The sequence below is a fragment of the Ranitomeya imitator genome, chromosome 2, assembly GCF_032444005.1.
Source record: "Ranitomeya imitator isolate aRanImi1 chromosome 2, aRanImi1.pri, whole genome shotgun sequence".
Lineage (NCBI taxonomy): Eukaryota > Metazoa > Chordata > Amphibia > Anura > Dendrobatidae > Ranitomeya > Ranitomeya imitator.
The window spans coordinates 274,059,848-274,204,026 of NC_091283.1; the positions used below are offsets into that span (position 1 = coordinate 274,059,848).

Genomic DNA, 144,179 nt, shown 5'->3' on the forward strand with positions numbered 1-144,179 from the left:
GTTATTCCACTTTTTGTTCAGCGGTATGATAATAAAGCGTTGTTTTTTGCCTCGTTTTTTTTTTTTTTTCTTACGGTGTTTACTGAAGGGGTTAACTAGTGGGCCAGTTTTATAGGTCGGGCCGTTACGGACGCGGCAATACTAAATATGTGTACTTTTATTGTTTTTTTTTTTATTTAGATAAAGAAATGTATTTATGGGAATAATATTTTTATTTTTTTTTCATTATTTTGGAATATTTTTTTTAATTTTTTTTTACACATTTGAAATTTTTTTTTTTTACTTTTTTACTTTGTCCCAGGGGGGGGACATCACAGATCAGTGATCTGACAGTTTGCACAGCACTCTGTCAGATCACTGATCTGACATGCAGCGCTGCAGCCTTCACAGTGCCTGCTCTAAGCAGGCTCTGTGAAGCCACCTTCACATCGCGTTGCTGCGGGGGGCTCAGGGAAGCCCGCAGGGAGCCCCCTCCCTGCGGGAAGCTTCCCTGTACCGCCGGCACATCGCGATCATCTTTGATCGCGGTGTGCCGGGGGTTAATGTGCCGGGGGCGGTCCGTGACCGCTCCTGGCACATAGTGCCGGATGTCAGCTGCGATAGGCAGCTGACACCCGGCCGCGATCGGCGGCGCTCCCCCTGTGAGCGCCGCCGATCGCGCTGGACGTACTATCCCGTCAATGGTCATAGGGGCGCACCCCACATGGACGGGATAGTACGTCCGATGTCAGAAAGGGGTTAACATAGCTCCGCATGGCGGCATGCTCTGGCACAGACAGATTGAAAAGTCGGCCCTTAGGGAACTTACAACCAGGAATCAAGTTAATAGCACAATCACAGTCCCTATGTGGAGGAAGGGAACTGGACTTGGGCTCATCAAATACATCCTGGAAATCCGACAAAAACTCAGGGACCTCAGAAGAGGGGGAAGAGGAAATTGACATCAAAGGAACGTCACTATGTACTCCTCGACAACCCCAACTAGTCACCGACATAGTTTTCCAATCCAGCACCAGATTATGTTCCTGTAACCATGGAAATCCCAGTACAACAACATCATGCAGGTTATGCAACACCAGAAAACGGCAATCTTCCTGATGTGCAGGAGCCATGTACATAGTCATCTGTGTCCAGTACTGAGGTTTATCCTTGGCCAAGGGTGTAGCATCAATGCCCCTCAAAGGAATAGGGCTCTGCAAAGGCTGCAAGGAAAAACCACAGCGCCTGGCGAATTCTAAGTCCATTAAGTTCAGGGCAGCGCCTGAATCCACAAATGCCATGACAGAAAAGGACGACAATGAGCAAATCAGGGTCACAGATAAGAGAAATTTAGGCTGTATAGTACTAATGGTAACAGACCTAGCGACTCTCTTAGTACGCTTAGGGCAATCAGAGATAACATGAGCCGAATCACCACAGTAAAAACACAGCCTATTCTGACGTCTGAATTCCTGCCGTTCTATTCTAGTCAAAATCCTATCACATTGCATAGGTTCAGGACTTTGCTCAGAGGATACTGCCATATGTTGCACAGCTTTGCGCTCGCGCAGACGCCGATCAATCTGAATGGCTAGAGACATAGATTCGCTCAAACCGGCAGGCGTGGGAAAGCCCACCATAACATCTTTAAGGGTTTCAGAAAGACCTTTTCTGAAAATAGCAGCCAGAGCCTCTTCATTCCATTTAGTGAGCACAGACCATTTTCTAAATTTCTGGCAGTATAACTCTGCCGCTTCCTGACCTTGACACAAGGCCAACAGGGTTTTTTCTGCATGATCCACAGAATTAGGTTCGTCATACAATAATCCGAGCGCTTGAAAAAATGCATCTACATTCAATAATGCCGGATCCCCTGTTTCAAGAGAAAAAGCCCAGTCTTGAGGGTCACCACGGAGCAAGGATATGATGATTTTTACTTGCTGAATGGGATCACCAGAAGAACGGGGTTTCAAAGCAAAAAACAATTTGCAGTTATTTTTAAAGTTCAAAAACTTGGATCTGTCCCCAAAAAAACAAATCAGGAGTAGGAATTCTGGGCTCTAAAGCCGGAGTCTGGACAACATAGTCATGGATACTTTGTACTCTTGCAGCAAGTTGATCCACACAAGAAAACAAACCCTGAACATCCATGCCAAAGCATATATCCTGAACCACCCAGATATCAAGAGGAAAAGAAAAAAAAAAAAGACAAACCAAAGCACAGAAAAAAAAATGGTTCAGAACTTTCTTTTCCTTCTTTTGAGATGCATTTAATTCATTTTTGGCCACTTGTACTGTTATGATACGGTGGTCTAGGAGCAACACGGAACGAGCTCTGAAGGAAGTGGTAACTGTACTGACTGCAGTCCCTAAGCTCAACACAACACTAGAAGTACAGTAGCCGTGGAATGCTCCTAACTCTCCCTAGGCATCTTGTCACAGCCTAAGCGCTAACTACCCCTAAAGAAAGAAGCAGGAAAACTATCTTGCCTCAGAGAAAATCCCCAAAGGATAGATTAGCCCCCCACAAATAATGACTGTGAGTGGAGAGGGAAAAGACATACACAGAATGAAACCAGGATGAGCACAGGAGGCCAGTCTAGCTAAATAGATAAGACAGGATGGAATACTGTGCGGTCAGTATAAAACACTACAAAAATCCACGCAGAGTTTACAAAAAAAACTCCACACCTGACTAAAGGTGTGGAGGGCAAATCTGCCTCCCAGAGCTTCCAGCAAGACAGAATTAATTCACACTGATAAGCTGGACAAACATAGAAAGCACAGAATGGATAAGTCCACAATCTATGGACAGAAAAGAGCAAGCAAAAACTTAGCTTAGCTGAACTGGTCAGGATAACAGGGAACTCCAAAGAGATGTGAATCCAACCAGGAACCATTTACAAGTGGCACTGGCTGAAGACAGAGCCAAACCTAAATAGCCGAGCAGAAGAGAAGTGGAGACAGCTGATGACAGCTAACTCCAAGGAGCAGCCATACCACTAGAAACCACAAGAGGGAGCCCAAGAGCAGAACTCACAAAAGTGCCACTTACAACCACCGGAGGGAGCCCAAGAGCGGAATTCACAACATGCTCCAAGGCCACCAGATCATAACAATAATTACTACTATTGAACCTGCCGCTGTGGCCAATGCTAAAGCTGACATCCATTCTCAGGCAGCTAATGACTTGACCACACCTGAGAGACAAACCACTGACGTTGATACAGAATCAGATGAGAACTCGGATACAAACCTTCCCAGGCCACGAAGTGTTCGTTACGGACTGATGCCTTGCCAACTGCTGTAAGAAAACCATACAAATCTGAAAGTGACAGTAAATAGTTGCCAAACTTTCCTTTTTCTACTTTAAACCCGTCCAGGGTTATTCCTTAAAGGGGTCCTCAGTTAAAAGAGGATTCCAAGTTCTGCACCCATCCAGGGTTATTTCTACAAGGGGTCCCCTGTTAAATGGATTCTATGTTTTGTTTTGCACAAGTTCATCGTTGCCTTAAAGACTGTAGGATCATTGACGGTGAATGATTCCTGAACTGCTTGTAAATAGTTTGCATCTTCTTAAGGGTGCTCCCTACTAGTTTTACAAGAAGAGCTTTTTGAAGAGACTGTTCCTGATAACCTCGTGAAAGTTTTTGCTATTTTAGAGTTGATAATTGACTTGCATATTAGTACTTTGCACTACCTCACAGAGTTAATTAAATCCTTAACAGGAATGTGAATTGCTGTACTTTGCCAGAATTAGTTTGAGTATAATGATGTTTACATAGCCGATAGTATGTAGTTGAGAGTATAGAGAATAATAATAGAAATGAGATTAATTCAGATAATGGGAAATGTTTAATGATGTACTTTGAATAAACTGAAGGAAAATGCAGTGAGCCTGTGGGGGTTGATGGATAGTCCTGTATGTGAAGAAGAGTAAGAATAAAGAAAATGTTGATTTGCACTTGATAGTATACCTGTATGGGTAATGGTATCTCGTAGTTAGTTAGAACATTGTTTTGCTAAATTGTTCCATTCCACAATGTAAATATGTTATTTATGCAAGGTTCAAGTGTTCTCACCTCCCATAAAGGGAAGCACAAGTTACATTAACTTGTTTTCATTGCATTTCAAAAATTTGTTGTTTTTTTTCATAATGTATTCTTGTTTTCTTTTCCCAATCCCAGAGTACTGGATTTAAGGGGGGGTGGGGAGAGTGCAGCGCCCCAGGGTCCTGGTCGTTGCAGTAATGCATCTCCCAGGGGGAGTGATGTTACATTTGAAGGCAATAAAGGAGATCTCTTTACCAGGTATCACAAACATGCAACACACTTCACACTCCAGCCCACCAGGGGGAGCCATGCTCCTATTTATTAGGGCACTCTTCACAATTAGGTAAGACTGGTGGTCTGGATAGGAAGTTAGTCAGTTCCTGTCAGGCAGACAGAGAGGAAGGAGGAACATCGAGTAGTTGCTGACAGAGTTGGTCCCTGACATGGGTGGGATCCTGTCAAGAGGCCTAGACAGAAGGTCACGGAGCTGCGCCTGCCCCACGTTTGGCAGCATCCTAAGAAAGAGAAACGAACAGCGAATTGTATTGTAGAGGGTGAGAAACGAAGTCATAGCAAAAGGAGAGGAAACCAGAAGGAGTTCTGCCCTACAAAGGCTGCCTCCTTCTGAGGCGCAGGATCCGGTAGCTGGAACACCGAGGGAGCAACCGTCTCTATGCCTTGCTCCAGAGACCGGCAGGACAGTAAATTCCAAGTAACTGATCTGTCCTATACCCAGGAGGCACGGTGGCAACTTGTGGGGGCCGGGGTGTGCTAGAGTCCTTGTAAAAAGCCTCAGGCCACCAGTCATACGGGTTTGTTCCTATCCATCTGGGGGACAGAGAGAGACATAACATCTAGAACATCTACAACAGTTGTGAGGACCTTACCGAGAAGCTCAGCAGGAAGGTACTACAACACCCAGGCACTAGAGGAAGGCTACTGATTTCCACCTAGAAAAAAGGGGACTCTGGACTTGCCTTCAATCCGGCCGGACTCTGCCTGCCCTATGATCTGGTGCTCTGGATTGCGGATGCTGAAGCCTTCAGTAAAGGTAAAAAGACTGCAACCTTGTGTCCTCGTTATTCCCTGCGCCTCACACCATCCACCATCTACACACCGGGAAGCCCTGGGGACACACTTCACCTGTGGGAAGGTATCCAATCTAGCTGCCATAACATCACCCCAGTGGACCCCTAAGCAACGTCGGTCACCCTGACAGAATACCACAGGTGGAATCACGAACATTACATTATCCCTTTAAAGACCTTTCCCCCTTTTAAAACGGACCTCCCGAGGGCCACGGACTGGGTCAGCCACCGTAACATCCCCCTTGATAACCGAAGGACCCGGTACCGAGTACCCTCAGCCCTTGGGGGCGATCCATATTCCTGGAGCCCCTAGAGAGTGGTCGCATCAGCTGATGCTGCTGTTCTCCATGGTAGATCATCGTGGGACACTCGTGGATTTCTGTGGATCAGGGAGTATTGTTTGTTTGTTATTTTAATATTTTTTACAGGTGTCACTGGCTTCAGGGATCAAAGTGACAAGTGAAGGTGAGTATGTACTCTATGATATATGTACTGTATGTCTGTATTGCATGTAATGTATGAATGTACTGTATGTATGTATGAAAGTAGTATGTATGTAGTATGTATGTAGTATGAATGTAGCATGTATGTAGTATGTTGCATGTATGTAGTATGTTGCATGTAGTATGTTGTGTGTAGTATGTTGTATGTGTGTTGTATGTGTGTTGTATGTAGTATGTATGTATGTTGTATGTAGTATATATGTAGTATGTTGTATGTAGTATGTATGTTGTATGTATGGTGTATTTAGTATGTTGTATGTGTTTGTAGTATGTATGTAGTATATATGTACGTATGTACAGTACAGACCAAAAGTTTGGACACACCTTCTCATTTACAGATTTTTCTGTATTTTCATGACTATGAAAATTGTACATTCACACTGAAGGCATCAAAACTATGAATTAACACATGTGGAATTATATACTTAACAAAAAAGTGTGAAACAACTGAAATTATGTCTTATATTCTAGGTTCTTCAAAGTAGCCACCTTTTGCTTTGATGACTGCTTTGCACACTCTTGGCATTCTCTTGATGACCTTCAAGAGGTAGTCACCGGGAATGGTTTTCACTTCACAGGTGTGCCCTGTCAGGTTTAATAAGTGGGATTTCTTGCCTTATAAATGGGGTTGGGACCATCAGTTGTGTTGTGCAGAAGTCTGGTGGATACACAGCTGATAGAATAGACTGTTAGCTGCTTTTTTCTTGCCATAATACAAATTCTAAGTAAAGAAAAACGAGTGGCCATCATTTTTTTAAGAAATGAAGGTCAGTCAGTCCGAAAAATTGGGAAAACTTTGAAAGTGTCCCCAACTGCAGTGGCAGAAACCATCAAGCGCTACAAAGAAACTGGCTCACATGAGGACCGCCCCAGGAAAGGAAGACCAAGAGTCACCTCTGCTTCTGAGGATAAGTTTATCCGAGTCACCAGCCTCAGAAATCGCAGGTTAACAGCAGCTCAGATTAGAGACCAGGTCAATGCCACACAGAGTTCTAGCAACAGACACATCTCTACAACAACTGTTAAGAGGAGACTTTGTGCAGCAGGCCTTCATGGTAAAATAGCTGCTAGGAAACCACTGCTAAGGACAGGCAACAAGCAGAAGAGACTTGCTTGGGCTAAAGAACACAAGGAATGGACATTAGACCAGTGGAAATCTGTGCTTTGGTCTGATGAGTCCAAATTTGAGATTTTTGGTTCCAACCACAGTGTCTTTGTGCGACGCAGAGGTGAATGGATGAACGCTACATGCCTTGTTCCCACCGTGAGGCATGGAGGAGGAGGTGTGATGGTGTGGGGGTGCTTTGCTGGTGACACTGTTTGGGATTTATTCAAAACTAGATGGTGGCCCGATTCTAACGCATTGGTATTCTAGAATATGTATGTATGTATATAGCAGCCACATAGTATATCGCACAGGCCACGTAGTATATAGGAGTACTACGTGGCCTGTGCTATAAACTATGTGGCTGCTATATACATACATATTGTAGAATACCCGATGCGTTAAAACAGGCCACGCAGTAAATTACACAGCCCACGTAGTATATAACACAGCCCACGCAGTATATAGCAGCCACGTAGTATGTAACACAGGCCACGTAGTATATAACAATGGCCACGTAATATATAACACAGCCCACGTAATATATAGCACAGCCCACATAGTATCTAACACTGGCCATAGAAGTAAATAGTCCCATACAGCTTCATATGATACACGACTACTCCGCACAGCTGGGGCCACCGTACACATAGATCACTACGCCCGGGCCCAGCCACTCACCGTGTAATTAAAATAAAAAATAGTTATATACTCACCCGTCGGGGTGCAGCGAAGCTGTGCTGATGTGCGTGCGGCTGTCGCCATCTCATCTCGCGAGACTGCTAAGTCATCTGGGTAATTTCGCAATGCATCTCTGGGAACAGAAGCTGGCAGCAGGCGCGAGCGCATCGTCAGACGACGGAAGGTGAGAATAACAGGTTTTTTTTATTATTATTTTTAAAATTCGATCTTTTTACTATTGATGTTGCATAGGCAGCATCAATAGTAAAACGTTGGGGATACACAGGGTTAATAGCAGCGTTAACGGAGTGTGTTACCCGCGGTATAACGCGGACCGTTAACGCTGGCATTAACCCTGTGTGAGCAGTGACTGACGGGAGTATGGAGCGGGCGCCAGGCACTGACTGGACGGAAGTAGGGAGGGACTAATTCTCGGCCTGTGTCCGTCGTTAATTGGTCGCGGCAGCCAGGACAGGCAGCTGGCGAGACCAATCAGCAACGCGGGATTTTCGTTACAGACAGACGGAAGTACTCCTTAGACAATTATATATATAGATTGAAGCCATACTGAACCAGCATGGCTACCATAGCATCTTGCAGCACCATGCTATTCCATCCAGTTTGTGTTTAGTTGGACCATCATTTATTTTTCAACAGGACAATGACCCCAAACACACCTCCAGGCTGTGTAAGGGCTATTTAACCAAGAAGGAGAGTGATGGGGTGCTACGCCAGATGACCTGGCCTCCACAGTCACCAGACCTGAACCCAATCGAGATGGTTTGGGGTGAGCTGGACCGCAGAGTGAAGGCAAAAGGGCCAACAAGTGCTAAGCATCTCTGGGAACTCCTTCAAGATTGTTGGAAGATCATTCCCGGTGACTACTTCTTGAAGGTCATCAAGAGAATGCCAAGAGTGTGCAAAGCAGTCATCAAAGCAAAAGGTGGCTACTTTGAAGAATATAGTAACATAGTTAGTAAGGCCGAAAAAAGACATTTGTCCATCCAATTCAGCCTATATTCCATCATAATAAATCCCCAGATCTACGTCCTTCTACAGAACCTAATAATTGTATGATACAATATTGTTCTGCTCCAGGAAGACATCCAGGCCTCTCTTGAACCCCTCGACTGAGTTCGCCATCACCACCTCCTCAGGCAAGCAACTCCAGATTCTCACCTCCCTAACGGTAAAGAATCCTCTTCTATGTTGGTGGAAAAACCTTCTCTCCTCCAGACGCAAAGAATGCCCCCTTGTGCCCGTCACCTTCCTTGGTATAAACAGATCCTCAGCGAGATATTTGTATTGTCCCCTTATATACTTATACATGGTTATTAGATCGCCCCTCAGTCGTCTTTTTTCTAGACTAAATAATCCTAATTTCGCTAATCTATCTGGGTATTGTAGTTCCTAGAACCTACAATATAAGACATAATTTCAGCTGTTTCACACTTTTTTGTTAAGTATATAATTCCACATGTGTTAATTCATAGTTTTGATGCCTTCAGTGTGAATGTACAATTTTCATAGTCATGAAAATACAGAAAAATCTCTAAATGAGAAGGTGTGTCCAAACTTTTGGTCTGTACTGTATGTATGTAGTATGTATGTTGTATGTATGTAGTATGTATGTTGTATGTACAGGTCCTTCTCAAAAAATTAGCATATAGTGTTAAATTTCATTATTTACCATAATGTAATGATTACAATTAAACTTTCATATATTATAGATTCATTATCCACCAACTGAAATTTGTCAGGTCTTTTATTGTTTTAATACTGATGATTTTGGCATACAACTCCTGATAACCCAAAAAACCTGTCTCAATAAATTAGCATATTTCACCCATCCAATCAAATAAAAGTGTTTTTTAATAACAAAAAAACCAACAAATAATAATGTTCAGTTATGCACTCAATACTTGGTCGGGAATCCTTTGGCAGAAATGACTGCTTCAATGCGGCGTGGCATGGAGGCAATCAGCCTGTGACACTGCTGAGATGTTATGGAAGCCCAGGATGCTTCAATAGCGGCCTTAAGCTCATCCAGAGTGTTGGGTCTTGCGTCTCTCAACTTTCTCTTCACAATATCCCACAGATTCTCTATGGGGTTCAGGTCAGGAGAGTTGGCAGGCCAATTGAGCACAGTAATACCATGGTCAGTAAACCATTTACCAGTGGTTTTGGCACTGTGAGCAGGTGCCAGGTCGTGCTGAAAAATGAAATCTTCATCTCCATAAAGCATTTCAGCCGATGGAAGCATGAAGTGCTCCAAAATCTCCTGATAGCTAGCTGCATTGACCCTGCCCTTGATGAAACACAGTGGACCAACACCAGCAGCTGACATGGCACCCCACACCATCACAGACTGTGGGTACTTGACACTGGACTTCAGGCATTTTGGCATTTCCTTCTCCCCAGTCTTCCTCCAGACTCTGGCACCTTGATTTCCGAATGACATGCAAAATTTGCTTTCATCAGAAAAAAGTACTTGGGACCACTTAGCAACAGTCCAGTGCTGCTTCTCTGTAGCCCAGGTCAGGCGCCTCTGCCGCTGTTTATGGTTCAAAAGTGGCTTTACCTGGGGAATGCGGCACCTGTAGCCCATTTCCTGCACACGCCTGTGCACGGTGGCTCTGGATGTTTCCACACCAGACTCAGTCCACTGCTTCCTCAGGTTCCCCAAGGTCTGGAATCGGTCCTTCTCCACAATCTTCCTCAGGGTCCGGTCTCCTCTTCTCGTTGTACAGCGTTTTCTGCCACATTGTTTCCTTCCAACAGACTTACCATTGAGGTGCCTTGATACAGCACTCTGGGAACAGCCTATTTGTTGAGAAATTTCTTTCTGGGTCTTACCTTCTTGCTTGAGGGTGTCAATGATGGCCTTCTTGACATCTGTCAGGTCGCTAGTCTTACCCATGATGGGGGTTTTGAGTAATGAACCAGGCAGGGAGTTTATAAAAGCCTCAGGTATCTTTTGCATGTGTTTAGAGTTAATTAGTTGATTCAGAAGATTAGGGTAATAGGTCGTTTAGAGAACCTTTTCTTGATATGCTAATTTATTGAGACAGGTTTTTTGGGTTACCAGGAGTTGTATGCCAAAATCATCAGTATTAAAACAATAAAAGACCTGACAAATTTCAGTTGGTGGATAATGAATCTATAATATATGAAAGTTTAATTGTAATCATTACATTATGGTAAATAATGAAATTTAACACTATATGCTAATTTTTTGAGAAGGACCTGTATGTTTGTGTTTTTTTTTTTACATTCAACACATTAGCCGGATGATGGGAGTACTACTGTTCCATCATTGGCTAACGTGTCAATCACTGTCATTGTAGCAGGCATAGCCCGATGGGACTTGTTGTCCCATCGGACGATGCCAGCACTGAGACACAAAGACCCCCGAGAGGCCCGCACAGACCCCCCGGCAGCCCGCACAGACCCCCGAGAGGCCCGCACAGACCCCTCGGCAGCCCGCACAGACCCCCGACAGGCCCGCACAGACCCCCGGCAGCCCGCACAGACCCCCGAGAGGCCCGCACAGACCCCCGGCAGCCCGCACAGACCCCCGGCAGGCCCGCACAGACCCCCGGCAGGCCCGCACAGACCCCCAACGGTCCCGCACAGACCCCGCCCGCACACACTCACGAACACAGTCTCTGCCCACGCACTGCCCACACTCTTCCCCCCTCCTGATCTGCAGCGTTTCACCCACAGCTAAACCGCAGATCTTTTTTATATCTGCGGTTTTGCTGCGGAATTGCCCGACTCAATATAAGTCAATGGGTGCAGAAACGCTGCAGATCTGCACAAAGAATTGACATGCTGCGGAAAAAACAACGTTGCGTTTCTGCATGTTTTTTTCCGCAGCATGTGCACTGCGGATTGGGTTTTCCATAGGTTTACATGGTACTGTAGACCGCATGGAAAACTGCTGCAGATCCGTAGCGTCCAAAAACGCAGCAGATCTGCGGTAAAAACCGCAACGTGTGCACATGGCCTAAAAGAACACAGGGTTTATTGCTTCACAAACGCACAAAACAAAATAGAAAAACAAATCGCCTTTAGCTCAGGCAAAAGAAGGTATGTAACCAGTACTTCAAGCTCACTCCTGGAGCCTCAATACACACTGGAGGCTTCCACCTCCCCCACATACAGGTCCTGTGTTAAGCAGTAGCCTACATTACATAGCTATAAGCACACCCAGGAACCCATAACATGATTAGTCACATGGACGTGACATCACCGCATGTCCTCAAACACATATAGAGGTATGGTATATATATATATATACAGTACAGACCAAAAGTTTGGACACACCTCATTTAAAGATTTTTCTGTATTCTCATGACTATGAAAATTGTACATTCACACTGAAGGCATCAAAACTATGAATTAACACATGTGGAATTATATACTTAACAAAAAAGTGTAAAACAACTGAAATGGTGTCTTATATTCTAGGTTCTGCAAAGTAGCCACCTTTTGCTTTGATGACTGCTTTGCACACTTTTGGCATTCTCTTGATGAGCTTCAAGAGGTAGTCACCGGGAATGGTCTTCCAACAATCTTGAAGGAGTTCCCAGAGATGCTTAGCACTTGTTGGCCCTTTTGCCTTCACTCTGCGGTCCAGCTCACCCCACACCATCTCGATTGGGTTCAGGTCTGGTGACTGTGGAGGCCAGGTCATCTGGCGTAGCACCCCATCACTCTCCTTCTTGGTCAAATAGCCCTTACACAGCCTGGAGGTGTGTTTGTGGTCATTGTCCTGTTGAAAAATAAATGATGGTCCAACTAAACGCAAACCGGGTGGAATAGCATGCCGCTGCAAGATGCTGTGGTAGCCATGCTGGTTCAGTATGCCTTCAATTTTGAATAAATCCCCAACAGTATCACCAGCAAAGCACCCCCACACCATCACACCTCCTCCTCCATGCCTCACGGTGGGAACAAGGCATGTAGAGTCCATCCGTTCACCTTTTCTGCGTTGCACAAAGACACGGTGGTTGAAAACAAAGATCTCAAATTTGGACTCATCAGACCAAAGCACAGATTTCCACTGGTCTAATGTCCATACCTTGTGTTCTTTAGCCCAAACATGTCTCTTCTGCTTGTTGCCTGTCCTTAGCAGTGGTTTCCTAGCAGCTATTTTACCATGAAGGCCTGCTGCACAAAGTCTCTTCTTAACAGTTGTTGTAGAGATGTGTCTGCTGCTAGAACTCTGTGTGGCATTGACCTGGTCTCTAATCTGAGCTGCTATTAACCTGCGATTTCTGAGGCTGGTGACTTGGATAAACTTATCCTCAGAAGCAGAGGTGACTCTTGATCTTCCTTTCCTGGGGCGGTCCTCATGTGAGCCAGTTTCTTTGTAGCGCTTGATGGTTTTTGCCACTGCACTTGGGGACACTTTTAAAGTTTTCCCAATTTTTGGGACTGACTGACCTTCATTTCTTAAAGTAATGATGGCCACTCATTTTTCTTTACTTAGCTGCTTTTTTCTTGCCATAATACAAATTCTAACAGTCTACTCAGTAGGACTATCAGCTGGGTATCCACCAGACTTCTGCACAACACAACTGATGGTCCCAACCCCATTTATAAGGCAAGAAATCCCACTTATTAAACCTGACAGGGCACACCTGTGAAGTGAAAACCATTCGCGGTGACTACATCTTGAAGCTCATCAAGAGAATGCCAAGGGTGTGCAAAGCAGTCATCAAAGAAAAAGGTGACTACTTTGAAGAACCTAGAATATAACACATAATTTCAGCTGTTTCACACTTTTTTGTTAAGTATATAATTCCACATGTGTTAATTCATAGTTTTGATGCCTTCAGTGTGAATGTACAATTTTCATAGTCATGAAAATATAGAAAAATCTTTAAATGAGGTGTGTCCAAACTTTTGGTCTGTACTGTATATATATATATTGTAGCGCAGCGGTACCACACTTATGCAGTGATGAGGCAGTGACAGAGCAAAGTTGCAAACAAAAGTCTCTTTAATGTTCAACTCAAAACACACAGCACATGATATCCTTCGGATTGCGGCCGGGCAAATGTCCTCTGGATTACAGTCACTAAACATGCCAGTCCACTCTGACCGGTTGCCGTGGACAACTGCAAGGCTGTCTTAAGGTTCAACTCCTCTAGATTACTCAGTACACAATATCTTTCAGTTTACAGTCACTAAACACACCAGCCCACCTTTCACCTGTTGCCATGGGCGACTGCAATGCTGTGTATACTGTGGGTGCCAGGCGTCTCAGCTCCCCTGGCTGTTCGGCTCTGCTGGCCTGTATTGCCTCATACAGGTGGAGCACTGCAGAACCGACTGCTCTGTACTCCTCCAAACACCAGACTGACACTGGACCTGACTCACCCAAACCCTTTACTGCAGGGATTTTAACTGGGATCTGTGGCCTTCAGCCACATGGAAAACCCGGCCTGGAATGAAACAGACTGCATCACTACCATCCTGCAGTCTGTATCAAAACACAACAGCCCAGAGCAGGTTTTCCCAATTATTATTATTATTATTTATTTATATAGCACCATTGATTCCATGGTGCTGTACATGAGAAGGGGTTACATACAAGTTACAGATATCACTTACAGTAAACAAACTAACAATGACGGACTGATACAGAGGGGCGAGTACCCTGGCCTTGCGGGCTTACATTCTACAGGATTATGGGGAAGGAGACAGTAGGTTGAGGTTGCAGGAGCTTCGGTGTTGGTGAGACGGTAGCTTCGGTAGTGATGAGGAGGCAGCGGGGTCAGTGCAGGCTGTACGCTTTCCTGAAGAGATGGGTTTTCAGGTTCCGTCTGAAGGATCCGAATGTGGTTGATAGTCGGACGTGTTGGGGCAAAGAATTTCAGCGGATGGGGGATATTCAGGAGAAGTCTTGGAGGCGGTTGGATCAGGAGCGAATAAGTGTGGAGGAGAGAAGGAGGTGTTGGGAGGACCGAAGATTACGTGAGGGAAGATATCGGGTGATTAGTTCAGAGATATATGGAGAAGACAGGTTGTGGATGGCTTTTTAGGTCACTATTATGCAAATTGTCTCTTCAGAGAGGAAGAGGACTAGAACTCTAGTGCCACCTATTGGAAGTAGCAATCCTAACAGTCAATGTCAACCCTTTAACGAGCCTTGTCACATGACTTAGAATAATAGCCAAACCAGAATCTCAATTTGCAGACACTGTGTTTCGGGGTACTGCCCCTCGTCAGTGCAAAGCGGAGATCTGGTTTGGCTGATTGAGAGGCGTCTGACCGGGATCCAAGAAGTATCGTTTCTCCTCGCGGAGAGTGACATGATAAGCATGTCGAGGTGAGGAGACTTAAAGCCGCAATGCTCCTCTGGGAAATATGCAAATTGTCTCTTCAGAGAGGAAGAGGACTAGAACTCTAGTGCCACCTATTGGAAGTAAAGGGTCTACATTAACTGTTAGGATTGCTACTTCCAATAGGTGGCACTAGAGTTCTAGTCCTCTTCCTCTCTGAAGAGACAATTTGCATATTTCCCAGAGGAGCAGTGCAGCTTTAAGTTTAAAAACATCCCACAATGGACAAAAATACCCTTTATCTCTCACACATACTCGTAGTCATGTGTTGAAAAATTACAATTCAAAGAGATCACATCTCACTATCAAGGACACTCCACCAAAGCATTAAATAAACCAGAAAAAAAAATCACACGGAGTATGAGTCCAATTTGAAAAAGTATTAATACACATTTTTATTCATAGAAGAGTCAAATACATCACTTAGAAATACAGTTAGGTCCATATATATTTGGACAGAGACAACATTTTTCTAATTTTGGTTATAGACATTACCACAATGAATTTTAAACAAAACAATTCAGATGCAGTTGAAGTTCAGATTTTCAGATTTCATTTGACGGTATCCACATTAAAATTGAATGAAGGGTTTAGGAGTTTCAGCTCCTTAACATGTGCCACCCTGGGACGGATTATATAGGGAGAGTGCAGGGCATGTTTGTACAGGGGTAGCTGTGGACTGCCCTTGTAAGGGCAGGAGCTTTGGGGATAGTCTATCGATAGCCCCATAGGGACTGACATAGGGATTGTCGTCTCCGCCATTTTTTCCGGATCATCTTCTGACCAGAAACTATCCGGCGCTCCTGGGCCCTCATCTTGGAACTGGTGAGATTGTTCCTTTTTGCATTATTTATATAGCCAGCAGTGGCACTGCTTACCTGCAACTATTGATGGTTTTTTAATTGTTTGTTCGTGTATCTAGTTTGACGCTGAGTGCTGTGGAGGTCATTCTACTCCAGCTTCATATGTCAGAATCTAGTTTACTATGATGTCTCCAATTTGTTGCGGAGGATATCATTTTGTCCTATCTGGGGATAACTAGTCTCCATGGTCACCATACCATTTGTTGGGGACTACACCCCAGTTTTTTTATCCACTTGGGTGTTTGGTTTTGTTTTTTTGTGCGGCTTTAGTTCTAATAAAAGTTACGTTTTAATTTTTTCCACTTATGCTTTGTTATATAGAATTAGAAAGGAAGAAGTCATGGATGAAGGGGAGTTTAATAAACACTGAGCAAGAATTTCAAAGGGCACAATTGAAAGAGACAGAAGGCATGCAGGGAATATTAATAAGGTTAGAGGGGTTTCTGAATGTAGCAGTTGGGAGGTTTGCTACATCATGGGGGGCCGGGGTTGGGAGAGATGTCTCCTGCGACTAGGAGAGGGAGGACAGAAAGAGTGAGCAGATTGTTAAGTGATTTGCGAAAGCGTCTCGTGTGTTGGATGGTGGGACTGAGTGGATCTGCACTGTTTAGCAATGTGAACAGAGCGTGAGTGCTATACATACGAGAGGAAAAGACAGAGGGGCCGATATGGATGGAGTGTAAAGAATTAATGCAAGGGCGATGAATATGAGTGAGTGCAGCAGCCAGGATATAATTATACAAATGCACATGGTGAATATTTGTTGTGTTCTAAATGTATAGGGAATAGATTTATTTAATAGTCTTACCTGTCTCCTGCTATATCTAACTGCCAAGTTATAACTGCCAGTACTTTGAAAAATGTACTTCGATAAAATGTGCACAAATGCCCCCCTGCACAAATGCCTCCCCAGGCTACGTCTCAATATATAGGAGACTAGCTCTTACATCTTACTTTTTTTTTTCGTTAGCAATAAATCAGACTAAGTTGAGAAAGCAGGACACAATAAATGTTGTGAACAGCGTTTCCTCACGTACCGGAGACACTGACTCACGTAGACACATTAAAATCAATGTATCTCTGCACATGTCAGCGTGTTTTCACGGACCGTGTATCCGTGTGCAAAACACAGAGACATGTCAGTTTTCGTGGGAGCGCACGGATTACACGGACCCATTAAAGTCAATGGGTCCGTGTAAAACACGTACCGCACATGGACGATGTCTGTGTGCAGTCCATGTGCTGTGCAGGAGACAGCGCTACAGTAAGCGCTGTCCCCCCACGTGGTGCTGAAGCCGCCATTCATATCTTCTCTCCAGCAGCGTTCGCTGGAAAGAAGATATGAAAAATCCTTTTTTTTGTTGTTTTTTTTCGTGTTTTAAATAAAGGTCCCTGTCCCCAACCCCCTCCCACCCCCTGCGCGCCCGCCCGCTGTTACTAAAATACTCACCCGGCTTCCTCGCAGCGTCCTGTCCTCGCCGCACCTTCTCCTGTATCAGCAGTCACGTGGTGCCGCCGATTACAGTCATGAATATGCGGCTCCACCTCCCATAGGGGTGGAGCCGCATATTCATCACTGTAATGATCCCGGTCCCGTGTCCCGGTCCTCTGCCTGTGATGTTCACAGTTCAGAAGGCGCGATGACACGCTTAATGCGCGCCGCCCTCTGACTGAACAGTCACAGCCAGAGGAGCCGGAAGAAGCGGTGGGCAGCGCTGGAACGGGACAAACAGGTGAGTATAGCAAGTGCTGGGGGGCCTGAGCTGGCGGTGATACCGGCACCTGACCCCCCACAGCGCGCCGGCGTCCCCGCCTGCTCAGGCCCCCCAGCACTCGGCGCCCAGCGACGATAGGTGAGTATGGTATTTTTTTTTTTATACGTCGCAGCAGCATACGGGGCATATACTATGGAGCATCTTATGGGGCCATCAACCATGATGGAGCAGTGTACGGGGGCATATACAATGGAGCATCTTATGGGGGCCATAAACCATAATGGAGCAGTGTACGGGGGCATATATTATGGAGCATCTTATGGGGGCCATAAACCATAATGGAGCAGTGTACGGGGCATATACCATGGAGCATCTTATGGGGGCCATAAACCTTTATGGAGCAGTGTACGGGGGCATATAATATGGAGAATCTTATGGGGGCCATCAACCATAATGGAGCAGTGTACGGGGGCATATACTATGGAGCATCTTATGGGGGCCATCAACCATAATGGAGCAGTGTACAGGGGCATATACTATGGAGCATCTTATGGGGGCCATCAACCATAATGGAGCAGTGTACAGGGGCATATACTATGGAGCATCTTATGGGGGCCATAAACCTTTATGGAGCAGTGTATGGGGCATATGGATGGGAGCAGCAAATTACAGAACGGGGGCGCAGGATGGGAGCAGCACATGACAGAATAGGGCAGCACATGACAGAACGGGGGCGCAGGATGGGAGCAGCACATGACAGAACGGGGGTGCAGGATGGGAGCAGCACATGACAGAACGGGGGTGCAGGATGGGAGCAGCACATGACAGAACGGGGGTGCAGGATGGCAGCAGCACATGTCAGAATGGGGGCGCAGGATGGGAGCAGCACATGTCAGAATGGGGGCGCAGGATGGGAGCAGCACATGACAGAATGGGGGCGCAGGATGGGTGCAGCACATGACAGGATGGGGGTGCAGGATGGAAGCAGCACATGACAGGATGGGGACGCAGGATGGAGCAGCACATGACATGATGGAGACCATATACCAATATAAATGCTCGCCACCCGGGCGTAAAACGGGTTCAATAGCTAGTAAAGTATAATGTGTCACAAAAAAACAATCTCAAAATCACTGGGATTTGTTGATGCATTGCAGAGTTATTGCCACATAAAGTGACACTGGTCAGATTTCAAAAATTTGGCTACGTCACTAAGGGGTTAATTAAAAGTGAATTACTGTAATTACTGTATAGGCAGACCTAGTCATTTGTGGCAAAAGGTGATGACCGGTGAGATCCTTAGGGTCTTTTAGAGGAAATTACTTGGGAAGGAAGAGTGGTCCGCTGTTACAAGGCAGAGCTCATCTGTAAAGACATCACGGCTGTGATGACTGCAAATGTCCTCCCATTAAATGTAACAAACAGTACTGTATACATAGGGCCTACACGGCTCACATAACATTAGCTGGAAACATCGAAATGTAAAGAACGCTACACCATGAGTTCCAGAGTGACAGCTTTTCAATCTCTGCCCACCCATCCTGACAGCTATTCAATCTCCACTCACCCACCCTGACAGCAACTCAATCTCCGCTCACTAAACCTGACAGCTATTCAATCTCCGCCCTCCCACTCTGACAGCTAATTCAGTCTCCTCCCACGCAAACTGACAGCTATTCAGTCTCCTCCCACGCAAACTGACAGCTATTCAGTCTCCTCCCACGCAAACTGACAGCTATTCGATCTTCACCAACCCACCCTGACAGCTATTCATTCTCTGCCCATCCATTCTGACAAATATTTAATCTCTACCTACCCAGCCTGACAGCTATTCAATCTCTGCTCTCCAAGCCTGACAGCTACTCAATCTCCAGCCACCCAGCCTGACAGCTATTCAATCTCCAGCCATCCAGCCTGACAGTAACTCAATCTCCAGTCACCCAGCCTGATAGCTACTCAATCTCTGCCCACCCAGCCTGATAGCTACTCAATCTCTGCCCACCCAGCCTTACAGCTACTCAATCTCCAGCAACCCAGCCTGACAGCCATTCAATCTCTGCCCACCCAGCCTGACAGCTACTCAATCTCCAGCAACCCAGCCTGACAGCTATTCAATCTCCAGCAACCCAGCCTGACAGCTATTCAATCTCTGCCCACCCAGCCTGACAGCTATCAATCTCCAGCCACCCAGCCTGATAGCTATTGATTCTCCACCCACCCTGCCTGACAGCTACTTATTCTCCGCCCACCCAATCTGACAGCTATTCAATCTCTGCCCACGCAGCCTGACAGTTATTGAATCAAAGCCCATCCACCCTGACAGCTATTCAATCTCTCCCACCCAGACTGACAGCTATTCAAATTCTGCTCACCCAGCCTGACTATTCAATTTCCATCCTGCCACCCTGAAAGTTATTGAATCTCTGCCCTCCCACCCTGCCAGCTATTCAATCTAGACCCACCCACCCTGCCAGCTATTCAATGTCCGACCTCCCACGGTGACAGCTATTCAATCTCAGACCACCCAGGCTGTCAGCTATTCAATCTCTGCTCACCAAACCTTACAGCTATTCAATCTCCAACTATCCACCCTGATAGCTATTTATTATCCGCCATCTCAACTACTATACTAATATTCAATCTCCACCCATCCAAATTGACAGCTATTCAATTTCTGCCTTCCCAACATGACTGACAGCTATTTAATCTCCAACTACTTAGCCAAACAGCTGTTCAATCTCTGCCCACCCAACTTGACAGCTATTCATTGTCTGCCCACCCATTATGCTTGACAGCTATTCAGTCTCTGCCCACCCACCCAGCCGGACAGTTATTCAATCTCCACCCACCTACCCAGACAGCTATTCAATCCACGCCCACCCACCCTGACAGCTATTCAATCTACGCCCAAACAACCTGACAAGTATTCAATCTATGCCCACCCAACCTGACAGCTATTCAATCTACACCCACCCAACCTGACAGCTATTCAATCTACGCCCACCCACCCTGACAGCTATTCAATCTACGCCCACCCAACCTGACAGCTATTCAATCTACGCCCACCCAACCTGACAGCTATTCAATTTACGCCCACCCACCCTGACAGCTATTCAATCTACGCCCACCCACCCTGACAGCTATTCAATCTACGCCCACCCAACCTGACAGCTATTCAATCTACGCCCACCCAACCTGACAGCTATTCAATCTACGCCCCCACCCAACCTGACAGCTATTCAATCTCTGCTCACCAACCCTGACAGCTATTCAATTTCTGCCTGCCCAACATGACTGACAGCTATTTGATCTCCAACTACTTAGCCAAACAGCTGTTTAATCTCTGCCCACCCAATTTGACAGCTATTCATTGTCTGCCCACCCATTATGCTTGACAGCTATTTAGTCTCTGCCCACCCACCTAGCCGGACAGTTATTCAGTCTCCACCCAGCTACCCTGACAGCTATTCAATCTACGCCCACCCAACCTGACAGCTATTCAATCCACGCCCACCCACCCTGACAGCTATTCAATCTACGCCCAAACAACCTGACAAGTATTCAATCTATGCCCACCCAACCTGACAGCTATTCAATCTACACCCACCCAACCTGACAGCTATTCAATCTACGCCCACCCACCCTGACAGCTATTCAATCTACGCCCACCCACCCTGACAGCTATTCAATCTACGCCCACCCAACCTGACAGCTATTCAATCTACGCCCACCCAACCTGACAGCTATTCAATCTACGCCCACTCACCCTGACAGCTATTCAATCTACGACCACCCAACCTGACAGCTATTCAATCTACGCCCACCCAACCTGACAGCTATTCAATCTATGCTCACCAACCCTGACAACTATTCAATTTCTGCCTGCCCAACATGACTGACAGCTATTTGATCTCCAACTACTTAGCCAAACAGCTGTTTAATCTCTGCCTACCCAACTTGACAGCTATTCATTGTCTGCCCACCCATTATGCTTGACAGCTATTCAGTCTCTGCCCACCCACTCAGCCGGACAGTTATTCAGTCTCCACCCACCTACCCTGACAGCTATTCAATCTACGCCCACCCAACCTGACAGCTATTCAATCCACGCCCACCCACCCTGACAGCTATTCAATCTACGCCCACCCAACCTGACAGCTATTCAATCTCTGCTCACCAACCCTGACAGCTATTCAATTTCTGCCTGCCCAACATGACTGACAGCTATTTGATCTCCAACTACTTAGCGAAACAGCTGTTTAATCTACGCCCACCCACCCTGACAGCTATTCAATCTACGCCCAACCACCCTGACAGCTATTTAATCTACGCCCACCCACCCTGACAGCTATTCAATCTACGCCCACCCACCCTGACAGCTATTCAATCTACGCCCACCCAACCTGACAGCTATTCAATCTCTGCTCACCAACCCTGACAGCTATTCAATTTCTGCCTGCCCAACATGACTGACAGCTATTTGATCTGCAACTACTTAGCCAAACAGCTGTTTAATCTCTGCCCACCCAATTTGACAGCTATTCATTGTCTGACCACCCATTATGCTTGACAGCTATTCAGTCTCTGCCCACCCACTCAGCCGGACAGTTATTCAGTCTCCACCCACATACCCTGACAGCTATTCAATCTACGCCCACCCAACCTGACAGCTATTCAATCCACGCCCACCCACCCTGACAGCTATTCAATCTACGCCCAAACAACCTGACAAGTATTCAATCTATGCCCTCCCAACCTGACAGCTATTCAATCTACACCCACCCAACCTGACAGCTATTCAATCTACGCCCAAACAACCTGACAGCTATTCAATCTATGCCCACCCACCCTGACAGCTATTCAATCTACGCCCACCCACCCTGACAGCTATTCAATCTACGCTGTTATGACCTGGTGGTCAGGACAATAATGGACCTGGTGGTTAAGAGCACACGGAATGACCTGATAGTTACTGATAAATAAGGACGAGCTCTGGGACGTGGGAACTCTGCTGACCGCAATCCCTAATCCTATCACGCACACTAGAAATAGCCGTGGATTGCTCCTAACGCTCCCTATGCAACTCGGCACAGCCTAAGGAACTAGCTAGCCCTGAAGATAGAAAAATAAAGCCTACCTTGCCTCAGAGAAATTCCCCAAAGGAAAAGGCAGCCCCCCACATATAATGACTGTGAGTAAAGATGAAAATACAAACACAGAGATGAAATAGATTTAGCAAAGTGAGGCCCGACTTACTGAACAGACTGAGGATAGGAAAGGTTGCTTTGCGGTCAGCACAATACCCTACTAAAAGACCACGCAGAGGGCGCAAAAAGACCCTCCGCACCGACTCACGGTGCGGAGGCGCTCCCTCTGCGTCCCAGAGCTTCCAGCAAGCAAGACAACAATAAAAATAGCAACCTGGACAGAAAAATAGCAAACCAAAGAAAATACAAGCAGGAACTTAGCTTCTGCTGGGAAGACAGGTCACAAGAACGATCCAGGAGAAAACTAGACCAATACTGGAACATTGACAGGTGGCATGGAGTAAAGATCTAAGTGGAGTTAAATAGAGCAGCCAGCTAACGAATTAACCTCGTCACCTGTGGAAGGAAACTCAGAAACACCCACCAGAGGAAGTCCATAGACAGAACCAGCCGAAGTACCATTCATGACCACAGGAGGGAGCCCGACAACAGAATTCACAACAGTACCCCTCCCTTGAGGAGGGGTCACCGAACCCTCACCAGAGCCCCCAGGCCGACCAGGATGAGCCAAATGAAAGGCACGAACCAGATCGGCCGCATGAACATCAGAGGCAAAAACCCAGGAATTATCTTCCTGACCATAACCCTTCCACTTAACCAGGTACTGGAGTTTCCGTCTCGAAATACGAGAATCCAAAATCTTCTCCACCACATACTCCAACTCCCCCTCAACCAACACCGGGGCAGGAGGATCAACGGAAGGAACCACAGGCGCCATGTATCTCCGCAATAACGACCTATGGAACACATTATGGATGGCAAAAGAAGCAGGAAGGGCCAAACGAAATGACACAGGATTGATAACCTCAGAAATCTTATACGGACCAATGAAACGAGGCTTAAACTTAGGAGAGGAAACCTTCATAGGAACATAATGAGACGACAACCAAACCAAATCCCCAACACGAAGTCGGGGACCCACACAGCGCCGGCGGTTAGCGAAACGTTGAGCCTTCTCCTGGGACAATGTCAAATTGTCCACTACATGAGTCCAAATCTGCTGCAACCTATCCCCCACAGTATCTACACCAGGACAGTCCGAAGACTCAACCTGCCCTGAAGAGAAACGAGGATGGAAACCAGAATTGCAGAAAAACGGCGAAACCAAAGTAGCCGAGCTGGCCCGATTATTAAGGGCGAACTCAGCCAACGGCAAAAAGGACACCCAATCATCCTGATCAGCAGAAACAAAGCATCTCAGATATGTTTCCAAAGTTTGATTAGTTCGTTCGGTTTAGCCATTTGTCTGAGGATGGAAAGCCGAGGAAAAAGACAAATCAATGCCCATCCTAGCACAAAAGGATCGCCAAAACCTCGAAACAAACTGGGAACCTCTGTCAGAAATGATGTTCTCCGGGATACCATGTAAACGAACCACATGCTGGAAAAATAATGGCACCAAATCAGAGGAGGAAGGCAATTTAGACAAAGGTACCAAATGGACCATCTTAGAAAAGCGATCACAAACCACCCAAATGACCGACATCTTTTGAGAGACGGGGAGATCCGAAATAAAATCCATAGAAATATGCGTCCAGGGCCTCTTCGGGACCGGCAAGGGCAAAAGCAACCCACTGGCACGAGAACAGCAGGGCTTAGCCCGAGCACAAGTCCCACAGGACTGCACAAAAGAACGCACATCCCGTGACAAAGACGGCCACCAAAAGGATCTAGCCACCAAATTTCTGGTACCAAAGATTCCAGGATGCCCAGCCAACACTGAACAATGAATCTCAGAGATAACTCTACTAGTCCATCTATCAGGGACAAACAGTTTCTCCGCTGGGCAACGGTCAGGTCTATCAGCCTGAAATTTTTGCAGCACCCGCCGCAAATCAGGGGAGATGGCAGACAAAATTACCCCCTCTTTGAGAATACCCGCCGGCTCAGGAACACCCAGAGAGTCAGGCACAAAACTCCTTGACAGGGCATCAGCCTTCACATTCTTAGAGCCCGGAAGGTACGAAACCACAAAATCAAAACGGGAGAAAAATAACGACCATCAAGCCTGTCTCGGATTCAACCGTTTGGCAGACTCAAGATAAGTCAAATTCTTGTGATCTGTCAAGACCACCACGCGATGCTTGGCTCCTTCAAGCCAATGACGCCACTCCTCGAATGCCCACTTCATGGCCAACAACTCTCGATTACCAACATCATAATTACGCTCAGCAGGCGAAAACTTTCTAGAAAAGAAAGCACATGGCTTCATCACCGAGCCATCAGAACTTCTTTGCGGCAAAACAGCCCCTACTCCAATCTCAGAAGCATCAACCTCAACCTGAAACGGGAGCAAAACATCTGGCTGGCACAACACAGGGGCAGAAGAAAAACGACGCTTCAACTCCTGAAAAGCCTCTACAGCTGCAGAAGACCAATTGACCACATCAGCACCCTTCTTGGTCAAATCAGTCAACGGTTTAGCAACACTAGAAAAATTAGCGATGAAGCGTCGATAAAAATTAGCAAAGCCCAGGAACTTTTGCAGGCTCTTCACAGATGTCGGCTGAGTCCAATCGTAAATGGCCTGGACTTTAACAGGGTCCATCTCGATAGTAGAAGGGGAAAAAATGAACCCCAAAAATGAAACCTTCTGAACTCCAAAGAGACACTTTGACCCCTTCACAAACAAGGAATTCGCACGAAGGACCTGGAACACCATTCTGACCTGCTTCACATGAGACTCCCAATCATCCGAAAAGACCAAAATATCATCCAAATACACAATCAGGAATTTATCCAGGTACTCTCGGAAGATGTCATGCATAAAGGACTGAAATACTGATGGAGCATTGGAAAGCCTGAATGGCATAACCAGGTACTCAAAATGGCCCTCGGGCGTATTAAATGCTGTTTTGAATTCATCGCCTTGTTTAATACGCACAAGATTAAACGCCCCTCGAAGATCTATCTTGGTGAACCAACTAGCACCTTTAATACGAGCAAACAAATCAGACAGCAACGGCAAAGGATACTGAAATTTTACTGTAATTTTATTAAGAAGGCGGTAATCAATACAAGGTCTCAAAGAACCATCCTTCTTGGCCACAAAAAAGAACCCTGCTCCCAACGGCGATGACGACGGGCGAATATGGCCTTTCTCCAAGGATTCCTTTACATAACTCCGCATAGCGGCATGTTCTCGCACAGATAAATTGAGCAATCGACCCTTAGGAAACTTACTACCAGGAATCAAATTAATTGCACAATCGCAATCCCTATGAGGAGGTAGGGCACTGGCTTTGGGATCATCAAATACATCCCGATAATCCGACAAAAACTCTGGAACTTCAGAAGGAGTGGAAGACGAAATAGACAAAAATGGAACATCACCATGTACCCCCTGGCAACCCCAGCTGGACACAGACATAGATTTCCAGTCCAATACTGGATTATGAACCTGTAGCCATGGCAACCCCAAAACGACCACATCATGCAGATTATGCAACACCAGAAAGCGGATATCCTCCTGATGTGCAGGAGCCATGCACATGGTCAATTGGGTCCAGTACTGAGGCTTATTCTTGGCCAAAGGCGTAGCATCAATTCCTCTCAATGGAATAGGATACTGCAAGGGCTCCAAGAAAAAACCACAGCGCCTAGCATACTCCAAGTCCATCAAATTCAGGGCAGCGCCTGAATCCACAAATGCCATAAGAGAATAGGATGACAAAGAGCAAATCAGAGTAACGGACAATAGAAATTTAGACTGTACCGTACCAATGGTGGCAGACCTAGCGAACCGCTTAGTGCGCTTAGGACAATCGGAGATAACATGAGTGGAATCACCACAGTAAAAACATAGCCCATTCCGACGTCTGTGTTCTTGCCGCTCAGCTCTGGTCAAAGTCCTATCACATTGCATAGGCTCAGGCCCATGCTCAGATAGTACCGCCAAATCGTGCACAGCTTTACGCTCACGCAAGCGTCGATCGATATGAATGGCCAAAGACATAGACTCATTCAGACCAGCAGGCATGGGAAATCCCACCATGACATCCTTAAGGGCTTCAGAGAGACCCTTTCTGAAGATTGCTGCCAGGGCACATTCATTCCACTGAGTGAGCACAGACCACTTTCTAAACTTCTGACAATATATCTCTGTTTCATCCTGACCCTGACACAGAGCCAGCAAGATTTTCTCTGCCTGATCCACTGAATTAGGTTCGTCATAAAGCAATCCAAGCGCCAGGAAAAACGCATCAACATCACGCAATGCCGGATCTCCTGGCGCAAGGGAAAATGCCCAGTCTTGAGGGTCACCACGTAACAAAGAAATAATGATCTTTACTTGTTGAACAGGGTCACCTGAGGAGCGAGGTTTCAAGGCAAGAAACAATTTACAATTATTTTTGAAATTCAAGAACTTAGATCTATCACCAAAAAACAAATCAGGAATTGGAATCCTAGGCTCTGACATCGCATTCTGAACCACAAAATCTTGAATGTTTTGTACACTTATAGTGAGATTATCCATCAAAGAGGACAGACCTTGAATGTCCATGTTTACACCTGTGTCCTGAACCACCCAGAGGTAAAGGGGAAAAGAGAGACAAAACACACTGCAAAGAAAAAAATGGTCTCAGAACTTCTTATCCCTCTATTGAGATGCATTAGTACTTTGGGCCACCTGTACTGTTATGACCTGGTGGTCAGGACAATAATGGACCTGGTGGTTAAGAGCACACGGAATGACCTGATAGTTACTGATAAATAAGGACGAGCTCTGGGACGTGGGAACTCTGCTGACCGCAATCCCTAATCCTATCATGCACACTAGAAATAGCCGTGGATTGCTCCTAACGCTCCCTATGCAACTCGGCACAGCCTAAGGAACTAGCTAGCCCTGAAGATAGAAAAATAAAGCCTACCTTGCCTCAGAGAAATTCCCCAAAGGAAAAGGCAGCCCCCCACATATAATGACTGTGAGTAAAGATGAAAATACAAACACAGAGAAGAAATAGATTTAGCAAAGTGAGGCCCGACTTACTGAACAGACTGAGGATAGGAAAGGTTGCTTTGCGGTCAGCACAATACCCTACCAAAAGACCACGCAGAGGGCGCAAAAAGACCCTCCGCACCGACTCACGGTGAGGAGGCGCTCCCTCTGCGTCCCAGAGCTTCCAGCAAGCAAGACAACAATAAAAATAGCAAGCTGGACAGAAAAATAGCAAACCAAAGAAAATACAAGCAGGAACTTAGCTTCTGCTGGGAAGACAGGTCACAAGAACGATCCAGGAGAGAACTAGACCAATACTGGAACATTGACAGGTGGCATGGAGCAAAGATCTAAGTGGAGTTAAATAGAGCAGCCAGCTAACGAATTAACCTCGTCATCTGTGGAAGGAAACTCAGAAACACCCACCAGAGGAAGTCCATGGACAGAACCAGCCGAAGTACCATTCATGACCACAGGAGGGAGCCCGACAACAGAATTCACAACACTACGCCCACCCAACCTGACAGCTATTCAATCTACGCCCAAACAACCTGACAAGTATTCAATCTACGCCCTCCCAACCTGACAGCTATTCAATCTACGCCCTCCCAACCTGAAAGCTATTCAATCTACGCCCTCCCAACCTGACAGCTATTTAATCTACGCCCACCCACCCTGACAGGTATTCAATCTACGCCCACCCACCCTGACAGCTATTCAATCTACGCCCACCCAACCTGACAGCTATTCAATCTCTGTTCACCAACCCTGACAGCTATTCAAATTCTGCTCACCCAGCCTGACAACTATTCAATTTCCATCCTGCCACCCTGAAAGTTATTGATTCTACGCCCTCCTACCATGACAGCTATTCAATCTCCTCCCACGCAACCTGGCAGCTAATCAATCTGCGCCCGCTCAGCCTATCAGTTATTCAATCTCCGAACACCCAGCTTGACCGCTATTCAATCTCCATCCTGCCACCCTGCCAGTTATTGAATCGCTACCCACCCATAGATATTCAATCTCCACTCACCCACCCTGACAGCTATTCAATCTCCACTCAGCCACCCTGACAGCTATTCAATCTCTGACCACCCAGGCTGTCAGCTATTCAATATAAACCCACCCACCCAACATCTATTCAATCTCCAACTATACCCTGCTAGCTATTTATTATCTGCCATCTCAGGCTAATATATTCAATCTCCACCCATCCAAATTGATAGCTATTCAATGTCTGACTGCCCATCATGACTGACAGCCACTCAATATAAACGCACCCACCCTGACAGCTACTCAAACTCCGACAACACAGCCTGACAGCTATTCAATCTCTGCTCACCCAGCCTGACAGCTATTCAATCAAGGACCACCCAGCATGACAGTTGTCGATTCTCCGCCCATGCAGCCTGACAGCTATTCAATCTCCATCCAGCCACACTGACAGCTATTACATCTCCACCCACCCATCGTGACAGCTCTTCGAACTCTGCCAAGCAGTATGACTGACAGTTAATTAATCTCTGTCCATCCAGTCTGACAGTTATTCAATACCAGCACACTCAGCCTGACAGCTGCAGCTTGTAGTGAGCAGTGAGATACAAGAGCAGCAGGGAGGAGGAACACTGAGAAGCATCAATCAGGCTAGGTGGGCAGACACTCAGAGGGCAGACAATGAAGAGTTATCAGGATTGTTGGGAGGACATCCAGCAAGGGAGGAGGAACAGATATGGTGTCAATCAGACTAGGTGGGCGGATGTTCAGCGGAAAGGAGGGAGAAACATTGAAGAACTATGAATCAGGCTAGGAGATTTACAGATATTTTTTGAACTCTCACTCACTTTGCTACTATAGTAATATGCTCCGGATTTTTTACTACAAAATCTGGTGTGAATGCACCTTTTAGTGTATCAGTTCCTCACCATATTACTAAATTAAAACAGTCTTGATACCTCCACCATTTGGAAAATATGCTAAACGTATTCCTAGTGCATCGCTTACCTGAGGTATGACAAATGCCTTTTGGGCCTATGCCAAGCCAAAATACATGTGCTTACCTTTTGTTTCGCTACCTTACGATGTTGTTAGATCCTATAAGCGACACACATCACTTTATCCTCTACATATTAACACGCATGAACCGCTTCGGTGGGACATATACTCAATTGCAATGTGAGAAAAAATTCTAACCTACACGGATACATTACAACTTTCCTGTAATGACAGAAGGTAGATTTGTGTTAGTGCTGTTTTTCCGCTCACGGATGATTGTTTTTGCTGGACTCTTACGTTTACGTTAGCTGTGAGAAGTTATAGGATAGGTCTCCATTTTCTCCACCTGTCTTTGACTCTTATGTTCATATACCTTGACAAAAATTCAGCTGTGAGAAGAAATATCACAAAACACAAGCAATCAGCTTCCTTAAACTCTTATGTTCATACATTGTAACAACCCTCGGAAGTGAGAAGTATTGTCAGGACAAGTCTCCATCTTCTACTTTGGACTCTTATGTTCATGCACTGGAACAAACTCTTAGCTGAGAATGATTTACATCAGAACAGGTCTCCATTTAACGCTTACACAAGTGAATATGAGAAGTGCGAAGTTTTATGTTTGGACAGTTGTCAAAACTTCCACCGGTATTGGACTCATCCACACATTATAGCAAAGCTTCCTCTGTGAGAAGATTTACATCAGGACTGGTCGCCATCTCCATCTGTAACAAAACACCAGCTGTGAGTAGTGTGCCATCAAGACAGGTCTCCATCTCATATCTGCTTGGGACGCTTATACTGGTACACTGTAGCAAACACTTAGCTGTGAAAAGTGACTGACAACAGATCTCCAGCTCCTCCTGTCTTGGACTCTTTAGGCTATGTGCACACGTTCAGGATTTCTTGCAGAAATTTCCTGAGCAAAACCGGACATTTTCTGCAAGAAATCCGCATGCGTTTTTCTCCCGGAGCTTCCCAATGCATTAAATAGTGGGAAAAACACGAAAAATCCGCAAAATTAATGAACATGCTGCGTTTTTTACCGTGATGCAGGATGCGTTTTTTCCCCTAAACGACGCATTGCGACGTATTAAAAAAAACGCCAGTGTGAAAGTACCCTTAGACTATTATGTTCAAACACTGTAACAAATCCTTGGCTAGGTAAAATATGTAAGAACAAGCCTCTATCTTCCTCTGTCATGTACTTGTACAATCATACACTCAAACCCCCCAACCAGGGCCAGACTGAGCATCTAGCAAATGCCAGAAGGGCCTGTCTGGTCATGGGCTGCCTTGTCTGCTACGCTGTTAACAGGATTGGTGTTCTCAAGATACCCATACTGTTAAGAGTTGTGATGTAGCACAAAGTCGCTGACTCCGTCACTTACCCCAGCAGGCCACGGGCGTCATTAGAAATATTGGTCTTGTAGAAAGTCTTCCTTTCCTCCATCCAGCGTAATATTAGTAATATATTCCATCTGGTTCATGAGGAAGGGGACAACATGGGCCTGTGTGATTTCAAATGACAGGACTGAATTTCAGCCCCAGTCCGTACCTGCCCCCAACTATGAGAAGTATGACGTCGGGTCTCCACATTCTTCCAGCCTTGGTCTTTATCTTCTACCTGCCTTCTTATTCATACGTTGTAACAAACCCTCGGCTGGGTGAAGTATTATATTAGAACAAGCCTCTATCTTCCTCCTGTCATGTACTTGTACAATCATACACTGTAACAAACCTCCCAACTATGAGAAGTATGACGTTGGGTCTCCATCTTCTTCCAGCCTTGGTCTCCATCTTCTTTTTGCCTTCTCTTTATTCACTTGAACAATCCCTCAGCTGGATGACATATGATGTCAGAACAAGCCTTTATCTTCCTCCTGCCTTGAACTCGAACTATTGTACACTGTATTACACCCCCCAGGTATGAAAAGTATAACGTCGGGTCTTCATCTTCTTTCAGCCTTGGTCTCCATCTTCTTCTTTCCTCCTCGTTCGCACACAGTAACCAACCCCCAGCCATGAGAAGTGATGTTGGATCTTCCTCTTCTTCCTGACTTGTCAATCGTACATTACAACAAACCCTCATCTGTGAGAAGTATGACTTCAGATCACCACCTTCATCCTGCCTTGTCGTTCATAGCTCTTGAGAGTTGCCATCTTAGTTTATCCAATAGGCCCTGCAGCATTACCCATAATGGAGAGAACATGACAGAAGACTTTTGCATAGTCTCGAACAGAAATGCTACGGCAGTAGTGTTCACGTGTCACACTGCCGCTCTGAGGTAAAAGCACGGTCATACTGAATTCATCTGCATGGAAGCACACACCAAGAAGAAATCTGACAGAAACTGGAGGCATAGGAGAGACTTCAGGCCGGATTCATCAAAGCTTTAAAGGGAACCTGTAACCCCCAAAATCGACCATGAGCTAAGCCCACTAGCATCAGGGGCTTATCTACAGCATTCTGGAATGCTGTAGATAAGCCCCCCCCATGTATCCTGAAAGATAAGAAAAAGAGGTTAGATTATACTCACCCAGGGGCGGTCCCGCTGAGGTGGACGTCGCGTTCCGGGGCCTCCCATCTTCTTACGATGACGTCCTCTTCTTGTCTTCATGCTGTGGCTCTGGCGCAGGCGTACTTTGTCTGCTCTGTTGAGGGCAGAGCAAAGTACTGCAGTGAGCAGGCGCTAAGCCTCTCTGACCTTTCCCGGCGCCTGTGCACTGCAGTACTTTGCTCTGCCCTCAACAGGGCAGACAAAGTACGTCTGCGCCGGAGCCACAGCGTGAAGACAAGAAGAGGACGTCATCGAAAGAGGCTGGGAGGCCCCACACCGGACCGGGACGCCCATCGGACCAGACAGCAGCGGGAACGCCCCTGGGTGTGTATAATCTAACCTCTTTTTCTCATCTTTCAGGATACATCAGGGACTTATCTACAGCAGTCCAGAATGCTGTGGATAAGCCCCTGATGCTGGTGGGCTTAGCTCAGCGTCGATTTTGGGGGTGACAGGTTCCCTTTAATGGTTGGAGTAAGAAGCTTTGAAAAGTCGCATAATTTTGGCACAACTCCAGCCTGTGCTAAATTTTTTTGTGTTTTTAGGTCATGCTCCAGCAAAATAGGCAAAGCTCGCGCGGGATGATGACGTGACGATTGACACTCGTCAAATTCATGACAAATGGCTGAATTCGCTACGCCACAAATCTTGCGCCAGCGGGGACTGGAATAGGATTTGTGCCAAGGTGCACACAGAGGAGCACGATACTCCTCTTTGTGAATCAGAAGCCTCTGTCTCCAGCACATTTCCTCATCAAGATCGGTGTTAAAAATGTCAAGATCTTAATAAATTGGCCCCTTCAGCCGTTTTTCGGCTTTGTTCTGGTCCCAAGGCGCCATTTTGTAACATTAACTTGTGACTGGCCAGAAGTCAGAAGCTACGGCACAAGTTCTCAATGCACGTCTACGAGAGCCAGAACGAGGCTTTCATAGAGCTGTATTGAAAAGTGACCTCCACGCCGCTCCATGGAACACTGGAGAGGGCCAACAGGTCACTTTTCGCCGAAGAACATCAGGAGTGATGCTGGGAAACAATGAAAGTGGCGGCACGTGCAAACATGGCAGGGAATTACATTTAAAGCACCACTCCGGAACTGCAAAAAAAATAACTACTGGAGTGGTGCTTTAAAACTTCCTTGCATATCTGAGGTACATTTTTAATTTTTACCACATTTCTGAGGTAAATTTAAGAGTTGATAACTTTTTTTCAGGTAAATTTAAGATTTGACAACATTTCTGAGGTAAATGTAATATCTTACTGCTCTTTTTCAAGGTAAACCTCAAAAGTTGCTGTATATTGGAGGTAAATTTTCAATTGCTACCAAAATTTCTAAGGTAAATTGAAGGTTTGAGAACATTTCTGAGGTAAATTTATCATCTCACCGCTCTTTTTCAAGGTAAATTTTCAAAATTCCCAGTGTATCAAAGTTGAATGTTTATTATTTACATTTCTCAGGTAAATTTATGGCTTTAGCAATTTTTTTGCTAGGAAAATGTAAAAAATCACTGTAGATCTGAGGTAAATTTTCAATTTTTGCCATATTTCTTAGATATTTCTAAGGCTACGTTCCCAATAGCGTTGCGTTGGGGGCAGCCACGGCGACGCATGCGTCATGCGCCCCTATATTTAACATGGGGGGGCGCATGGACATGCGTTGCTCTTGCGTTTTGTGACGCATGCGTCACTTTGGCGCAACTGTCAGGGCGCAGAGGACGCTGCATGATGAAGTTTTTTCTGCGCCAAAAATCATGAAAAAATGAACGCATGCGTCACAAAAAGCTGAGTTGTGCATGCGTTTTTGCATGCGTTGTGCGTTGCGTCGCCGACGCTGCCCCGCACAACGCTAATGTGAACGTAGCCTAAGGTAAATTTATCAACTTACGGTACTGCTTTTTCAGTCTTAATGAATTGGCCCCTTCACGTATCAGAAAATTTTCATACATATATCTTCACTTCTGAGGTAAATATGAGACTTTACACCATTTCTGAGGTAAATGCGTCGCCATATTGCCTTTTCACACCATAACGTTCACATTTCTGAAGGTTGATATTTTGCTGTACTTCTCAGCCATTTTTCCCAAAATTTGCCATATTGCTGCATTTTTTAGGTACATTGCGCATATCGCCTCAGTTCTGTGGTAAATATGAGACTTTACAGCATTTCTGAGGCAAAATTTACCAGCAAAATGTTTTTTAAGCAAAGTTCACCCATTTCTGAGGTATATTTACCACCAAATTGCACATTTTAATTTTTTAAGTACATTTCACTACATTTTAAGCAAATTTGTATGTTTACTGTAAACTTGATATATCTCTGCACTTTTTAGCAAATTTGTACATATCGCTTCTTTTTTTAGGCAAATTTGAGCCTTGAAAGCATTTTCTGAGGTGAATGTAACAGCATACTTTTTTTTTACTAAGTAAATTTCAAATTTTGACAAATTTCTGAGGTAAATTTGAGATTTTTCTATATTTCTTGTCATTACTTAAGTCCTCTCAGCCATTTTCCCTTTTTTACATGATAAATTGGCCATATTTCGATAAATCATACATATCACTTTACGTCTGACGTAAATGTGAGACTTTACAGTTTTCCTGAGAAAAATGCGGACATACTGTTTTTTTACACAGTAAATTTCAAATTTCTGAGGTAAATTTGACATGTTGCTGTATTTCTCAGCAAATTTTACATATTTTTATATTGTAAATTTGCCATATTTATGTAAATCGTACATATCTCTTTAGTTCTGAGGTTAAATATGAGAGATTACACCATTTCTGAGGTAAATGTGTCGCCATATTGCTTTTTTACACAGTAAATGTCACATTTCTGAGGTGAAGATGACATTTTGCTATGTCTGTATCATTATTGATATTTTGTAAGCCATTCTGTTACATTTGTCACTGCAAATTCCATCCATCGCAGCATTTTTTAGCTAAGGCTACTTTCACACTAGCGTTTTCTGCAATCCATCACAATGCGTCGTTTTGCAGAAAAAACGCATCCTGCAAAAGTGCTTGCAGGATGCGTTTTTTCCCCATAGACTTGTATTGACGACGCATTTGCGACGGATTGCCACACGTCGCATCCATCGAGCGACGGATGCGTCGTGCTTTGGCGGACCGTCGGGAGCAAAAAACGCTACATGTAACGTTTTTTGCTCCTGACGGACCGCTTTTTCCGACCGCGCATGCGCTGCCGGAACTCCGCCCCCACCTCCCGCACCTTACAATGGGGCAGCGGATGCGCCGGAAAAATGCATCCGCTGCACCCATTGTGCAATGCAGCAAACGCTAGCGTCGGAATCTCTCCCCGACGCATTGCGACGGGGAGATTCCGACGCTAGTGTGAAAGTAGCCTAATGTGTACCTTTGCCTTCATTTCTGAGGTAAATGTGTCTCCATGCTACTTTTTTTTACAAAGTAAATTTCAAATTTCTGAGGTAAATGAGACTTTGCAGAGTTTCTGAGGTAAATGCGTCGGCATGCTACTTTTTTTTACACAGTAAATTTCACATTTCTGAGGTAAATATGAGACTTTACAGAGTTTGTGAGGTAAATGTGTCGCCATGCTACTTTTTTACTAAGTAAATTTCACATTTTTGAGGTAAAGTTGACATTTTGCTGTATTTCTCAGCCATTTTCCCTTTTTTTATCGTGTAAACTTGCCATATTTCGGTAAATTGAACATATCGGTTCGCTTCTGAGGTAAATGAGACTTTACAGCGTTTCTGAGGTAAATACATCACCATAATGCCTTTTCACACACTTTCACATTTCTGAGGTAAAGTTGATATTTTGCTGCGCTTCTCAGCCATTTTTTGCCATATTTATGTAAATCGTACAGATCGCTTCACTTCTGAGGTAAATATGAGACTTTACACCATGTCTGAGGTAAATGAGTCACCATGTTGCCTTTTTGCACAGTAAATGTCGCATTTCTGAGGTGAAGTTGACATTTTGCTACGCCGTTGATACCGTCAGCCATTTTATAGCATTTATTACTATAAATTACATCCATTTCTGCCTTTTTTTAGGTAAATTCTACCTTTGCCTTCATTTCTGAGGTAAATGTGCGGGGATATTGCTTTTTTACACAGTACATGGGAGCTTTCGCCCTTTTCCTGTGCTATTCCGCCACTTTTCATGTCTTATTTTCGGTATTTCTGTATTTTTATGACACTCGTATTCCTGTCAGCTATTTGTGAGGTAAATCTCGTCAGCTTTCTCCTCGGGCTGTGCGATGCTTCTGATTTCACTGTGTTTTTGCTGTCAGACTCGCCGACATTTGACGATCCTGTGTGATTTGCTGCCATTTTTGGCGGCCCCCGCACGCACACAGACACACGCACCTCGGAGCCTCCTCCTGTGGCTGTTTGTTGTTGTTGTGGCCGCGGTTTGTGTGATAGCGGCCCTGCCATGCTGTTGATAGACTAAACCCCTCCCGTCCACATTTTTGCAGGCCCAGGCCGCTTTCTGCGCTACAACCAAACCCGCCGTAACCACGCCCATCGCTGTCATTAACAACTTCAGCCCCGCCCCCCACTCGCCTCTTCTCATTCAATACACGTCTCAACCGAAGCGCTAGCGCCACGCCCCCCTGCGTGACGTCTCCCGAGCCGGCTCCTCCTATTGGCTGCCGCCCGTCGGCTGCGTGCGCTTCATGTTTGGCTGCACCTCCCCCTTTCCTTTTCTCTGGCTGCCGCCGCCGCCGCCGGTCCCCGGAGCTCCTGTCAGCCGCCCCCGGGCGTGCGTCCGTCCGTCCCCTCCTTCCCCTCCGTGTGTGCTGACAAGATGGCGGCGGTGGTGATTAGCGGCGGGGTGTCGGTGGCCCGGCTGGAGGGCCGAGAGTTCGAGTACCTGATGAAGAAGCGCTCGGTGACCATAGGCCGGAACTCGTCGCAGGGCTCCGTGGATGTCAGCATGGGGCACTCCAGCTTCATCTCCCGCCGGCACCTGGAGATCTTCACGGCCGGGGACGACGAGGAGGCCGGGGGCGACTTCTACCTGCGCTGCCTGGGCAAGAACGGGGTGTTCGTGGACGGCGTGTTCCAGAGGAGGGGCGCCCCGCCGCTGCAGCTGCCCCGAGTGTGAGTACCGGCAGGGGGCGCCGCCGCGGGCAGGATGAATGATTGAAGGGGGCGGGAGGGAAAAATAATAAGGGGTCCTGATGAGGGGTACATAATGATAAAAGGGGCCCTGATGGGGGTGGGAGGGGAAAATAATTAGGGGGTCCTGATGGGGGGGTAGGAGGGGTAAATAAGAAGGGTCCTGGGGGGAGATGAGGGGGTCCTGATGAGAGGTATATAAAGATAAAAGGAGCCCTGATTGGTGGTAAATAATGATTAAAAGGGGCCGTGATGGGGGTTAATAATGATAAAAGGGGTCCTGGGGGGAGATGAGGGGGTCCTGATGAGGGATAAATAATGATTGAGGGGGTCCTGATGAAAGGTAAATAATGATAAAGGGGGTCTTGATGAGGGATACATAATGATAAAAGGGGTCCTGGGGGAGATGATGGGGTCTTGATGAGGGATAAATAATGATAAAAGGGGTCCTGGGGGAGATGATGGGGTCTTGATGAGGGATAAATAATGATAAAAGGGGTCCTGGGGGAGATGATGGGGTCCTGATGAGGGATAATGATAAAAGGGGTCCTGGGGGAGATGATGGGGTCCTGATGAGGGATAATGATAAAAGGGGTCCTGGGGGAGATGATGGGGTCCTGATGAGGGATAATGATAAAAGGGGTCCTGGGGGAGATGATGGGGTCCTGATGAGGGATAATGATAAAAGGGGTCCTGGGGGAGATGATGGGATCCTGATGAGGGATAATGATAAAAGGGGTCCTGGGGGAGATGATGGGGTCCTGATGAGGGATAATGATAAAAGGGGTCCTGGGGGAGATGATGGGGTCCTGATGAGGGATAATGATAAAAGGGGTCCTGGGGGAGATGATGGGATCCTGATGAGGGATAATGATAAAAGGGGTCCTGGGGGAGATGATGGGGTCCTGATGAGGGATAATGATAAAGGGGGTCCTGGGGGAGATGATGGGGTCCTGATGAGGGATAAATAATGATTGAGGGTGTCCTGATGAGGGGTAAATAATGATAAAAGGGGTCCTGGGAGAGATGATGAGTGGGTCCTGATGAGGGGTAAATAATGATAAAGGGGGTCCTGATGAGGGATAAATAATGATAAAAGGGGTCCTGGGGGAGATGAGGGGGTCCTGATGGGGGTGGGAGGGGTAAATAATAAAGGGGTTGTGGAAGGAGATAACGGGTAAATAAAGATATAGGGGGTCTTGGTGATAAAGGGGTCTTGATGAGGGGTAAATAATAAGGGAGTCCTGGGGGTTTATGGGAGGGGTAAATAATAAAGGGGGTGATGTTGCTATGTGGGGGTTGAAGAAGGTCCAGACGAGGTCTGGGGTAAACAATTAAGTGTCCTGAGGAGCAGATAAGGGGCCCTGATGGGCGGTGATGAGGAATAAAGGGGGCCTGATGGAGGCTGGGAGGACTAAATATTATGTGGGGAGCTCCAGGAGGAGGGGTAAGTCATGGGATGGGGAAATATTGGGGGTCCTCATGGGAGGTGGATGGAAAGGTGTAAATAATGGGAAGAATATACCGTATATAAGATGATGGAAGGGGTACATAATCACGGAGAGGGAGAAAGATGCTGACATGGGGATGCACATTATATGGGGGGCCTAAGGTGGGATAGGGCAGGGGCCAAAGAAAACAATGATGGGGGTCACTGTACTGGTGAGGGAGATGAGAAATAAGGCATCGATCAATGGGGGAGGGGAGATATGGAAACTGAGGGGGCAGAAACAGAGGTAGATAGGAGGGAGAGGGAATGCCGGAGGGGCTGCTGTACAGTACAGAATTGATGGTGCAGGGGGGATCTCTGAAAGAGATCGAGGTCAGAAAATGAGAACCTGCAGTGTAAAGAATGGGGGCCTCCAATCAACCTGAAAATGTGCTGCCGATCATGGGGAGAGTAGTGGGGTCTCCTGGGCTATAGGTAGAGAAGGGGAAAGAAGCTTCTGGGGGGGTACAGGACTCCTAGAACTTGGGTGTGTGGGAAAGGTAAATAATGGGGGAGGGGATGTTTACACTTGGAGCATGCTGGGAAATGTCATTTCTGCTGCAGGGGGTGGGTGGTGACAGCACAGCCCCCTGTATACGTGTGACCCGCAGTGGTCTCCAGGTCACGGAGCTGTCACCCTGTATATACACACCAGCCAGATACAGCATCCGCAGTGATATTGCCCAGACTGTCGTTTGGTGAGCCTCGGTTGTTGGGGCATGCTTGGAGTTGTAGTTCTGGAGTCCTGTTGGTGTTGTGGACTGTAGTCCTTGGATCAGGGACACTACAACCTTCTGCAGCGAGTCCTTGTCCTCCAGGAGGGGGGTGAGGTTGGGAATGTTTTTGTTTTGGTACATGGCAGCACCCCCCCTCCCCCCCAGGCCACTGTCACCTCCACAGCACATGGCTCCATTCATTACCAGCCCTGTGTACAGTCTCCCCTCCCATGATGCTTTGTGTCTGTGTATAGCTTGCAGGCCTATAAGCAAAGTTTTTTTTCTTCTAGTTTTTCTTTTGTTTGTAAAGAACGTACAATATATATCTGCAATTATATTTTCCTGTTGAATGACGGACAGTAAGGTCTGGACACGAGGAAGTCAACAACGCAGGAGACATCACATGCTGATTCTTTAGAGGCCCTGTCACAGGCCCAGTTATTGCTCTTAGTTTTTCCACTACTACCAAGTTATTTATTTTTTCCATTCATTTTCCATTTTTTAAAAAACTATGTTATATTTATTTGTTTCTAATTATTTTCATATTTTTATATTCATTTTTTTTTTCATTTTATATTTTTTCCATTGTTTTGTTTCATATTTTTATAATTTTTTACATTTCATTTTTTTAATTTAATATTTACTTTTTATTTTTTCATTTTTCCATTTTACTTATTTATTAATTTTTCATTATTTTCTTTTCATTTTCCATTTTTAAAAAAAATCTATTTTATATTTATTTGTTTCTAATTATTTTCATATTTTTATATTCATTTTTTATTCATTATTTTTTCATTTTATATTCATTTTTTTCCATTTTTTTCTTTTATATTTTTTTTTTATATTTACTTATTTTTTTTCATTTTTCCATTTTTGTTTTTATTTCATATTTTTCATTTTTATTTAATGCAGTAATTTTCCATTTTTGTTTCTATAGTTCATATTTTCAGTCATTTTTTCAATTTTTTTAAATTATTTTCTCATTTTCATTTTTATTTCATGTTTTTATATTCATTTTTTAGTCATTATTTTTTCATATTTTATAAAAAAATTATATATTTTTTAATTTTTATATTTAATGTTTTTTTTTTTTTTCATTTTTTTTTTTTTTCATTTTATATTTTCTTTTCTTTTTCCATTTATTTTTATTTTTGCAGTTCATATTTGTTTCCCATTTTTTGTTCATAATTTTATATTTAATTATTTCTTTCATTTTTTTATCTTCATTTTTCATAATTTTTTCATTTATTTATGATGTACAATAACAAATTGTATTGTGGTACCGTGTTAGCCAGAAAAATCGATGTGAATACTTTTCTGCCCAATGATGACAGAAGTATTCTAGGAGTGATACCTTTATTGGCGAACCAGAAAATAAGACCCGTTGAAGCGCCGAGAGGGCGCGAAACGGCCGTCGTTCGCCTGCTGCTCTTTTCTTGTTTGTACCCCCGTGCCGTGAAGCAATAAAGATACCTGTTTGAAGACCGGTGAGTGCTGCCAAGTTTCTTCATCTTACTGCTGTTTCGCTCATACTCGTTGTTCCGGCTGGAGCACCGCAGGTCTGCCGGCTGGCTAGCAACTGTGGATCCTGGGAGCCTCGGTCGTGGTAGTGGTGGTGCGGTCAGCTGTTCACTCCTGCTTGCGTAGTATTTCTAAGACTGTAAGAACCAGAAAATAATGTTTGCAGCTTTCAGAGCACAGAGGCTCCTTCTTCAGGCAAGATTACAAATCATCTTCTTCAGGCAAGATTATTAAATTTGTAATCTTGCCTGAAGAAGGAGCCTCTGTGCTCTGAAAGCTGCAAACATATTATTTTCTGGTTAGCCAATAAAGGTATCACTCCTAGAATACTTCTGTCATGGCTCAAAGGGTTCTCTTACCCCCCTTATAAAGGGGGTCAGGGTCCGGTTTCCTTCACTTTTGATCCTAGTTTGTGCTACATCCAGAGCTGCTCTTAGTTTTGAACTCTGAGCTGAGCAGTATTGCGAATGCAGCTCTGGAGGCTGTGCTCTCTCCAGACTGACACAATATTAAGCTCCTTACTACTGAGCGCACAGTTGTAGCAAATGGGCGATGTTGGGGGTCCGGACTCTGCTTCCTACCAGTGAATGGAGACAGTAGTTGGGTGGGCTCGCTGTCCCCCGTGACGCGGCACATACGCAGTGGTGTAAGCAGATTACCCCCAGCAGGATCGGGCAGATTATCTCGTCCCGCTTGATATCCGACCTTCTTGCTAGGAAGCCTGGATTACAGGGGTCAGCGGCGTTCAGAGTTCCTGCTCTGCATTCTCAATTCTGCCGCCTCCTTCTGTCGGAAGAATTTCACACCCCGAATTATACGCACATGTTGATCTTTCAAAGACGAGTCCAGTGATGCCATTACTAAGAAATCGACCTTTGATTGATAGGAAAAGGAGGCTGAAGAGCTATGGTAGATCTGAAGCCTCCGTCACACCAGCTCTATTCCCCGCCCAGCACCGCCTCCTTCTGCTTTACTTGGCAACTTCAGTCAAAAAAGCCACCATTGCAGCAGAAGGAGGCCGCATAGAGCTGGTCTGCAGTTATCCTGGTGGAAAGTAAGCTACCAGAATTATGAGTGCAGCTCTGGGATTCACATGGCTCTATTATGTAGCCTTTGCAGAAGGAGCACCATGTGGTGGCACACTGCGCCCGCTACTCTGATCTGTCTAGTTATAGGGCAATGCCAGCTGTGGATATAGTGGTGAAAACCGGCTACTTAATCTCAGCAGGACTGTGGGGAACAACACTGGGGGTGACAGAGGCCGGACTGACACATTGTAACAAGACCTCAGCACAGAGGAGTGTACAGACTGAATGCAAAGAGAACAAACACTCAGCTGTGATAATGCTGGGGTATAATACAGGATGTAACACAGGATCAGTAATGTATGTACACAGTGACTGCACCAGCAGAATAGTGAGTGCAGCTCTGGAGTATAATAAAGTATGTAACTCGGGATAAGTAATGTATGTACACAGCGACTGCACCAGCAGAATAGTGAGTGCAGCTCTGGGGTATAACACAGGATGTACCTCAGGATCAGTAATGTATGTACACAGTGACTGCACCTGCAGAATAGTGAGTGCAGCTCTGGGGTATAATACAGGATGTCACTCAGGATCAGTAATGTATGTACACAGCGACTGCACCAGCAGAATAGTGAGTGCAGCTCTGGGGTATAATACAGGATGTAACTCAGGATCAGTAATGTATGTACACAGTGACTGCACCAACAGAATAGTGAGTGCAGCTCTGGGGTATAATACAGGATGTACCTCAGGATCAGTAATGTGTGTACACAGTGACTGCACCAGCAGAATAGTGAGTGCAGCTCTGGGGTATAATACAGGATGTAACTCAGGATCAGTAATGTATGTACACAGTGACTGCATCAGCAGAATAGTGAGTGCAGCTCTGGAGTATAATACAGGATGTAACTCAGGATCAGTAATGTAATGTATGTACACAGTGACTGCACCAGCAGAATCGTGAGTGCAGCTCTGGGGTATAATACAGGATGTAACTCAGGATCAGTAATGTAATGTATGCACACAGTGACTGCACCAGCAGAATAGTGAGTGCAGCTCTGGGGTATAATACAGGACGTAACTCAGGATCAGTAATGTATGTACACAGCGACTGCACCAGCAGAATAGTGAGTGCAGCTCTGGGGTATAATACAGGATGTACCTCAGGATCAGTAATGTATGTACACAGTGACTGCACCTGCAGAATAGTGAGTGCAGCTCTGGGGTATAATACAGGATGTCACTCAGGATCAGTAATGTAATGTGTGTACACAGTGACTGCACCAGCAGAATCGTGACTGCAGCTCTGGGGTATAATACAAGATGTACCTCAGGATCAGTAATGTATGTACACAGTGACTGCACCAGCAGAATAGTGAGTGCAGCTCTGGGGTATAATACAGGATGTCACTCAGGATCAGTAATGTAATGTGTGTACAGTGACTGCACCAGCAGAATATTGAGTGCAGCTCTGGGGTATAATACAGGATGTAACTCAGGATCTGTAATGTATGTACACAGTAACTGCATCAGCAGAATAGTGAGTGCAGCTCTGGGGTATAATACAGGATGTAACTCAGGATCAGTAATGTATGTACACAGTGACTGCACCAGCAGAATAGTGAGTGCAGCTCTGGAGTATAATACAGGATGTAACTCAGGATCAGTAATGTATGTACACAGTGACTGCATCAGCAGAATAGTGAGTGCAGCACTGGGGTATAATACAGGATGCAACTCAGGATCAGTAATGTAATGTATCTACACAGTGACTGCACCAGCAGAATAGTGAGTGCAGCTCTGGAGTATAATACAGGAGGTAACTCAGGATCAGTAATGTGTGTACACAGTGACTGCACCAGCAGAATAGTGAGTGCAGCTCTGCGGTATAATACAGGATGTAACTCAGGATCAGTATTGTATGTACACAGTGACTGCACCAGCAGAATAGTGAGTGCAGCTCTGGGGTATAATACAGGACGTAACTCAGGATCAGTAATGTATGTACACAGTGACTGCACCAGCAGAATAGTGAGTGCAGCTCTGGGGTATAATACAGGATGTAACGCAGGATCTGTAATGTAATGTATGTACACAGCGACTTCACCAGCAGAATAGTGAGTGCAGCTCTGGGGTATAATACAGGATGTAACTCAGGATCAGTAATGTAATGTGTGTACACAGTGACTGCACCAGCAGAATCGTGAGTGCAGCTCTGGGGTATAATACAGGATGTAACTCAGGATCAGTAATGTAATGTGTGTACACAGTGACTGCACCAGCAGAATCGTGACTGCAGCTCTGGGGTATAATACAGGATGTACCTCAGGATCAGTAATGTATGTACACAGTGACTGCACCAGCAGAATCGTGAGTGCAGCTCTGGGGTATAATACAGGATGTCACTCAGGATCAGTAATGCAATGTGTGTACAGTGACTGCACCAGCAGAATATTGAGTGCAGCTCTGGGGTATAATACAGGATGTAACTCAGGATCAGTAATGTATGTACACAGTGACTGCACCAGCAGATTAGTGAGTGCAGCTCTGGAGTATAATACAGGATGTAACTCTGGATCAGTAATGTATGTACACAGTGACTGCATCAGCAGAATAGTGAGTGCAGCTCTGGGGTATAATACAGGATGTAACTCAGGATCAGTAATGTATGTACACAGTGACTGCACCAGCAGCATAGTGAGTGCAGCTCTGGGGTATAATACAGGAGGTAACTCAGGATCAGTAATGTAATGTATGTACACAGTGACTGCATCAGCAGAATAGTGAGTGCAGCTCTGGGGTATAATACAGGATGTAACTCAGGATCAGTAATGTATGTACACAGTGACTGCACCAGCAGAATAGTGAGTGCAGCTCTGGAGGATAATACAGGAGGTAACCCAGGATCAGTAATGTATGTACACAGTGACTGCACCAGCAGAATAGTGAGTGCAACTCTGGGGTATAATACAGGATGTAACTCAGGATCAGTAATGTATGTACACAGTGACTGCACCAGCAGAATCGTGAGTGCAGCTCTGGGGTATAATACAGGATGTAACTCAGGATCAGTAATGTAATGTATGCACACAGCGACTGCACCAGCAGAATAGTGAGTGCAGCTCTGGGGTATAACACAGGATGTACCTCAGGATCAGTAATGTATGTACACAGTGACTGCACCAGCAGAATAGTGAGTGCAGCTCTGTGGTATAATACAGGATGTAACTCAGGATCAGTAATGTATGCACACAGTGACTGCACCAGCAGAATAGTGAGTGCAGCTCTGGGGTATAATACAGGATGTAACTCAGGATCAGTAATGTATGTACACAGCGACTGCACCAGCAGAATAGTGAGTGCAGCTCTGGGGTATAACACAGGATGTACCTCAGGATCAGTAATGTATGTACACAGTGACTGCACCAGCAGAATCGTGACTGCAGCTCTGGGGTATAATACAGGATGTACCTCAGGATCAGTAATGTATGTACACAGTGACTGCACCAGCAGAATAGTGAGTGCAGCTCTGGGGTATAATACAGGATGTCACTCAGGATCAGTAATGTAATGTGTGTACAGTGACTGCACCAGCAGAATGGTGAGTGCAGCTCTGGAGTATAATACAGGAGGTAACTCAGGATCAGTAATGTATGTACACAGTGACTGCACCAGCAGAATAGTGAGTGCAGCTCTGGGGTATAATACAGGATGTCACTCAGGATCAGTAATGTAATGTGTGTACAGTGACTGCACCAGCAGAATGGTGAGTGCAGCTCTGGAGTATAATACAGGATGTAACTCAGGATCAGTAATGTGTGTACACAGTGACTGCACCAGCAGAAGAGTGAGTGCAGCTCTGGGGTATAATACAGGATGTAACTCAGGATCAGTAATGTATGCACACAGTGACTGCACCAGCAGAATAGTGAGTGCAACTCTGGGGTATAATACAGGATGTAACTCAGGATCAGTAATGTATGTACACAGTGACTGCACCAGCAGAATCGTGAGTGCAGCTCTGGGGTATAATACAGGATGTAACTCAGGATCAGTAATGTAATGTATGTACACAGTGACTGCACCAGCAGAATAGTGAGTGCAGCTCTGGGGTATAATACAGGATGAAACTCAGGATCAGTAATTTATGTACACAGTGACTGCACCAACAGAATAGTGAGTGCAGCTCTGGGGTATAATATAAGATGTAACTCAGGATCAGTAATTTATGTACACAGTGACTGCACCAACAGAATAGTGAGTGCAGCTCTGGGGTATAACACAGGATGTACCTCAGGATCAGTATTGTATGTACACAGTGACTGCACCAGCAGCATAGTGAGTGCATCTCTGGGGTATAATACAGGAGGTAACTCAGGATCAGTAATGTAATGTATGCACGCAGTGACTGCACCAGCAGAATAGTGAGTGCAGCTCTGGAGGATAATACAGGAGGTAACTCAGGATCAGTAATGTAATGTATGTACACAGTGACTGCACCAGCAGAATAGTGAGTGCATCTCTGGGGTATAATACAGGACGTAACTCAGGATCAGTAATGTATGTACACACGACTGCATCAGCAGAATAGTGAGTGCAGCTCTGGGGTATAATACAGGATGTACCTCAGGATCAGTAATGTATGTACACAGTGACTGCACCAGCAGAAGAGTGAGTGCAGCTCTGGGGTGTAATACAGGATGTAACTCTGGGCCAGTAATGTATGTTCATAGTGAGATATATATTCTCGTGCCAGTAAACATAAGCTCAGGTTAGATAAACTGAGCAAGGTCTGGTTGTGACGAAACGTTTTGACCTGGTCCCTCGTCTTTTTTTTTTTCAAAGTCTCACTGGAGGGGAGAGGAAGAAATAGGCGTTCTGTCAGACAGCGCATATAGACAATATATAGAAGAAGGGACCCTATGATGTAGCGTGCAGTAGATACATGATGGTGTAGCGTGCGGTAGATCCATGATGATGTGGTGTGCGGTAGATCCATGATGATGTAGCGTGCGGTAGATCCATGATGATGTGGCGTGCGGTAGATCCATGGTGATGTGGCGTGCGGTAGATTCTTGATGATGTGGTGTGCGGTAGATCCATGATGATGTGGTGTGCGGTAGATCCATGATGATGTGGCGTGCGGTAGATCCATGATGATGTAGTGTGCGGTAGATCCATGATGGTGTAGCGTGCGGTAGATCCATGATGGTGTAGCGTGCGGTAGATCCATGATGATGTAGCGTGCGATAGATCCATGATGGTGTAGCGTGCGGTAGATCCATGGTGATGTAGCGTGCGGTAGATCCATGATGATGGGGTGTGCGGTAGATTCTTGATGATGGCAGCTGACTTTCTCGTAGCGGGAATCTACGTCTGCGTTACGTCTGTAATATAAGCAGCGATCCGTCACTTTCTCCTGTACTCTGTGTTTCTATCTATCACTGCTTGCTTTTGGTGAATGTCTGCTCCGGGAGAGGAGCGCGATGCCTTGTATTACTCACAGCTGACGATTAGGTACAATGTATCACTTCTGTACCAGTTTTGATAGTTGTCGGAGCTGAAACAAAATGGCGGTAATGTAAAAATGTTAAAGTATTTTGTTTTGAGAACGAATCATGGATGGGTCCTAAACGGATGAAAAGGCAAGAAAATCCAGAGGTGGAGTAGACGGGTCAGGAAGCCCCTACACCAGCACCACAAGCAGCTGGGAAGAGCCGCTCACTGACTTCTACTTTGCTTTACCTTTTTTTTCCCCCACTAGTTTGTGTTTTTTTGCTTACTTTACTTTATTTTTATCTATTTAATTAACTCCTTAACGATCGTCGATACGCCTTTCAAAGGCAGCAGTTAAGGGTACTTAAACCACAGCGCCGTTAATTAACGGCGCTGTGGAAAAAGTGAATAGCGCCCCCCAGAGTCGGATTTTCTCTGGGGTCTCGGTTGCCGGGGGTAGCCGAGACCCCAGAGAACATGATTCGAGGGTGTTTTTACCGACCCCCATGTTGTGATCGCCGGTAATTAACCGTTTACCGGCGATCGCAAAAAAAACAAAACGTGATTTCCCATTTAATTTCTCTGTCCTCCGATGTGATCGCACATCAGAGGACAGAGAAATGGGGTCCCCAATAGCCCCCCGATACTCATCTGTCTCCCCCGGTGCTCCTTGTGGCTCCCGATAGGCGCCGCCATCTTGTTCTGGCCAAAAAATTGCCGGCGCGGTGCGCCCGCCTGCCGGCACCCGGAGGTTCTTTGGGGTCCCCAAAGAACATGATCGGGGTCGGTTTTTACCGACCCGTTTTGCGATCGCGGGTATTAACTGTTTACCAGCGATCGCAAAAAAAAAAAAAAAGTGATGTAATTCTCTGTCCTCTGATGTGATCGCACATCAGAGGACAGAGAAATAGGGGGATTCGGGGACCCTATCATCCTTACTGGTGTCCCTGGGTCCTCCTGCTTCCTCTCCTGCCCGCCGGCTTCTTCATCTGGTAAGAAAATGGCGGGCGCATGCGCAGTGCACCCGCCATATTCTGCCGGCCAGCAGGTGGAGTAGTTGGGGCTAAATATAGGGTTAGGGTTGGGGCTAAATTTAGGGTTAGGCTTCTTTCACACTTGCGTCGGTACGGGGCCGTCGCAATGCGTCGGCCCGACATACCGACGCACGTTGTGAAAATTGTGCACAACGTGGGCAGTGGATGCAGTTTTTCAATGCATCCACTGCCCAGTCTATGTCCTGGGGAGGGGGGGCGGAGTTACGGCCACGCATGAGCGGTCGAAAATGGCGGACGCGACGTACAAAAAAACGTTGCATTGAACGTTTTTTTGTGCCGACGGTCCGCCAAAACACAACTGATCCAGTGCACGACGGACGCGACGTGTGGTGATCCGTCGGCAATACAAGTCTATGGGCAAAAAACGCATCCTGCGGGCAGATTTGCAGGATCCGTTTTTTGTCCAAAACGACGGATTGCGATGGATGCCAAACGACGCAAGTGTGAAAGTAGCCTTAGGGTTAGGGTTGCGGCTAAAGTTAGGGTTAGAGTTGGGATTAGGGTTAGGGTTTGGATTAGGGTTGGCATTAGGGTTAGGCTTGGGATTAGGGTTAGGTTTGGGATTAGGGTTAAGGTTATGGTTGGGATTAGGGGTGTATTGGGATTAGGGTTAGGTTTGAGGTTAGGGTGGAGATTAGGATTAGGGGTGTGTTGGATTTAGGGTTTTGATTAGGGTTATGGTTAGGGTTGACATTAGGGTTGTTTTGGGGCTAGGGTTGTGATTATCGTTAGGGTTGTGATTAGGATTATGGATCGGGTTGGGATTAGGGTTAGGGGTGTGTTGGGGTTAGGGTTGGAGTTAGAATTGGGGGGTTTCCACTGTTTAGGTACATCAGGGGGTCTCCAAACACGACAGCCAATTTTGCGCTCAAAAAATCAAATGGTGCTCCCTCCCTTCTGAGCTCTGCTGTGCGCCCAAACAGTGGGTTACCCCCACATATGGGGCATCAGCGTACTCGAGATAAATTGGACAACATCTTTTGGGGTCCAATTTCTCCTGTTACCCTTGTGAAAATAAAAACTTGTGGGCTACAAAATCTTTTTTTTATGGAAATTTTTTTTTTATTTTCACAACTCTGCATTCTAAACTTCTGTGAAGCAAATGGGGGTTCAAAGTGCTCACCACACATCTAGATAAGTTCCTTGGGGGGGGGTCTAGTTTCCAATATGGGATCACTCAATTCCAGCCAATTCTACATTGAAAAAGTAAAACGGCGCTCCTTCTCTTCCAAGCTCTGCGGTGCGCCCAAACAGTGGTTTACCCCCACATATGGGGTATCGACGTATTCAGGAGAAATCACACAACAAAATTCATGGTTTAATTTCTGTTTTTACACTTGTGAAAATAAAAAGAAAAGGTTCTGAAGTAAAATGTTTGCAAAAAAAGTTAAATGTTCATTTTTTCCTTCCACATTGTTTCAGTTCCTGTGAAGCACGTAAAGGGTTAATAAACTTCTTGAATGTGGTTTTGAGCATCTTGAGGGGTGCAATTTTTAGAATGGTGTCACACTTGCTTATTTTCTATCATATAGACCCCTAAAAATGACTTCAAATGTGATGTGGTCCCTAAACAAAATATGGTGTTGTAAAAATGAGAAATCGCTGGTCAACTTTTAACCCTTATAACTCCCTAACAAAAAAAAATTTGTTTGCAAAATTGTGCTGATGTAGACATGTGGGAAATATTATTTATTAACTATTTTTCGTGACATATGTCTCTTATTTAAGGGCATAAAAATACAAAGTTTGAAAATTGCAAAATGTTAAAAATTTTCGCCATATTTACGTTTTTTTTTTTTTTCATAAATAATCGCAAGTAATATCGAAGAAATGTTACCACTAACATGAAGTACAATATGTCACGAAAAAACAATCTCAGAATCAGCGGGATCCGTTAAAGCGTTCCAGAGTTATAACCTCATAAAGTGACAGTGGTCAGAATTGTAAAAATTGGCTCGGTCATTAAGTACCAAATTGGCTCACTAAGGGGTTAATGTATATTTGTTACATTTGTATTGTAGTCTTAATACTTTAGTCATTTTTTTAGCAACTTTTATTTTGTTTTATTTTGAATAATTATTTATAGATGTTATACTTAGAACTCTTATTCTAGTTTAATTTTTTTTTTCTATATTTGGTATACTTTTTTTTTTTTTTTGCTGTTTATTTTCTTTGGAGGCAATCATGAAGTTGTCCCCTATCCACAGGGTCGGTCCCCTGCCATCAACACATTGTCCCCTATGCATAGGGTCGTACCACTGTGATCGGGACGTTATCCCCTATCCACAGTGTCAGACCCCAGCGATCGGGGCATTGCCCCTTATGCACAGGGTCGGACGCCTGCAGTCAGTACGTTGCTCCACATGCACACGATCGGGACGTTGCCTCCTATGCACAGGGTCGGACCCCAGAGGTCAGGACGTTGCCCCCTATGCCCAGGGCCGGACCCCAGCGATAGGGATGATGCCCCCTATGCACAGGGTCGGACCCCAGCGATAGGGATGATGCCCCCTATGCACAGGGTCGGACCCCAGCGGTCAGTACGTTGCCCCTATGCACAGGATCGGACCCCAGCGGTCGGACTTTGCCCCCTATGCACAGGGTTGGAACCCCACGGTCGGACGTTGCTTCCCATGCACAGGACAAGACCCCAGCGGTCAGTACGTTGCCCCCCATGCACAGGGTCAGACCCTAGCAGTCAGGACGTTGCCCCCTATGCCCAGGGCCGGACCCCAGCAGTCGGACGTTGCCTCCTATGCACGAGGCCGGACCCCAGGAGTCAGTAAGTTGCCCCCCATGCACAGGGTTGTACCCCAGTGGTCAGTACGTTGCCCCCCATGCACAGGGCCGGACCCCAGCGGTCAGTACGTTGCACCTAGGCTGCCAGCCTGTTTGTGCTCCTGTGTTTATCCTGTCTCCATGTTGGCGGTTTCCCTGGCGCTGGCTGGCAGCCTCCTGCGGTACATGAGCCTGCCCAGGGTGTCACGTCTGATCCCGGCAGCGGCAGAACTTGTGTCTACAAGCCGGCGGTGCAGCGCTCCCGTCCTCATCGCTTTCCTCCTTTTTGGCTGCGGTGCTGCGTGTTTCTCCCAGTCAGAGCGGGGACAGTGCCAGCTCGTTGTGCGCCTTTACAAGCCATGCCCAGACTTCTGGGAATCTTTATTTGTCTACTTTTTTTTTTTTTTTTTTGTGCTCCTGTTCTGATTGAGTGCAGCAGGAGGATCAGGATGAGCAGGGGCATTTTCGCTCCATCTTAAAGGGGATTTGCCCATTTTTTCCATCTCTTGTAAAACCTTTCGGTTTTGAACTATTTCCCCAGTGCAGCCTGCAGTATAAAGAATGGAGGAACGGAGTCCTATAACCTAGAAATCCTCGACCTTAGCGTGCCGCCCTGGATCGCTCTGCCCAGTCTTAAAGGCGCAGTACCCGTGTATTATATATCGGGTATTTACTGCCGTCGTCGGTAACTTTGAAGAATATTGCTGAAAAGCTGCGGTTTCCCCCCTCGCATGGCCGTACGTCGGCGTCTGCTTCCTTCCTGCTGCGGTCGCCATCGTATATTGTGGAGGGGGGGTGGTCGTCACAGTGTGTTCCTCCCGGCGGAGCGCACATGGCCTACTTCTAGGTGACTGCTGCCAGCCAAAAATAGGCAAAAGCATTGCCGCACGTCAGGCCAATTATGGCCGACCTAAATAATGCAGATCAAGTGCGGGGTGCACCAAAGAGATCAGGATGAGCAGATCACTGGGATGCTCATTCAGTCATGTAGTCCAGGCACCTGTTAGCTATAACAGGTCTACCAATGGCCAGTAACTGCAAGGAGTATATAGCGTATACTCTCCATGTACTGAGTTATTGATGCTGAGGTGTAGCACTCGCTCATATCGATGGCTGCCTTTCCCCCCGGACCTCCTAGAATAGCCCGGTGTATATATATTTACACACAGACGTCCTGTGGGACACCGCCACTCATGTGCGCCACACGCTACCGCTTGTTATTGTTTATGGAGATATGGAGACGACACAGGACGCCCGAGACCGCACGTTGCATAACTCTGTCCTCCCCCTGTCACTGTGTACATAATGTGGGGGGCAGAGAAGAGTCTGTGACATCCTGTAATCTGTAGTTATATTCCGGTACATCGGGGGCAGTATTATAGTAGTTATATTCTTGCGCATAGGGGCAGTATTATAGTAGTTATATTCTTGTATATAGGAGCAGTATTATAGTAGTTATATTCTTGTACATAGGGGGCAGTATTATAGTAGTTATATTCTTGTACATAGGAGGCAGTATTATAGTAGTTATATTCTTGCGCATAGGGGCAGTATTATAGTAGTTATATTCTTGTGTATATAGGGGCATGCCAAATTAGTCGCGGTATTTTTCCTGAAAGGGGAGATTGTGATGATTGAATCTGAATTTAGATCTAAAGTAACATCTAAAAAATTAATGTTTCTACCCCCAATTGTATAGGTGAATTTCAAATTCATTTCATTTTCATTCATATATTTGATAAGTTCAGATATCAAGTCCGCAGGTCCCTCCCATATGAGGAGCAGGTCGTCCAGATAGCGTCCCAGCCACCTAATATAGGGGGAGAAGGGGTTAACATGTGAAAACATGAACAAGCTCTCCCAGGCTGCCATATACAGGTTAGCGATAGATGGCGAGAACCCTGCGCCCATCGGGGCTCCGCAAACCTGCAAAAAAAACTCTTTATTAAAGGAAAAAAAGTTATGTTTGAGGAGAAAGTCCACAGAGGAAATCAAAAATTCCTGTATAGCCGGAGTGTAGTCACTGTAGTCCTGGAGATGTCTCCTCAGGATGGAGATAGTCAGGTCATGCATCAGGGAGGGATACAAGGCCTCCACGTCACAGGAGATGAAGATACAGTCTCCAGACCATGCAGTCTTATCCAGGGAGGAAATCAAATGCTTTGTATCTTTTATATAGCCTGGTAGTCTAGAAATCAGTGGTTGCAGATACATATCCACCCAGGTACTGAGGTTTTCACCCATGCTTCCAATCCCTGCTACTATGGGTCTGAATGTAGGGGGAAAGACTTCATTGTGGATCTTAGGCAGGGAGTGGAAGATGGGGATTATAGGGTGTTCCACAAATAAATCCTCAGACAGTTTTTTTATCCAGTGCCCCTATAGCAAAACCCTCAGAAAGCAGATGTTTTAATTTTTTCTGGAATAGTTCAGTGGGATCATGCTGTAGTCTCTGTTATTCAGCATCACCATGTTCTGCTGGACATATAGACCTGCATTCAGTAGGACCACAGCTCCTCCCTTGTCAGCTCTTCTGACCATGAGATCCTGGTTGCCTCTGATCTCCTCCAGAGCTTTCCTTTCCGTTTTACTCAGATTGGGTCTGTTATGGTTACATGAGGATTTTTTCTTGAGTTCTATCAGGTCCTCCTCTATGCATTCCTGGAATGAATCCAAGATGTTAGGTCTTGAATTGACGGGGTAAAAATAAGGTTTTTTTGATTTATAACCAGAGTTTAGGTTTTTGGTGGATTCTATAGATTCACTCTCAAGGGTCCTCAGGTCACTAATGGAGCAAAGTTCCTGGAAAGTCCCTATTTCACCCAGTGTGGTCTGGTCACTCTGTGTGGTCAGGTTCTGTATAGTATCCTGGTCAGATTTTCTCCTTGAAAAAGTGGCATTTTAAAGTCAAATTTCGAACAAATTTATTTACATCTAGTAATGTTCTGTACATATCAAATTCATTTGTAGGGGAGAAGGTGAGACCTTTAGATAGAATGTCCATTTGAGTCTCACTAATTACATAGCTGGACAAGTTAATTACCACATTTTTCTCGTCTTCTTTCGCCTCTGTGGATATCTTCTTGTTGTTATGCTTCCTGCCACCCCTTCTCCTGCGTCTCGTCCGTTTTTTGGAGGCGCTTGAGTTGGGGCGTCTTTCCCAAATCTTTGGTCACGATGAGGGGTAAATCGTTGTCTTTCATAGGAGGAATCAGACGCATTTCCTGAGGTGTACTCGTCTGAATTTTCATGAGAGACGTCCGTATCAGAGAAGTTAACCCTTCTTTGTTGGTAATTCCTCTGTCCATTTCTATTACTCCCTCTCAAGATTGAACTAGGTGATTTATATGGTGCACGTCTTTTTTCATGCCAGTCATATACCTCATTACGAATATAATCCTGATGGTCCCGTTCAAATTTGCTTTTTTTAGTTTGGGTAATATATTCCTCCAGTTTGCTGAGATTTAATTTAATAGATTTCATCCATTCATCATATTGTTTCAGAGATGAGTATACTTTTAAAGAGTTTTTAGTCTCATCAATTTGTTCAGGAACTGAAGCTAAAACTTTCTCTTCCTCTTGAACAATAAGTTTCATAAGTTGAATGGAGCAATTATCCAGGATCTCATACCACGATTTCTCAAAGCCATCAGAAAAAGTAATGGTAGCTTTCTTCTTAAGTCTGAGTCCCCTTGGGATCATGTTTTTACTGATATATGCATTCAATGTGGTAAAGTCCCACCATGTCTTAAGTTCCCTTGTTTGTAATTTTTCCAATAGTTTCATAAGGGTATCCAGTTCACATGATTCCTTTGTGTAGTCAGGTTTAGTCTTTGAGAATATTTCCTGTGCCTTATTCCCTCTAGCTGTCAGCTCTTCCTCTAGTGATTGTGCGGTGTGTAGTCCTTGTACTGTGTCCACATTAGAAGCCGTACGTGACATTTTAGTCAAAGGTAACCCGTGTGTCTTATTCAGTGTATTATGATGGAAGATTATAATTGAGAGGGGAGCAAGATCGCACTAAATATCAGAAAAGAAAAAGCAACGAAGATCAGCTCACCTCCTCTCAGGCCCAGCGCACGGATCATGCAGTACAGCAAGTAGTTTGAAGAAAAAGCAGAAGTCCAGTGCGGGTGATGTCCATAAAAAATACCTTTTATTCCATATTCGTTAAAAGCACATAAATCCAAAGTCCATCTTCATATCCATAGACACAAAAACGGGTGATTCATACCAGTGACAGTCACAGGCTTAAAGTGCATTAAAATCATACGCGTTTCAACGGTCGTGCCGCCTTACTCATTGTGATAAAAATAAAATGAAAGAGGGCTGCCATATAGGACTAGGCCCATTAGGTTACACCCCCTGATCTTGCAGACAACAGAAACAGGGCAACACCTACAGGTAATTAATGAGTTTAGCCTGAAATTTGCATGTCCAAATACTATGCTTAAGGCAGGAGAAAGAAAGGGAAGGGGAAAAAAAAAAAAAAAAAAAAGTCTATGGACTTTTATATGGATGTTATATATACAAGAATTATAACTTATCATTCATAATAATTCATAAGATCCTGCCGGATATTCATGCCTAGGGGGGCTCTGGACTTAAGTTGATACATCCACCATATCTCTCTGTTGGTTATTTTTCTTTTTATATCTCCCCCTCGGAATGGAGCTTTAACCCTTTCAATCCCGCGGACCTCCAATGAGCTGACATCCCCATTGTGTTTATGGATGAAGTGTTTGGATGCAGCAGAGCTCTTATGGGTGATTTTATTCACTGCATCAGACAGGTGCCTCCTTATTCTCACTTTCAGGGGACCCCCTGTGCACCCCACATATTGCTGCTCACAGGTGGTGCAATTAATCAGATACACCACATTGGAGGTGTTGCAGTTAATGTAGTGGTTAATTTTGTAGGTCTTTTTGGTGACAGATGAGTGGAATTCCTTACTGTTCACCATGTATTTACAGCAGGTGCAGATATTGTGCCCACACTTGTATGTGCCTTTAGTACTGAGCCAATTTTCTTTCTTTTAACCTAGTATTATAGTAGTTATATTCTTGTATATAGAGGCAGTATTATAGTAGTTATATTCTTGTACATGGGAGCAGTATTAGTAGTTATATTCCTGTACATAGGGGGCAGTATTATAGTAGTTATATTCTTGTACATGGGAGCAGTATTATAGTAGTTATATTCCTGTACATAGGGGCAGTATTATAGCAGTTATATTCTTGCGCATAGGGGCAGTATTATAGTAGTTATATTCTTGTATATAGAGGCAGTATTATAGTAGTTATATTCTTGTACATGGGAGCAGTATTAGTAGTTATATTCCTGTACATAGGGGGCAGTATTATAGTAGTTATATTCTTGTACATGGGAGCAGTATTATAGTAGTTATATTCCTGTACATAGGGGCAGTATTATAGCAGTTATATTCTTGTACATAGGGGCAGTATTATAGCAGTTATATTCTTGTACATAAGTGCAGTATTATCTATATATATAATTGTCTAAGGGTCACTTCCATCTGTCTGTCTGTCCGTCCTTCTGTCACGGTTATTCATGGCTGCTGCGACCAATCAGCGACGGGCACAGTCCGATTAGTCCCTCCCCTACTTCCCTGCACTCACTGCCCGGCGCCCGCTCCATAATCTCCACCGCTCACAGGGTTAATGGCAGCGGTAACGGCGCTGTATAACGCACTCCGTTACCGCTGCTATTAATCCTGTGTGTCCCCAACTATTTACTATTGATGCTGCCTATGCAGCATCAATAGTAAAAATGTCATGTTAAATAATAATAAAAAAAAAAACTGCTATACTCCCCATCCGCCGCCTTTCCCGCTCCTCGCCACGCTCCTGGGACCGCTCCATTGCAAGCGGCAGCTTCCGGTCCCAGGGCTGGTGTGCGACAAGGACCTGCCGTGACATCACGGTCATGTGACCGCGACGTCATCATAGGTCCTGCTCACACCAGCCCTGGGACCGGAAGCTGCCGCTTGCAATGGAGCGGGAAAGGCGGCGAAGGGTGAGTATAGCAGGACTTCAACGGCCCTTCGGAAGGTGAGTATATGTTTATTTTATTATTATTTTTTTTTAAGTCTCTATACTACGTGGCTCTGTGCTGGGCAATATATTACGTGACTGGGCAATATACTATGTGGCTGGGCAATATACTATGTGGCTGGGCAATTGTTGTGAACTGGTGATTCAGAACCACAATGGACCTGGTGGTTAAGAGCACACAAAGTGACCTGATAGTTACTAATAACATAGGACGAGCTCTGAGACGTGGGAACTCTGCTGACCGCAATCCCTAATCCTATCCCACCACACTAGAGGTAGCCGTGGAGCGCTCCTGACCAGACCTAGGTTCCTCGGGCACAGCCTGAGAAACTAGCTAGCCCTGAAGATAGAAAAATAAGCCTACTTTGCCTCAGAGAAATTCCCCAAAGGAAAAGGCAGCCCCCCACATATAATGACTGTGAGTAAAGATGAAATTACAAACACAGGGATGAAATAGATTTTAGCAAAGTGAGGCCCGACTTACTGAATAGACCGAGGATAGGAAAGATAGCTTTGCAATCAGCACAAAAACCTACAAACAACCACGCAGAGGGCGCAAAAAGACCCTCCGCACCGACTAACGGTACGGTGGTGCTTCCTCTGCGTCCCAGAGCTTCCAGCAAGCAAGACAAACCAAAATAGCAAGCTGGACAGAAAAAATAGCAAACCAAGAAACACAAGCAGAACTTAGCTTATGCAGGCCACAAGGACGATCCAGGAGAGAGCAAGACCAATACTGGAACATTGACTGGAGGCCAGGAACAAAGAACTAGGTGGAGTTAAATAGAGCAGCACCTAACGACTTAACCTCGTCACCTGAGGAAGGAAACTCAGAAGCCGCAGCCCCACTCACATCCACCAGAGGAAGCTTATGGACAGAACCAGCCGAAGTACCACTCATGACCACAGGAGGGAGCTCGACCACAGAATTCACAACAGGCAATATACTATGTGGCTGGGCAATATACTATGTGGCTGGGCAATATACTATGTGGCTGGGCAATATACTATGTGGCTGGGCAATATACTATGTGGCTGGGCAATATACTATGTGGCTGGGCAATATACTACGTGGACATGCATATTCTAGAATACCCGATGCGTTCGAATCGGCCCACCATTTAGTAGTAGTTATATTCTTGTACATAGGGGGCAGTATTATAGTAGTTATATTCTTGTACATAGGGACAGTATTATAGTAGTTATATTCTTGTACATAGGGACAGTATTATAGTAGTTATATTCTTGTACATAGGGGCAGTATTATAGTAGTTATATTCTTGTACATAGGGACAGTATTATAGTAGTTATATTCTTGTACATAGGGACAGTATTATAGTAGTTATATTCTTGTACATAGGGGCAGTATTATAGTAGTTATATTCTTGTACATAGGAGGCAGTAGTATAGCAGTTATATTCTTGTACATAGGGGAAGTATTATAGCAGTTATATTCTTGTACATAGGGGCAGTATTATAGTAGTTATATTCTTGTACATAGGGGCAGTATTATAGTAGTTATATTCTTGTACATAGGAGGCAGTATTATAGCAGTTATATTCTTGTACATAGGAGGCAGTATTATAGCAGTTATATTCTTGTACATAGGGGCAGTATTATAGTAGTTATATTGTACATAGGGGCAGTATTATAGTAGTTATATTCTTGTACATAGGAGCAGTATTATAGTAGTTATATTCTTGTACATAGGGGGCAGTATTATAGTAGTTATATTCTTGTACATAGGAGCAGTATTATAGTAGTTATATTCTTGTACATAGGGGCAGTATTATAGTTGTTATATTCTTGTACATAGGGGCAGTATTATAGTTGTTATATTCTTGTACATAGGGGCAGTATTATAGTAGTTATAGTCATTTACATAGGGAGCAGTATTATTTTTTCTGGGTTTTCTTGTTTCTTCTCTTTCTGATTATTTCCTCCTGACCCAGTTTGCGGTCTCCTCATTTCTCATCCTATATAATGGGAGCAGATCGTGTCCCGGCGGAGGCTGGGTGGATGTGGGCCTCTAGTAATGGGGGTGCGGAGTCCTCCTTTTGGCCCCGCGCTGCCCCCGGCTCCTCCGTGTGTTTGGTGCTGTGGCCTCCCAATATTTCCATCCTTCTCCTTCGTTGCCTGGTGAAGCTGGTGAGTTACAAGCAATGTCAGGGACAGATAATGAAATCACTATAGCAACGGCTGGGCCTCTGCTGACTCTGTACAAGCAGATCCTTAACCCTTCACCTACACCACCAGTGTTGAGGACTTGAGGCCCAGGAGACAGAGATCCGGCCATTGTGGTGGAAATGCGGGAAGGTGCCATCCTACTTTCTCCTTATTCCATTTTTCTGGGTTATTGGACCGCGATTCTGGCTTTGTCACCTGTTCTGCAGGAATAGGTCAGACAGGGACCAGTTTCCGCACAGCACCCCTTAATGGCCAAGAGGAGGATAACGCGGTGACATCATTGACTTCACCAGGGGAATCTGTGTGGGGGCCTGGTGTCACTAAATCATAGCGGAAGGAGTTGGGATCTCGATGCAGCCCAGAGTATTTAAGAACAGTATGGAAGGTAATAGAGAGCACTGAATAGTCTAAGGGCAGCGAAAGGTCACAGACCTCTAGTAGAAACAGCAGGAATCCCAGCAGCACTGAGTATTTCAGGACAGGAGTGTGTCCTATATCTTGTAGCAGGTCACATAATGAATGTAGTATAGTGGAAGGAGCAAAATACCACTTAGCAGCACAGAGTATTTTAGATGAGAGATTTACTTATCAGTCAGAGAACTTCTTAGTAGAAGGAACCATTTTCCCCAGCAGCACAGTGTGTTTAAGGAGAGTGGTCTATGCCTTTTTCTCTCAGTATGGTATATCCTGCTCCTGTGGACAGTTCTGATCTTGCTCGCTCCTTTCTCTCCCTGTGTGATATATCCGGCTCCTGTGGACGGTTCTGGTCCCGAGTGATATGTCCGGCTTCTGTAGTCAGTTTTGGTCCTGCTCACTCCTCTTTCTCCCGGTGTGATATATCCGGCTCCTGTGGACGGTTCTGGTCCTGCTCTCTATCCTCTTTTCTCCCGGTTTGATATATCCGGCTCATGTGGTCGGTTCTGGTTCTGCTCGCTCATTTCTCCCGTTGTGATATATCTGGCTTTTGTGGTTGGTTCTGGTCCCGCTCGCTCCTCTTTCTCTCGGTGTGATATATCCAGCTCCTGTGGTCAGATCTGGTCCTGCTCGCTCATTTCTCCCAGTGTGATATATCCAGCTCCTGTGGTCGGTTCTGGTCCCAGAGTGATATGTCCGGCTTCTGTAGTCTGTTCTGGTCCCGCTTCCTCCTTTTTCTCCCTGTGTGTTATGTACTGCTCCTGTGGTCGGTTTTGATTCTGCTCGCTCCTCTCTCTCCCGGTGTGATATATCCTGCTCCTGTGATCGGTTGTGGTCCCGCTCGCTCCTTTCTCTCCCGATGTGATATATCCTGCTCCTGTGGTCTGTTTTGGTCCTGCTCGCTCCTTTATCTCCCGGTGTGATATATCCTGCTCCTGTGGTTGGTTCTGGTCCTGCTCGCTTTCTCCCGGTGTGATATATCCAGCTCCTTTGATCGGTTCTGGTCCCGCTCGCTCCTTTCTCTCCCGGTGTGATATATTCGGCTCATGTGGTCGGTTCTGATCCTGCTCGCTCCTTTCTCTCCCGGTGTGATATATCCTTCTCCTGTGGTCAGTTTTGATCCTGCTCGCTCTGCTTTCTCCCGGTGTGAAATATCCGGCTCCTGTGGTCAGTTCTGGTCCCGCTCGCTCCTTTCTCTCTCGGTGTGATATATCCTGCTTCTGTGGTTGGTTCTGGTCCTGCTCCCTCCTTTCTCCTCGTGTGATATATCCGGCTCCTCTTGTCTGTTCTGGTCCTGCTAGCTCCGCTTTCTCCCAATGTGATATATCCTGCTCCTGTGGTCGGTTTTGATCCTGATAGTTCCTTTCTCTCCCGGTGTGATATATCCGGCTCCTGTGGTCGGTTCTGGTCCTGCTCTCTCCTTTCTCTCCCGGTGTGATATATCCGGCTCCTGTGGTCGGTTCTAGTCCTGCTCCCTCCTTTCTCTCCCGGTGTGAGATATCCGGCTCCACTCCCTCCTTTCTCTCCCGGTGTGATATATCCGGCTCCTGTGGTCGGTTCTGGTCCTGCCCGCTAAGCTTTCTCCCGGTGTGATATTCTGCTCCTGTAGTTGGTTCTGGTCCTGCTCCCTCCTTTCTCTCTCGGTGTGATATATCCTGCTCCTGTGGTCGTTTCTGGTCCTGCTCGCTCCTTTCTCCCGGTGTGATATATCCGGCTCCTCTGGTCGGTTCTTATCCTGCTAGCTCTGCTGTCTCCCCGTGTGAGATATCCGGCTCCTGTGGTCAGTTCTGGTCCCGCTCGCTCCTTTCTCTCTCGGTGTGATATATCCTGCTACTGTGGTTGGTTCTGGTCCTGCTCCCTCCTCTTTCTCCTCGTGTGATATATCCGGCTCCTCTGGTCTGTTCTGGTCCTGCTAGCTCTGCTTTCTCTCGATGTGATATATCCTGCTCCTGTGGTCGGTTTTGATCCTGCTAGTTCCTTTCTCTCCCGGTGTGATATATCCGGCTCCTGTGGTCGGTTCTGGTCCTGCTCACTCCTTTCTCTCCCGGTGTGATATATCCGGCTCCTGTGGTCGGTTCTGGTCCTGCTCCCTCCTTTCTCTCCCTGTGTGATATATCCTGCTCCTGTGGTTGGTTCTGATCCTGCTCGCTCTGCTTTCTCCCGGTGTGATATATCCGGCTCCCGTGGTCGGTTTTGATCCTGCTCGCTCCTTTATCTCCCTGTGTGATATATATCCTGCTCCTGTGGTCGGTTTTGATCCTGCTCGCTCCTTTATCTCCCTGTGTGATATATCTTGCTCCTGTGGTCGGTTTTGATCCTGCTAGCTCCGCTTTCTCACGGTGTGATATATCCTGCTCCTGTGGTCGGCTCTGGCCTTGCTTGGTCTCTTCTCACAGTACACACTGGTATAGCTAATGTACGGTATATACACGCACTCAAACGCTTTGTGAATCTTTTTCTAAGTCTCTCATAACTTTTTCTTTTTTTTGTCGCCTTCAAGACCATCTGTCCCAAATTAAAACCTCTGTGTCCCATTTCTATAACTTGTCAGTCGACAGTACGGCCACCATCTCCCCCCGAGTGAAGACGACGGATTAACCCTCTAGTTAGAGGAAGTGATTAAGGGCCCGTTTCCACAGGCTAATCCTGCCCTGTGATTGGCTGCTCAAGGCTCTTAAAGGAAAAGGGTGGGGGGGGGGGGCATTAGGGGCCAGTGAGGATAATCTGAGACCTCTGTCCCTTGGCTGCCATACATATTTTTGCTGAAGCCTTTATTATAGGTTAACTCTGCTGGCTTCAGAGCTGAAATCTCCCCACGTTCCCTGATCATGCAGTGTTGTGCTCTGTCACCATCTAATGTAGTCGGTCCCATGACTTTTAAGAGTCTGTACCAGCTTGCTGATTGTTTCCAATACGAGCCAGCTGCAGTGATTTGCCCAGCTTGCTATAGGACGTGTATTTATCATGATGAATATATGACCGAGTCCGGAGCTACGCTCATTGAGTAAGCTGGGTCAGGCCCCCCATTTGGCAGGGCGAGGGTGGTCTTAACTTCCCAACCTTTAACCCTTTATGTTTCCCTTCTTTCCACAGATGCACCTTCAGGTTTCCCAGCACAAATATCAAGATCACGTTCACGGCTCTGTCCTGCGACAAGAAGGAGAAGCAGGAGGCTCCCGAATCCCCAATCAAACCCGTACAGCCGCAGATCTCCCCGCTGACAATAAACATTCCAGACAACATGGCCCACCTGATCAGCCCGCTGCCCTCCCCCACAGGAACCATCAGGTAGGTGGCGCCACCGAGACTGATACACAGCCGAGGTTACCTCTGTAACTGTGGCCGACCATGGGCTCTGTTACAGAGGAAGATCAAAACCGCCGATCACATGATTTACCCTTCCAGCCGAAGAAGACCGCCGTCATAAATCTCCCACGTTGATCCTGTTTCTTTCTGCCAGTGCTGCAAACTCCTGTCCGTCAAGTCCTCGCGGCGCCGGCTCGTCGGGGTATAAAATGGGCCGTGTGATCGCTGCGGACCTACACCTCATGGCCGACAACTCCCAGCTGGAAAACGACAAGGAAGCGTCCGGTGGAGACAGCCCCAAGGTCAGTAACGGGGTTAATCCTGGCGGCCGCTCCAATGCCCCATTTCCTGGTGCGCAGCAGGTAACCCCCTGCCCCGATTTTTCTTTTGCTGTTTTCCAGGATGACTCTAAGCCCCCCTACTCCTACGCACAGCTCATAGTACAAGCGATCACCATGGCCCCGGACAAGCAGCTCACGTTAAACGGCATCTACACGCACATCACTAAAAACTACCCCTACTACAGGACAGCGGACAAAGGCTGGCAGGTGGGTGCTTCCCACGCCTCACCGAGCCCCAGTGACCCGGGAAGTTGGACGCGACGTTCACATCTCCTACATCTTCTATTCCACAGAACTCCATCCGCCACAATCTCTCTCTAAACCGATATTTCATCAAAGTCCCCCGGTCCCAAGAGGAGCCCGGGAAAGGTTCCTTCTGGAGGATAGACCCCGCCTCGGAAAGCAAACTCATAGAGCAAGCGTTTAGGAAACGAAGGCCACGGGGCGTGCCGTGCTTCAGGACCCCTCTAGGACCACTGTCCTCAAGGTACGGAGGAAAGTCCTGACCTTGCACGCCGAGCGTCCACATACCACATCACCTGTACAATCCTCACCTTCATTCTCCTCGGACGCATCAGACTCCAGCTGAAGTCTGCTTCTCGCCTGTGTCCTCGCTTATCCCAGGAAGCAGCTTCCCCTTTCATCCACCGCCGCTTCTTGGCCATTATTCCCCCATGCACTTATTTTTTTTTCCCACTCGCTTTTCTACTTTGCACCCACACTTTTCCCTTTTCTTGTTTGACTTGCAATCTTTTCCTTTTTTTCCCTTTTCTGGTTTAGCCCACGCTCTCTTTCCCTTTTCTGGTTTGGCCCACGCCCTCTTTCCCTTTTCTGGTTTGGCCCTCGCCCTCTTTCCCTTTTCTGGTTTGGCTCACGCCCTCTTTCCCTTTTCTCTTTTGGCCCTCGCTCTTTCCCTTTTCTGGTTTGGCCCACGTTCTTTCCCTTTTCTGGTTTGGCCCACGTTCTTTCCCTTTTCTGGTTTGGCCCACGTTCTTTCCCTTTTCTGGTTTGGCTCACGCCCTCTTTCCCTTTTCTGGTTTGGCCCTCGCTCTTTCCCTTTTCTGGTTTGGCTCACGCCCTCTTTCCCTTTTCTGGTTTGACCCTCGCTCTTTCCCTTTTCTGGTTTGGCCCACGTTCTCTTTCCCTTTTCTGGTTTGGCCCACGTTCTCTTTCCCTTTTCTGGTTTGGCCCACGTTCTCTTTCCCTTTTCTGGTTTGGCCCACGTTCTCTTTCCCTTTTCTGGTTTGGCCCACGTTCTCTTTCCCTTTTCTGGTTTGGCCCACGTTCTCTTTCCCTTTTCTGGTTTGGCCCACGTTCTCTTTCCCTTTTCTGGTTTGGCCCACGTTCTCTTTCCCTTTTCTGGTTTGGCCCACGTTCTCTTTCCCTTTTCTGGTTTGGCCCACGTTCTCTTTCCCTTTTCTGGTTTGGCCCACGCTTTTTTTTTTTTTTTTTTCTTTCCTATCCACACATTTTATCCTCTTTTTTTTTTTTTTTTTTAGCTGTCCCCTTTGCCTCCCACCTAGAGTGCTTCTTACTGTGCAATCTAATGGCCGTCCTCCGTGTGCTCAGAATGTTGTAGTCAAATTCCTTTAATTAGGCATCCAAGAGACCTGAGAGGTGCCGGATTATCGGATGACTAAAACAATGTATATAAACCTTCCCATCAAGAAGCAGGGTCCAGTGTGACGGCATTACCCCCGATTGCTGTATAATTGTGGCTTCTCGCACCCCCAGGAGTGCACCAGCATCTCCCAACCACTCGGGAGTCTTGTCTGCACATTCAAGTGGCGTCCAGACTCCAGAGAGCCTGTCCAGAGAGGGCTCCCCGGTCCCCATGGACCCTGAACCCAGCACCATCCAACCAAAGCTCGCAGTCATCCAGGAAGCACGGTTTGCACAGAGCGCTCCAGGTAATAAGAGAGCTGCACGTACATACGTAATGTCCTAATAAAGAGTCATACAGAGATCCGGACCCCTGTATTCACACAAATGTTGCCTGCAACATCACTAGGGGAAGCTCCAGTGACTGCAATAACACCACCCATACAGGGAGCTCCCCCTAGTGGTGGCTGCAGACAGGATCTTATCATGTATCTCTGTATACAGGGAGATCCCACTAGTGGTGGCTGCAGACAGGATCTTATCGTGTATCTCTGTATACAGGGAGCTCCTCCTAGTGGTGGCTGCACACAGGACCTTATCATGTATCTCTGTATACAGGGAGCTCCCCCTAGTGGTGTCTGCAGACAGGACCTTATCATGCATCTTTGTATACAGGGAGCTCCCCCTAGTGGTGGCTGCAGACAGGATCTTATCATGTATCTCTGTATACAGGGAGCTCCCCTAGTGGTGGCTGCAGACAGGATCTTATCATGTATCTGTATACAGGGAGCTCCCCCTAGTGGTGACTGCAGACAGGATATTATCATGTATCTGTGTATACAGGGAGCTCCCTCCAGTGGTGGCTGCAGACAGGATATTATCATGTATCTCTGTGTACAGGGTGCTCCCCCTAGTGGTGGCTGCAGACAGGATATTATCATGTATTTCTGTATACAGGGAGCTCCCCCTAGTGGTGACTGCAGACAGGATCTTATCATGTATTTCTGTATACAGGGAGCTCCCCCTAGTGGTGGCTGCAGACAGGATCTTATCATCTATCTCTGTATACAGGGAGCTCCCCCTAGTGGTGACTACAGACAGGATCTTATCATCTATCTCTGTATACAGGGAGCTCCCCCTAGTGGTGGCTGCAGACAGGATATTATCATGTATCTGTATATACAGGGAGCTCCCCCTAGTGGTGGCTGCAGACAGAATCTTATCATGTATCTCTGTATACAGGGAGCTCCTCCTAGTGGTGACTGCAGATAGGATCTTATCATGTATCTCTGTATACAGGGAGCTCCCCCTAGTGGAGGCTGCAGACAGAATCTTATCATGTATCTCTGTATACAGGGAGCTCCCCCTAGTGGTGACTGCAGACAGGATCTTATCATGTATCTCTGTATACAGGGAGCTCCCCCTAGTGGTGACTGCAGACAGGATCTTATCATGTATCTCTGTATACAGGGAGCTCCCCCTAGTGGTGGCTGCACAGGATCTTATGTATCTCTGCATACAGGGAGTTCCCCCTAGTGGTGGCTGCAGACAGGATCTTATCATGTATCTCTGTATACAGGGAGCTCCCCCTAGTGGTGGCTGCAGATAGGATCTTATCATGTATCTCTGTATACAGGGAGCTCCCCCTAGTGGTGGCTGCAGACAGGATATTATCATGTATCTTTGTATACAGGGAGCTCCCCCTAGTGGTGGCTGCAGAAAGGATCTTATCATGTATCTCTGTATACAGGGAGCTCCCCCCAGTGGTGGCTGCAGACAGGATATTATCATGTATCTCTGTATACAGGGAGCTCCCCCTAGTGGTGACTGCAGGCAGGATATTATCATGTATTTCTGTGTACAGGGAGCTCCCCCTAGTGGTGGCTGCAGACAGGATCTTCTCATGTATATGTGTATACAGTGAGCTCCCCCTAGTGGTGGCTGCAGACAGGATCTTATCATGTATCTCTGTATACAGGGAGCTCCCCCTAGTGGTGACTGCAGACAGATATTATCATGTATCGCTGTATACAGGGAGCTCCCCCTAGTGGTGGCTGCAGACAGGATCTTATCATGTATCTCTGTATACAGGGAGCTCCCCCCAGTGGTGGCTGCAGACAGGATCTTATCATGTATCTCTGTATACAGGGAGCTCCCCCTAGTGGTGACTGCAGACAGGATATTATCATGTATCTCTGTATACAGGGAGCTCCCCCTAGTGGTGGCTGCAGACAGGATCTTCTCATGTATCTGTATACAGGGAGCTCCCCCTAGTGGTGGCTGCAGACAGGATCTTCTCATGTATCTGTATACAGGGAGCTCCCCCTAGTGGTGGCTGCAGACAGGATCTTCTCATGTATCTGTATACAGGGAGCTCCCCCTAGTGGTGGCTGCAGACAGGATCTTATCACATCTCTCTTTTTTGGGACAGGATCCCCCCTTGCCAGCCAGCCAGTCCTCATCACTGTGCAACGGCAGCTCCCGCAAACAATAAAGCCGGTTACGTACACGGTGGCCACACCCGTCACCACGTCCCAGCAGACGGTGATGCAGACCGTGCACGTGGTTCACCAGATACCGGCCGTGTCGGTCACCAACGTTTCGGGCCTCACTCCTGTCAACACCTACACGGTCGGCGGGCAGGCGGTGGTAGCACAAGCCGCGGTCGTAGCCCAACCCAAACTAGAGCCTCAAGAGAATGGTGATCACAAAGAGGTGAAAGGTCAGTGCTGCCTCCTGGTTATTAGGGGGGATTTCATCTGTTTTTCCAGGCCCCTGCTTGCTGTCAGTGAACGATGATCATTTGTCGTTTTTTCAGTCAAAGTAGAAGCAATTCCCGCCATCGGTCACCCAGCGCTCGGCACGGCTAGCCGCATCATCCAGACCCCGACGTCCACCCCCCTCCAGACGGTCACCATAGTGCAGCAAGCGCCTCTAGGTCAACACCAGCTCCCCATCAAAGCGGTCACACAGAACGGGACACACGTCCTGCCCATCACCACCGCCATCCAAGGACAGGTCACCACCGGTAAGGAGCCGGGGACGGGCTGCCACCAATAGATCTGTGTCAGATCCTCACCTTTGTCAACATCTCTGCTTGCTGTAAACCTGTACAGAGCCGACACTTCACAGCTGATGGTTTGTTACAGTTGTATCAACAAACAACCCATTTTACCTGCGCTGATACATTGTAACAAACATCCCTGGACTGGATGCAATTGTAACAAACCCTCAGCTGTGAGGATGTGATGTCTTTCCATTGGAAGCAGAAATATTGAAACCGGTAAGCAAAATCTATATTCGGGAGTAGGTTAGAAAGGGGTTAATAAGACGGCTCCCGTCCTGCTGACGGTTTCCTGTAAGTCCGCTTAGGCCGGGATCACACATGCGAGAAACACGTCTGTGTCTCGCATGTGAAATCCAAGCTCTGGTGCCGGCACTCCAGAGCGGAGCGTGCGGCTCCATGTGTTCCTATGCGGCTGCACGCTCCGCTCCACAGTGTCGGTGCCAGAGCTTGGATTTCACATGCGAGACATGGACGTGTTTCTCGCATGTGTGATCCCGGCCTTAGACTTAATGTCCTCTCGTCAAATCACGCGACTTGATTGCGTCTTGGCGGGGCGAGTGATTGGCCCCGTCTTCAGATCCCGATCTTCAGCTGGATGTGTTTTTTCAGCAAACTCCAGCTACTCCCTGACTGACAGCCCCTGGCAGTGGAGAGGAAATGGAGCCCGAGGTAGGATCCGCTGTGTCTGTCTTGTGTTATAATAGTCGGGGCTGGTGTTAAAATGTCCCCCCGGGGTCATGGTCTCCCAGGAGGAGGTCGTCATCTGCCGGGTGCCCCATTTGTCAGAGATCCGCTCTGCTCCTAGCTCAGTTTTGTAGCTGAGCCTGCCCCCTTCCATTGCCACCATTCATCCAGCCCCCTTCTCACAGCTCTGACCTGGGAGTTTGACAACTGGGACACCTGGCATCAACAGTCATGGAACTTTAAGGATCATGTATGTGTTTGTTTTTTTTATTTCCTGGGCCACCCCTTTAAGAGTGTATGCACCCAGAGCTTATATGACTAGTATGTCCTTTTATTGGGAGAAGGTTGTTTTTTTGTGTTGTGTGTAGATATGGCTGATAGGTCCCACGAAAAACGTAAGAGCAGAAGCAGGATCTGACTACAAAGTTGTCGTTTGTAGTCTGTTACTAGGGCAACACAGGGCTGCAGAGGGAATGTAGGCACAGAACGGCAGTCACTTCATCATAGACCCACGGGGACAAGAGGCGCCTCTGTTCGTTCCCAGAACAGGTGTCTGACTGTCAGTGCAGAGTATAACTCACTCTCTTCTCTCCCCCCCTTACAGCCGCAGCGAGCCCCCTGCACATGCTGGCAACCCACGCCTCGGCATCGGCCTCCCTCCCCACCAAGAGGCAAAACGGAGACCAGAACGACCAGCCCGAACTCAAGAGAATCAGGGTGGAAGATCGCGCCGAGGCCCTAGTCATATCCATAAACGAGAGCGCCCAGAAAACGGAGGGGTCCAATGAACAAGACAACAACCAAAAATAGGAACCCGCCCTCCCCCGACACACAGGAGAAAAAAAACATCCATTCTTTTTTTTTTCTTTTCTTTCGTTCCTTCCGGTTTTCCTTCCCCTCGTTCTCTGGAAGTGACCTCCATTTAAAGGAAAACACTTGCAGCTTCAGTGGTGCCAAAAACAATTGTGGAAGTGGGGTGAAAAGTCACTAAAGAAGTTGGGGTTGGCCTAGATCACGACTGGAGAAAATACAGAAAAAGTTTTTGGAAACTTTTATTTTCGTTTTTTTTTTTTTTTTTTGTCACCTCTACCTGGATAATCCTCCGCCTCTCTATTCACCCGCTGTATGAAAACTTAAAGAGAAATGTTGGATGCTTTGACTACACACCCCACCCTCCGTTAAGGTTTTTTTTTCTTCTGGCCATCGCTCGATATGGGCTGAATACGGGAGTCACAATTCAACGTCTTTTCCTTTTTAAAGGGAAACTAACTATTCAACGATCGGCAGCTACAGCCTTCCTGCTCCTCTGGACTCGCACAACACGTCGTCTACTCCCAGTTTTTTTTTTTGTTTGTTTTTTTTTTTTTATAAATCACACAAACCTGAAAAAAAAAAAAAACTTCCGGTCTGCAAGTCAACGGGTCGTACATTTCAGAATTTCCAGTCACTTCAATATCAAGGAAAAATAATTATTTTCTAAATTTTGAGGAACTGAATGTAGAATTTTTTTTCTATTTTTTTTTTTCTGTTACATTTAGCAATTTTTTTTTCTTGCCACGTGTGGTGATCAAAGTCCTTTTTGGTTTTTTTGTTTGTTTTTTTTTTTGTTTTGTTGAGCGTGCATGTAACGAAAGAAGAAAAGCGGGAGGAAAAAAAAAAGAAAAATTATTGTAAGAGACATTTAACAAATTGCAAAGAAAGAAACTTATCAGTTTTGATCAGAGCTGCACTTAACTCCTCGTCCCTTCTCCCCCATCCTCCCTTCCTTGTTCTGTGCCCTGGCCTAATTTTACCCATCTTATCCCCTTCCTGCCCCCTTCTCCTCCACCCTAAAAAAAAACAAAAAAACTTTTACTTCTAAGGTTAAAGAAAAAAAAAATGACAAAAAATATCTTGCTTAATATTGTGTATGTTTAAATGGCAAAAGGCTGCTGTTCAAGTCCCATTTAGAAAAAAAAAAAGAAAAAATTTCCAAACCTCAAGAAGAAAACAAAAAATAATAAATGAGAAAAAAATAGTAAAAAAATAAGTGTCGAGGGTAAATTAAAAAAAAAAAAATTAATAAAAAAAAACGCAGAACACTGGAACTGTAAACCCTTTTCTCTTGCAGCGTCTAATTTTCCCGCGACCGGCACGCAATTCTTTCTTTTATTTTAGTAATCCGTGCTGCTTAAAGGGAAAATGCCCACAAAATTGGATTTTTTTTTTTTTTTTTTTACATTTGTAATTATATTTTTCTTTATAAACCGTGAGCTGCCATGAAAACGAATGGAGAAAGGATGAAAAAATGGAGGCTCTTATTTATATATACATAGATATATTATTTTTTTTGTTGTTACCTACAACCATTAAAATATTTATAATCCTGACCTGTAATAAACCTTGGAGTATGATATTTTACATGAACCGTATTTTCCACTTCAATTTTCTGGTCTTTTGTTTTGTTTTTTTATTTATTTTGAGTATTTTTCCACGGTGGAGCCAAATCTTAGTATATTGTCACAAAAATCGCAGGAAAATGTTCACGGTTTTGTCACAATTTTTCAAAACATCCCCTCTGATTTGTAGGGAGGATAATTGCAGCAACATTTTACTGCACTGTATGAATAGGTCCTATAAGGGTTCTTCTTGGATAACTGATATCTTGGGAATGGCTGGGACCCCACCGGTCCCAAAGACGAGGGGATCCTATCATCTGTTGGTGCCCAATTGGGAATGACTTCAAATTTGTTTTCAAATTTTTGGAAGGTTTGTTTTTTATTCCTTTTTTTTTTTTTTTTTTTATAAATATTTGATAATTTCCTTTATGACTTTCTATTTTTTTAGTGTTTTTTTATTTATTCCTATTTATTAAATATTCAATATAATGTCCTCATGAGTTTTTATTTGTAGATTTTTAGATTTTATTTTTTAGTGTTTTTTGTTATCCCGATTTTTATTAAATATTTGATTTAATTTCCTCATGAATTTTTTTCTTATACTTATATTCTCTTCAGTGCTTATCTTTTTGTTTTTTCATTCACATTTTTTATTAAATATTGGATGTAATTTCCTCTTTTCTATTTATTTGCATATTTTTCGATTTGCGTTTTTCTTTACGGTTATCTTTGTCTTGTTCCCATTTTTTCTATTTAGTTCCCTTATGATTTTTTTTTTTTTTTGTATTTTCTTTAGTGCTTTTCTTTTTTTTTTTTTTTTAAATTAAATCTTTGATTTCATTTCCTCATGAATTTTTTTTTATATACCTATATTTTCTTCAGTGTTTGATTTTTCTTTTTTTAATTACCATTTTATTTCATCTTAATTTCCTTATGGTATTTTTTTCAATTTCCGCGTTTTTTTTTTTATCCCCAGTTTTATTTGATTTAATTTCCTCATAATAAATATATATTTTTTTTCCCTTGTGATTTTTTTTTTTTTTTTTTGTTTTGAGTATTTCTCCCGTTTTAAAATCCCTTTTTTATTGTTTTTCATTTCTTTATTATTTTTTTATACTTATATTTTGTGTTTTTGTTTTCTTTCTATTCCCATTTTTATTAAATATTTGATTTATTTTCCTCATGATTTTTTTACTTGTATATTTTTGTTTTATTTTTTAGTTTTTTTATTCCCATTTTCTATTTTACTTTCCTTATGCCTTTTTTGTTTTTGCTTTAGTGCTTTTCTTTTCTTTTTTATTAAATATTTGACTAAAGTTCCTCACGATTTGGGTTTTTTACTATTTTTTTTTTTTCTTTAGTGTGTTCTTATTTCTATTTTTTATTTGATGTAATTTCATCATTTTTTTTTCTCAATTTCGTTCATTTTTTTTTTTATCCCCATAGGAAATTAAATCCATTTAATAAACATAATTTTTCTTTTTTATTAAATATTTGATTTAATTTTTTTTTTTTTTTTGTATTTTTCTATTTCTACTTTCATATAAAATGTTAATCATAATCAACATTCAAGCCTTTGATGGACCCTTGGACTGTTTTTGATGTCTGTAAAACGTGGGAACGCTATAATATCTGCTCTGGAAGCTTCTTGTGATGACGACAAAATCCTTTGCTGCCCGTCTGATGCGTCTTTGCCATTTAGCCCTGCCAGGTGCTTGTCGTAAACTGGATTTTTACGCTTCATGCAAAATTTCATACTCCTTGCTGATCATGGCCCAAGAATATAAATATTTTTTAAATTTTTTTGATTGTTTGTTATTTGGAGATGGGGGGGGGGAATTATACTTGGGCTTATGGACTTCTTGGCTCTGCCACTTGAAGACAAGGAAACATGGCTGCTTGGTGACAACTTTTTACATTGGTAATCTCGGTCTTCAGAGTCGATCTTGTTTTCCTGCTTTGTTCAAAGACGAAGCTAATGTAGAAATCCAGCAAAATCAATTAAAGAAAAAAAACTTCAGACATAGGGTGTAAAAACTATTGCACAAGTTTGCATAACCTTTAGGTGCTTTGAAACAAATGGTGTTTTGTCAGTCTGCCTGTGTTCCCATCCATTGCAGGCTGCTCAGTGCTAAATCTTTCACACTAGGTTTCTTATTGTTTATCCTTAGAGCGAAGGTCTGCCTCAGTGGATCATTGCATATATGTAACCCTACCCCAATCGCGGAATATGTAATAGGTTGCCCCATCTCAATGGGGGCTGGTTTAGGGCACTTTATCTGCCTATGTACCTTTCGGAACTTTTTCATTTTGCTGGCTATTCTTCCCCTCCTTCCCTTTATTCCTGATGATGCACTATAGCATCATGCCTACTTCCTGAAGAAAACAAAGCCCAGTCCAATTTTGTTTAAAGGTAAAGCCACGCCCTGGCTTCCTGTAGAACTCCAAAGCTGCGCCCCGGCTCCCTGTAAAACTCCAAAGCCGCGCCCCGGCTCCCTGTAAAACTCCAAAGCCGCGTCCCGGCCTCCTGTAAAACTCCAAAGCCACGCCCTGACTTCCTGTAAAACTCCAAAGCCGCGCCCCGACTTCCTATAAAACGCCAAAGCCGTGCCCCGACTTCCTGTAAGTGCTTTGGAGGTATCATTCAAGGCTGACACTACAGAATTTCTCAATAAAGCAAATGCAGCGAGAATTACAATCACATTATCTTACCGAATGAGATCATGAACCTTTATAATTTATGTAACTTGTGAAGATGTTAGAGGAGATTTTTACTCCAGAAGGTCCCAAAATGAATTGTCAGGTTTTGCACTGAGCAGCCTGCAATGTATGAAAACGCCTGCAGGCTCTATAAAAAGAATCGTGGAAATTGCAATTACAAGTATTTTTTTTTTTTGGGTCCAAAATATGTGCAGTTGGAGTCTGTCCTCTCAATCTTACACTGTGAGGATAAACGCATGGGGGACATCTAACCATTCACTGACGGAAAGCAGAAATGTAGAAAATGATGAGGAACGATTGAAGCAAATTCCCCGATTTATCGGTTTCTTTTTAGCTCCAATATGGTTCATGTGCGGTTAATGAAGGTGGTGGAAAATCAAAGATAAGGCAAAAAACATCTGGATTAGAAATACACAAGATCAACTTTTTTTTTTTTTTACTCTTACTTGATCAGTTTTAACAGAAAAAAAAAAAAGCGCAATCATCAATATCACAATTACAACTTTTTTGTTTTCTGGAGTTACCGTAAATTGGTTCGAAGGCCATGATGAAACTGGGATATAGTTGGAAGATGCATTTTCATTCTTAAGGGAGGAGGGGGATGAAACTGCAGTATCATTTGTGTATTTGATACAAGAGGGGGGGGGGGGGGAGGGAATGAAGCTACACAATCTTCCTCAGTGTATTTGCTGTAAGTGGGGGGGATGCATCGGTAGGATCCTTGGTGTAATTCCTATAAGATGAGGGGAATGAAGCTGCAGTATCCTCTGTGAACTTGATACAGAAGAGGGGGATGCTTCTGCAGTATCTTCAGTGTATTTGATACAAGAAGGGGGATGCATCTCGGTATATTTGTTTATGGGGGGCAGTATGAAGCAGCAGTATCCTCTGTGTATTTGATACAAGAGGAGGATGCAGCATCTCAGTATATTTGCTGTTACGAGGGGGGGGGGGGTGAAGGTGCAGTATCATTTTCTGTAAGAAGAGGAGTATGAAGCAGCAGTATCTTATATGTATTTCCTATACACGGAGGAGGGAGATGAAGTTGCAGTATCTTCAGTGTATTTCCTATAAGTGGAGGAAGGAGATGATTCTGCAGTATCCTTGGTGTTTCCTATACGTGGAGGAGGGGGGTGAAGCTGCTGTATCTTCAGCGTATTTCCTACAAGTGGAGGAGGGAGATGAAGCTGCAGTATCTTCGTGTATTTCCTATAATTAGAGGGGAACGAAGCTACAATAACCTTGGTGTATTTCTTGTAAGGAGGAGGGGGATGAAGTTGCAGTATCTTCAGTGTATTTCCTACAAGTGGAGGAGGGAGATGAAGCTGCAGTATCTTCGTGTGTTTCCTATAATTAGAGGGGAACGAAGCTACAATAACCTTGGTGTATTCCCTGTAAGGAGGAGGATGAAGCTGCAGGATCTTTGGTACATTTCCTACAAGTGGAGGAGGGGGTGAAGCTGCAGTATCTTTATTCCCCTCCACAACTTATAGAAAGCACACCAAAGATACCGCACCTTCGTCCCCCTCCTCCACTTGGAGGAAATGCACCGAAGCTGCAGTATCTTCTGTGTATTTCCTATAATTAGAGGGGAACAAAGCTACAATAACCTTGGTGTAATTCCCTGTAAGGAGGGGGATGAAGCTGCATTATCTCCAGCTTATTTCCTATACGTGGAGGAGGGGATGAAGCTGCAGTATCCTGTTTCCTAAATGTGGACGATGAAGCATCCTTCATGTGTCTGCAGGCTGAGAGATGAGGAGCAGAGGGGTAGATCCATGGCTGCAGAACATCTGATCATGTAATTTTGTTTGTTTTTTTTTTTTATTAAAAAGCATTAACATCTTACAAACATTTGTGCAAAACAAGAGGGAAAAACAAAGAAAACCAAATTTCTGATTAATTGCACTAAAGCCACATGCAGAAACGACGTCCCAAAATCTACAGCAAAGGTTTAGTATTAATGTCGGGTACAAGATCCCTTCCCCCGCGGGATCGCCGCTGCTCCAGTATAAGGAGGGTGGACCGTCATTAGTGGATGTGTTAGTATACGGTCCAAGCTCCTGGAAACAGCGCCACCTCTACTCCGGAGGCCGACTCTGGTATTGCAGCTGCATGTACAAAAATGGAGACTTTATGGGAGTCTGGTTGATAAGGATACATTTCTGGACTTTAGCAACCAGTGTTAGATCTAACTGGAGCACCCCTTTAAGTAACGGTTTGTGGTGAAGCGATGCTCTGGGAGCTAAACGCAGCAGCACGAAACGGTCCACAGTCATGAGCTGCAGGACTAGGTACAAGCTGCACTGCTACCCGTCCATTTCCCTACGCAGAGCGGCGCCCGATGGGAGTTTTCCTCCTGGATGATGCATGTTACACATATATAATGTTACGGGGTCTGGTACGTTACTGTTAATACTGCGTTGTGTGATTGATCTGGAACATTCCAGAATGCAGTCAGTGGCAGAAATGGAAAAATAATAATTGACGGCTGTGAAACGCGTCGCCGCGCTGACATCATGGATAAAACGTAACGACAGAACGAAAAAGTGTCATGGAGTTTTTTCAGTCAGTTTTTGGAGTGAAGCCCCCCACATTACTGCCGCCATGGAGTCCAGAGAGGCTCAGAGCTTGTCGTCCGTCATTTCTAAAAACTGCGCGTAGACGTCTCGCGTGCACTCGCCCTTCTGGTTGAACTGGAATTTGTAGTAGCTGCCGTCCGCGCAGATCGCTGTAAAGAGGAGAGCGAGAGGTCAGACTCCAGTCACAGCCAGAGCTGCAGCGACCAGTGCTGGCCACCATCACAGCAGAGGAAGACTGGAAGGTGCGTCGGGGCTTATTTCTGAAAATAATGCCAACTAACACCGGGGTGCCACACCAGCCACAGGCCATGCTCACCTATGACAGAGTTTGGTTCTGTTCCAAAGGCACAAACACAAGGCGATCCAGAGGGAACCTGAAACTTGGAGAAGCTCCACTTAGAGCTGAAGTATTTGGGGAGGAAACTGGCGGAGGCCAAACTGCAACAAGACAGAAGACAGGCACTTATTAGTGAGCTCCCCCTAGTGATGACTCCAGCCCCTCATCTCCCTCTATATGCAGTGAGCTCCCCCTAGTGGTGGCTGCAGCCCCTCATCTCCCTCTCTATATGCAGTAAGCTCCCCCTAGTGGGTGCAGCCCCTCATCTCCCTCTCTATATGCAGTAAGCTCCCCCTAGCGGTGGCTGCAGCCCCTCATTTCCCTGTCTATATGCAGTAAGCTCCCCCTAGTGGCTGCAGCCCCTCATCTCCCTCTCTATGCAGTAAGCTCCCCCTAGTGGTGGCTGCAGCCCCTCATCTCCCTCTCTATGCAGTAAGCTTCTAGTGGTGGCTGAGGCCCCTTGTATCCCTAGATATGCAGTGAGCATCCCCTAATGGTGGCTTTAGGCCCTTGTGTCCATAGATATGCAGTGAGCTCCCCCTAGTGGTGGCTGCAGTTCTTTTCATCCCTCCAAATACAATGTTCCAGATACAATGTTCCAGATCCTCAGCCGTGATCCCCTCCGATTACCTGGACTGTTTGTTTCTCTTGGGATCCTCTGCTGCAAAAATGTGCACCGTCCCGTGATCACTGGAGACGCAGATCAGAGAGGCGTCCTCATTGAAGTTTATGCTACAATATAAACGCAGACTCGTCAGCAAATCAGAGTGCTAGGCGCTGCCCCATTACCCAGCAGCCCTCACTCATGCCCGTCACACTCACCAGTAGATGTTGGCGGCCTGTGATCCTCTGCGCAGCTCCTGAATTAAATGGCCGGACGTCGTGTCGAATATCCTAATGAGAGTTCCCTGTAAGGAGGGAATCACAGACGTCAGCCCCCATAACGAGGCAGCGGAGGGGCTACCACCACACGTATGTGGCATCGGTTAGTCCTGTCTGCGGGGCACAAGCGGCATAAAGGCCCGCCCACGCGGAGCAGACATTACTAATCCATCCTGCAGATCCTCGGCGCCATCTACAGACATCACCTTCTCCGACGCGGTGGCGATTCTGGTCCCTTGTAGATTTAGAGCAATGCAGCTCAGGACCCCCTCGTGTGCCGGGATGTCCACGGGGGGCTTCTCAGTGCTGGCCAGGTCTACGATCTGCACGTGGCCGGTGTGAGCCCCCGGGAAGGCCAGGAATGAATTATTGCTGTTCGGACACAACACGCACAGACCTGAAGGGGAAGACGTGACAGCGTCAGGATGATGAAGGTTGTGGTCCACCACGGAGGAGGCCCCCCGCTCCTCACCTTTAGGATTGTAGCAGGTTTCGAAGACGTGGAGCTGATGGGGGTTGTGAGTGAAGGTGAAGACCTTTATCATGGAGTCCAGCACCACCACAATCCTACAACAGAGGCCAATGGTCAGTGCCCTACAGCCCCTGCACCGCCCCCTCAGAAGCCCCCGCCACCATTATCAGGCAAAGACCATCCCCTACAGTCATTAATAACCCCTCCCCAGTCCTTGCACGGGCCCCACTGTCATCACCAACAGCTCCCACTCTGGCCCCCAGTTAGGACTAGTCCACGCCCCTGCAGCCCCCATAGTCATTACCAGGCCCAGATCACACACCCAGGAGTCTCCATCATCCCCAATCCCTGCGCAGCCCCCCACCGTGGTTACCAGTCCCCGCGTAGCCCCCCACTGTGGTACCTGTCCCTGCGCAGCCCCCCCACTATGGTACCTGTCCCTGCGCAGCCTCCCCACTGTGGTACCTGTCCCTGCGCAGCTTCACGGCTTTCACCTCCGTTGAGAACTCGATCTCAATCACAGTTTTCTTCTTCAGGTCGTCCCAGATCATAACTGGAAGTGTCAGAGCACAGGGAGTGAAGACTAACGCAAATGAGAGGCCGCGAGGGAGGCGCCTGGGAGGTGTCTGAGGGTCTCACCTTTGTTGGGTGGATATTTCGGCTTCTTCCCTCCTCCGACAAGAGCGAGATAGTTACAGCGGAACAACATCTCCACGTATCCGATGCCGCCCTCCATGAACTCTGACCGGAAAGATGAAAGGGTTAATGTCTGGATCTGATTGGGGCGAGTGGTGGGTGACTTCACACCCCTTGGTCCCCCCACACTAATGTCCTACTGCGCACTGTCCCCCTCCTCGGCACTGGTATCCTGCTCCCTCCCTTCCCCCGGTGTCCTGCTCGGCCCCCTGATCCCTTCCCCCGGTGTCCTGCTCGGCCCCCTGATCCCTTCCCCCGGTGTCCTGCTCGGCCCCCTGATCCCTTCCTCCGGTGTCCTGCTCGGCCCCTGATCCCTTCCCCCGGTGTCCTGCTGGGCCCCCTGATCCGTTCCCCCCAGTGTCCGGCTCGGCCTCCTGATCCCTTGCCCCGGTGTCCTGCTCACCCCCTGATCCCTCCCCCCAATGTCCTGCTCGGCCCCCTGATCCGTTCCCCCAGTGTCCGGCTCGGCCCCCTGATCCCTTCCCTCGATGTCCTGCTCGACCCCCTGATCCCTTCCACCGGTGTCCTGCTCGGCCCCCTGATCCCTTCCCCCGGTGTCCTGCTCAGCCCCCTGATCCCTTCCCCCGGTGTCCTGCTCGGCCCCCTGATCCCTTCCCCCGGTGTCCTGCTCACCCCCTGATCCCTTCCTTGGTGTCCTGCTCGGCCCACTGATCCCTTCCCCCGGTGTCCTGCTGGGCCCCCTGATCCGTTCCCCCAGTGTCCTGCTTGGCCCCCTGATCCGTTCCCCCAGTGTCCGGCTCGGCCCCCTGATCCCTTCCCTCGATGTCCTGCTCGGCCCCCTGATGTCCTGCTCACCCCGATCCCTTCCCCCAATGTCCTGCTTGGCCCCCTGATCCCTTCCCCCGATGTCCTGCTCGGCCCCCTGATCCCTTCCCCTGATGTCCTGCTCACCCCCTGATCCCTTCCCCTGATGTCCTGCTCACCCCCTGATCCCTTCCCTCTGGGTCCTGCTCGGCCCCCTGATCCCTTCCCCGGTGTCCTGCTTGGCCCACTGATCCCTTCCCCCGATGTCCTGCTTGGCCCCCTGATCCCTTCCCCGATGTTCTGCTCACCCCCTGATCCCTTCCCATGGTGTCCTGCTCGGCCCCCTGATCCTTTCCCCCGGTGTCATGCTCGGCCCCCTGATCCCTTCCCCCTGTGTCCTGCTCACCCCCTGATCCCTTCCCCCTGATCCCTTCCCCCGATGTCCTGTTCGGCCCCCTGAACCCTTCCCCCGGTGTCCTGCTCGGCCCCCTGATCCCTTCCCCTGGTGTCCTGATCACCCCTGATCCCTTCCCCAATGTTCTGCTTGACCCCCTGATCCCTTCCCCAGGTGTCCTGCTGCACACCCCTCCACCTTGTCCTACCCTGCCCCCTGGTACCCCAACGCTTGTGTCATGCACCGCCTCCTGCGCTGATGTCCTGCTCTGCCCCTGGTGCCACCCCCCATTCCCCGCACTGGTCCCCTGATCCCTTCCCCGATGTTCTGCTCGGCCCCCTGATTCCTTCCCCTGGTGTCCTGCTCACCCCCTGATCCCTTCCCCTGATGTCCTGCTCGGCCCCCTGATCCCTTCCCCCTGTGTCCTGCTCGGCCCCCTGATCCCTTCCCTCGATGTCCTGCTCGGCCCCCTGATCCCTTCCCCCGGTGTCCTGCTCACCCCCTGATCCCTTCCCCCGGTGTCCTGCACACCCCCTGATCCCTTCCCATGGTGTCCTGCTCGGCCCCCTGATCCCTTCCCCCGGTGTCCTGCTCGGCCCCCTGATCCCTTCCCCCTGTGTCCTGCTCACCCCCTGATCCCTTCCCCCGGTGTCCTGCTCACCCCCTGATCCCTTCCCCCGATGTCCTGTTCGGCCCCCTGATCCCTTCCCCCGGTGTCCTGCTCGGCCCCCTGATCCCTTCCCCTGGTGTCCTGATCACCCCTGATCCCTTCCCCAATGTTCTGCTCGACCCCCTGATCCCTTCCCCAGGTGTCCTGCTGCACACCCCTCCACCTTGTCCTACCCTGCCCCCTGGTACCCCAACGCTTGTGTCATGCACCGCCTCCTGCGCTGGTGTCCTGCTCTGCCCCTGGTGCCACCACTAACCCCCCCATTCCCCGCACTGGTGTCCTCCTGCACGCCCTGATGCCCCCCCCTCACTCTAGCTTCCTGCTCCGCCCCCTGATGCCCCGCCATCATATATCTGCTATGTGTAGTCCTGAGGGCGGAGTCTGACACCACAGGAGCTAGCAGGGAAGACGCCCTCAGCGGGGCGTACCTATATGGAGGAGGCCGGGGGGGGCACATACTTATCACACAGTCGCTTACCCTGCTTCTCCTTTTCCTTCAGCGGATCGGTGTTATAGACCCGGAAGCCGTTCTCCATCCCACAGGCGAAGCAACCTGAGGACAGAACGTGAAGAGTCACCCACCGCGTACAAGCCCCCCGTTCCCCACACATCTAATACCCCTTCTCCGTATACACGAACCCCGTTCCCTACACATCTAGTCCCCCCTCCTCCGTGTACACGAGACCCCGCCCCCTCCTCTGTGTACACGAGACCCCGCCCCCTCCTCTGTGTACACGAGACCCCGCCCCCTCCTCCGTGTACACAAGACCATCGCCCCCCTCCTCCATGTAGGTGAAACCCCCGCCCCCTCTTCCATATACGCAATCCCCAGTCCCCCTCCTCCGTATCCGCGATCCCGCCATTCCCCCTCCTCCGCATACGGGATCCCACCATTCCCCCTCCTCCGCATACGCGATCCCTCCATTCCCCCTCCTTCGCATACGCGATCCCGCCATTCCCCCTCCTCCGCATACGCGATCCCACCATTCCCCCTCCTGCGCATACGCGATCCCCCATTCCCCCTCCTCCATATACGCGATCCCCCATCCCCGCCCCTCCTCCGTATACGCGATCCCCCATCCCCGCCCCTCTCCTCCGTATATGCGATCCCCCCATTCCACCCATCTCCATATAAGCAATCCCCCATTCCCCCTCCTCCGTATACGCGATCCCGCCATTCCCCCTCCTCTGCATACGTGATCCCACCATTCCCCCTCCTCCGTATACGCGATCCCCCCATTCCCCCCTCCTCCGTATACGCGATCCCCCCATTCCCCCCTCCTCCGTATACGCGATCCCCCATTCCCCCCTCCTCCGTATACGCGATCCCCCCATTCCCCCCTCCTCCGTATACGCGATCCCCCCCATTCCCCCCTCCTCCGTATACGCAATCCCCACATTCCCCCCTCCTCCGTACACATGATCCCCCCTCCTCCGTATACGCGATTCCCCCTCCTCCGTACACGCGATGCCCCCCATTCCCCCTCCTCCGTACACATGATCCCCCTCCTCCGTATACGCGATCCCCCCCATTCCCCATACACATGATCCCCCTCCTCCGTATACGCGATCCCCCCCATTCCCCCCTCCTCCGTACACATGATCCCCCTCCTCCGTATACGCGATCCCCCCCATTCCCCATCCTCCGTACACATGATCCCCCTCCTACGTATACGCGATCCCACCCATTCCCCCCTCCTCCGTATACGCAATCCCCCCATTCCCCCCTCCTCCGTATACGCGATCCCCCATTCCCCCCTCCTCCGTATACGCGATCCCCCCATTCCCCCCTCCTCCGTATACGCGATCCCCCCCATTCCCCCCTCCTCCGTATACGCAATCCCCACATTCCCCCCTCCTCCGTACACATGATCCCCCCTCCTCCGTATACGCGATTCCCCCTCCTCCGTACACGCGATCCCCCCCATTCCCCCTCCTCCGTACACATGATCCCCCTCCTACGTATACGCGATCCCCCCCATTCCCCCTCCTCCGTACACATGATCCCCCCCATTCCCCCTCCTCCATATACGCGACCCCCGTTCCCCCTCACTGTATCCCCGGTACATGACTGCCCATCCCCCTTCCGGTCCCCTCTCACCATGGTCCTGGTTGAATCCGGCGTACAGGAGGCCGTTCCCGTGCGGGTTGGAGGGCAGCAGGTTCATGTTTGCAGCTCCGCTGCCGCTGTCGGTGTCAGGGCCCCGGCCGCGCCGGTTACATCATCGCCGGGAGCCGCTGACGTTCTCTCTCTGTCTCTTGACACTCAGCGGCCACTTCCGGCCTCCGCAGGCCGCCTGGTGGAGCGCAGAACGGCGACTGCGCCCGGCACGTGATGCGGTAGGCGGAGCACCCGGGTACGTGACCCGGTGGGCGGAGCGTCCAGGCACGTGATGCGGAGCGCCGAGCAGTCGATTCATAATTCCAGCGGGAAAGTCAGAACGAGGAGGTCGGACTCGGATTGTGCTGCCTGTCATGTACTGACCTGTACAGTACTGCGGATACCGGGCGCCGATCACCACAAGTCACAGCGGCTTCTCCGCAGCGGGCAATTGTACGCTGACACAAATTACTGGATTATTCTCCCATAGTATGAGGTCCCCCGCGCACACACTGAGTCCCCCTCACAGTATGAGACCCCCGCATAGTATGAGGCCCCCACAAAGTATGTCACTGGAACATGACAACAGGCTGTAACGACTTGCCAAGTGTTGGGACCAGGGGCTTCTCTGTCCATAATGATAGAGGCGCCCTAGCTCGCCCTGTTCCCCGGATTACTTCTGATGGTGAAGATGTCGGGGCCACCTACCTTGCCTTAGTTCCTGAATCCGTCCTCAGGCTGTACCCTTCCCCCACCCAGGGAAGAGGGGTGTCGGGATTCGAAGCCAGCAGCTTTTCCTTCTCAGCTCGCTGGACAGTTCCTTGCTAACCTAGATACTGGTACCTGTGTTGTTTCTGATTGTCTCCACCCTGGATTCCTGATTGAACACACTACTCAAACCTGGCATTGCCACTCCCTTTCTTGTGAGACTATTGAGCTACCAGCCTCTAGTCAAGCTTCCTTTCACCTGCAGCTTAATTCCAAGATTATACTGTTGCCTCCGTATATCGACTCTTTGGCTAGCCCTGACTTTGCTACCTGTTGGTGCTGCCCCTAGTGGTTGCAATACGACTACTCCAATCAGGTCAGTCCATAACAAGGGGCGTAGTAGTGTACTGTAATTCACCAAGCAGACTAACAAGGTAATATGAACAGATGTAAGAAGAAGGACCGGGGGTACCATTCTTGCGCCGTTTCCGGAACTGTCTGGACTGTCACCTTTGTTGGGGGGAAAGCTTGGAGACCCGGACCGACCTTTGCACTCGAGCAGGGGGGCGTGGCTAGGATAAAAAAGGCAAAGCGCGTGAAAAGGCAGTCAGACTTGGCGGGAGAAAGCAGCACGCAGCAAGGGAAGTTCGGTGCTCCGTCCTTTTAGCACCGTGACAATGGTCCGCGCTGTAATGTCCCTGCTGCCACTTACAAAGACTGTGACCAGAGAACTGTATTTTGCCCGCTGACTCCTGATGCTCAAGGTACCCAACGCTATGGGTCAGCAAATAGTGCACGCGTGCCGCCTAAAGAACACAGGACCCCGTGCAAGACATTTCGGACTCATCACCGACAGGAACCGGATCATCAACGTCTGCAAGATGACACCGTATTCATCACGTGCTGACCCAAGTCAGCACCACCGTTAGTAAATAAATTAAACAACCCGGCACTCAATATTTCACCGCTAACAGAATTTATTGATCCCAATGAATAACAAAAGACGTTTCGGTCCCAACCCGGGGCCTTCCTCAGTAACTGTAAAAATGCATACAGACATACAGGTCCTTCTCAAAAAATTAGCATATAGTGTTAAATTTCATTATTTACCATAATGTAATGATTACAATTAAACTTTCATATATTATAGATTCATTATCCACCAACTGAAATTTGTCAGGTCTTTTATTGTTTAAATACTGATGATTTTGGCATACAACTCCTGATAACCCACAAAACCTGTCTCAATAAATTAGCATATCAAGAAAAGGTTCTCTAAACGACCTATTACCCTAATCTTCTGAATCAACTAATTAACTCTAAACACATGCAAAAGATACCTGAGGCTTTTATAAACTCCCTGCCTGGTTCATTACTCAAAACCCCCATCATGGGTAAGACTAGCGACCTGACAGATGTCAAGAAGGCCATCATTGACACCCTCAAGCAAGAGGGTAAGACCCAGAAAGAAATTTCTCAACAAATAGGCTGTTCCCAGAGTGCTGTATCAAGGCACCTCAATGGTAAGTCTGTTGGAAGGAAACAATGTGGCAGAAAACGCTGTACAACGAGAAGAGGAGACCGGACCCTGAGGAAGATTGTGGAGAAGGACCGATTCCAGACCTTGGGGAACCTGAGGAAGCAGTGGACTGAGTCTGGTGTGGAAACATCCAGAGCCACCGTGCACAGGCGTGTGCAGGAAATGGGCTACAGAGAAGCAGCACTGGACTGTTGCTAAGTGGTCCCAAGTACTTTTTTCTGATGAAAGCAAATTTTGCATGTCATTCGGAAATCAAGGTGCCAGAGTCTGGAGAAAGACTGGGGAGAAGGAAATGCCAAAATGCCTGAAGTCCAGTGTCAAGTACCCACAGTCTGTGATGGTGTGGGGTGCCATGTCAGCTGCTGGTGTTGGTCCACTGTGTTTCATCAAGGGCAGGGTCAATGCAGCTAGCTATCAGGAGATTTTGGAGCACTTCATGCTTCCATCGGCTGAAATGCTTTATGGAGATGAAGATTTCATTTTTCAGCACGACCTGGCACCTGCTCACAGTGCCAAAACCACTGGTAAATGGTTTACTGACCATGGTATTACTGTGCTCAATTGGCCTGCCAACTCTCCTGACCTGAACCCCATAGAGAATCTGTGGGATATTGTGAAGAGAAAGTTGAGAGACGCAAGACCCAACACTCTGGATGAGCTTAAGGCCGCTATTGAAGCATCCTGGGCCTCCATAACATCTCAGCAGTGTCACAGGCTGATTGCCTCCATGCCACGCCGCATTGAAGCAGTCATTTCTGCCAAAGGATTCCCGACCAAGTATTGAGTGCATAACTGAACATTATTATTTGATGTTTTTTTTGTTTGTTATTAAAAAACACTTTTATTTGATTGGATGGGTGAAATATGCGAATTTATTGAGACAGGTTTTTTGGGTTATCAGGAGTTGTATGCCAAAATCATCAGTATTAAAACAATAAAAGACCTGACAAATTTCAGTTGGTGGATAATGAATCTATAATATATGAAAGTTTAATTGTAATCATTACATTATGGTAAATAATGAAATTTAACACTATATGCTAATTTTTTGAGAAGGACCTGTATACAGTATATCAAAATTTCATAAATGGGGAAAAAAATTATCAAAGGAAAACATGGAAAAAAAACAAAGGTATATACAAGAGAATACCACGGGATATACTCATGAACAACTTATGATGAGCAAGGGGAGGTAGGCTCCTTTTTATCTTGGTGGGAGAGACCCAGTCGGCGTGCAGTTCCGGTTTCCAGTAAGTGAATCGGACTGTACTGCGCATGTGCGGAAGTGACGCATGAGTGGGCGTGTTGCTCAATGCGTTCCACCGCTGGGAGGAGATGCGTTCCACTCATAGAGAGTGATGGAGCTATGCCTGTACTGGAACGGGGGGCGTAATATGGGCGTATGTCCGTGGTGGGGTGTTATGAATTTGAATTAAATAGCAAATATGGAACGGATGAGGTCACTGGTGACTAACTGAGTTGGAGATATGTATAGGCACAGGGGAGCGAAAGAAGGGGAAAGAAAAGGAGGGTATGACTACGTACTATGTACCAGGGTGCACTTATCAGTTGGAGAGGTGACGTAGATTGGTTCCTGACGGACACTTAGGTGCAGTGGAGAGATGCTAAACGTGCAGATCTATATTCGTGCTCAGCGGTGTCCGTAGGTCAATAAAGACGACTCTGGAGGGATAGAGAAAAAAAGAATTAGTCCCTGAGAATAACATTATACATGAATGCTTATATAAAAGCCATCAGGCCATAATCCTTATTGAGATGTATGTATGGATCCAGAACGCTTCCCGTTTTTTCAATAATGTTGACCTATTGCCACCTCTCCTAAGTGGTGGAACTGAATCAATCACCTGGTACCTGAGCTGCGATACCGAGTGCCCTTGGGAATGAAAATGGTTTGGGATTGGGAGTAACAGGTTTTTGCACCGGATTGTAGACTTGTGTTTAGAAATCCTGTCTTTCACTGCATAGTTTCACCAATATAGAGAAGACCACATGGACATTTTATCATGTATACTACAAAAGATGATTCGCACGTGAAAAAATCTCTTAATATGAAATATCTTACCAGACCTGGGCTGACGAAAAGTGCTGCCTTTCTGAATATTGTTACTTTGGGCACAATGTAGACAGGGAAATGTGCCTGTCTTGGGTTTAGTATTGTGAATTCTGTTGTCGGGCTCCCTCCTGTGGTCATGAATGGTACTTCGGCTGGTTCTGTCCCTGGACTTCCTCTGGTGGGTGTTTCTGAGTTTCACAGGTGACGAGGTTAATTCGTTAGCTGCTGCTCTATTTAACTATTTAACCAGGGATTCAAGCTTCAGGAGGCTAATTTGCATATTCCAGGTGCCTTCTGGGAGAAGCGAAGTCTCCCTAAGCTAGAAGATCGTTGGGTACAGCCGGGACCAGCTGCTTCGAAAGCATCACCAAACCAGGGATTCAAGCTTCAGGAGGCTAATTTGCATATTCCAGGTGCCTTCTGGGAGAAGCGAAGTCTCCCTAAGCTAGAAGATCGTTGGGTACAGCCGGGACCAGCTGCTTCGAAAGCATCACCAAACCAGGGATTCAAGCTTCAGGAGGCTAATTTTTGCCTGTAGGACATTATTGCAAGAGAGCTTGGCTGAGTAGATTACACAAGAAGGAAAACACACAGCAAGTCAGCAGGATCTAGGAGCAACATGGCAGATGTGACAACCTACATGGTGAGCTGCAGCATGTGCTACATGTTCACAGATCGACCAGAAGAAGAATCCAATTTCACCTGTCAGAAGTGTAGACTAGTGGCCCTTTTAGAAGAAAAGGTGCGGGGTCTGGAAGAAAGAATAGCAACTTTGAAACTCATCAAAGAGAATGAAGACTTTCTAGACAGAACAGAAACATCTCTACTGGTCACAGAAGGTGCAAAAAGTGTCAGAGAACCTCCAATAGCAGATGAGTGGAAGCATGTGACCAAAAGAAGCAAGAAGACCATGGAGAAATCACCAACCACACAACTGAAGAACCGATATCAAATCTTTGTAGAGGATGAAGATGGCACACCTAAGAATGAAGCAATACCAGCAAGCAAAAAAGAAAAGGGCACACAGCAACAAGTGACAGCAAAAAGTACAGCCAAGAAGCAACGAAGAGTGGTGGTGGTGGGAGACTCACTACTGAGAGGCACCGAAGCAGCCATCTGCAGACCGGACATAACTGCAAGAGAAGTATGCTGCCTTCCAGGTGCGATGATCAAGGATGTGACCGATAGGATACCAAAGCTCTTCAGCTCCAAGGACGTCCACCCATTTCTTCTGATACATGTTGGCACCAATGACACGGCAAGGAAGGACCTACCGACAATCTGCAAGGACTTTGAAGAGTTGGGGAAGAAAGTAAAGGAACTGGATGCACAGGTAGTTTTTTCTTCTATCCTTCCAGTAGACGGGCATGGCACCAGGAGATGGAACAGGATCCTTGATGCAAACAACTGGCTAAGACGATGGTGCAGACAACAAGGATTTGGATTCCTGGACCACGGTGTGAATTACTGGTATGATGGACTCCTCGCCAGAGACGGACTACACCTCAACAAACCTGGGAAACACACATTCGCCAGAAGACTCGCTACACTCATCAGGAGGGCGTTAAACTAGAAGAAGAGGGGACGGGAAGAAAAACATTAGACTCGAACAAAGACGACCCAGGAAAACATACTCAGAAGGGAGGTAAGAACATTTCTAAAACAATCCACAGTGAGGAGATTGGAACAAAACAAAATCCTCTAAACTGCATGCTCGCAAACGCCAGAAGCCTGACAAACAAGATGGAAGAACTAGAAGCAGAAATATCTACAGGTAACTTTGACATAGTGGGAATAACCGAGACATGGTTAGATGAAAGCTATGACTGGGCAGTTAACTTACAGGGTTACAGTCTGTTTAGAAAGGATCGTAAAAATCGGAGAGGAGGAGGGGTTTGTCTCTATGTAAAGTCTTGTCTAAAGTCCACTTTAAGGGAGGATATTAGCGAAGGGAATGAGGATGTCGAGTCCATATGGGTTGAAATTCATGGAGGGAAAAATGGTAACAAAATTCTCATTGGGGTCTGTTACAAACCCCCAAATATAACAGAAAGCATGGAAAGTCTACTTCTAAAGCAGATAGATGAAGCTGCAACCCATAATGAGGTCCTGGTTATGGGGGACTTTAACTACCCGGATATTAACTGGGAAACAGAAACCTGTGAAACCCATAAAGGCAACAGGTTTTTGCTAATAACCAAGAAAAATTATCTTTCACAATTGGTGCAGAATCCAACCAGAGGAGCAGCACTTTTAGACTTAATACTATCTAATAGACCTGACAGAATAACAAATCTGCAGGTGGTTGGGCATTTAGGAAATAGCGACCACAATATTGTGCAGTTTCACCTGTCTTTCACTAGGGGGACTTGTCAGGGAGTCACAAAAACATTGAACTTTAGGAAGGCAAAGTTTGAACAGCTTAGAGATGCCCTTAATCTGGTAGACTGGGACAATATCCTCAGAAATGAGAATACAGATAATAAATGGGAAATGTTTAAGAACATCCTAAATAGGCAGTGTAAGCGGTTTATACCTTGTGGGAATAAAAGGACTAGAAATAGGAAAAACCCAATGTGGCTAAACAAAGAAGTAAGACAGGCAATTAACAGTAAAAAGAAAGCATTTGCACTACTAAAGCAGGATGGCACCATTGAAGCTCTAAAAAACTATAGGGAGAAAAATACTTTATCTAAAAAACTAATTAAAGCTGCCAAAAAGGAAACAGAGAAGCACATTGCTAAGGAGAGTAAAACTAATCCCAAACTGTTCTTCAACTATATCAATAGTAAAAGAATAAAAACTGAAAATGTAGGCCCCTTAAAAAATAGTGAGGAAAGAATGGTTGTAGATGACGAGGAAAAAGCTAACATATTAAACACCTTCTTCTCCACGGTATTCACGGTGGAAAATGAAATGCTAGGTGAAATCCTAAGAAACAATGAAAACCCTATATTAAGGGTCACCAATCTAACCCAAGAAGAGGTGCGAAACCGGCTAAATAAGATTAAAATAGATAAATCTCCGGGTCCGGATGGCATACACCCACGAGTACTAAGAGAACTAAGTAATGTAATAGATAAACCATTATTTCTTATTTTTAGTGACTCTATAGCGACAGGGTCTGTTCCGCAGGACTGGCGCATAGCAAATGTGGTGCCAATATTCAAAAAGGGCTCTAAAAGTGAACCTGGAAATTATAGGCCAGTAAGTCTAACCTCTATTGTTGGTAAAATATTTGAAGGGTTTCTGAGGGATGTTATTCTGGATTATCTCAATGAGAATAACTGTTTAACTCCATATCAGCATGGGTTTATGAGAAATCGCTCCTGTCAAACCAATCTAATCAGTTTTTATGAAGAGGTAAGCTATAGACTGGACCACGGTGAGTCATTGGACGTGGTATATCTCGATTTTTCCAAAGCGTTTGATACCGTGCCGCACAAGAGGTTGGTACACAAAATGAGAATGCTTGGTCTGGGGGAAAATGTGTGTAAATGGGTTAGTAACTGGCTTAGTGATAGAAAGCAGAGGGTGGTTATAAATGGTATAGTCTCTAACTGGGTCGCTGTGACCAGTGGGGTACCACAGGGGTCAGTATTGGGACCTGTTCTCTTCAACATATTCATTAATGATCTGGTAGAAGGTTTACACAGTAAAATATCGATATTTGCAGATGATACAAAACTATGTAAAGCAGTTAATACAAGAGAAGATAGTATTCTGCTACAGATGGATCTGGATAAGTTGGAAACTTGGGCTGAAAGGTGGCAGATGAGGTTTAACAATGATAAATGTAAGGTTATACACATGGGAAGAGGGAATCAATATCACCATTACACACTGAACGGGAAACCACTGGGTAAATCTGACAGGGAGAAGGACTTGGGGATCCTAGTTAATGATAAACTTACCTGGAGCAGCCAGTGCCAGGCAGCAGCTGCCAAGGCAAACAGGATCATGGGGTGCATTAAAAGAGGTCTGGATACACATGATGAGAGCATTATACTGCCTCTGTACAAATCCCTAGTTAGACCGCACATGGAGTACTGTGTCCAGTTTTGGGCACCGGTGCTCAGGAAGGATATAATGGAACTAGAGAGAGTACAAAGGAGGGCAACAAAATTAATAAAGGGGATGGGAGAACTACAATACCCAGATAGATTAGCGAAATTAGGATTATTTAGTCTAGAAAAAAGACGACTGAGGGGCGATCTAATAACCATGTATAAGTATATAAGGGTACAATACAAATATCTCGCTGAGGATCTGTTTATACCAAGGAAGGTGACGGGCACAAGGGGGCATTCTTTGCGTCTGGAGGAGAGAAGGTTTTTCCACCAACATAGAAAAGGATTCTTTACTGTTAGGGCAGTGAGAATCTGGAATTGCTTGCCTGAGGAGGTGGTGATGGCGAACTCAGTCGAGGGGTTCAAGAGAGGCCTGGATGTCTTCCTGGAGCAGAACAATATTGTATCATACAATTATTAGGTTCTGTAGAAGGACGTAGATCTGGGTATTTATTATGATGGAATATAGGCTGAACTGGATGGACAAATGTCTTTTTTCGGCCTTACTAACTATGTTACTATGTTACTATGTAACTCCACTTAGATCTTTGCTCCATGCCATCTGTCAATGTTCCAGTATTGGTCTGTTCTCTCCTGGATCGTTCTTGTGACCTGTCTTCCCATCAGAAGCTAAGTTCCAGCTTGTATTTCTTTGGTTTGCTATTTTTCTGTCCAGCTTGCTATTTAATTTGTTGTCTTGCTTGCTGGAAGCTCTGGGACGCAGAGGGAGCGCCTCCGCACCGTGAGTCGGTGCGGAGGGTCTTTTTGCGCCCTCTGCGTGGTCTTTTTGTAGGTTTTTGTGCTGACCGCAAAGTAACCTTTCCTATCCTCGGTCTGTTCAGTAAGTCGGGCCTCACTTTGCTAAATCTATTTCATCTCTGTGTTTGTATTTTCATCTTTACTCACAGTCATTATATGTGGGGGGCTGCCTTTTCCTTTGGGGAATTTCTCTGAGGCAAGGTAGGCTTTATTTTTCTATCTTCAGGGCTAGCTAGTTTCTTAGGCTGTGCCGAGTTGCATAGGGAGCGTTAGGCGCAATCCACGGCTATTTCTAGTGTGTTTGATAGGTTTAGGGATTGCCGTCAGCAGAGTTCCCACGTCCCAGAGCTCGTCCTTATTATCAGTAACTATCAGGTCATTCCGTGTGCTCTTAGCCACCAGGTCCATTATTGTCCTGACCACCAGGTCATAACAGTACAGGTGGCCCAAAGTACTAATGCATCTCAATAGAGGGATAAGAGAAGTTCTGAGACCATTTTTTTTTCTTTGCAGTGTGTTTTGTCTCTATTTTCCCCTTTACCGCTGGGTGGTTCAGGACACTGGTGTAAACATGGACATTCAAGGTCTGTCCTCTTGGATGGATAATCTCACTACAAGGATACAAAACATTCAAGATTTTGTGGTTCAGAATCCGATGTCAGAGCCTAGGATTCCAATTCCTGATTTGTTTTTTGGTGATAGATCTAAGTTCTTGAATTTCAAAAATAATTGTAAATTGTTTCTTGCCTTGAAACCTCGCTCCTCAGGTGACCCTGTTCAACAAGTAAAGATCATTATTTCTTTGTTACGTGGTGACCCTCAAGACTGGGCATTTTCCCTTGCGCCAGGAGATCCGGCATTGCGTGATGTTGATGCGTTTTTCCTGGCGCTTGGATTGCTTTATGACGAACCTAATTCAGTGGATCAGGCAGAGAAAATCTTGCTGGCTCTGTGTCAGGGTCAGGATGAAGCGGAGATATATTGTCAGAAGTTTAGAAAGTGATCTGTGCTCACTCAGTGGAATGAATGTGCCCTGGCAGCAATCTTCAGAAAGGGTCTCTCTGAAACCCTTAAGGATGTCATGGTGGGGTTTCCCATGCCTGCTGGTCTGAATGAGTCTATGTCCTTGGCCATTCAGATCGATCGACGCTTGCGTGAGCGTAAAGCTGTGCATCATTTCGCTCATCCTGGTCGGCCTGGGGGCTCTGGTGAGGGTTCGGTGACCCCTCCTCAAGGGTGGGGGGGTACTGTTGTGAATTCTGTTGTCGGGCTCCCTCCTGTGGTCATGAATGGTACTTCGGCTGGTTCTGTCCATGGACTTCCTCTGGTGGGTGTTTCTGAGTTTCACAGGTGACGAGGTTAATTCGTTAGCTGCTGCTCAATTTAACTCCACTTAGATCTTTGCTCCATGCCACCTGTCAATGTTCCAGTATTGGTCTGTTCTCTCCTGGATCGTTCTTGTGACCTGTCTTCCCATCAGAAGCTAAGTTCCAGCTTGTATTTCTTTGGTTTGCTATTTTTCTGTCCAGCTTGCTATTTAATTTGTTGTCTTGCTTGCTGGAAGCTCTGGGACGCAGAGGGAGCGCCTCCGCACCGTGAGTCGGTGCGGAGGGTCTTTTTGCGCCCTCTGCGTGGTCTTTTTGTAGGTTTTTGTGCTGACCGCAAAGTAACCTTTCCTATCCTCGGTCTGTTCAGTAAGTCGGGCCTCACTTTGCTAAATCTATTTCATCTCTGTGTTTGTATTTTCATCTTTACTCACAGTCATTATATGTGGGGGGCTGCCTTTTCCTTTGGGGAATTTCTCTGAGGCAAGGTAGGCTTTATTTTTCTATCTTCAGGGCTAGCTAGTTTCTTAGGCTGTGCCGAGTTGCATAGGGAGCGTTAGGCGCAATCCACGGCTATTTCTAGTGTGTTTGATAGGTTTAGGGATTGCGGTCAGCAGAGTTCCCACGTCCCAGAGCTCGTCCTTATTATCAGTAACTATCAGGTAATTCCGTGTGCTCTTAGCCACCAGGTCCATTATTGAACTGACCACCAGGTCATAACAGTTTAGATAAAAAGCGTTGGCTTTGGGGGATACCAGGGCCAATATCGTCCCTAACTAGATTGTCCCTGAGATTTGGCGGTCTTTTAAAGCAGGGTAAAAACGGTTCCCTGAATTCTGGCACATTAGGGTGAGCGGTAGCCAACAGATGCCAGTGTTTCCTTATAGATTTGTGCAAAATATATGAGGCAGGGTGGTAGAGATGGACAAATGGTATATGTTTGTCCGTGTTTCTGACAGATGTGATGGATGGAGGGTCTCTTGATTGTTCAAGGACATTGGGAGGGTAACCCCTCCACTCAAATTTGTTGGTTATGTCCTGAAGACGTTTGTTTCTCAGAGGGCCATCCGGAACAATACGCTTGACTCTTTGAAACTGAGATCTGGGGATAGAACGTTTGACTGGGGGGGATGGGAACTTTGAAAATGAAGTATACTGTTCTTGTCCGTAGGTTTAATATAGAGGTCTGTGGTCAAGAAGCCATCAGAGTCTTTAAGAACCATAGTGTCCAGGAAATTAATAGCGTGAAGATCATAATTCAGAGTGAATTTGATCTCTGGCCAGGCGTCATTGACCACAAAAAACTCTTGTAGGGACTCCAATGAGCCCCCCAAAAGCAAAAGATGTCATCAATATAACGTTTCCAGAGGGAAATGTTATTGATGTATAAGGGATGTTTATAAATGATAGATGATTCAAAATCAGACATGTAAGTGGTAGCATAAGGGGGCGCTACATTGGAGTCCATTGCGGTCCCCCGGGTCTGTAGGAAAAAAGTACTCTGAAAAAGGAAAAGGTTGTTATATAACACAGTTGTCAGGAGGTCCACACAGAGGTTAATTTGGTCGATGTCGACCGTTAGAACCTAAGACTCTGCAGTCAGGAAGCCGTCAGACTGATAAGTTTACTCTTAATGAACAGTTGTTATACTTTTTGCCCTCATTAACTCCCTCAGCACACCTATCGTGTTCATATCACCTGCCTCTACTTTCTCCTCCCTGCATGGAGTATACCCGTTTTAGTAAAATTAATTTTAACCCTTGCTCTGCCTCCTGTCTATTACTGCATCCCGCAACGTGCTCACACTTGGCGTTGTCGGCAGGATGCAGTCCAACAGCAGGGAGGTGGCAGACCAAGCAGTCAGGGGGGACCCAAGGTCCAGCATATCCCTGGAGGCAATGTTAAGTAACCTCCTGAAGTTTACTGGAAACAACACCATGCTACGGAGCTGGACTGAATGAATCCGAGGAATGATGAGGGTGCACCCCATGACTCCTGCATTAGAGGCAGAGGTTGCCATGATGGCTTTAGATAGAGAGGCGAGGGATTCTATTATGTTACACCCCCCTCGAGAGCTGGACACTTTTTTCCAGTATCTACAATACCTTATTAAATCACATGTAGACCCAACAGACGTAGGGGAGTTACACATGCATTTATTTTGCCGGGTGCAAAGGGAGGGGGAGACAGTGACCCAGTACATGAACGTGCTACAGGAGATCCACACCGCCATTACTAGAAAAGACATAGTACTGCGAGATCAATTGGCAACAGGCTTGCGAGACGTACTGCTGAAACAGGCCTTGCGTGAGCGCTTGAGGGTAGTGTTGAGCCACCTCCCTAGTGTTTGAGTTCGGTTCGTCGAACAGGGACGTGTTCGACGAAATGTTCGAACACCGTCGAACCCCATTGAAACCAATGGCAGGCAAACACAAACACATGGAAAACACATAGAAAACCCCTTAAAAGGTGTCCATAAGCTGACAAACTGCTCAGAAGACACAACAAACACATGGAAAAGTCACAACTACATATAGTCATGCGAAAAGAAAAGAGGTGGAGGAGTAATGGTACCTTCACACATAACGATATTGTTAACGATATCGTTGCTTTTTGTGACGTAGCAACGATATCGTTAATAAAATCGTTATGTGTGACAGCGACCAACGATCAGGCCCCTGCTGGGAGATCGTTGGTCGCTGAAGAAAGTCCAGAACTTTATTTCGTCGCTGGATCTCCCGTGGACATCGCTGGATCGGCGTGTGTGACACCGATCCAGCGATGTCTTCACTGGTAACCAGGGTAAACATCGGGTAACTAAGCGCAGGGCCGCGCGGTTACCATCCTAAAAGTAAAAAAAACAAACAGTACATACTTACCTAACGCTGTCTGTCCTCCAGCGCTGTGCTCTGCACTCCTCCTGCACTGGCTGTGAGCGTCGGTCAGCCGGAAAGCAGAGCGGTGACGTCACCGCTCTGATTTCCGGCCGCTGTGCAAAATCCTGTGGAATTTAAAAATACAGATTATGGCAATACAATACAACCTAATGCACGTGATAAATACTACGTTCTCTGGGCAAGGACCGGTCTTAAAAATGACAGAACGCGATGGTATTTGTAGCATCTGATCCTTGCTCCTGAACCACTGGGAACACGGCTCTCTTGACGTAGGTCCTTGTTGAAGCGGTCCTTCATCGAACGCCAACGTGTTTTGACTTTGCCCACTGTTTAAAAAAAAAAAAACTTTATGGTCAGAAAATGGACTTTTTGCTGTGCTCACACAACTGTGTGTGATGAGAGAAACTCCTAAGAGTTTCTTTCATCACACACAGTCGAGTGAGCACGGCCAAGGTCTCTGCTGCTTCACACTGCAGTGCAATACTTACCAAATGCAGTTCGGGCCCGTGTCGGGGCGTTGTCCCAGCCATCCCACATCGCTTGGGCCACCTCATTCCATAACCGCCGGATCGTGATGTTGTTCGAGTGCGGTGGAACCCGGCTGTCCCACAACGGACTCGCTCATGGACCAGGGTGATAAGGAGGTCATTATTTATCAGATCATCGTCCCGTTGTGAAACCTAAAAATTAAAGAAAGTCATTAAAGTTTGCTAAATTACATAAGGAAAAGAAAGAAAAAAGATGCTGAGAAATGGCATGAATAGGAAAGTCAACATACAAAAGGATTCCAGAAGAAAAAAGTAAAGAAATACGAGTGGAAAGAAAGGAAGATTCAAGAATATTACACTGAGGACAGTCAGCCTTGTATACATACCCGCTGCCGTCTTTCCACCGGACCTTGACTCCGCTGCTCCTGCCCTGTCTCTGCCGCAGTAGAAGAGCTCTAAAAAAAAGGAAAAATCAAATTGTCACATGTGTCGGTGTGACAGTGAATACTTAATCTGACGAGGCAAATACTCACCTCACTGACATGCTCCACTTCTGACTGTCCTGGCCGAAACTCCTCATCAGATGAAGAATCCGAAGAAGATATTCTGATGCATGTAGAAAGAAAGAAATGGCAGAAATTAGGACATGTAGAGACAGAAAATAGAAAATAAAGGCATTAGCTAGGATATACTCATATTGTTTAGGGTCTTGTTATCCTCCAAGACGTAGCCTGTCTGTGTCTCGTCTGCTTCAGAGTCTGGTGAGAAGTAACCTGCAACTGTCCACACCCTCCCTTTTATCACCGTGGGGGTGGGGGGCTTATCAGTGTCTAGACATGTTTTCTCAATTAAAACGTATGCATTCAAAAACGCAATCAAACGCATGTGCTTAAAAACGCATGCGTTTACATAGACAGCAATGCGTTTTTTTACGCAAACCTTGCGCAATCAACCGCATGCGTTTCCTGGCGGCAAATAGACGCCTCTAGAAATTACTACATGTTGCATTTCCGCGCCAAGCCGCAAACGACGAGACGCATGCGTCGTCAAATGCGGCAAAACGTGAACAAAAACACCGCATGCGTTTTTAATGTTAAATATAGGAATACACGACACATGCGTTTATATGCGGTACAAACGCTGCGGCAACAACCGCAAATGTGAAACCAGCCTAAAAGGAGGAGGAGACACATATATAGACATGCCATGCCCTTCTAAAATCAAGAAAGGCTGGAGTAAAACTGTAAACTCACTCTACCAACTCCCAGACGTCTTGACAAAAAAAATAAAAAAAGAAATATCTTTAGGTAGAATGGCGGCGGGTCCATTCAGAACACTTTCCTTAGAACACGTAGTTGTACCCCCGTTGGGAGTTGTGCCAAAAAATGAACCCAATACATTCAGACTAATCCACCAGACATTGAGGGGGCGTTCCGGTTACTACCTGTGCCTCCGAATAGTTGGGCTGCTTCTGTGAAGGAGCATACTACATAGATCGCTGTTTGCCCATGGGGTGCTCCATATCCTGCTCACTATTTGAGGCGTTTAGTTGCTTCCTCGAATGTGTCGTCATGGACGTTTGTAAGGCGGCACATATTATCCATTACCTCGACGACTTCTTATGCCTGGGCCAAAAAGATTCGCCACAGTGTGAAAACACGTGGTAGTCCACCTGTGAGAAGGAGAGAGCTGGAGGGAGAGTGGACACCCCATAGCCGAGGGGTTAGAAAGGAGAAAGAAAGAAGGCGGTGTAGCTTGATTCATGGGTAGGGTACTCTGCTGAGTAGCAGAAATTGCTACTAGGCCCAAAAGGATTTCCTGGGCTAGATGCCGTTATAAAATAGTAGTTAGGTAAACAGGCGGTGTAGCTTGCTTCATGGGTGAAGTACGCTGCTGAGTAGCACCAAATTCTACTAGGCCCAAAAGGATTTCCTGGGCTAGATGCAGTTACAAAATAGTAATTAGGTAAACAGTCGGTGTATCTTGTTTCATGGATGAAGTACGCTGCTGAGTAGCACCAAATTCTATTAGGCCCAAAAGGATTTCCTGGGCTAGATGCTGTTACAAAATAGTAGTTAGGTAAACAGGCGGTGTAGCTTGCTTCATGGGTGGGGTACTGTGCTGAGTAGCACAAAATGCTATTAGGTACAAAACGATTTCCTGGGCTAGATGCCGTTATAAAATAGTAGGTAAACAGGCGGTGTAGCTTGCTTCATGGGTGGGGTACGCTGCTGAGTAGCACCAAATTCTACTAGGCCCAAAAGGATTTCCTGGGCTAGATGCCGTTAAAAAATAGTACTTAGGTAAACAGGCGGTGAAGCTTGCTTCATGGGTGAAGTACGCTGCTGAGTAGCACCAAATTCTACTAGGCCCAAAAGGATTTCCTGGGCTAGATGCCATTACAAAATAGTAGTTAGGTAAACAGGCGGTGTAGCTTGCTTCATGGGTGGGGTACTGTGCTGAGTAGCACAAAATGCTATTAGGTACAAAACGATTTCCTGGGCTAGATGCCGTTATAAAATAGTAGGTAAACAGGCGGTGTAGCTTGCTTCATGGGTGGGGTACGCTGCTGAGTAGCACCAAATTCTACTAGGCCCAAAAGGATTTCCTGGGCTAGATGCCGTTAAAAAATAGTACTTATGTAAACAGGCGGTGAAGCTTGCTTCATGGGTGAAGTACGCTGCTGAGTAGCACCAAATTCTACTAGGCCCAAAAGGATTTCCTGGGCTAGATGCCATTACAAAATAGTAGTTAGGTAAACAGGCGGTGTAGCTTGCTTTATGGGTGAAGTACGCTGCTGAGTAGCACCAAATTCTCCTAGGCCCAAAAGGTTTTTCTGGGCTTGATGCCGTTACAAAATAGTAGTTAGGTAAACAGGCGGTGTATCTTGCTTCATGGGTGAAGTACGCTGCTGAGTAGCACTAAATTCTATTAGGCCCAAAAGGATTTCCTGGGCTAGATGCCGTTACAAAATAGTAGTTAGGTAAACAGGCGGTGTAGCTTGCTTCATGGGTGAAGTACGCTGCTGAGTAGCACCAAATTCTACTAGGCCCAAAAGGATTTCCTGGGCTAGATGCCGTTACAAAATAGTAGTTAGGTAAACAGGTGGTGTAGCTTGCTTCATGGGTGGGGTACGCTGCTGAGTAGCACCAAATTCTACTAGGCCCAAAAGGATTTCCTGGGCTAGATGACATTGAAAAATAGTACTTAGGTAAACAGGCGGTGTAGCTTGCTTCATGGGTGAAGTACGCTGCTGAGTAGCACCAAATTCTACTAGGCCCAAAAGGATTTCCTGGACCAGATGCCGTTAAAAATAGTACTTAGGTAAACAGGCGGTGGGTGGCTGGGCTACTCTGCTGACTAGCAGACACTGAAGCTTTGGAGCAGACCTCTGAATCCCAGGCCATAGTATGAGGAAACAACTCTGCAGACGACCCCACCCACCTGGAATTGACGATGGCAACGTCATGTAAAACTCAGCAAGGGGACTAAATAAAAGAGTCTCCACTTTTTCCAAAAATTCGGCCACAGACACCACTTAAGTGGCATCAATTTCGTCAGAGTTTTTTAAAACGGTTGGTGAGGTGATTTTCAAAAATCATCAAGCTTTTAGTCTCCCCAAGATGACACAGGGGTAGAAAAGTCCTTGCGGATCCAGGATTTGTTCATCTTGATGAACGTTAGTCTGTCTACATTGTCACTGGACAGCCGCGTGCGCTTATCTGTCAGCACACCACCAGCAGCGCTGAACACACGTTCAGAGAGAACGCTGGCTGCGGGGCACGACAAGATCTCCAAGGCGTGAGTGGCGAGCTCAGGCCATTTTTCAAGATTGGAAGCCCAAAATGATCAAGGGTCCAGTTCCACAGTCATGGCATCGATGTTAACTTGGAGATACTCTTGTACCATCCGCTCTAGGCGTTGGCTGTGCATCAGGCTTCTTGTCTCCTGTGGCCTTGCAAAGGATGGTCTAAAAAAATCTTGAAACGATTGGAAAAAATTGCTGTTACCACCAGATACGATGTTACTGTTACGGTTTGAGTGATGACTCGATAGTCCCACGGTTGGCAAGTTAGAACTCAGAGATTCACTACGTGCACCACTGGGGTTTTGTGGAAAAGCAGATGTTAGATTCTGTAACAGTCTCTGCTGATACTCCTACATGCTCGAATCCCTTTCTATGGCAGCAATTATTTAGCCAAATTTGCTTTTGTACCGGGGATCTAAGAGTGTGGCATCCCAGTAGTCGGCATTACTTTGGATTCTGACAATCCGAGGGTCATGTTGCAGGTAGTGCAGCAAGAAGGCACTCATGTGTCTTGCGCATCCAGGAGGGCCAAGTCCTTGTCTTGGTGGTGGCGAGGTGAGAATCATGCTTCCTGTATCAGCCCTCTCCCCCAACCTCGCACAACAGAAATTTGATCAAGGTCTCCCTCATCTGATGAGTCTTCCATGCCCAGCGCCAGTTCGTCCTCCACTTCTTCCTCGCCTCCTGCACATTCCTCAACAGTTTGGCTGCTACCATGCACCCTTGGTAATCCCTCTCCCCCAGCCTCCAGTCGCCTTGGTGCTGCCAACCTTCTTGACCTTGGAGATATGATCCCTTCCGCATACGACTCCTGTTCCTCCTCCTCTTGTTAAACCACCTGAACACTGTGTAAGGTGTACTCCAGCATGTAAATCACCGGAATGGTCATGCTGATAATGGCATCGTCAGCACTAAACATCTTCGTCGCTATTTCAAAACTGTGCAGAAGGGTGCATAGGTCCCTGATCTGAGACCACTCTTGCAGCGTGATTTGCCCCACCTCTTGATCTGGTTGACCCAGGCTATACGTCATAACGTATTGCACCAGGGCTCGTCAGTGCTGCCACGGTTGCTGCAACATGTGCAGAGTTGAATTCCACTGTGTGGGCACATCGCATTTCAGCCGGTGAACTGGCAGGCCCAACGACTTCTGTAGAGATGCAAGTCGTCGAGCTGCGGGATGCGAACGGCGGAAGTGAGCAAACAGCGACCGTGTCCTCTGCAGAAGCCCATCTAGTCCAGGATAGTGGGATTAAAATTGCTGGACAACCAGGTTCAAAACGTGAGCCATACAAGGCACATGTGTGACACCCAGGTTTGCAGCATTGTCGCACACAGCCTTCCCTGGCTGCAGGTTGAGTGGAGACAACCATTGACGGAACTCGGTCTCCAGAGCTGACCACAACTCCTCAGCTGTGTGACTCACATTTCCCAGACATTTCAATGTAAACACTGCCTGATGCCGTTGAGCCCTGGTGACAGCATAGTGAGGAGGTGTGCAGGATTCCTTCTGCGCAGTTACAACGCAGGTGGCATTACCAGACAGGCTTTGGGTGCAGGTGGAAAACCGAGAGGAGGTTGAGGAGGCAGAAGCAGTGGAGGAACTTCTAGATACAGAGGATCGACGAGCAACTCGTGGCGACAGCAAGACTTGGACAGCAGCCCCTTCTCCTGATGTCACCGTGGTTACCCAGTGCCCAGTCACCGACATGTAACGCCCCTGTCCATGTCTACTCGTCCAAGTGTCTGTGGTGAAATGCACCCTGTCACACACAAAGTTTCTCAAGGAAGCGGTGATGTTGTGTGCGACATGCTGGTGTAGCGCAGGCACAGCTTTCTTTGAGAAGTAGTGGAGACTGGGCATCTGGTACTGGGGCACTGCGACGGACATAAGGTCTCAAAAATCCTCTGTGTCCACTAGGTGGAAAGGCAGCATTTCTGTAGCCAACAGCTTGCAGATGGAGAAATTCAACCTCTTAGCTTTGTCATGGCTAGGAGGCAATGGTCTTTTACTTGTCCACATCTGAGGACTGGCTGCCGTGCTTAGATAGAGTTGAGTAGGGTGTCCCCGGCAAACTGCTGGTCTGTGAGGAAGGTGCAGGCGGAGATGTTATGTTGCCTTGATCAAAATGTGGTGTCGATGTCGGAGAGCGCTCAACACCAGCAGGTGTTTTCACTTGCAAATGTCCTGACGACCTGCCAATCACACTGGCTGTTGCGGGTAAAGAGGTGGAAAGTCTGCATCCAAACTATGTGCGACTGCTGTACCCACAGTCACAGAGGATGAAGAGGACACGGATGCACTTGATGGGTCAGACGGTGGTTGACCCAGCCCACTAGGCTGCATTGTAGCACAGTGAGCTTCCCACTGCAACGTATGCCTCATATCCATGTGACGGTTTATGCATGAGTACTCAAGCTAGTGATTTTTTGGCCTCTACTGAGATTTTGTTGACAAATCTTACAGACAACATGAGTTGGGTCATCATTTGCGATGTCAAAAAATGCCCAGGCTATGCAAGGCTTAGAGCCCGTACGACCTGAAGAGCCACCATGACTTCTGGCACAGTTGGCGTTGAGGATGCAGTTGTTGACATGCTTCCAGTACTCCATCTCTGTCCAGGAAGGCGCACCGTCACCTCGTCGTCAGACTCGTCTCTAGCATCCTCCTCCACTTCTGCTGACCTCATGGACTGGGGGTTGACAGTGAGGTCTACAACCTCGTCATCATCATCCTGTGTGTTCTCACACCCGTCGTCCTCAGAGCCAACCTCTTCCTGCCCCGACCAAAAAGTCAAGTTTTGCCCCGACCAAAAAGTCAAGTTTTCGTTCCAATCAGGTATCTCAGACTCATCATCATCTTCCTCATTGTCTCCACCAACAGGAGTTACAGTTTGGGAACGAGGGTCTACATTATGCCCAGAACCTTCTTCATCTGGGCCTGGATCCGACTCACAAAGATTCTGAGCATCAGTGCAGATCATTTCCTCGTCTGGATTCACAGAAGCTCTGGAGCAGACCTCTGATTCCCAGGCTATAGTATGCGTAAACAGCTCTACAGACTCAACCATGTGTGTTACCCCATGCTAAGACGGGCAGCTGGAGACTTGAGAGCTGTGAGGAAGCAAGTGCGATTGGGGTGACAACTCTGAGGACTGGAGTAGTTGTGATGTTGAAGTTGACATGGAGGAGAGCCCACTTGAACGAGCACTTGATATCCGTTCAAGCACCTGCTGTTTTTGTGCCTCATCTGGAATTTTTGGCGATGCTTGTAGCGATGGTCGTAAGAAAGGGATCATATCAGATTGTCCATGAAAAGAAGTAGACATCTTACTTTGGCTGGAAGATGGTCTTTCTTCTGCAGATGTTACTGTTGCTTTACCACCTACCCCACGGAACCAGCTTTTTTTTCCTTTCCAACACGCCTATTCCCCTTTCCACCAGCAGCAGGCCTTTTGCCACTCATTTTAGTGCTTAACTAATTGGCAACTCTGTATCTGTAGTTGTTGGCATAACAACCGATGGATGAAAACCGAGCAGAACTGAGTGGCCAAACTGTGGTACTAGGCCCAAAACAACACTACATACTTACATTCCGGTGTCTGTCGCGTCCCCCGGTGTTCTGCTTCCCTGCACTGTGTAAGCGCCAGCCGTAAAGCAGAGCGGTGACGTCACCGCTGTGCTTTACGGCCAGTCGGCGCTCAGTCAGTGCAGGAAAGCAGAACGCAGGGAAGCAGAACGCCGGGGGACAGACACCGGAATGTAAGTATGTAGTGTTTGTTTTTTATTACATTTACACTGGTAACCAGGGTAAACATCGGGTTACTAAGCGCGGCCCTGCGCTTAGTAACCCGATGTTTACCCTGGTTACCAGTGAAGACATCGCTGAATCGGCGTCACACACGCCGATTCAGCGATGTCTGCGGGAGATCCAGCGACGAAATAAAGTTCTGGCCTTTCTGCTCCGACCAACGATGTCACAGCAGGATCCAGATCGCTGCTGCGTGTCAAACACAACGATATCGCTATCCAGGACGCTGCAACGTCACGGATCGCTAGCGATATCGTTGTTAAGTTGTTCAGTGTGAAGGTACCTTAAGCTGCAGCAGTGAGGAAATGGTGGCGACGGGGCAAATGGCTGGTTCTTATAGGGCAAGGAGGACATGTGACATACACAGCCAATGACACATGCCCTTGCTTGTGTGCATCACATGCACATTGCTGTGTGTGCGCACTGCTGATAGGCTGAGAGACTGCACCGCCCCACTGTAAATGTGGGAAAGAAAAAAAAATGGAGATCGGCGTTATTTCAGCACAGATCTATCCCCCGCCCACTATACACTGAAACAGTCTATTAACAATGATAAACAGTTTTAATATGCAAATCAAGCTAGGCTTTTGGTGAACGAACAGTTATCGAACAGAAACTCGAACAGCCGAATTTTAAGCAAATTGTTTGGGTTCGTCGAACTACTCGAACACCACCCAAAACAGCTCGAATTTGAAATTGGCGAACAGTTCGACTCGAACACCGCTCATCTCTACTTGCGGGTAAATCCACGCATGACCTTTTCTGAAGTGGGGAGTGAAACGTAGGAGCAGGGGGTGACAGTCCTGGCGGGGAAGGTCCGAAGCGGAGAGGTATCCGTGACAATGGCCACCGAACTGAGATGGGTGGAATAGTTGCAGAAAGAAATCCAGATATACGGGAAGAATTGGCTGATTCCAAGAAGAAACCAGCCACAACCAACTCGCCGGGGGTAGAACTGGTCCTGAACCTCATCGTGAGAATGTCCCACAGAGAACTCCCTACTTGCTATAACTGTGGTGAACTTGGGCATTTGGCTCAGGGTTCTATTCGACGAAGCCGACCCCTGCAGCGCCATTTGTTAAACTAGGATGCTACGAGGCTGGGGGACGCCACCCGGAGCCTGTTCAGTCAAGAAGGAGAATCAGAAGTCCCAAAAGTCTAGTTTCCATGTGCCCTCTCATCTGGGCCAAAATGGATGTTCGGGCCATCAGATGTCTGGTTGACACCGGCTCACAGGTGACCACGATGCCTGAAACGTACTTTCGACGACATTTCCCTGAAGCAATATGGCCTGAATGGGGCCCGGTGATAAAGTTGACGGCAGCCAATCACCTACCCATCTGGGTCGCAGGAGTGGTCTGGATGCAAATCACCATCTGTGGTAAAGATCTTGGCCAGAAGGGAGTGGTGCTGACTGCCAGAGATGCAGGTAACAGACATGTTGTCACTCTAGGGATGAACATATTGAAGGAATTCAGAAGTCTTCTTATCAGTGAGTCTCCAGATGTGTTCCTAAAACAGTGGAGCCCTCACACTCCCCAAAGGAGAGTGTTCCAACAGCTAATCCGTATAGCCCAAGCTCAAGAAACCTCTAGTGACAGAAAGATGTTGGGGAAAGTGATTGTCCCAGCCAACCTGGTTCTACCTTCAGGGCTGACCGTGCTTACTCTGCCCATCCGAGCTTGTACCCCTCTGGAAGGAGTTGAGATCCAGATAGAGCCAGCTTGTATGTAGCAATTACCTCCAGGGCTCCTATTTGCGCGGACGAGAGCTACTGTGCATGACAGGACAATCCCAGTGCGTTGTGTTAATCTAAGAGAAGATAATCTCCCACCCCAGAGTGAAGTTATGCAAATTCTGGGCATGCCGGAGGAGCTGATACCACCACAAGCCGTACAGTTGACAGTGAAACAGGGAGATCCTTGGACTGTGGCCGTTGACACATCTTCAGCACCAGAACCTCAGCACCTGCGGGAGGGGCGCCGTATTCTGGAGCAATTACAGGCTGAATTAACGGAACTTACACCACAGCATTTAGAAGCTCTATTAGGGCGATATCAAGATGTGTTTGCTGTAGTGCAGCCGAAATCATCCTTGTGACATGCAATCACCCACGAGATACCAACTGGAAATGCCGCGCCTATAAGAGAACAGTACCGACAAATTCCACCACAAATGGACCAAGAGGTGAAGGGGATGCTGACCCAGATGTTGCAGAATGGTGTTATTCAAGAGTCAGAGCCCGTGGGCTGCTCCCATTGTGCTGGTGTGGAAGAAAGATGGAACTTTATAGCTATTGTGGCTATTGGAAAGTACCTATATCAGAGCATGACCGAGCGAATACGGCTTTTATACTACCTATGGGCCTGTACGAATTCAACCGGATGCCGTTTGGCCTGGCTAACGCTCCTTGTACGTTCCGACTGATGGAGAGGTGTTTAGGCGACAAACTTTGAGGCCACTCTTATTTATCTAGATGATATAATTGTGTACTCCGCCACATTCGAGGAACATCTGCAAAGACTGGAACAGGTGCTTAGCCATCTTTTGAGACACGGTTTGAAAGTGAAGCCTCAGAAGTGTAAATTATTTCGCACCCTGATTGTTTGGGACATGTCGTCTCTGCAGAAGGGGTGAGACCGTCCTGTGAAAAAATTTACACAGTACAGGGTTGGCCTACTCCGAAGACCATGAAAGATGTGCGGGCCTTCTTGGAGCTCACCCGGTAGGATCGGCGATTCATAAATTTCTTCACTCGCATTGTGAACTTGTTACTTGAACTGTTGAAGGGGGTGCCATCTGGTGCAAAGAACAGGACTATTCCGTGGGGAGAATGCCAGGAGAAAGCATTTTGAGCCTTGAAGGTGGCTTTGACTGAAGTGCTAGTGTTAGCCTATGCAGACTTCTCCCAGCCATTTATTCTCCACACTGATGGAAGCTTGCATGGACTCGGAGCTGTGTTGTTTCGGATGCAAGATGGAAAAGATCGGGTAATCACCTACGCAAGCTGGTCCTTACATCACTCCAAACGGAATCCAGACAATTACAGTTCGTTCAAGCTGGAGCTGTTGGCATTAGTGTGGGCCATGACTGAGAAGTTGGCAGAATATTTGGCTCTGAAGTCCTGGTACGCACCGATAACAACCCTTTGGCCCACCTGGAGAACGCAAAACTCGGGACCCTGGAGCAGTGCTGGGTAGCCCGGATGGCAAAGTTTCGATACAAAATCACCTACAAGAGGGGAGCTGAGAATACTCACGCCGATGCCTTATCCAGAATGATGCACGAAAAGCCTGTGCCCAACCGTGATGAAGAGCTGGAGGCTGAATAGGTCCCCGAGTTCCAGGATTCTGCCTTGACGGTGGCAGCTACGCAGCAATAGGGACAGGCAGTGACTCGGGTATGCGTACTGGGATGGTCGCATGATGAGTGGGTCCGGTTACAAGAAGATGAATTCGCTCAAATGAGACAGTGGGTAACTCTGAAACAACTTCCCAGTCAGAGAGACGCCCTGGCCCCCGGGACTCTGCAGATCCTTCGACAATGGGAAAGGCTCCAACTGAAGAATGGACTATTGTACCGAAAGATTCAGTTACAACGGGAACTGGGTGTTACCTGGCAGATGGTGATCCCCAAGGCGCTGCTGCCTAAGGTGGCCACAGAAGCGCACAAAAGAGGAGCTCAATTCAGTCAAGAGAAGACTTTTCAGTTGCTGCAAAAGCTAGTTTACCATCCTCGCCTGAAAGCCGTGGTGGAAGAGACCTGTCTGCAATGTAGAAACTGCGAATTAGCTAAGCCTCCGGAGCAGAGAGCTCTCACACAGACTATCGTGACTTCTGCTCCTCTCAAAGTATTGATGATAGATTATCTGACGATAGGTCCGTCCCACCAAGGATATGAGCATTGTCTAGTAATGACGGACCACTTCACTAAGTTCGCCATTGTGACTCGGACACTTGATGAAACTGCCGAGGCAGCAGCACATGCCCTCTGCAAGAATTTAATTCAAGTGTACAGCTGTCATGATCCAGGCCGGGTTTTGTATCCTGTCTCTCTTTTCTGATCATGTCAAGGGTTAACTTTGCTCTGCCTAATTCTGGGTTCAGGTTTGCTATTTAGCTCCACTGCATCCTGCATCCTATGGTGTGTGTAGCTGACTCTGCATACCCTGATTCGTCCTGCTGCTTTTGCTGACTGTTCCCGTGTCTGTTTATTCCCCTCTTCCCGTCCCCAGTCTGTGTTCCCCTTTCGTGTTTGGATTCCCTGCTACCCGACTCAGCTTGGACTCTGACCTGCTGTTTTGTTTCTTGTCTTTGGCATATCTGCTGCTGACGGGTATTGACCCATTTGGCTTGTTTCCGACTCTGTGCTTAATTATTCCTTTTGTTCTGTGCTACAGACTAAGGCTGCCGTCACACTAGCAGTATTTGGTCAGTATTTTACATCAGTATTTGTGAGCCAAAACCAGGAGTGGGTGATAAATGCAGAAGTGGTGCATGTGTTTCTATTATACTTTTCCTCTGATTGTTACACTCCTGGTTTTGGCTTACAAATACTGATGTAAAATACTGACCAAATACTGCTAGTGTGACGGCAGCCTAATATCGACCCGGTTTTACTATTCCGCTGCCACCTGGTGGTGGCCTCGCGGTTGTGCTGCAGGTCTGCACCTGTTGTGTGCAGTCCTCTCTCCACTCTATTGCCATCTAGTGGACCTGCATAGCAGAAGCATGTCAACGGGTGCCCAAAGAGAATCCACTCTGATCAAGGTGCCTGTTTTTAGGGCGAGTAATGGAAGAACTGCATCACCTGTACCAGATCGAAAAATCTCGGACAAAGCATTATCACCATCAGGGAAATGGAGCCTGTGACCGGTTCAATCGGACTCTTGTCCAGATGTTATGGACACTAGAGGAAGACCGAAAAGCCAGATGACCTGAATTTGTACCTGAAGTAGTGTGGGTGTACAACAACCGAGTACATCGCACCACCGGTTACACCCCATATACCCTGCTGTTCAGCCTGCTAGGAAGGGAGATCACCGAGATGGAGTTGGATCCAGAGGAGGAATACCCACAGACGGAGATGTCCACCTGGGTCCAAGAACATCGTCATTGTCTGCAGACAATACATTGCCTGGTGCAGACCAGGTTTCGGGAACTTGAGCATTCAGAGACAGCTCCTCTGCGAGGGACAGCTCTTCAAGCCGAGGACCGAGTGTTGGTTCCAACATAAGCGTCCTAGGGACAAACTGGAGTACCGGAGGGGAAAAACCCTATATCGGGTGAAGCGGAGAATCAGCCCGGAAGGGCCTGTCTATGAAATTCAACCTGAAGGGGAAGAAGATGCTCCCACTTGAGTAGTTCACCGCAATATGCTACATCCCTGTTTGTCGAAAAATCCTGACAAAATTGAAGAGGGGAAAGGTGCTCCTGAAATGCTCCCTGCGGCTGTTGCTGCTTGTTAAGACAAAGAGTAGCCTGATCTGTTGCCTGTAAATCCAGGACAGGGACAAGTTCCTGAAGTGGTTGCTCCTTTGGAAATGGGCACATCCCCGCCATCATCTGTTCAGCCCGACTCGATTACTCAAACAGATTCGACTACTCTTTCTGACTTAAAGCGCTCCGAACAGGCCACAGCCAGAATACCCAACAGGTACGATCGAGACCAATTTAGTTGGCAACAAATCGTTCAAGGACCAGTAGAATGTCAATGCAGACTACAAGAATTCTCGCCCGTGGAATGGCGAGCAAAAGGAGAGGGGGAGTGTTATAAGAGGGACCGGACCGGGGGTACCTTTCTTGCGCCGGTTTCGGAACTGTCTGGATTGTCACCTTTGTTGTCTGGGAGAAAGCTTAGAGACCCGGACTGACCTTTGCACGAGAGAGCAGGGGGAGTAGCTAGGATAAAATAGGCAAAGGGCATGAAAAGGCAGTCAGACTTGGCAGGAGTACGTAGCACACAGCAGGGGAAGTTTGGTGCTCCATCCTCTGAGCACCGTGACAGCGCAGGTCTGAGCTATATTGTCCATGCTGCCACTTACAAAGACCGTGACTGGAGAACTGTATTTTGCCCGTTGACTCCCGATGCTCAAGATACCAAACAGCATGGGTCAGTAAATAATGCACACGTGCCACCTAAGGAACACCGGGTGACTTACCGAGAACTGTTCCCTCTCACACTTGCATACTTCTGCCGAGCCTCGTCAAGCCCCGGCAGTGTCGAGATTGCTCTTCGCTCTGCAACCCAAATCCTGGACCAAGGACCCGTGCAAGACGTCAAGGACTCATCGTCACCACCAGGAACCGTATCATCGCCTGCAGGACAACACCGGATTCATCATATGCTGACCACTTTGGCACCACCGTTAGAACCTAAGACTCAGACTGATAAGTTTACCCTTATAGAATAGTTGTCATACCTTTTGCCCTCAGCACACCAATTGTGCTCATATCCCTGACTCTACTTTCCCCTCCCTGCGTGGAGTATACCCGTTTTAGGAAAATTAACTTTAACCCTTGCTCTGCCTCCTGTCCACTACTGCATCCCGCAACCTGCACACACAGGGATAAAGAAAAATACCAAGCATACAAATATACTCACACATATAACAGAGGAATATACCGGGGAGTGAAGGATGGGGTAAAACGAAAGTAGGGGAAGGGAATTATCACACATCCAAAACCTAGCAACAGTCACAGATAAATCCACCAAATATCTTCTCCAGTAACCACCAACAACCATCAGCCATGCAGCATAAGCTACTCTGACAATGGTTGCTAGCCAGGGCCCAGATTATATAGGAGATGTGAGTGGATAACAGTGAACAGCTGAGAGCCTTCATGCAGGAAAGCTTCCAGGAGCTCTCAAATGAGCAGATTAACCCCTGCACTGTTAAAATTATTTTACACCGTTTAGAATGAAAGTGAAGTGCTTCTAATCTGCAGGAGTAGGAGAAATCAGAAGCTGGGTTCTTCTGGTTCTTGTCTTTCACGGTAAACGTCCTTCCCTCGCATAGTATGAGGCCCTCTGCACAATATCAGGCTCTCACAAAGTATGAAGCCCTCGTACAGTACAACACCCCACACAGTATAAGGCCCATACAGTACGAGGCCCTTGCATAGTATGACGCTCCCAGCACATTAAGGCCCTCACACAGAACGACACCCCCATACAGTATGAGGCCCACACACAGTAGGAGGCATTGACTCTGGGGGCCACTACAGCTACAATACATTGCTGATCCTGAGTTACATCCTGTATTATACCCCAGAGCTGCACTCACTATTCTGCTGGTGCAGTCACTGTGTACCGACATCCTGTATTATACCCCTTTCCCTTGTTTGGTCACAGACCACAGCCGATGTCCGGTTTTCCTGTTTCCATGGAAACTGCTTCGGTATAAGATCTTTTCTATCTCTGATGTAAATCCTTTGCAGATTGCGCACTTTACAGTCACCTGCACCTACCTAGTACCTTGCTATCCCTGTATGGTACCTGTAGAGGTGCACAAAGGCCGAATTAAAGGGGTGGGATATTCCAAGTCAAAACCCCCCAGGTCTTTTTATGAGGTGTAATTTTTTTAATGGTGTTTAAAAGTGGGCGTGATTTACATGATTAGGCTGGGTGCAAAGGCACGCCCCTGAGGACCCTGTGAATCACACCTAAATGGAGGCGTGCCTGACCTCTCCTCCAACATCATCGTTGTCATCTATATACTCTACAGTGCTATATTTCTGAACCCTCCTACCTAGTAGGTTCCAGTAATTTAAAGACTACCTGTCACCTGTTATTTTATTCCCGCTACTCCCCCGAGTATCCTGCTTTTTGTTTTCTTTAAATCCATCTTACGGTTCCAGAGATATAGACCTTTTTCTGTTGTGCTAATTTTTATGGTCTTTTGAAAGTGGGTGTGGTTTACTGGATAATTAAAATAAACAACACAATTCACCCTAGTGAATTAATGTCCACCAGCAAATATAAAACCAATATCGAAGTGAACATAAACCATAATAACCAAAAAAGTATATAAAAGATATAATTTTATTGAAAATAAAAAAATAAAAATTACAAGAAAGGAAAAAACAACCAGTAATACTACAACATGTAACAAAGGATATTTTGAATGAGGAGACCAGATCCATATAATATAAAAGATACTAAAAAAGTATATACTAAAACATATAACCCTCCAAAGTGCAACAAAATGAGACAAAGTAGATGACCCAAAAAAGTAAGTCATCCATCTCAATAAAGTGCATATGCATCCATCATAAATAGTCTAACCTAGACAAAATAAGTGCATAAAGCTCTGGAAAAATACTAGTACCAGTGTGGAGATGATCTGTGACCCTCAAGGACTCCGACTCCAAAAGTAGTCCAAAAGTTATGATAGATGCATATGCACTTTATTGAGATGGATGACTTACTTTTTTGGGTCATCTACTTTGTCTCATTTTGTTGCACTTTGGAGGGTTATATGTTTTAGTATATACTTTTTTAGTATCTTTTATATTATATGGGTCTGGTCTCCTCATTCAAAATATCCTTTGTTACATGTTGTAGTATTACTGGTTGTTTTTTCCTTTTTTGTAATTTTCATTTTCAATAAAATTATATCTTTTATTTACTGGATAATTATTCAAAGCAGCCTAAAGACACGCCCCCGAGGACCCTGTGAGACATGCCTTAATAAAACCGCCCATATCTCTGGAACCGTATGACGGATTTTGAAAAAAACAAAAAGATTACTCGCGGGAGCTGCAAGAATACAATTAAAGCAAAAAAAAAAAAACACTGACAGTGACAGGTCTTAAAGTGACAGGTCTTAAAGGGACAGTTTAACCAAACTGATACAGTCCACTGATTTGGGCCTGAATGTGTCACATGAAATCTTTTTGTCACGTATTATGCTCACCAGGAGTGTGGTATTCAGATCCCTGCAGATCACCAGTGATCTAAGCATAGATCACCCTTAAGAATATTAACATCACACCCCCCTCCCTTCTCACACATACCTCACAACCTTTTTAAAAGACATTTATTTTTTTTTATTTTTTTACTCCTTAAATATCGTTTCTTTCTCTTTATAAAACATTTCTCCAAATTACATCAAAAAATTCACAAACGCACAAAAAAAAACAAAAAAACAAAAACAAAACATTCACAGTCCAAACACATCTTTGGCATTTGGGCGATACTTTTTTTTTTTCTTTACTATTTTTTTTTAAACTCTGCAACTCTTCTGACATCTGGTACAAAATATTTAGTTTTACAGAAATAGAAGCATATTTATATATTTATGTAGAGAGTCATAGGTCATCACGGAAAACAAAAAAAAATCCCAAAAATGTATTAAATAACAAAAAATAATAAAAAAAAATTCTCACATTCCTTTCCTCACACAAACCTGACACTTCGCGAGTGCACTTTAAGCACAACTGTGGAGCAGCCTTTGTTGTAGCGGGGGAGGGATACAGGGACCGTGGAGGTGTGGCCTGGGGAGCATGTTGAAAGAAAAAAAAAAAACAGCGCCCTCTAACCGGGGGGGGGAAGGGGGGTCCGGAGGTGTTCAATACTTAACGGGAGCACAAAATTCACATAGTAAGAATTGACTGACTCATAAGCTCGGTGGTGAGAGGAGAGAATGAGGGCGGTCTTGACTGAAGCTCCACAAAAACAAAAAAGGTCATAAAACCGGGTCATGCCTATAAAACACGGGATTGAGGGAGGAGGTTAAAAAATAAAACAAAAAGCAGCATCATATCGGGAAACTTTAACTTCCTGACGAAAAAGGGGTGTAAAGAACGTCCTTTCGCTTTACGGCCTCCTCAGGGGAAGGAGTGTAGAAGTCCCCGCCCCCGAGGATCCTTCCATGGCTCATGCTTAGGATATCTTGCAGCTGTTCCTCGTGCAGTTCTTGGGAGGGCTCTGCGGGGGGCGGATGATCTTGGCTTTTTTCACGCTGTGCCTCTTGTTGAAGTTGTTGGCGGTGAGCGAGTACGAGCGGCCGTGCATCATCCTCGCGTTCAGTCCGTTCGCCATGGAGAACGACTTCAGATGGCTTCGTAAGGCAACCGGGAGGGGGAGCTTGTCCACCAGGTGAACGGGGGTGCAGGAGACGATGGCGCGGCAGCAGAGGTCCTGCAGGCTCAGTACTGCGAGAAGGTACAAGAGGAGAGGGGGTCGGTTAGCATTACGGCTTCTGGGGCCCCAATATAATATCCGTGCTGGGCCACACCCCTTTACTCTCCTAGGACGTCCCTTAGGGGCCAAGCTTTACGATTCCTTCCATAACCCCACCTGATGTTTACACCCCGCCATGTACTAGGGGCTGCTATTACATACGGTGACCAGCTGGTGGCAGTGGCGCAGCACAGACTGCCATCTGAGTACAAGTGAAGGAATGAGAACCCTTAGGCTGCCGTCACACGCTCAGTATTCGGTCAGTATTTTACATCAGTATTTGTAGCCAAAACCAGGAGGGAAACAAATAGAGGAAAAGTATAATAGAAACATATGCACCACTTCTGGATTTATCACCCACTCCTGGTTTTGGCTACAAATGTGTGATGGTGCAGGGATTATTTTTTCAATAAGTTACATGACCTCGTGCTTTAAAGGGCCAGTAGCAAATGATTCAGTTTGGAGGGGCGGGGGGGGGGGAGAGAATCGCGTACCCTTGTTGGGCCTCCAGAGGCGGTCCATGCCGTGCCGCATCAGCACAATCCTCGCCAGCTCGGTGAAGGACTCGGTGATGTTGAAGTTGCAGAGGGGGCTAACCTCGAAGAAGGTCATCCCCAGGCGCTCGGCGTAGCACTGCGCCTGCTCCGTGGACACCTGACGCTTGAACGCCAAGTGGAGCCGGTTGCCCACTAGTATCTTGGGCACCCCTGGGGCATGCTGGGAAAAAAATAAACACATAGCAGTGGTTACCCAGCTTTCCCAGGTCCTAAATGGCAGGTTATGTACTGTAGCTTTATGGGACAAGAAGGCAAGTACCCAGCTTTCCCAGACAGGAAAAAAAGTCCAAAAGCTAGGAGACAACCTCGGTAGCCATATTTGTTGTCACCCAACTTTCCCGGTGTCCACAGCATCAAATCTGTCTTATATACCAGTGCTGGATACAAGAGACACTTAAGGCTGAGGACACTGGGAAAGCTGGGTGACAACCAGCAGGAACACCCAGTATTTGTCTAGCTTAGGCTACGTTCAGACTAGCATTGTGCGCCGCTGCGTCGGCGACGCAACGCACAACGCACCGAAAAACGCGGCAAAAAGCACGCAAAAACGCTGCGTTTTGCGAAGCGTGCGTCGTTTTTTGCCGAAAATTGGACGCAAGAAAAATGCAACTTGTTGCGTTTTCTTGGTCCGATGCTAGCGGCAAAAAAGACGCACGCGTCGCCAAACGCAACAAACAAAAACGCATGCGTCCCCCATGTTAAACATAGGGGCGCATGACGCGTGCGTCGCCGCTGCGTCGCCCGACGCTAACGCGACGCACACTAGCACAACGCTAGTCTGAACGTAGCCTTATGTCCCCCATTGCCTTTTATAGGTAAACTTGTTGTTCATGACTTTAGAAAGTAGTGTGGCATCTTCTGTAGAAGCGATAGTAGCGGCCATAATGTCACCCAGCTTTCCCAGGCTCCTCACCCTCACATAACTCAGAGAGTAGATCTGCTGATCAGGGCTCTGGAAAATCTGTCTGGTGGCCACATAAAAATATTCCTCTCTGTGGCGCCCCCAGTGGTCACCTCGTGATCTCACCTCGTCGATCTCCTTGATCCAGCGATCGATGCCGTCAAATGACCAACGGTTTGTGATGTCATAGACCAGGATAACGCCCTGCGGGGAGAAGACACATGATGGCGCCGCCCACAGCAGGGTAACTATCGGGGAGCAGGAGGCGGCGACGACGACGGATGAGGAGGCGACGGGGGCCTGGGAGGAGGATGAGGAGGCGACGGGGGCCTGGGAGGAGGATGAGGAGGCGACGGGCCTGGGAGGAGGATGAGGAGGCGACGGGGGCCTCGGAGGAGGATGAGGAGGCGACGGGCCTGGGAGGAGGATGAGGAGGCGACGGGGGCCTCGGAGGAGGATGAGGAGGCGACGGGCCTGGGAGGAGGATGAGGAGCCTCGGAGGAGGATGAGGAGGCGGCTGGGGCCTGGGAGGAGGATGAGGAGGCGACGGGCCTGGGAGGAGGATGAGGAGGCGACGGGGGCCTCGGAGGAGGATGAGGAGCCTCGGAGGAGGATGAGGAGGCGGCTGGGGCCTGGGAGGAGGATGAGGAGGCGACGGGCCTGGGAGGAGGATGAGGAGCCTGGGAGGATGAGGAGGCGACGGGCCTGGGAGGAGGATGAGGAGGCGGCGGGGGCCTGGGAGGATGAGGAGGCGACGACGGGCCTGGGAGGATGAGGAGGCGACGACGGGCCTGGGAGGATGAGGAGGCGACGACGGGCCTGGGAGGATGAGGAGGCGACGACGGGCCTGGGAGGATGAGGAGGCGGCTGGGGCCTGGGAGGAGGATGAGGAGGCGACGGGCCTGGGAGGAGGATGAGGAGGCGACGACGGGCCTGGGAGGATGAGGAGGCGACGACGGGCCTGGGAGGATGAGGAGGCGACGACGGGCCTGGGAGGATGAGGAGGCGACGACGGGCCTGGGAGGATGAGGAGGCGACGACGGGCCTGGGAGGATGAGGAGGCGACGACGGGCCTGGGAGGATGAGGAGGCGACGACGGGCCTGGGAGGATGAGGAGGCGACGACGGGCCTGGGAGGATGAGGAGGCGACGACGGGCCTGGGAGGATGAGGAGGCGACGACGGGCCTGGGAGGATGAGGAGGCGACGACGGGCCTGGGAGGATGAGGAGGCGACGACGGGCCTGGGAGGATGAGGAGGCGACGACGGGCCTGGGAGGATGAGGAGGCGACGACGGGCCTGGGAGGATGAGGAGGCGACGACGGGCCTGGGAGGATGAGGAGGCGACGACGGGCCTGGGAGGATGAGGAGGCGACGACGGGCCTGGGAGGATGAGGAGGCGACGACGGGCCTGGGAGGATGAGGAGGCGACGACGGGCCTGGGAGGATGAGGAGGCGACGACGGGCCTGGGAGGATGAGGAGGCGACGACGGGCCTGGGAGGATGAGGAGGCGACGACGGGCCAGGGAGGATGAGGAGGCGACGACGGGCCTGGGAGGATGAGGAGGCGACGACGGGCCTGGGAGGATGAGGAGGCGACGACGGGCCTGGGAGGATGAGGAGGCGACGACGGGCCTGGGAGGATGAGGAGGCGACGACGGGCCTGGGAGGATGAGGAGGCGACGACGGGCCTGGGAGGATGAGGAGGCGACGACGGGCCTGGGAGAAGGATGAGGAGGAGGCGACGGGGGCCTGGGAGGAGGATGAGGAGGAGGCGACGGGCCTGGGAGAAGGATGAGGAGGAGGCGACGGGGGCCTGGGAGGAGGATGAGGAGGTGAGGGGGGCCTGGGAGGAGGATGAGGAGGAGGTGACGGGGGCCTGGGAGGAGGCGACGGGGGCCAGGGAACGAGGATGCGACGGGGGGCCTGGGAGGAGGAGGAGGTGATGGGGGCCTGGGAGGAGGCGACGGGGGCCAGGGAACGAGGATGCGACGGGGGGGGGGGGGCCTGGGAGGAGGAGGAGGAGGCGACGACGGGCCAGGGCTCGGGGAGGAGGAGGAGGCGACAGCTGGGGCTCGTTTAATCTGCTACACTAGAGATGTGAGTGATTACAGCCCAGGGTTTCACAATCACGTCCGCTTCTGCTGACCTGCGGAGACGGCCGTGCTGCTGGCAGTGAGCGCGGTGCCATCACGCAGCCGAGCAGATGATTACACTACGGGATATTTATACTGTCCACAAGACACAGGAATGCAGGGAACCTTAAAGGGGAAGCGCACCATTATAATGCACTGGGGAGAAAAAGACTGAAACACCGAGCGTGAACAGAGGCAAAAGCTCCCGCCGGGTACTATGGGGAACATGTACAGGACCATGCCAATAACCCCGTCACTGCCCCAGACCACCAGGACCCTAACATTAACCCCCTGGACCTTTGCTGACACACTGCAGCAGAGTCTTAGGCTACGACAGTACTGGTGCAGTTAGCTTTAGCCCACGACTGTAACAAACCCTCAGCTGTGAGAAGTGTTAGACCTGGATGGGTTTTCAGTGTCGGGAATCAGGATGTGAAGCAGAGAAGAGCGCAGGAGAATGAGGACGACAGCGGGAAAGCGGGCCTTAAAGGGGCAGTGTCCTAATGGACTAGACAACTGCTGATGTGCTCCGATAGCTTCCCTGATGTCACCCCATAGGGTCAGGACTTTATAGGGGACATCTGGGACCCCCGACCACGGCCCCGCCCCCTGCATCACGTGACCTCACCTGAGCCCCTCTGGAATATGAACGAAAAATAGTGCAAAATCTTCCTTGTCCTGATGTGTCCCTGCGGGAGAGAACAGAGGGTTAATACACAGACATTAATGTCCCCAGTGATCCGGGATCACATCCTCTCTTCCTGCGCCTGTGTCAGTCCTCACTGCTCCCCTGCATTATATTCCTGGGATTTCTGACCTCCTGCACTATTTATTTTAGGTTTATATGCAAAAAAATTTTTTTATTGTTTTTTTATCCCACCGAGTGTTTTTTTACATTATTATTATTACTATTATTATAAATACTATTCACGATTTTTATCTTTACTTTATTTTTAACCCGCTTTGATGCAGGGCTCTGGCGGTGAGCCCACATCAAAGCCGGGACATGTCAGCTGTTTTGAACAGCTGACATGTGCCCGCAATAGCGGCGGGTGAAATCGCGATTCACCCGCCGCTATTGACTAATTAAATACCGCTGTCAAACACTGACAGCGGCATTTAACTGATGCTTCCGGCAATCTGGCCAGAAATGAGCGCATCGCCGACCCCATCACATGATCGGGGGTCAGCGATGCATCAGGATAGTAACTATAGAGGTCCTTGAGACCTCTATGGTTACTAATGCCGGCTTGCTGTGAGCGCCACCCTGTGGTCGGCGCTCACAGCACACCTGCATTTCTGCTACATAGCAGCGATCTGATGATCGCTGCTATGTAGCAGAGCTGATCCAGTTGTGCCAGCTTCTAGCCTCCTATGGAGGCTATTGAAGCATGGCAAAAGAAAAAAAAAAAAAAAGTGAAAAAAAAAATATATATATAAAATAAAAATTTAAATCATCCCCCTTTCGCCCCTTTCAAAATAAATCAATTAAAAAAAAAAAAAAAAAATCAAACCTACACATATTTGGTATTGCCGCATTCAGAATCGCCCGATCTATCAATTAAAAAAAAAAAGCATTAACCTGATCGCTAAACGGCGTAGCGAGAAATTTTTTTTAGAAACTCCAGAATTACGTTTTTTCGGTCACCGCAACATTGCGTTAAAATGCAATAACGGTCGATTAAAAAAAACGTATCTGCACAACAGTGGTATGATTAAAAAAATCAGCTCGGCGAGCAAAAAATAAGCCCTCACCCAACCCAAGATCACGAAAAGTGGAGACGCTACGAGTATCGGAAAATGGAGCAAAGTTTGGAATTTTTTTTCACCACTTTGATAAAAGAGAACCTAGACATGTTTGGTGTCTATGAACTCGTACTGACCTGGAGAATCATAGTGGCAGGTCACTTTTAGCATTTAGTGAAGCTAGCAAAAAAGCCAAACAAAAAACAAGTGTGGGACTGCACTTTTTTTGCAATTTCACCGCACTTGGAATTTTTTTCCCATTTTCTAGTACAAGACATGCTAAAACCAATGATGTCGTTCAAAAGTACAACTCGTCCCGCAAAAAATAAGCCCTCACATGGCCAAATTGACGGAAAAATAAAAAAAGTTATGGCTCTGGGAAGGAGGGGAGCGAAAAACGAACACGGAAAAATGGAAAATCTCACGGTCATGAAAGGGTTAATTATTTTTCCTTTAAAATAAATATATATTTAAAATTATATAACTTTAAAAAAATTGCAATAAATATAAAAGTTTTAAAAAGTGAAACTAAAAATACTAGAAAATATTACAAAGTTAAAATATTTTAAGTGTTTCCCTTCAGTGGTTTTTTTAATCTATTTTTTTCATCAATATTTTGAAGTATTTTTTTTTACACATTCATTTTTATTCCCTTCCTTTTTATTATATTTTATGTACAATCTTTTCTCGTATATTTATCTATATTGTTTACATTGTTTTTGTCTCCTTTGGTGTTTTCCAATAATTTATTATTAGATTTTTTTACTTTTTATTTCCAATCCAGATTTTTCAGCTTGCACACAGATGTAGACACATTTCTGGTTCCTGCAGCCACCACCAGAGGGCGCTGACTTTGTGTACACCATCAGCATGCAGACATTTGGCGTGAGCTCCCCCTGGTGGCGGCTCCTCACAGTCAGGATTCTAACGTCTCCTACTCACCAGAGCTGCAGTTTTATGCGGCGTCCGTCCAGCAGTATGGTCGTGGTCTTGTAGTCGATGCCTACGGGGAGAGATGAGTATTAGTAAATGTATGACAGCAGCAGCAATGCACACAGATACCCTAATTAATGAGGATCTGTTGGGTGTCGGATTACCAGATATCCTGGATTATCCGGACAGACTCTTGGGTACATGCGTGCATGGCAGTGGCATGCTGGGAGTTGTAGCTGTAGGGACTGTGCAGCAGGTTGTAATCAGGCTGCGGTGTGTCACGGTGCGTGTGGTGGTGGATGGTGGGAGTAGCGGGGGAGTGTGTCACCGCGGGAACACTGGCAGCACCGGCGCTCTGCGTTCACTGATTATTTTACACCTAGCAGAAAATCAGTGAATTAATTTATCGAGCTGCCGTATCCTCCAACATATCCTCCGACAGGATGGGTGAAGGCAGAGGACGGAGGAAAGCGGCAAGGGGTGAAGGGCGGGGAGCAGAGACTGTAGGGGGACAAGGCGTGAAGGGCGGAGACTGTAGGGGGACAAGGCGTGAAGGGCGGAGACTGTAGGGGGACAAGGCGTGAAGGGCGGAGACTGTAGGGGGACAAGGCGTGAAGGGCGGAGACTGTAGGGGGACAAGGGATGAAGGGCGGGGAGCGGAGACTGTAGGGGGACAAGGCGTGAAGGGTGGAGAGCGGAGACTGTAGGAAGACAAGGGGTGAAGGGCAGGGAGAGGAGACTAGGGGGACAAGGGGTGAAGGGCGGGGAGCGGAGACTGTAGGGAGACAAGGGGTGAAGGGCAGGGAGAGGAGACTAGGGGGACAAGGGGTGAAGGGCGGAGAGCGGAGACTGTAGGGAGACAAGGGGTGAAGGGCAGGGAGAGGAGACTGTAGGGAGACAAGGGGTGAAGGGCAGGGAGAGGAGACTAGGGGTGAAGGGCAGGGAGAGGAGACTGTAGGGAGACAAGGGGTGAAGGGCAGGGAGAGGAGACTGTAGGGGGACAAGGGGTGAAGGGCGGGGAGCGGAGACTTTAGGGAGACAAGGGGTGAAGGGCAGGGAGAGGAGACTAGGGGGACAAGGGGTGAAGGGCAGAGAGCGGAGACTGTAGGGAGACAAGGGGTGAAGGGCAGGGAGAGGAGACTAGGGGGACAAGGGGTGAAGGGCGGGGAGCGGAGACTTTAGGGAGACAAGGGGTGAAGGGCAGGGAGAGGAGACTAGGGGGACAAGGGGTGAAGGGCAGAGAGCGGAGACTATAGGGAGACAAGGGGTGAAGGGCAGAGAGCGGAGACTGTAGGGAGACAAGGGGTGAAGGGCAGGGAGAGGAGACTAGGGGGACAAGGGGTGAAGAGCGGAGACTGTAGGGAGACCAGGGGTGAAGGACGGGGAGAGGAGACTGTAGGGGGACAAGGGTTGAAGGGCGGGGAGTGGAGACTAGGGGGACATGGGATGAAGGGCAGAGAGCGGAGACTGTAGGGAGACAAGGGGTGAAGAGCAGGGAGCGGAGACAGAGGGGGACTGGGCACAAAAGAAAGAGCGGGAACAAGGGTTGAAGAGTGGGGAGTGGAGACTGTGGGGGGGGGGGGGACAAGAGGCAAAGTGCGAGGCGGGAGGAGAGAAAGCTGCGAGATTCTGATGGGGAGGGGGTGTCAGTGCACAGGACAGGCAGGTGGTTGCTGCAGCCACAGCCGGCTCTTGGGGGGGGGGGGGGGGGAAGGATGAAACGGTCGCACATCACGGCTATTACATGTGGTAACACGACCATGGGAAACTAAAGGTCGCTCTGCTGTGTGAGAACTGCTCTGTCTTTGGGGACAGTGATCTCCCGGGAGGGAAGTCAGGGTGGCTTTAACCCCAGAGTTACTGGAAGACATGTCTTCGTTCCTCCGGCTTCTGGGAAAGCTGGGTTACACAGTCACCGCCATATTACCTTCCCATAACCGGATTTGTTTTTTTTTTTTTTCTATTTTGGGGGCATGTTTCCTATGGAGGCAGCATGTCCGCCCCCCGGCTGTGGCTGGAAATTTCCCATTCCCCTCAGGTCCGTGGTTTCGTTGTTGTCGTAGTTTCCCAGGGGCCTCGTTAGTTATTCAACAAGCGGCGGCGTGGAAGAAGCCGGACATGAGTGGAATAATTCAGCGCCGGGGCCTTGGCAGAACAAACGCAGCAGTGTCTTCTGTTATCAAACCACGCTGGCACTTTAAATGTGTGGGAGGGGTCACAAGACATTGAGTCAAAGGGGAGGAGCTTACTAAAATCGAGACATGAAGAGTGCTCTGTAACCATGGAAACACATAGGTCTGCATAGCAGATGCGCACACAAAACGATATAGTGATTACACGCCCGGGTCTGACAACCTTTACTGACAACTAGGAGGCTGCGGTCATGTGGCTTCCCGGGCCATGACGGGTGTCGCTCTCCCATAGCTGGAGGCTCATGAAATATTCACCGTCTGCCTCATTCACTTAATTACTTACCACCAGAGCTGCGCTCATCACATAGGTCTGCGCCTCGGCTGCTGTCATCGCCAGGGCTAGTCGGGAACGCCGCGAAAATCACAGCTGTCAGAGACGCCGCCACATTACCTTACAGGAGGCAACATGGCTTCGTGTAGCTCGTCTTAAAGGGATTTTCCATATCCCAGTAAAGGTCGTCAGGAGGGTGGGAACGCAGGGAGACGAGCCCTGTGGGGGGGGGGGGGGGTGGTTCTAAAATCAACACCGGCTTACATTTTTTATGGTTGTTGCCCAGCAACAACAAAAAGGGATTCCCGTCACTATGGAAACCTGAATGATGGCAGCCATATTGGTTGTGGCCCCGCTTTTCCCATACGAGAGGACGACTTCACACTTATCCAGGTGCTATTTTCAGGCAACCATTTGCCCCTAGAGGGGCCCCTTCAAATATCCCATGTGCCGCCATTATGATATACAGGAAAAGAGGAGTTGCCCACTGGCAACCAATCAAATCAGTTCTTTCATTTTCTGTCTAAATTCTGATTGGTGGATGGAGAGAAGCAATAAATCCCCTTTGTTTCGGGCATCCAATCAGATCAACCCTCTCACTTTCTATGTCGCAGTGGGAATGTGATTGGTTACTTCGGGTAACCAGGCAAGAATTGCTCCTAGCAACCAATTTACTCCAGCTGGTTGCTTGGGGGATAAATAAGAAGGTAGATTCAAAATTATGGGCCGGGGCGACCACTCTTGCCGTGACGCTATAATTGTGTGTTGAATTCACACAAGTTTAGAAAATTGGGGGGGGTCCGGGCCCATGTGGGTGAGGAGTCACTTTTTTAGCAGAACACGAGGTGCGGGCGGCAATGACGACTCATTTCTGGAGCTGCCTCCGCTCTTGTCGCGAGTCATGTCCAGGGGGGGGGGGTCTGTAGGATGAGGAACGCGAGAGGCGAAGGGTTAATCAGCATAATTAGTGGCTCTGGGCCCATCGTCAGGGTGTAATTACACTAGGTGGGTGAGGGGGCGTTACCACCATCTGTGAGTATATAATTACCCGACCGCCCCCTTGGTGACAGCAGCGGCCTGCCCTCCATGACTGAATTCTGGGGGCCGCCACCGCTGACTATAGAATGTAGAGGAGTGCGGGGACGGCGTGGTGTTATGTAAGAACTGCGGGGGAGAGGGGATGACGGTGAGGACGAGGATGTCACACAGGGTGTAACAGACCATCTCCTAAATGTGAGACCTGTGTGTAGGGGGCTGATGGCAGATGACGGGGAGAGATACGGGGCAACCCCAGCTGGCAGTGGCTCCTGTGGATGGGGGGGGGGGGGGGTGACCATGGCAGACGGCAGCAGGGGGCAACACAGGTAAGCGTTGGGTTCTGTGGGGGGGGGGGGGGGAGGGGGTACTGTGGACGGATCCCGCTGGAGCGCAGACCTTTTACCAGACCCTCGTATAGACGGGGTTTTCCGCCATCTGCAGATCGTGACCGCCGCATGTCCTCGAATCTCCGTCCAAGTGCAAAGTAGTTAATTGGAGGCAGCTGCTGATGATTACAGCAAACATAACCCCCCGAGAACGCAGACCAAGAGAAGGGGCCCCGGAATTCACCGTCACGGCCCATCACTGTACATTCTGCCGGACTTTTCTTCCCTTCTACTCCAGTCGCATCCAAAGCTGCACTGAGAAATCACTGTATATGGGCACACAAGTACTGGGGGCTGCGGGGGTCCCGGACACCCGCTCTCACGCATGATCAGAGTCCTCACTCCTCTCCGGAAGCGGAGAAAGCAGATTAAAGCTGGAGTCGGACCAAGTTCCATCTTGGAGACCTATTGCCCTGGGGCATCCTGGGAAGCCACTGCCGCTACTAATTCAATCGCTTTTCACAGCTGAGGATTTGTTACAGGCTTGGGTGATAGCCATAGTGTGAAATTCCAATAATCCGGAATGCCACGCGCAAATATCCTCAATTATCGGAAATCGGCTTCAAAGCGACTATCTGTGCCGCCCCTTTAAGTACCCCCTCCCCATAGGATGACATTAATAAGGCGGCGGAATATTCCATGGCGGAGGCTGCTGGGAGCGGAGTGACAGCTCCAGAGTGGTGACGACCGTCTAATTATTCCGTGTGAGCGCCTGCTCTTCAGAAAAACCACTCTTTGTGCCAATGTGGAAGGAACAGCGGCAGGTGGGCGTGCGGCACCGAACGTGCAGGCGAGCAAATTACTTTCCTGGCAGCTGCCGACGCTTAAAGGGGTACAGCTCCGAAATATTGACCAGGCGCAGGATCACAGGGAGACAGCTAGCAGAGGGAGTAATGAAGGGGTGAAATCTTCCCCCAGTGCAGATGTGGAGGAACGTGAACCATGTGCAGCACCGATACTGGGGTGTAAACAACGAGCCGCCAGCCAAGATCACGATTATCTGAGCTCGGCCGTCCAAAGTCATCGCCCGTGCCAAGGACTCGGTATGTGCAAGGGAACGGCTGCCAAGAGCCAGCAAATACTACAAATCTGCAGCAAACACGAATCTCACCACTGAGGGTTAACACAGAAGAACCTCCGGAGCAGCACTCAGAGTTCTGCACAAATCCGAAGATCAAAGTCGCCCACGTCCATTCATGTGCAACCTGCAATAAAGAGTCTAAAAAATGGTGATTGATACGCATCAGTGTCTTTCACACCACGAGCATGGGCATGCTGCCATCCCCCACAGAGCCCATCATCCACAGGTTAATCAGGAGAAAGGGACAAATAGGTGACCACAGGAGAAAAAGGGAAGACGGCGACCACAGGAGGAAGGGCCGAGGAGGCGGCGACCACAGGAGAAAAAGGGAAGACGGCGACCACAGGAGAAAGGGCCGAGGAGGCGGCGACCACAGGAGAAAAAGGGAAGACGGCGACCACAGGAGAAAAAGGGAAGACGGCGACCACAGGAGAAAGGGCCGAGGAGGCGGCGACCACAGGAGAAAAAGGGAAGACGGCGACCACAGGAGAAAGGGCCGAGGAGGCGGCGACCACAGGAGAAAAAGGGAAGACGACGACCACAGGAGAAAGGGCCGAGGAGGCAGCGACCACAGGAGAAAAAGGGAAGACGGCGACCAAAGGAGAAAGGGCCGAGGAGGCGGTGACCACAGGAGAAAAAGGGAAGACGGCGACCACAGGAGAAAGGGCCAAGGAGGCGGCGACCACAGGAGAAAGGGCTGAGGAGGCGGCGACCACAGGAGAAAGGGCCGAGAAAGGCTAAGAGGCAGGCGTTTAGGGGTTTTAAAGAGGATGAATAAGTATGACCTAGATTCTAGAAGGAATTCCCACCAAGAACGCCCAAAGTCTTATTCATCACATAACTATCAATAAAAATGTCCGCCCAAGCCCCTGCACAGCATGATGACTGTGGCAGTGACTTATCCCCCTCGAGAACACAGGGTCGGGCATGCTGACCGTCACCATGCCCAATAGTTTTTTCTTTTTGTCATATGCCAGAATAAGACACTGTGGACAGCTGGCTGGTGGATTCTGGTTGACCTTCATCTTGTGAGTGTGGTGGCTTTGGCCAGTATGAAGTCATCCGTGGACACCAGTATCTCCCAGTACAGTGTCCTGGTGAAAGAGTCAGCAGCAAACCTTGGTTTCTTTCTAGAACAGCGCCCCACCTGACCACAGGTCGTACCTGGTACTGCAGCCATATCCATAATTACTTCACTACATGGCGATCGCCCATAGACCGAGAGGAAAGCAGCCATGTTTTTGGTGGCTCCCCCATCTGTGGAAAGCCTACGACCAGTGCTCACGGGTAACTGGTTTCCAGTGAATTAACCATCTATAAACCAGAGTAGATCTGCAGAACTGGCTCTCAAAAAAACGCAACATCTCCGCACTTAAAGGGCCGGACATGCAATTAAAGCTCTGCGCCCCTCGGACGGTCCCTTTTCCTCCTCATATTTCCTGTATCCTGGATTCTCGCTCTCCTTCCATCATAAGTCGGACAGGAAATACTGAGAAAAATTCAGGGAGCAAGAGGAGTCAGGGCGGCCATATATTGGGCCTGGGTGCTGGGAGTGCATGCTGGGAGTTGTAGTTTTCCAACAACCAACAAGATGTTCTGCCTGAGATCAGCATACAGGGCCTAAAGGTCTCCTGCCAATGTCCTCAGCTCTGTCGTCATGATTTAGATGGAACCGGGGAAAATCTCAAAATATGCCCAATCTTTCTTATTCCCACGGATGTGACGGCGGCGTGTCACGGCAAGAATCAGCCTGCGGACGGGAGACAGAGGGTGAAATCATGGTGTCTGGAGAACCGGTAGAGCAGGTTGTACAGGAGCGATCTGTGATCCTGCACTGATTACATGGGAACGGGGTCCAAGCTCCACGAGATGGGAAGAAATTCTGAAAGCGTCCTCCATGGTGGGGCAGCCACCTGACGCTTTCCTTCCTCTGCGACAAAGGCAGCCACCCAGCGCTTTCCATTCTCCGCAAGAGAGGCAGCCACCTGACGCTTTCCATCCTCCGCGACCGAGGCAGCCGCCCAGCTCTTTCCATCCTCCGCAACAGAGGGAGCCGCCTAGCTCTTTCCATCCTCCGCAACAGAGGCAGCCGCCCAGCGCTTTCCATCCTCTGCAACAGAGGCAGCCGCCCAGCGCTTTCCATCCTCCGCGACCGAGGAAGCCACCCAACGCTTTCCATCCTCCGCGACAGAGGCAGCCACCTGACGCTTTCCATCCTCCGCGACCAAGGAAGCCGCCTAGCGCTTTCCATCCTCCACAAGAGAGGCAGCCGCCCGACGCTTTCCATCCTCCGCAACAGAGGCAGCCGCCCGACGCTTTCCATCCTCCGCAACAGAGGCAGCCGCCCAGCGCTTTCCATCCTCCGCGACCGAGGAAGCCGCCTAGCGCTTTCCATCCTCCGCGACCGAGGAAACCACCTAGCGCTTTCCATCCTCCGCGACCGAGGAAGCCGCCCAGCTCTTTCCATCCTCCGCAACAGAGGCAGCCGCCCAGCACTTTCAAGCTCCTCAACAGAGGCAGCCACCTGACGCTTTCCATCCTCCGCGAAAGAGGCAGCCACCTGACGCTTTCCATCCTCCGCGAAAGAGGCAGCCGCCCAGCGCTTTCCATCCTCCGCGAAAGAGGCAGCCGCCCAGCGCTTTCCATCCTCCGCGAAAGAGGCAGCCGCCCAGCGCTTTCCATCCTCCGCGAAAGAGGCAGCCACCCGACGCTTTCCATCCTCCGCAACAGAGGCAGCCACCTGACGCTTTCCATCCTCCACAACAGAGGCAGCCGCCAAGCGCTTTCCATCCTCTGCGACAGAGGCAGCCGCCCAGCGCTTTCCATCCTCCGCGACCGAGGAAGCCGCCCAGCACTTTCCATCCTCCGCGACCGAGGAAGCCGCCTAGTGCTTTCCATCCTCCGCGACCGAGAAAGCCGCCCAGCTCTTTCCATCCTCCGCAACAGAGGCAGCCGCCCAACGCTTTCCATCCTCCGCGACAGAGGCAGCCACATGACGCTTTCCATCCTCCGCGACCGAGGAAGTCGCCTAGCGCTTTCCATCCTCCGCAACAGAGGCAGCCGCCCAGCGCTTTCCATCCTCCGCAACAGAGGCAGCCTCCAAGCGCTTTCCATCCTCCGCAACAGAGGCAGCCACCCGGCCCCACCGCAACAGAGGCAGCCACCCAGCCCCTCCAACCCTCAGTGACAGAGGCAGCCACCCGGCCCCTCCAGCCCTCTGCGAAAGAGGCAGCCGCACTCGCTCAGCACCCGATATGTGATGGCAGAGATCTGGACATGGCGGTGCCTCTCAGCAGCAGGTTGTGGCTCATGCTCAGGAGCCTTCCTCTGTCCCGGGGGTCCGGGTCAGACACATATGACCATACACAGTGTCCAGAGACCAATGCAGAACTAGGTCAATGAATATCCATGAGGCACCTGTCCTCTCAAGATGGGAAATCCTTAATCCTGCTGTGCGAGAAAGTTCTGAGGAATGATGATGGCGCGGCTCTCCCCAACACGGGGGCTTATAGGGTTACACCGCGGTCCCGAATTAACCTAGAAGTCGGCAAAATCCTCATAATCCAGCACGTAACAGAAATAATCCAACCCCAGAAGAACTGTGCCGGATAACTGGGCAGACCTTGGTGGGTCACCAGTAGCCCCAGTGTGTGTGGTGATGGTACATACATAAAGGGGTCTCCAGCTGGAGACCCCAGGGGATGTCATGGGTGTAGTCTGGCTGATGCAATGATAAGATCACATGACTGTGCAAGAAAAGGGATCACCGGCCCAGGACCGCACCTTGCACGCGGCTCAGGGAGTCGCCCTCGACGGGTGAGAAAGTTACCGCAGCTCCTAAGGGTCTCACAGCGGGAAAGAGAGAAGCGCTGGAGGATCTGTCATTACATACGTGTGCTGAGGACTCGTTGCATTGTGTCAGCCTACACTGCAACGCTCCTAGCAGCTGCAGGAGCAGAAGCAGGGCATGCTGGCACTTATAGTGCTAAATCAGCTGTAAAGATAAAGGTTCCAGATCAGTGCCTGGGATATAAACTGAGGAAGGTGACGGGAGCGATGGATATTTGTATCTATAGCAAAGCCCGTATTATAGCGGCACTGAAAGCAAGGAGGATTTATGTAACACGTCAAATTAACTCGACAAAGTCTGGAGATAAATCACTGATCTCCCAACACCACGATAACCGGGAGAAGCTCAAACCATCAGATATAAATCCACAACTGTAGTAAAAAGAACACCACAAATCTGACTGCATCAGTAACCGGAGGACTTCACAACAGTCCATCCATCAAGTGCAGAAAAATAATACCGCCGAAAAAGACAACAAGCATCATACCTACTATAATACTGCCTCTATGTACAAGAATATAACTACTATAATACTGTCCCTATATACAAGAATATACCTACTATAATATTGCTCCCATGTACAAGAATATAACTACTATAATACTGCCCCCTATGTACAAGAATATAACTACTATAACACTGCTCCTATGTACAAGAACATAACTACTATAATACAGCCCCTATGTACAAGAACATAACTACTATAATACTGCCCCTATGTACAAGAATATAACTACTATAATACTGCCCCTATGTACAAGAATATAACTACTATAATACTGCTCCCTATGTACAAGAATATAACTACTATAATACTGCTCCTATGTACAAGAATATAACTACTATAATACTGCCCCCTATGTACAAGAATATAACTACTATAATACTGCCCCTATGTACAAGAATATAACTACTATAATACTGCTCCTATGTATAAGAATATAACTACTATAATACTACTCCCTATGTACAAGAATATAACTACTATAATACTGCCCCTATGTACAAGAATATAACTACTATAATAATGCTCCCTATGTGCAAGAACATAACTACTATAATACTGCCCCTATATACAAGAATATAACTACTATAATACTGCTCCTATGTACAAGAATATAACTACTATAATACTGCTCCTATGTACAAGAATATACCTACTATAATACTGCTCCTATGTACAAGAATATAACTACTATAATACTGCTCCTATGTACAAGATAACTACTATAATACTGCCCCCTATGTACAAGAATATAACTACTATAATACTGCCTCTATGTACAAGAATATAACTACTATAATACTGCCCCTACGTACAAGAATATAACTACTCTAATATTGCCCCTATGTACAAGAATATAACTAGTATAATACTGCTCCTATGTACAAGATAACTACTATAATACTGCTCCTATGTACAAGAATATAACTACTATAATACTGCCTCTATGTACAAGAATATAACTACTATAATACTGCCCCTAAGTACAAGAATATAACTACTCTAATATTGCCCCTATATACAAGAATATACCTACTATAATACTGCCCCTATGTACAAGAATATAACTACTATAATACTGCCACTATGTACAAGAATATAACTACTATAATACTGTCCCTATGTAAAAGATTATAACTACTATAATACTGCCCCATGTACAAGAATATAACTACTATAATACTGCCCCTATGTACAAGAATATAACTACTATAATACTGCTCCCTATGTACAACAATATAACTACTATAATACGGTCCCTATGAACAAGATTATAACTACTATAATACTGCCCCATGTACAAGAATATAACTACTATAATACTGTGCCTATGTACAAGAATATAACTTCTAATACTGTCCCTATGTACAAGAATATAACCACTATAATACTGCCGCTATGTACAAGAATATAACTACTATAATACTGCCTCCTATGTACAAGAATATAACTACTATAATACTGCCCCTATGTACAAGAATATAACTACTATAATACTGCCCCTATGTACAATATAACTACTATAAAACTGCTCCTATGTACAAGAATATAACTACTATAATACTGCCCCTATGTACAAGAATATAACTACTATAATACTGCCGCTATGTACAAGAATATAACTACTATAATACTGCCTCCTATGTACAAGAATATAACTACTATAATACTGCCCTTATGTGCAAGAATATAACTACTATAATACTGCCCCTATGTACAAGAATATAACTACTATAATACTGCCCCTATGAACAAGAATATAACTACTATAATACTGCCCCTATGTACAAGAATATAAGTACTATAATACTGCCCCTATGTACAAGAATATAGCTACTATAATACTGCCCTTATGTACAAGAATATAACTACTATAATACTGCCCCTATGTAGAAGAATATAACTACTATAATACTGCTCCTATGTAATAGAATATAACTGCTATAATGCTGCCCCCTTGTGGTCCTGCATAGAGGGCGTAAGATTGCTTTCAGTGTATTGGGGGACACTCGCTTGGCACGGGATTGACGTAGTCAGGCACGATTTTTGAACACAAAACAGTCCATGCGGTTTATTAAAGGTCATAAACCGGGTTATGCACAGTCCATATTATACATTCCATAGAACACAATAGGCACCAACTGGTGATATTAACTTGCAGCTTTATCTTGGACACTTCATATACAGCTTGAACTCACGGACACTAAACATGCTGGACCTCTCACTTCGCCCAGTTACCATGGGTGTCCGTACACCGTACTCTTCACCAATGTCCCAAGTCACATACAGCGCATATGACACTGGGTCGCGGTCTCTAAACACGTCGAACCTCACTCCGTTCAGTCACCGTGAGACCACACAGTTCAGGGAACATTACAAGCACCAACAGTCTGTATAGCTCCTGCTCCACCTGCTGACTCCTTGTCAGTCCACTCCTCCGGGAAAGCTGCCTCACAGGGAACACCAACTTGCCTGGCGGCATATCTTAGTCAGTCCAGACCCACCGAAGGACGGTGGCTTCCCCACATGAACCGCACATGTGACCTGTCCAGGTGCTATTCAGGACCTCGTCCAACACCCCAGGCCACCCGCAAGTCCAAAGCCCCACCATGTGCTCTTCAGAACTCCTACTCCCAGGAAATCCAACACACCAGGTCCAAAGCCCCACCATGTGCTATTCAGGACTCCTACTCCTAGGAAATCCAACACAGGTAGTTCAGTGTGCTATTCAGGGATCCGGTCCTACTCCCAGGACCTCCCAACACACAGGACCTTCCACTGGAACCACACAGAACCAAGTGACCCACACCCTTGTCATATTATATACCCTTAACCACTCCCCTGAGTGGGAGTGTGGATGTGTGGTTAGTTTGTCCCGCCCATCTCACACAACTAGCCTAGTAAGTCTCCCTTACAGCTACACCAGGGGTGTCAAACTGCATTACTCGAGGGCCGCAAACCATGCGTGTTTTCAAGATTTCCTTAGCTTTGCACAAGGTGCTGTAATCATTATGTGTGTAGGTGATTAAATTATCACCTGTGCAGTACAAGAAAATCCTGAAAACATGACCTGTTGGCAGCCCTTGAGGAATGCAGTTTGACACCCCTGAGCTACACCATACATATACATTCTTGAGGGACTACAGGTCCCAGAACAACAACATTGCATCAGACTTACTACGCAGACTCCCTCTGCGACACATGTCGGCCATTCACAACACAGCCAGTCACTGTTTCACCACCATTATCACGATATGCCTCCATGCACATCCCAAGGAGCACTCACAGCGCCCCCTAGCTGTCACAGGGGTCACTGCATCACAAGGGGTACACATATGAGACTCACCCATGTTATAGCCATACGGGGACTCGGTGGCGCCGTCCTGCAGACTGGCCAGGATTTCCCCTTTCCCCACATCGCTGTCTCCAACCAGCAGGAACTTCAGCAGGAAGTCATACGCTTTGGCCGGACTTGCTCTGTGGGTCATTCTCCTTCCTGAGAGACTGCAGTTCGGGGGTCCTCAGCCCATCATGAGATTCGGCAGATGGAGGGTCACACAGATTTAACAGACGGGAGACTCATGTCCGCAATTCGGGGAAAAGTCTGAGGACGGAACAACAGAATGTTAGGAGGAAAGAAGCAAAAGAGCAGAAACACAATGGACAACACTGATATTGTGAGATGCTCAATAGTGTGTGTGGCCTCCACGTGCCTGTATGATCTCCCTACAACGCCTGGGCATGCTCCTGATGAGAAGTGCTTCTGTTCCTCCTTGAACAAAGGCTGAGGTAGCGATCCTGCTGCTGGGTTGTTGCCCTCCTACGGCCCCCTCCACATCTCCTGGTGTACTGGCCTGTCTCCTAGTAGAACCTCCAGCCTCTGGACACTACGCTGACAGCCACAGCAAACCTTCTTGCCACAGCTTGCATTGATGTGCCATCCTGGATGAGCTGAACTACCTGAGCCACTTGTGTGGGTTGTAGAGTCCGTCTCACGCTACCACAAGTGTGAAAGCACAACCAACATTCATAAGTGACCAAAATAATAGCCAGAAAGTGTTGGTACTGAGATGTGGTCTGTGGTCCCCACATGCAGAACCTTGCTCTCCCGCGCACACCTCCGGCCCCCTCTCTCTCTCCCCCAAGCACCTCCGGCTCCCCTTCTCTCTCTACCGCACACCTCCGGCCCCCCTCTCTCTCTCCCCCACACCTCCGTCCCCCCCTCTCCCTCTCCTGCACACCTCCGGCCCCCTCTCTCTCTCACACCTCCGGCCCCCTCTCTCTCTCACGCACACACCTCCGGCCCCCTCTCTCTCTCACGCACACACCTCCGGCCCCCCCTCTCTCCCCCGCACCTCTGGCCCCCCCCTCTCTCTCCCGCACACCTCCGGCCCCCCCCCCCCTCTCTCTCCCGCACACCTCCGGCCCCCTCTCTCTCTCTCCCGCACACCTCCGGCCCCCCCCTCTCTCTCTCCCGCACACCTCCGGCCCCCCCTCTCTCTCTCCCGCACACCTCCGGCCCCCCCCCCCTCTCTCTCCCGCACACCTCCGGCCCCCTCTCTCTCTCTCCCGCACACCTCCGGCCCCCCCCTCTCTCTCTCCCGCACACCTCCGGCCCCCCCTCTCTCTCTCCCGCACACCTCCGGCCCCCCCTCTCTCTCTCGCGCGCACACACACACACACCTCCGGCCCCCTCTCTCTCTCGCGCGCACACCTCCGGCCCCCTCCCTCTCGAGCACACCTCCGGCCCCCCCTCTCTCTCTCGCGCACACCTCCGGCCCCCCCTCTCTCTCTCGCGCACACCTCCGGCCCCCCCCTCTCTCTCCCGCACACCTCCGGCCCCCCCCCCTCTCTCTCTCACACCTCCGGCCCCCTCTCTCTCTCCCCCGCACCTCCGGCCCCCCCCTCTCTCTCTCCCCCGCACCTCTGGCCCCCCCCCTCTCTCTCCCCCGCACCTCCGGCCCCCCCCTCTCTCCCGCACACCTCCGGCCCCCCCCTCTCTCCCGCACACCTCCGGCCCCCCCCTCTCTCTCTCCCGCACACCTCCGGCCCCCCCTCTCACCCGCACACCTCCGGCCCCCCCCCCCTCTCTCTCCCGCACACCTCCGGCCCCCCCCCCCCCCTCTCTCTCCCGCACACCTCCGGCCCCCTCTCTCTCGCACACCTCCGGCCCCCCCTCTCTCTCTCCCGCACACCTCCGGCCCCCTCTCTCTCTCTCCCGCACACCTCCTGCCCCCCCTCTCTCTCTCCCGCACACCTCCGGCCCCCCCTCTCTCCCGCACACCTCCGGCCCCCTCTCTCACCCGCACACCTCCGGCCCCCTCTCTCTCTCCCCCGCACCTCCGGCCCCCTCTCTCACCCGCACACCTCCGGCCCCCTCTCTCTCTCGCACACCTCCGGCACCCCCTCTCTCCCGCACACCTCCGGCCCCCTCTCTCACCCGCACACCTCCGGCCCCCCCTCTCTCCCGCACACCTCCGGCCCCCCCTCTCTCCCGCACACCTCCGGCCCCCCCTCTCTCCCGCACACCTCCGGCCCCCCCTCTCTCTCTCCCGCACACCTCCGGCCCCCTCTCTCTCCCGCACACCTCCGGCCCCCTCTCTCCCGCACACCTCCGGCCCCCCCTCTCTCTCTCTCTCGCACACCTCCGGCCCCCTCTCTCTCCCGCACACCTCCGGCCCCCCCTCTCTCTCGCACACCTCCGGCACCCCCTCTCTCTCGCACACCTCCGGCACCCCCTCTCTCCCGCACACCTCCGGCCCCCTCTCTCACCCGCACACCTCCGGCCCCCTCTCTCACCCGCACACCTCCGGCCCCCTCTCTCTCCCGCACACCTCCGGCACCCCCTCTCTCCCGCACACCTCCGGCCCCCTCTCCCACCCGCACACCTCCGGCCCTCTCTCTCCCGCACACCTCCGGCCCCCCCTCTCACCCGCACACCTCCGGCCCCCCCTCTCTCCCGCACACCTCCGGCCCCCCCTCTCTCCCGCATACCTCCGGTCCCCCCTCTCTCTCTCCCGCACACCTCCGGCCCCCTCTCTCCCGCACACCTCCGGCCCCCCCTCTCTCTCGCACACCTCCGGCCCCCCCTCTCCCGCACACCTCCGGCCCCCCCTCTCCCGCACACCTCCGGCCCCCCCTCTCCCGCACACCTCCGGCCCCCCCTCTCTCTCTCCCGCACACCTCCGGCCCCCCCTCTCTCTCTCCCGCACACCTCCGGCCCCCCCTCTCTCTCTCCCGCACACCTCCGGCCCCCCCTCTCTCTCTCCCGCACACCTCCGGCCCCCCCTCTCCCGCACACCTCCGGCCCCCCCTCTCCCGCACACCTCCGGCCCCCCCTCTCCCGCACACCTCCGGCCCCCCCTCTCTCTCTCCCGCACACCTCCGGCCCCCCCTCTCTCTCTCCCGCACACCTCCGGCCCCCCCTCTCTCTCTCCCGCACACCTCCGGCCCCCCCTCTCTCTCCCGCACACCTCCGCCCCCCCCCCCTCTCTCTCCCGCACACCTCCGGCCCCCCCTCTCTCTCTCCCGCACACCTCCGGCCCCCTCTCTCTCTCTCCCGCACACCTCCGGCCTTCCCTCTCTCTCTCCCGCACACCTCCGGCCCCCCCCCCTCTCTCTCCCGCACACCTCCGGCCCCCCCACTCTCTCTCCCGCACACCTCCGGCCCCCCCTCTCTCTCTCCCGCACACCTCCGGCCCCCCCCCCCTCTCTCTCCCGCACACCTCCGGCCCCCCCCCCTCTCTCTCCCGCACACCTCCGGCCCCCCCCCCTCTCTCTCCCGCACACCTCCGGCCCCCCCACTCTCTCTCCCGCACACCTCCGGCCCCCTCTCTCTCTCTCCCGCACACCTCCGGCCCCCCCCCCTCTCTCTCCCGCACACCTCCGGCCCCCCCACTCTCTCTCCCGCACACCTCCGGCCCCCTCTCTCTCTCTCCCGCACACCTCCGGCCCCCCCCCCTCTCTCTCCCGCACACCTCCGGCCCCCCCCCTCTCTCTCCCGCACACCTCCGGCCCCCCCCCCTCTCTCTCCCGCACACCTCCGGCCCCCCCCCTCTCTCTCCCGCACACCTCCGGTTCCCCCTCTCTCTCCCGCACACCTCCGGCCCCCCCACTCTCTCTCCCGCACACCTCCGGCCCCCTCTCTCTCTCTCCCGCACACCTCCGGCCCCCCCTCTCTCTCTCCCGCACACCTCCGGCCCCCTCTCTCTCTCACCCGCACACCTCCGGCCCCCTCTCTCTCTCTCCCGCACACCTCCGGCCCCCCCCCCCTCTCTCTCCCGCACACCTCCGGCCCCCCCCCCTCTCTCTCCCGCACACCTCCGGCCCCCCCCCCTCTCTCTCCCGCACACCTCCGGCCCCCCCCCCTCTCTCTCCCGCACACCTCCGGCCCCCCCCCCTCTCTCTCCCGCACACCTCCGGTTCCCCCTCTCTCACCCGCACACCTCCGGCCCCCCCCTCTCTCCCGCACACCTCCGGCCCCCTCTCTCACCCGCACACCTCCGGCCCCCCCTCTCTCTCTCCCGCACACCTCCGGCCCCCCCTCTCTCTCTCCCGCACACCTCCGGCCCCCCCTCTCTCTCTCCCGCACACCTCCGGCCCCCCCTCTCTCTCTCCCGCACACCTCCGGCCCCCCCCTCTCTCCCGCGCACCGCACTCACCTCTCCCGTCTCCAGCAGAAGCGGTTCTGCCAGACGTGGAGAATGCTGCTCAGCCTGACAGCTCCCGTCCTGCCTCTCGGCCCCTGATTGGCCAGTGTGACAGTTGCTATGGGATCAGCCTCCGCCTAATGGCTAATCATCCCGTCAGTCACATTATGGGCGGAGCTTTATCCTGCTCCTCAGTTCGCCTCCAGGTATAAGGAAAAGCAGGCGTGACCAGGAAAAGCGATGGGCGGGACGTGGGCGGGGCCTCTGTTGTTTACAAACGCGCGTTGAACTCTTGGAGCATGCGCAAATCATCGATTGCCAGTGTGCGGCACAGTGTGCCGGAACGTCAGCTGTCCTCATACACAGAACCAGAAAGTGTCATTACTCATCTAGGCACATGATACACATGACTGACTCCGTATCCTACACCCCCAACTACAGTGTGCGCAGATCTCCCTTCTATATGTCTCCCGTCCCCCTGATATCCCCTCTATATATGTCTCCCGTCCCCCTGATCTCTCCTCTATATATGTCTCCCGTCCCACTGATCTCTCCTCTATATATGTCTCCCGTCCCCCTGATCTCCCCTCTATGTATGTCTCCCGTCCCCCTGATCTCCCCTCTATGTATGTCTCCCGTCCCCCTGATCTCCCCTCTATGTATGTCTCCCGTCCCCCTGATCTCCCCTCTATGTATGTCTCCCGTCCCCCTGATCTCCCCTCTATGTATGTCTCCCGTCCCCCTGATCTCCCCTCTATGTATGTCTCCCGTCCCCCTGATCTCCCCTCTATGTATGTCTCCCGTCCCCCTGATCTCCCCTCTATGTATGTCTCCCGTCCCCCTGATCTCCCCTCTATGTATGTCTTCCGTCCTCCTGATCTCTCCTCTATGTCTCCCGTCCTCCTGATCTCCTCTATATATGTCTCCCGTCCCCCTGATCTCCTCTATATATGTCTCCCGTCCCCCTGATCTCTCCTCTATATATGTCTCCCGTCCCCCTGATCTCTCCTCTATATATGTCTCCGTCCACCTGATCTCTCTTCTATATATGTCTCCTGTCCCCCTGATCTCCCCTCTATATATGTCTCCTGTCCCCCTGATCTCCCCTCTATATATGTCTCCTGTCCCCCTGATCTCCCCTCTATATATGTCTCCTGTCCCCCTGATCTCCCCTCTATATGTCTCCTGTCCCCCTGATCTCCCCTCTATATATGTCTCCCTGATCTCTCCTCTATATATGTCTCCCTGATCTCTCCTCTATATGTCTCCCGTCCCCCTGATCTCTCTTCTATATATGTCTCCCGTCCCCCTGATCTCCCCTCTATATATGTCTTCCGTCCTCCTGATCTCCTCTATATATGTCTCCCGTCCCCCTGATCTCCCCTCTATATATGTCTCCCGTCCCCCTGATCTCCCCTCTATATATGTCTCCCGTCCCCCTGATCTCCCCTCTATATATGTCTCCCGTCCCCCTGATCTCCCCTCTATATATGTCTCCCGTCCCCCTAATCTCTCCTCTATATATGTCTCCCGTCCCCCTGATCTCCCCTCTATATATGTCTTCAGTCCCCTTGATCTCCCCTCTATATGTCTCATGTCCCCCTGATCTCCCCTCTATATATGTCTCCCTGATCTCTCCTCTATATGTCTCCCGTCCACCTGATCTCTCCTCTATATATGTCTCCCGTCCCCCTGATCTCTCCTCTATATATGTCTCCCGTCCCCCTGATCTCCCCTCTATATATGTCTCCCTGATCTCTCCTCTATATGTCTCCCGTCCACCTGATCTCTCCTCTATATATGTCTCCCGTCCCCCTGATCTCTCCTCTATATATGTCTCCCGTCCCCCTGATCTCCCCTCTATATATGTCTCCCGTCCCCCTGATCTCCCCTCTATATATGTCTCCCATCCTCCTGATCTCCCCTCTATATATGTCTCCCGTCCTCCTGATCTCCCCTCTATATGTCTCCCGTCCCCCTGATCTCCCCTCTATATATGTCTCCCGTCCCCCTAATCTCTCCTCTATATATGTCTTCAGTCCCCTTGATCTCCCCTCTATATGTCTCATGTCCCCCTGATCTCCCCTCTATATATGTCTCCCTGATCTCTCCTCTATATGTCTCCCGTCCACCTGATCTCTCCTCTATATATGTCTCCCGTCCCCCTGATCTCTCCTCTATATATGTCTCCCGTCCCCCTGATCTCCCCTCTATATATGTCTCCCTGATCTCTCCTCTATATGTCTCCCGTCCACCTGATCTCTCCTCTATATATGTCTCCCGTCCCCCTGATCTCTCCTCTATATATGTCTCCCGTCCCCCTGATCTCCCCTCTATATATGTCTCCCGTCCCCCTGATCTCCCCTCTATATATGTCTCCCATCCTCCTGATCTCCCCTCTATATATGTCTCCCGTCCTCCTGATCTCCCCTCTATATGTCTCCCGTCCCCCTGATCTCCCCTCTATATATGTCTCCCGTCCCCCTAATCTCTCCTCTATATATGTCTTCAGTCCCCTTGATCTCCCCTCTATATGTCTCATGTCCCCCTGATCTCCCCTCTATATATGTCTCCCTGATCTCTCCTCTATATGTCTCCCGTCCACCTGATCTCTCCTCTATATATGTCTCCCGTCCCCCTGATCTCTCCTCTATATATGTCTCCCGTCCCCCTGATCTCCCCTCTATATATGTCTCCCTGATCTCTCCTCTATATGTCTCCCGTCCACCTGATCTCTCCTCTATATATGTCTCTGTTCAGTCAGCTTCCTATATGAGCAGGCTTTACCACGTTATTAGCCATAGGTAAGTGTTCACACTAGGCAGTCAGCTCAGGTACCCATCCGTTCTGAGATTACCTTGACGATTGGTGGATGGGCTCACAACTTTTGGCCAAATCTTGTGCTAAGAATCTCATGTGTTTTTTCATATATTTCACAAGCCATTATGCTATTCCCATTTCATGTATCGCACATTTCCTTGCTCTAGCACAGATTCATTTTGAGTGCAGCCATAAATCTATTAGCTATATGACTTTTTGGTTATGCACCAGTTCAGATTAGATTGCTGTTCAGTCAGTTTTTCTATATCTACTATGTACTTTTTTTCTGACTTGAACGCCCCGCCCTTCACCATGCTGTGATTTTAATTACATCCTAAGGGCCCCTTTCCACTTGTGTGAGAAAAAAACGGTCCGATCTACGGACCGAAAAAACTGATGTAACGTCTGCGAGTGCCATGCGATTTTTTTATCGCAACATCCGTATGACATCCGTATTGCTGTCCGATTTTTACGCACGGGTCTCCTTTGAAAAGCCGGTAATTCAGCGCAGAGTACAGTAAAATCACACTGACAGGTTAGATTAGATATAAACACATAGAATAGGTATATATACATATATATATATATATCCATATAAAGCAAAAATGACCAGGGCACATGATCTCAGTAAAATGCCGCATATTATTATTAGATCAAGTGTCCATCGGGACCTTGTAGACCCATCATCATATATAACATATGAAACCCTTTAAGCAAAAATGATGTAACTGGTCAAGTAGTAAAGAAAATCAGTATAAACTTTATTGAATACCAATTAAAAGCACATAGCATAACAACAGACCAAACGTGGGAACGAGGGTGAAACTGGACCACCCAATACACTCTGTATGACACATAGGTGACTGACACCCGCACCCGGTATCCACTACAAATGCCCAGTAGCTATATATAAAAAGTGTATTGAATCTAACATGTGGATCAGTACCCACCATAGCCACTATAGCTACTATAGATACAGTGACGTAATTCCATCACTCGCACTATCACTAACCACTGGTATAGCTGTAACCTATTCCCCCATATAACATGTAGCCGAGAGGCCGAAATATAAACGCCGTAAAGTCGGCAATAATTACCTCAGAGAATGGGGGTACCAGGATAAAGTGGCTGTCCGGGTGAGAGCGTCTGCCCCGACGCGCGTTTCGGACCTTATTCCTTTTTCAAGGGGCCTGATTACATCGCTTACGGCCGGTCTTTAAATAGTACCCGTTGAATGTGCATGGTGACACCGTCACCGGAAGTTGCGCGCCCGGCCCGGAAATGACGCGCCGCGTCGCCCTGGTAACCACAGAAGCAGCCGGTGCCGGCGTCACAGGGAGGGTGGGTCACATGACCCAACCCCCGTGTAGAGATACCGACAACCCGCAGCCACCGCGGCACCCAGGCGGCGAGCGCGTACAGGGCAGGGATCGCAACTGCCAACTAAACAAGAGCATAATCCCCAATCTGCACAAACTACATATTAAAAACACCTTAAAAGCATAACCAAGATCTATGGGGACAGATATCTCATGGAGATAGAAATGTTTGCACAACATGGGAGCCTGCAAAATATCTACCAGCGAGAGCTAGTTGGTACCCATCACTATTACATAATGCAAAGTATACGATGATTCTACCAGATATACATATACTACTCAATTCTTTATACTTTATACATTTTGCATTATACATTTTGCCATTTACAATGCCTACACCTGTGTATTCAATAATAACCACAAAATTATATCAAATAATAATAAAAATAAACGTTTTTAATGTATTGTAGTTACGAGTATTGGGACAGATTCTGTGGTACGTGAGGAGCGTCCTATGGTGCATAAGACTCATCAGGTTATGAAGATGTGGAAGATTGAGCCATGTTACATCTCTGCATATGAAGACTCTGTTACGCATAGTCTGAACTAGTCTGATACCCCGTCTCTGTATTATGTTATGCCATATATCCGTATTTTTCATTATACATATATGGGTGTGCACTATGCGTGTGTTTATTTTTATTATTATTTGACATAATTTTGTTGTTATTATTGAATACACAGGTGTAGGCATTGTAAATGGCAAAATGTATAATGCAAAATGTATAAAGTATAAAGAATTGAGTAGTATATGTATATCTGGTAGAATCATCGTATACTTTGCATTATGTAATAGTGATGGGTACCAACTAGCTCTCGCTGGTAGATATTTTGCAGGCTCCCATGTTGTGCAAACATTTCTATCTCCATGAGATATCTGTCCCCATAGATCTTGGTTATGCTTTTAAGGTGTTTTTAATATGTAGTTTGTGCAGATTGGGGATTATGCTCTTGTTTAGTTGGCAGTTGCGATCCCTGCCCTGTACGCGCTCGCCGCCTGGGTGCCGCGGTGGCTGCGGGTTGTCGGTATCTCTACACGGGGGTTGGGTCATGTGACCCACCCTCCCTGTGACGCCGGCACCGGCCGCTTCTGTGGTTACCAGGGCGACGCGGCGCGTCATTTCCGGGCCGGGCGCGCAACTTCCGGTGACGGTGTCACCATGCACATTCAACGGGTACTATTTAAAGACCGGCCGTAAGCAATGTAATCAGGCCCCTTGAAAAAGGAATAAGGTCCGAAACGCGCGTCGGGGCAGACGCTCTCACCCGGACAGCCACTTTATCCTGGTACCCCCATTCTCTGAGGTAATTATTGCCGACTTTACAGCGTTTATATTTCGGCCTCTCGGCTACATGTTATATGGGGGAATAGGTTACAGCTATACCAGTGGTTAGTGATAGTGCGAGTGATGGAATTACGTCACTGTATCTATAGTAGCTATAGTGGCTATGGTGGGTACTGATCCACATGTTAGATTCAATACACTTTTTATATATAGCTACTGGGCATTTGTAGTGGATACCGGGTGCGGGTGTCAGTCACCTATGTGTCATACAGAGTGTATTGGGTGGTCCAGTTTCACCCTCGTTCCCACGTTTGGTCTGTTGTTATGCTATGTGCTTTTAATTGGTATTCAATAAAGTTTATACTGATTTTCTTTACTACTTGACCAGTTACATCATTTTTGCTTAAAGGGTTTCATATATATATATATATATGTCAGGGAGACACCTATATATATATATATATTTATATTTAATGCAGCGCTAGATAGCAAAAGCCGGTAATTGAATTACCAGCTTTAAAGCTATCTCCTTCCTAAACCCGACATGATATGAGACCTGGTTTACATACAGTAAACCATCTCATATCACCATTTTTTTTGCATATTCCACACTACTAATGTTAGTACTGTGTATATGCAAAATTTGGGCGTTCTAGCTATTATATTTAAGGGTTAAATGGCGGAAAAAAATGGCGTGTGCTCCCGCGCAATTTTCTCCGCCAGAGTAGTAAAGCCAGTGACTGGGGGCAAATATTAATAGCCTGGAGAGGGTCCATGGTTATTGGCCCCCCCCTGGCTAAAAATACCTGCCCCCAGCCAC

The 144,179-nt window shown here is 48.0% G+C and overlaps 3 protein-coding genes across 4 annotated transcripts; 1 reads left to right on the forward strand and 2 right to left on the reverse strand.

Moving 5' to 3' along the window:
• The first annotated feature begins 36,747 nt into the window (after positions 1-36,747).
• FOXK2 (forkhead box K2) lies at positions 36,748-71,063 on the forward strand. Of its 2 annotated transcripts, XM_069749263.1 has the most exons (10): positions 36,758-37,193; positions 63,063-63,257; positions 63,430-63,577; positions 63,677-63,823; positions 63,910-64,103; positions 65,351-65,526; positions 67,650-67,940; positions 68,037-68,246; positions 68,895-68,954; positions 69,574-71,063. In XM_069749263.1, the coding sequence occupies exons 1-10, from the start codon at positions 36,898-36,900 to the stop codon at positions 69,777-69,779; spliced, it is 1,923 nt and encodes a 640-aa protein (XP_069605364.1). In that variant the 5' UTR covers positions 36,758-36,897; the 3' UTR covers positions 69,780-71,063. The 2 variants fall into 2 exon arrangements, with proteins under 2 accessions (XP_069605365.1, XP_069605364.1); XM_069749264.1 differs by lacking the exon at positions 68,895-68,954 and having other exon boundaries at positions 36,748-37,193.
• A 4,528-nt stretch (positions 71,064-75,591) lies between these two features.
• WDR45B (WD repeat domain 45B) lies at positions 75,592-83,169 on the reverse strand. The gene is made up of 10 exons (XM_069749265.1): positions 82,968-83,169; positions 81,345-81,419; positions 78,981-79,082; positions 78,807-78,894; positions 78,342-78,436; positions 78,076-78,266; positions 77,810-77,895; positions 77,618-77,719; positions 76,967-77,088; positions 75,592-76,799 (listed from the first exon to the last, which is right to left on the reverse strand). The coding sequence occupies exons 1-10, from the start codon at positions 83,032-83,034 to the stop codon at positions 76,693-76,695; spliced, it is 1,035 nt and encodes a 344-aa protein (XP_069605366.1). The 5' UTR covers positions 83,035-83,169; the 3' UTR covers positions 75,592-76,692.
• A 30,301-nt stretch (positions 83,170-113,470) lies between these two features.
• RAB40B (RAB40B, member RAS oncogene family) lies at positions 113,471-137,958 on the reverse strand. The gene is made up of 7 exons (XM_069749269.1): positions 137,887-137,958; positions 133,572-133,829; positions 120,912-120,972; positions 118,852-118,912; positions 116,217-116,294; positions 115,127-115,349; positions 113,471-114,604 (listed from the first exon to the last, which is right to left on the reverse strand). Exons 2-7 carry the CDS (start codon positions 133,711-133,713, stop codon positions 114,333-114,335), a joined length of 837 nt encoding a protein of 278 aa, XP_069605370.1. The 5' UTR covers positions 133,714-133,829; positions 137,887-137,958; the 3' UTR covers positions 113,471-114,332.
• Positions 137,959-144,179: the final 6,221 nt, after the last annotated feature.

Excerpts from the sequence above, each read along its gene's own strand:
- WDR45B (XM_069749265.1), bottom strand. The coding sequence starts at position 83,034 with ATGAACCTGCTGCCCTCCAACCCGCACGGGAACGGCCTCCTGTACGCC. Across the intron at positions 79,083-81,344 it reads GAAGGAAAAGGAGAAGCAGG|AGTTCATGGAGGGCGGCATC; the intron begins GTAAGCGACTGT and ends CTTTCCGGTCAG. Across the intron at positions 77,720-77,809 it reads CAGGCCGCCAACATCTACTG|CATAAACTTCAATGAGGACG; the intron begins GTGAGTGTGACG and ends TTTATATTGTAG.
- RAB40B (XM_069749269.1), bottom strand. The coding sequence starts at position 133,713 with ATGACCCACAGAGCAAGTCCGGCCAAAGCGTATGACTTCCTGCTGAAG. Across the intron at positions 120,973-133,571 it reads CCCGTATGGCTATAACATGG|GCATCGACTACAAGACCACG; the intron begins GTGAGTCTCATA and ends CTCTCCCCGTAG. Across the intron at positions 116,295-118,851 it reads CATATTCCAGAGGGGCTCAG|GGCGTTATCCTGGTCTATGA; the intron begins GTGAGGTCACGT and ends TTCTCCCCGCAG.
- FOXK2 (XM_069749263.1), top strand. The coding sequence starts at position 36,898 with ATGGCGGCGGTGGTGATTAGCGGCGGGGTGTCGGTGGCCCGGCTGGAG. Across the intron at positions 63,258-63,429 it reads TCCCCCACAGGAACCATCAG|TGCTGCAAACTCCTGTCCGT; the intron begins GTAGGTGGCGCC and ends TCTTTCTGCCAG. Across the intron at positions 64,104-65,350 it reads CTAGGACCACTGTCCTCAAG|GAGTGCACCAGCATCTCCCA; the intron begins GTACGGAGGAAA and ends TCGCACCCCCAG.